The sequence below is a fragment of the Haliotis rufescens genome, unplaced genomic scaffold (genome assembly GCF_023055435.1).
Source record: "Haliotis rufescens isolate VD_foot unplaced genomic scaffold, xgHalRufe1.0.p SCAF_4, whole genome shotgun sequence".
Lineage (NCBI taxonomy): Eukaryota > Metazoa > Mollusca > Gastropoda > Lepetellida > Haliotidae > Haliotis > Haliotis rufescens.
This window is the reverse complement of record NW_025964112.1, coordinates 37036127-37180305: the sequence shown is the minus strand read 5'-3', so window position 1 is coordinate 37180305 and position 144179 is coordinate 37036127. Positions and strand designations below refer to the sequence as shown.

Below are 144179 nucleotides of genomic sequence, written 5' to 3'. Positions count from 1 at the left end.
CACTATCCCCAGTACTTAATGTTATTGAGGGGGAAAAGAAACTTTACCCCTCGATTGATTTCATCATATATTTGATTTCCAATTGAAGATATCTTAAGTTAGCGATATTATATCCAAACATTGGCGCTTAGTCAGCACTCAACGTTTACTTCTACATGATTTTAGTGTTTAAAATATACTTTGATTACAACTTTTAATAATTAATAAACATATTTTCGCATAATACACAACTGCTGATGGTCACTTAGACATCTTATCTTTGAAATAAATTAATTTGCTTTTTCATCGGCTCAAATTTCTAACATGGTAAAGGTCATGAGGTTGCAAATTAATTTCTGATCCGAGTCTTCATGAACCAGTGTATTTTACACAAAAATACCCAGGCACATATTACTCTTTCCTAACTGTTCCAGGAATGAGTGACGGTTAATTAGACAAAATCAAATTCAAATTCTTTCAATTTTCAATTACTCGGTACACTGTGTTATATTTATGTTGCATGTTTTGGGGACTTTTGCGTGTTTAAATGTAGGCCATGGTATATCATTCACTAACGACAAGACGTTTCTTAAAATACATGGTCGTATGGGGTAGGTGAACAGCGTTTTCTAACCAGAAGTGAAACGTTTCCTGCCAAGATGTGCTATGTAAATACAATTTTCTAATGACAATGAAACACAACCTTTTTCACCCTTCATCGAGGGGCGTGAGCGCAACTCAACCACTACTGATATTGACTAAATAGTGGTTATTTTCATAAACATGCTTTGGTATGGGGTGACGTTTTCAAGATACCCAGAGATTTGAGACCTGAAATTTTAATTTAAAACCAAACGCGATAACTTGATGTTTCGATTTTGAAACTTCCACAGATTTTGAAACGGAGTTCGAAACCTGCATATTTCACTGTCGCACTGCCAACTTGTATTAATCGAGTTAATTGACTTAATTGCATAGAGAGGATATTCACACGTTCGTAATCTCTCTTTTAACTAATCGTGTGAGTGAGAATGGATGATATGTTTTTGACGTTTGTATCCACTCGCTAACAGATGCGCCCCGCCGTGAAATTGCTGGAATATTGCTAAAAGCAAAACCATACCCACTCACTCACCCGTGTGATGAGGTTGCTATATTAAAACTAAAACCATTCCTTTTCCGGAGTGATAATTTCTGATACCTCCACTGTTCGAATGCTATTATAATAAGTTCTGCAGGTTATAACGGCATCCAGGCTATGATGCTGTTTTCCTCATAACACATTTCCGCAATGCAAAATTCCCGGGTTATAATGCCATAATGTTAAAATTTGGACAAAAAGTTGGCACTGTAGTCAATTATTTCGGGATAATTCGCTATTCTAAATCAACAAAGTAATTGCATTGATCTCAGATTTTGATCTCACACCGAGAGTATAATCCCTGATCAGTTGTCACATGTTAAGATTCATGTCCTGCCCCCTACAACAAGACCCATTCATTCAAGAATACATGACACTTTTTTTTTAGATAGCAACTTCTTTTTATTCTTTGTACGACGTTTCAGAGCTACTTCTTTCAGAGCAAGATGTAGCTCTGAAACGTCGTACAAAGAATAAAAAATCCATAAAAAAGTGTCCTGTATTCATGTTCTCCCAACTTCTAAAAGCCTATCAAATACTCCGTTCATTCAAGTCCCGTAAACTCCAGTTTAATCATCTGATAGACTGTTTTAACAATAAACTGCCCCCAATGAAGGTGATGTCATGACACTATATATGGGAATCTTGAGGCACCAGCCAACCCACAAGCGAGGGCAAGGGAGTAGCGCTATACTTGACTGATTCACTGACACAATTATCAGCTGGCTCGAGGCAGAGACTTTAAAAAAATATAAAAGTCCACATAGAATTGGCAATGTATATGATGCGGTCCATAATAGCTTGGATTGTATGGATGACATTGTATTGGTTCTTATTTGGCCTTCCATATAGCATGTAAGTAAGACTTAGTTTTGATCTCTCTGGTTATATTGTCATCCTGGTTCTAATGCTGTATTTTCCGCTGGACGAAAGGGACTGGAATAGGTTTGTCGTTATCCAGTCTAGATCGCTATACATTAGGGGGAGTGAATGAGTATGGTTTTAAACCGCTTTTGGCAATATTCCAGCAATATCACGGCGGGGGACACCAGAAATGAGATTCACAATTGTACCCATGTGGGAAATCGAACCCGGGTCTTCGGCGTGGCGAGCGAACGCTTTAACCACTAGGCTACCCCGCGTTAACATTAGAGTCCGAATAGTCCAATTAGCCTCATGGTAGTAATAAATGCGAATTGGTTTTTCACTTTTTTTTTGTAATTCAAACGTCGTAGATGTTTCCTCGCGCTTACAGTAACTGGACTGCCTAGTCAGGACACGACTATTTACAACACGCCATGATATAGCGTTATTTCTTATTGCGGCGTGAAATATCATTCACTCACTAACATAAATATCAATATACTTGTTGTAGGTTTATCATTCTACCATTTATGACACCACATGTCTATATATGTTTCAGTTTCGCACCCTGCTATATGTTGGTATCACTTTGTCCACTATCCTAAATCATCTGTATACTGTAAAAAAGTGTTTAGCCCTTAAACACAACCTAAGCACGTGTCTGGTCCCCTAACGTTCACTTGTTTAGAGGCCTAAACCAGTTTATTAGACACTAAATGTTAGGCACAAGGAACGTTCTTTGTTTCGAATCTAACCACATTTTAAGAGTAACTATGATTGGCGTGTATTTCTCCTTTGTTTTATTTTCAGTATTCATCGTCTACATGAGCCAAGAATCAACCAGAGACCTGTTGATAGTGGCACATCGTCTCGGCTACACACGGGGGGAATATGTGATGCTGGTGACCAAAGGTCTCGACAGATCCATTGATGAAAGTTACTGGCGTGTTGGAGATGATGACGATGAGGTAAACACCATCCCAGGGCCGGGCCGATCATTCAATAAGTCCATCTGAATCTGGATGAGACGTGCTCTTTCAGAATGATTAACACCCGTACTGATGATCTTGCTCAAAAAAGCTTTTCCTCCCACATTAAGCTGACACGCCGTGATCTGGCCAAGACTCCATTATTTACAGACCGTCGCCATAGAGTTTGAATATTGCTGAGTGCGGCGTCAAATAACAACGAAACAAATGACAGCAAGACAAATCTAGGGATTCTTATTCACGAACCGAAAGCTGCTCGTACGCGAATGGTCTTAACTCATACTGGTTCAGGTGGGGTGGGGTGGCCTATAGGTTAAAGCGTTCGCTCGTCACGCCGAAGACCCGGGTTTGATTCCTCACATGGGTAGAATGTGTGAGCCCATTCCCGGTGCCCCCCGCCGTGATATTGCTGTAAAATTGCTTAAAATGGCGTAAAACCATACTCACTCACTCACTCACTGATACTGATTCCTTTCTGAACAAAGGTAGCGAAGGAAGCTTTCCAGAGTTGTCTGTTCTTCACTGGTGAGGCTATATCTTCTGCCTTCGACGCATTCGAGGAGGAAGTGAAGGAACGATCCTTACGAGACTACAACTACGACTACGGGAACTCCTCTGTAAGTGCGCATGTGGCGACGATAGCTGAGAGCCAGGGTGGGATGCGACAGTCAACACCCGCCTTGACTGTGGGACCCCAATACCCGGGGGTGGCGTATTTATACATTAGTTACTATTGTCGTGGCGTATTTATACATTAGTAGCTATTGTCGTGGCGTATATATACATCACTCGCTTTTGTCGTGGCGTATATATACATTAGTAGCTACTGTCGTGGCGTATTTATACATTAGTAGCCATTGTCGTGGCGTATATATACATCACTCGCTTTTGTCGTGGCGTATATATACATTAGTAGCTATTGTCGTGGCGTATTTATACATTAGTTACTATAGTCGTGGCGTATATATACATCACTCGCTTTTGTCGTGGCTTATTTTTACATAAGTAATAATAACCACGGTGCATTTAGACATTAGTAACAATAGCCGGGGCGTATTTATACATCAGTAGCTATTGTCGTGGCGTATTTATACATAAGTAATAATATCCACGGTGCGTTTATACATTAGTAACAAAAGCCGGGCGTATTTATACATCAGTAGCTATTGTCGTGGCGTATTTATACATAAGTAATAATATCCACGGTGCATTTATACATTAGTAACAAAAGCAACGGCTTATATATGCATTAGTAGCTATTGTCACGGTGTATTTATACATTATGAGATATTGTCGTGGCATATGTATACTTTAAACGATATTGTCACTGTTTATTTATACATTACCAGACATTGTCACGGTGTATTTATACATTATCAACTATTGTCACGGTGTATTTATACATTACCAGGTATTGTCGGGGCGTATTTATACATTCCCAGCTATTGTCACGGTGTATTTATACATTATAAACTTAAGCACAGCAATTACAATGGCAGTATGCAATAGAGTGGTGGTACAAACATAAGATGGCAGTGGTAATGTCAAAAAGTTCAGTGATAATAATATTCACCTATCCGCAACAGTGGTCAAGCTTCCGAGATAGGTCAAGGCAGGGAATGATACGTGATCTTCAGAAAACCGCTGGTCTTGATGTTATGTGAGATGAAATGTGAGATCCGATAGGCACGTGCCCGCTCCACTTATATAGTCTTACTAGCTTCCAGCACTTTCCACACAGTGCTAGCTCGGTCCAGTGTCACTGGAACATTACATAATATTCTACGTGTTTCTATAACCCTATCCATGCTGTTCCGGAAGTTTACAGATAATTCTAGCATCTAAATATAATCTACCTCACCACTGCTTACATTAAATATAGGTACATTCCTGACAACCAATCATTGTCCAAATATAATGCAATGAACCTCTACTGAATCCTAGAAACAATGTAATACAGTCACAACTGTAGCAATCAGTGACAATAAATTACATTGAAATATAACAGTATTGGTATTCAGAAGCTATTATCGCGGGGTGTTCATACGTTATTGTCAGTATAGGCGACGGCGTACGTATGCAGCAGTCTATACAGTCGCTTCGTGTTACACTGGTAACAAAAGCCATAGGTTAGCTATACATTTGCAACACATCACGGTTTAGGTAAACGATGAATAATTATGTCAGTAATGTGTTCATTTGTTCGCCACCCTTTTCAGTAATGTGTTCATTTGGTCGCCACTTTTTGACATATTCTCACCGTAATAGAAATAAACAAACAATTTGATTGAATATATGAATGTAGATCACACATTTCCACCATATAGGTCCATTTCCTCACGGCTAGTTATTATGACTCGTTCCTCGTGTATGGTGAAATCCTCAATGAAACTGTGGCAGAAGGTGGCGATCCCAGGGACGGGAAGGTTTTCGCCCTGAAGCTATGGAATCGAACATACCCTGGTAAGTATGGAATGTTTGACACGTCAACTTTCATGCATTTTCCGGGTACGTTTATGGAAAACATATGAAATATATTCACAACAGTTACCTTTACAATGTCATAATACAAGTGGTCCAATGTAGATAAAATATAGTACTTGTATTTCGCATGCCCAAACAACCTATGTAAGGGACCACAATGTCATATATTGGGGTGGTACTAGATGTATATTGTCACTGAAAAAAGAAATTCTCGTGAGATTTTACCCTTAAAAAAAATTGTTCGTTTGAAATGTGCCGTGAAAATATTTCGTTTGTCTCCACAAAATTGCATGTTTCGAAGCAGCGTTCTAAACATATATCACCTGAATGATGAAATGAAACTCTTCTATTGAATTAAAGATGCAATTTCCTGGTTATCTATTTTTTCTGTAAGAGCCAACATTTATTACACCAGGAGTTTAACACCTTTTTTTTATTACGTTTGCTTTAAATGCCATGCGTTTCATCAAAGGAAGGTTTAATGATAAAAATGTGACACTATTTTAAAATACTTTTCTCAAGCATTTTCGCGGACAGTTTGTTTCGATAAAATCCCAACAGAATATGCATTGTATGACTTTCTCGAATAATCTAAGTACTAATTGTAGAACGTTTGATTGTTCTCAGTCCTAACTCTGACACCTAAATTGTATCAATGAATTGTGTGATTGCAGTCTTGTTTTTTTTTTATCCAAAGGTTTAACTGGTCAGTTCACGATCAATGCTGGAGGCTCTCGTGACTCCGAGGTGTATATGCATGACCTTGACCCGGCTACTGGTGCATTCAAGGTATAGCGACCATCTGACTACAAGTCTTTAGGAACATTAGGTCATCTTCCCGAGGCAAGAGAGTTAACTGACTTTAAAAGTCCAGTTTCCACCCTTGCCGAACTAGGCTTGAATTCCTTGGCTCGATCGTAGCGCCACCAGTGGCTATTACGAATAATGTCCTTTCTATGCCTCTCCTATTGACCAATCAGATTCAACCTCTCGTATCACTAGCATTTGCTTCAAACAAAACGGTGGCGCCCAGTCAAGACGATCTGATCGATAATCAAGATCTATGTTGTGATCAAACGAGTCTTACATCGCGAAGTGCATCAAATCACGTGAGCACCTTGATTAAAAACATGAAAAGATATAGAAAATATTTTGTTGACAACGAGTTAGCGGTGCACAAGCTTTGCAAAACCTGCAGTCGACCGAGCTATGCATGACAGTTTACGAACCGGATTTTGATTTCGGTGCGCGATTTTGATTGGACTATGCATAGACTCGTTAGTCCAGCCCAAATGTAACTCCATAATACCAGCCTCGTTCGGCAAGGGTGGAAACTGGACTTTTACAGTCAGTTAACTCACTTGCCTCGGGAAGATGCGGGTAGAATACAGGAGTTGGGTGCACGGGTATTGGCCTAGTGGCAGGACACCTTAAGCCATACAATGTGTTCATTCTGGCTTTGGTGACAAACCTTAACTAAGTAAGCCATGTGTGACAGACAGACAGATTTTTTATTGGAGTCTCACCCCAACAAACGAATCATACAATAATACATTATAATAATTGAGCCATTTCACACGGAATTATGAGCGACTATTTGTTTGTAAAAATGTCCAATGGAATGTATTGTGGAATTAGACAGAGATGTGTGGGCAGACGTAATCTTTAATGTTAGCCCCCTTATAAGGACATGGCGATACCAGCTAAAAACGCGTATGTTTATGAACATGCTTAAATATACCCCCAATCCATGTTAAACGTGTAACTTAATTTTATCTTCATATTGTAATCTTATTGTTGGGGGAAATAAAGAATATCTATCTATCTACGTTTAAACCCCCCGTTACTTTGTTCAAAGTTTTTGATAGTGTAACATGCCGTCAAAAACCTGACGGGACTTTGATGGAATAGGAACTGATCCTATTTCTCGTCTCGATCCTATTCTCTGATCAAAATTTGATGACGTTGATTTAATTAAGCCAATCAGACAGCATGGAACATTTAGAGTCAAGTTAGGATGTTGGAAGAATAAATGATTTGTTTCAACAACGAACAGATATTCTCGGGACCAAATACGCCTATGCTTACCCCGACTCCTCCTTTTCAACATGGCAATACATAAAATACATATGACAACAGCAAAACAATTCTTCGTCAGCCACATCCACCTTGGCAAGATAGTTCTCACCAAAACTTTGACGCCCTGTCAAAAACTTTGATGAGTGTAAACAGTCTAACTGAGACCAAGAAAACTTGGTCCAATGTTTTGGACCAAGTTTTTGATCAAAGTTTTTGATAGTGTAACGGGGGCTTAGGAATCATATCCATACGTAAAACATTAAGTGAACATCGCAAAATAGTAAAACATTAATTATGAAAGTTTATTTATACAACATTGTACATATTTATGGTTTTTTTTTATAGTATATATGCAACCAGGTTTGGGCCGTTAGAAGACACATATCAGGGCTGGTTAGATAAACTGTACTTTTTCCCTATCAGTAAAATTACCGAAGTTATCTCAAAGGTGATGTGTGCGATATGATGCGATGCCCTAATATACATGTCATTATATACATGGCATATATACCTAAATAACGGTTTGTAGATATCCGTGATGATCCGGTTAGAACAGCTCTTCCGCAACCCATGTTTGTCGTAAAAGACGACTATGCTTGTCGTAAGAGGCGACTTACGGGATCGGATTGTCAGGCTCGCTGGCTTGGTTGATGTATGTAATCATATCCCATTTGCGTGGACCAATTCTCATGATATCAATCACTGTATTGTCTGATCCAGACTCGATTATTTACAGACCGCCGTCATACAGCTAGAATATTGCTGAGTGCGGAATCACACAACAAATAAACAAACAGTGTGTAGCACTGAATAATTAAAGTGTGCGTTTTTATTACTAATGACACTATTTTAGACACAATGCCCTGTCAGACATCAATGCCTCTTAAAACGAAATGTTGTTTTTGTCACCAATACGCCAATAACTCGAAAAGCGCCAGATAAGAAATTTAAAAAAAGATCATTGTTTATAAAGTTCTCGACAGTTCTTGGAAAAAAATCCTTAATCTAAATTGTTTAAAAGGAAGCCTAACGGTAAAAGGGTGGCCTGTTTACAGATGGTAGGCCGGTACGCTCGAGCCACAGACACACTGACACTTGTTGACGGAGGAGACATCATCCACTGGCCAGGAACCGGAACTCCACCTCTAGACATTCCTGTGTGTGGCTTCAGGAACGACAAGTGTGAGTCTACAGGTGAGCTCTGAACAGTTAGCACATTTTCAGAACAGCTACTCAAGCTGTAAAGTTCATCAACATGAAACTGTCAGAGGCTAACACAGTGGTTTAGGGTGACTCGTTTAAGGAGGACCACAAGGGAAAGCTTGTTCTGATCATGTAACCAATCAAGACCATTGTCAGTACCGGATAAAATATGTGGTCTCGTATTCACTACGTGGAGCTTTCGACCCGTGAAGATACGGACTAGAATAAGTCTTCAATATCCCATGCTTGCCGTAACAGGCGACTTCTAGTCTATTTACTTGTCGTCAGAGGCGACTGGCGGGATCGGGTGGCCAAGCTTGCTGACTTGGATGATGCATGCCATCATGTCCCAAGTGCATAGACCGATGATTTTGATATCAATCACTGGATTGTCTGGTCCAGACTCGATTATTTACAGACAGCGGTGATATAGCTGGAATATTGCTGAGTGCGGAGTTTAACAACAGATGTGTAGCTATAATTTGTTTGATTTTCTTGTAATTGTTTTTTTGTGTCATATGTACGTGTAGATTATAACTTTAATGTGAATTGGCTTTTGGGTATTGAATGGGTATTGACAGGTGGAAAGAAGATTATCGAGTTACTTTTGTTCAAAAGAAGAACAGTGATCGTAACAGCAATGTTAATCGATGTTCCCACAACACGTGTATAACACGTGTTTAGGGACACGGGTGGTCAGTCTTCTAAGACACCGCAATTCGCTGTACAGAGTTGCGTCCCTTGGACACACCAGAAACCTATGATTGTCGGTTCGAATCTCGATTCGCCCCAATTTCAGTAACATCCCTGTGCCTGTGGGTTTCACTAAAGTGCCATACGTCTGAGTCCTGCATTGCTTAGGGCTTTCCTCTTAAATTAAACGCCATGATGTGACTGGAGTACTGTTCAAGGCCGCGTTATTCCTCACTCGTTCGCTCGCTCTCTCATGAGTAAACCAAACATGTGTTGCATGCCGGTTGTGTACCCATGGTTATTTAGTGACCTCGAGTTTGCATTTGAAAGAATTGAGAAGAAACAGGTCTTATGCATTGGCGGATCAGTCAATACACTGTTGTGCTTTTGCGCTTTACATTACCCTATATGTTTACCGTTACTAACAGCTAAATAACAATGGTTACATAGACATCATGCAACACATGTTATGAATCTGGCTACCTATGAATAGCTTGCCCTGATAATAATAATGAAGACGAGTTATCTATGCACGAGTACGTGCGTGCGTGCGTGCGTGCGTGAGCGACTGAGTGCGTGAGTGAGTGAGTGAGTGAGTGAGTGAGTGAGAAATACGATATCACGAAGCTTGTTGGAATATTCCTACACCCAAAATGGTCTGGATTTCCAGGTTCGGGCTCGAACCCGGTCATTCGACGTCACTAGCCAACGCGTTATCCGTTACCACTTTATCGATTGACTAGGGTCGGTACTGTTATGTCATGAACCGTTATCCTTGTAACCACGCAGTCTCATGTTTCCTTCACACCTGCAGGTGCCAACGACTCACTGACCATCGGACTCTCATCAGCTTTCGGGGTGATTTTGGTCGTCGCCTCTGTCATTGCGTTTGGTATAATATGGTAAGACTAAAACTAGATATGGCTGTTCACCTACGTTCTTTCAACCCCAGTGACATATTAATAAAGTGATGTCACATTTGAATAACTCCGCACATATCCCTGTTGAAAGAAAAAAACGAAGTGTAAATCACTACATCGGTCAACTTTATAACCCATTTAATGAAAAAGGTTATATGATTCGATATAACAGAATATTCAGATGGGGTTTATAAATTGTAACACAATGTATGTTCCTGTTAGTCCCTGTGGAGTTTCGACAACACAATTGTACAGCAATCTACGGTCCAGTAAGTCCTTGTGGAGTTCCTATCGACAACACAATTGTACAGCAATGTAAGTTAAAGTTAGTCCTTGTGGAGTTCCGATCGACAACACAATTGTACAGCAATGTTAGTTAAAGTTAGTCCTTGTGGAGTTCCGATCGACAACACAATTGTACAGCAATGTTAGTTAAAGTTAGTCCTTGTGGAGGTCCGATGGACAACGTAGTTGTACATCAATCTACGGTCCAGTTAGTCCTTGTGGAGTTTCTATCCACAACACAATTGTACAGCAATGTAAGTTAAAGTTAGTCCTTGTGGAGTTCCGATCGACAACGCAATTGTACATCTATCTACGGTCCAGTTAGTCCTTGTGGAGTTCCGATCGACAACACAATTGTACAGCAATCTACGGTCCAGTTAGTCCTTGTGGAGTTCCAATCGACAACGCAATTGTAGAGCAATCTACGGTCCAGTTAGTCCTTGTGGAGTTTCGATTTTGAAAATCTTTTCATGTTTGTAAGCAAGGTGCTCGAATGACTTGATACACTTCGCGAGGTAAGACCAGTTTTATTACAATATAGATCATATTGTATGATTATCGATCAGAGTGTCTTGACTGGGCGCCACCATTTTGTTTGGAGCAAATGCAAGTGATATGAGAAGTGGAATCTGATTGGTCAATAGAAAGGACATAGAAGGGACATAACTCTTAATAGCCACTGGTGGCGCTACGATCGAACCACGAAATTCCCTTGCCTCGGGAAGATGGAATGACATCTGACCAGTGTAGAAGGCGAATGTCAATTTATGCTCATTAATAACAATTAATGAAAGTGATGAAAAATATATGTACCAAGGAAATATGCAAACATGAGCTCCATAACTCACTCTCATTCGTTAAACGGGTAGAGTGAGTGAGTGAGTTATTTGTATCCTGGACTAGCCAACGGGGAAGCAACACATGCTGTCGTTAGATCGTGTGAGATCTTAATGGATCGTGTGGTCGACTCGGTGACTTAGTTGATAGCTGATAGCTGAGTCACTGAACCCTGATCTCGACGGCGTGGGTTATGCTTTTAATATCAATCATTAGATTGTCTTGTTCACAATCGATTATTTACAGACTGCAATCATATAATTTGGACAACGAACAAACAAACAGATCCCACTGATTAAATTTGGTGCCGATTAAAAAAATACCTTGACATAGGTGAGGTGAAATGGGGTTTAACGTCGCGTTCAAGGTTATTGCACTTAAATGGCGTGTGTGTGTGTGTGGCTGCTTGTACTTGTCCGGATTTAGAGTGCTAGCCCATTGAGATACCATGCCGCAGTTTAACATGAATACCCCACTCAGTATACTGACTCCAAGCCGACCAATCCTTGTTTTAGCACCTTAATGCCGAGCACCAGGCAGGATAACAACACGTACCATATTTTTACGTATTTTGGTATGACGCGGCCGGGGATCGAACCCCCGACCTTCAGCTCTCCGTGCGGACGCTCTACCACCAGACCACGGAGGCGGTATACAGCAGAAATATATATTGATATAGCAGATCGCAGCCAACCCATCAGTTTCTCGTCACACAGTCTGTAATCACATGTACTGCAGTCGTTATCCGATTTAATATTTATCGGAGAACAGACCGTAGGAGAACTAATTCTGGAAAATGGGAATCGTGTCTTTCGACCAAATAAATGTCATCTTGAAATAACTAAATAGTACATAACCTATACAGATACAGTTTGTTATAATGACAGGCGTGTTGCCGTGACAATGGTCACATTTAATGCCTCACGCAACAGACTAAATAGCAAACAGGATCCATTTTCCTTGACAGCTCGAAGACAGTTATGCTACTTACTGATACTGATAACTTGGATGCACGAATTTCGCTGCGAAAACGTGTACTGTTAAGATCAATAATATTCAGCAACATATTTTATCAACGAAATATATATTTTTAAATGGGCTTTGTTGTCAATGTATTGAGACCAAAATAATGTTCAGCTTACCATAATAATCAAGAGGTGTAATTAGAAAAGGTGTTGTCTTGTGGATGATGGATGGACCGACGCTGTTCAACACAATCATTATGGTATTGTCTCCCCAATGTATCATTCATTACAGGAGTTCGATATGTTTGTGAGTGAGTGAGTGAGTTGGGTTAAGCGCCGCTTTTAACATTATTCCATATTATATCACGGCGTGTCAGCTTAATGTGGGAGGAAAGCCCGAAGTGATGCAAGTCTCAGACGTGTACCACTTTGGCGAAACCCAAGAGCACAAACCTAGAAACATAATCGGGACGAACCGGGATTCGAACCCACAATCATAGATTTCTGGCGTGCCCAAGGGACGCAACTCTTCACAGCGAATCGCGGCGCCTTAGACGAATGGGCCACCCGTGCCTAGAGTCTGCTTGTCAGTTGACGTATCTAAGTTATCGAGGAATCCAGTGATATGTTTCATTCATGTAATTGATGAATTTGACCGAAATTCATTCCAGCAACTTTTCACAAACCTCCCATTGATCCCCCATGTTGTTTGGTGCCCGTACGCTGATCCTCTCCCCTACCCTTAAATAAATGACGTGTTCCTAAATATTTAAAGGCGCTGGAAAAAGAGCTCCGAGGCGGACATGTGGTGGTGGAAGATCGACATCAACGAGCTTAAGATGACTGACGGCAAGAAAACCGGAAGTTGCATCATGTCCTTCACCTCCAGGGTACCACAATGCATCATTATGATTTCCGATATGCCCATATATGGGCGATACGACAAAATGTGTCGATACATTTCTTTTAAAATTAAGTCATGTCATTTGAAATCACCTGGTTGTTGAACGGGGTCTTTTCTTCAGATGAAAAACTCAATATGTGTAATTTCTAAATTTTATTTGTGATTTTTTTTTATCTACAATGCATTCCTGATATCTCAAAACAATCTTAAGAGCGTTTATTTTGATCAGAGCTGAGGCAGGTTTGAACAGTGTCAGGTTCAGACCAATCTCATTAAAATCAGACCTTAGTTCTCGCTACCGCTAAACAAAGATCTGAGGACATCCCATTACGGGTCACGTCACAACGGCCTTTCATCCGACCAGTCAGAGCGTCGATTACCAGATCATGAAAGTGACAGTCGGAAAGTGATTTCTAATCATGCATCCTCTAAAACGTTAAAACGGGGTATTCCGAACGATAGTTACAGGCTTAACGACTGAATGCATACAATCTAGACCTTATATTAGCCATTCGAGAATGTTCTTTTGTTCAGGTTTCAAATTTTTAAGTGAGAATTTGTCAAAATAGGTTTCGAAGCGTAGTCGCCAATTTGAAATTAGTGCCGTAAACCACGAGAAAGCTGCCTTCTGATTGGTTAATGTCGACTTCTTGTCAGTAATTCCATTGGTCGATCAGAGTTCGCGAAAGGTCGATCTGACGTGACCAGGAATGAGATGTCCTCAGATCTTTGTTTAGCGGCAGTGAGAACTAAGATCTGATTTTAAAGAGATTGGGTTCAGACGGGTAAGGATGACCATTCGGCTGTATATAGCATAAACACGCCTGTATTTGGGAATATATGTTTGCATTAGGATTCAATATCTACGAAATATATAATTTTGTAATTTATTGCCATTATTGTTAATGTATGGAGGCCATGTTCAGTTTGTCTCAGTAATTAATTTTTGCAATAAGAAATGGTGATGTTTCATGAATTATGCGGGGATGAACATAATACCAATTGATCCATTTCGGTGTAACACAATCAGTATGATATTGTTTTCCGATTTTATCTTTCACTACATTATTTTGGGATGTAAAATGATAAAACGACAAAAAACATCATAACCGTTTTGGAATGTTTTGAGAAAGTATATTAATATCTACTTCGTCTGTTTATACGACATAGTGTTGATTATATGTTCAAGCGTATAGGCTCCATCTGAAGAACATAGGTTCTGTCTGTAATATCTAGGTTTATATCTAACTTTATGTGATTTTGCATACCCTGTATAGTTACAAAGATTTTTTTTGCTTTGTTTTTGTCAGATCAGTATACTTACAGCGAAGGATGACACGCCGTTCATGGACTATATGACCGACACAGCTGTCTACAAGGTGGGTGAATTTTATACTATGGGGTGATATTCTGGGGTGGGTGGGGGTACCGGATTGGGATTAAAAAATAAAAAATAAAAAAATACATAGGAGTAGATAAAGATAGTATTAGTATTAACTTCTTGCAATGTGACGGAACAGTGGGGTTAAAGAATCCTAAATAAAGAAATGAGATAAAAATTACGAATGCCACTTTGGTAGCAAAATTGTATTTTTTAAAATAGAAATTTAGAGTTTATTTCTCGTTATTTCAATTATTTAATATTTTCTTTCTCGAAATTTCGAGGCTTTTTCACGTTACTTCTTATTTTCTCGTTATTTCAGTTTTATTTTAAAAACTTGAAATTTCGATTTGTTTCTCGTAGCTTCGATTTTCAACCGTAATTTGTTAAAATATAAACGAAATTACGAGAAAAAATAAACAAATAAGTGAATTAAAGAAGAATTCTGATTATGCTGCCAAAGTGGCACCATTAGGCCTTTGTAAATAATAACCACGTAAGTTTCGTGGGGAAAGTTCAAGGGTTATTTTGCAGGATATATTACTCAATCAAAATTGCACACTGTGATATCACTTATAGTCATCACCGGGTTGCAAACCAACTTCAGATCAGTAAGGATAAACAACGCATGCGTTTGACAACATCAGTATCAATCATGACGTGACCCTATTTTCATTTCCTGTTGATACGTATCCCTATGGCACGAGCCACGTGAGAATCTTGACTCCGTTCCACAAAGCGAAAGTAGCGCTAAGACGATCGTAACTCCCAAACTTTACCGTAGGCTTACAACAGTAGTAGCTCTGTGATCGCTCTGAGGGCCGGGGGCCAGGTTACGATTTTGCCCACAGAAGGCTAGTATGCTGGTCGAAACAAATGACACACAACTAGCCCTATGGATTGAAGTTGTATTAAGGCCAGGGAAGTAAGGTGAGGTGAAATGGGATTTAACGCGTCCAAGATTATTGCACTTACATGGTGACATGCATGCACGTGTGTGTGTTTGTGTGTGTGTGTGGCTGCTTGTACTAGCCCGGACTGATGCCGATTTATACTGCTAGCCCACTGAGATACCATGCCGCAGTTTAACATGAATACCCCACTCAGACACAGTAGCCGACCAGTCTTGTTTTAGCCCCTTAATGCCGAGCACCAGAAAGGGTAACAACAAGTACCATCTTTTAACGTCTTTTGGTATGACGCGGCCGGGGATCGAACCCCCGGACCTTCCGCTCTCCGGGCGGACGCTCTACCACTAGATCACGGAGGCGGGCCAGTGTAGTAAGGCCATGTGGGTTCCGGTAAGAATAGGTCCTCAGCAACCCATTCTGGTCGTAAGGAGGCGACTAAATGGATCTGCTGGTCAGACTCGGTGACCTGGTTGACGCGTGGCTTCGTACCCCGATGGCGTGCATCGTGGTTCATACTATCAATCACTGGTTTGTTTGGATTGTCTGGTTACTTACAGGCTCCAGCCATGTGAGAAAATGGATATTGTTGGGTGCGACGTAAAACAACAGCCACACACACACAAACACTCTAAACTGCATGAAATTAAAAGCATTCCCAGTTTCCATCATGCATGTCATTGCCCTACTGTATTTGTTACAGGGTCAGGTCGTCCGACTTCGAAAACTGACACTGAAAAATCAAACCTTCAACAGATCCATACTCTCTGAGTTCAAACAGGTAATGTATAGCAGTACGGAAAGTACGAAAGCCTAATGGTGCCACTTTGGTAGCATATATATTTATAAACATAAACATAAATAAAAATGAGTATATTTTAAAGACAAAATTGCTCGTTAGTCTCTGAAAATATATTTTATAGAAACAAACAACTGCATTTAAATTGAAAAGGAGCCCCAGTGAGATTGGAGACAACCTGTGGAAAATCTAGACTTGCTTCATTTAGTGCCATAGCCATACAGTAAGGGCTGGGTGGAAGGTAGACTAATACGGTTCAGGGACTGTGAGACAGACTAGTCTGACGCAGTCATGGTTGATCCGTACGCCAATGTCGAGGGTCGTTGCTCACAAAATCTATATCTAATCCAGATTCGATCGTTTGATTATGTTCAGACCGCCATATGTTGCATGAATATTGCCGACTCTAGCGTTACACGGCAAACACATCGGCAACACATTTTCTCTTTGATGGTTCCCTGAACTGGAAAATCTTTACATACAGAAAATTCAGATTTACCTCTTTCAATTTAAATATGGAAACATGTTTGAGAGTGTTTAACACCGACTTGCTAAACTAACCAAATTGCACGCACGTATTTTTAACCCGTGAAGATCCGGGTTAGAATTGTTCTTCAGCAATCCATGCTTGTCGTAAGAGGCGACTAACGGGATCGGGTGGTCAGACTCGTTGATTTCGGTGATGCATATCATCGTATCCCAACTGCGTAGATCTATGATCATGATGTCAGTCACTAGATTGCTTGGTCCAGGCTCGAATGTTTACAGACCGCCTTCATTTAGCCGGAATAGTGCCGAGTGCGGCGTTAAACAACAGACAATGTATTTTGAATATGCTTGATTTCTATGTTTTTACATATTCTTACATATCTGTGTGTTATCCGTTTAAACGATGTCGATGTTCTTGGGTACTTATGGCATAACGAAGATCAGCCTGTCGTCCTAATATACGAGATTATGTTTCCTTAATACATATTATTGCCATGCTGAGATATAAACTATAATAAGGATGGAATAAAGATACATCGATGTTCTCATTACAATGCTAATGGAAAGCCGTTACTGTGACTACAAAGTTATGAAAACACAACGTAATTAACGTAAGTGTTTTTTGTGATGGGTCCATTAATGAATAATGCAGTACATTTCGTAATATGGTCGATGTTTAGTCAATGACTCGACAGTTAATTATAGGTAATTCTTAAAGTGCAGTTGGATGAGAGGTCAATCACATGACTGCGAAACTGATGTTCATAAGTGTATGAACAAGACATTTTGACGTTCATACGTTTTTCACGACATTGGAAACCCCTGGGAATTCCCTGGCAAGAATAATAACAGAAGCGTTGTTTTTAATCATTTTGACCCTTTAATCTTGAACTTTGCGTTTTTAGCATACAAAAGGATAAGTCAGGGAGTTAACTGTGTGTCTGTTCAAGAATATCCTCGCTACGAACCATCCTAGTGAACAAAACGAAGATTTGCACACTTAAACTATGGATTCCATCCTAATCTTGACAGTTACAGTCCACAGCAAAGTATAAATCTAGTCAAGACGATCTGATCGATAATCAATGTTGTGATTAAACGGGTCTTACATCGCGAATCGCATCAAATCACGTGAGCACCTTGATTAAAAACATGAAAAGATTTGAGAAATATGTGTTGACAACGAGTTAGCGGTGCACATGCTTGCAAATCCTGCAGTCGACCAACATCTGCATCACAGTTGACGAACAGGATTTCGATTTCGTTGCGCGATTTTGATTGGACTATGTAAAAACTCGTTAGTCCAGCCAAAATGTAACTCTAAAATACCAGCCTGGTTCGGCAAGTGTAGAAACTGGCCTTTTACAGTCAGTTAACTCCCTTGCCTCGGGAAGATGCTGATATATAAGTTTGGCACATTTTTCTTCCAAGTGAAGAGCGAGGAAGAACTTAAAACACAGCTTTACAGGAGAAACACTTTCTATTTTTCCCAACCGAGAGTACCAACAAACTCAACTGGGCCAACATTGAACTCGGGTCTTTCATACATGCAGTTGTCAAGCATGTCATTTTATTGATAACAGGTGAGGTGAGGTGAAATTGGGTTTAACGCCGCGTCCAAGATTATTGCACTTATATAGCGACGTGCATGCACGTGTATGTGGCTGCTTGTACTAGTCCGGACTGATGCCGATTTATAGTGCTAGCCCACTGAGATACCATACCACAGTTTAACATGAATACCCCACTCAGACACAGTATACTGAATCCGAGCCGACCAGTCCTTGTTCTAGCCCCTTAATGCCGAGCGCCAGGCAGGGTAACAACAAGTACCATCTTTTAACGTTTTTCGGTACCTTCCGCTCTCCGGGCGGACGCTCTACCACTAGACCACGGAGGCGGTCTATTGATAACAAAGTAAGCTTTATATGACATGTTTATTTTGTCAATAATGACTGACGGATTTAAGCGACCACGTCTTTACCCGAGAAACATTTCCTTCTCTCAGCCAAATATCATACTCAAAATTCCTTACCGTATTAAATAAACCTCCTAACTGTTGGTGTTTCAGCTGCGCGATCTGAACCAAGGCAACCTAGTAAGGGTGATAGGAGCCTGTCTGGATGACACGCCCAAGTACCTGGTGACCGAGTTTTGTTCGAAGGGGACATTACAGGTAAACAGCGACAGCCATACACACTGCTGTATTTCGTTGTCCACCGAACTCGAGAGGGACATGGTTTAATGTACCCTCTATGTTAGTTCATGTCCCCCTTGTCCTTCGGCCTCTCAACGAGTGGCCGGTGGACGACGAATGTAGCTTACATCCCACCCAATTTTATTTCAGGCTGGTTTCATGCGTCCATGCTTTGGTCCGGATCGGTAAAAATACCACAGTTAGGCATTTCTAGCAGACGACAGAAAACAAACTTATAGCTATTCCCCCTAGATATATTTCATTCGGAAAATATCGTAAATATGCGGAGAATGCGTCTTACATAATTAATCCGAGATAAAAAAAATGCGGTTGGTATGTTGCAAATGTAATGCCAACAGTTCGTCAATTCGAGCGGGGTACATTGAAAATAATAGAATGGGTCTCAGCCAATCAGAGTCCAATAGGTTACGTTTAAGGTAAGATAATTATTATTGGAGGGTGTGTATTATTTACAAGGCTACCCTTGTCACAATAAACAAACAACGGTGCATATTTGTTGAATGGTGATTAGCTTAGTTTTACTTAATGGGATGATGTTTTCTGAAACATATTCTGTTTTGTTCTTAAAGTGAAATAATGTAATATAAAATAGCATATCTGAAAGTAGTTAGTATTGCTGATGCATTGTAGATATCAGTGTTATTTAAGATAAAACATACTCCCTGATCTATCTTATCTGTTATTGCCATGCAGCTACAATGTGTATTGTTATGCCTCTATTGAGCATCTTGCAACTTCATTGGTTAATCCGTATCACGTGACGAAACAATACATTCCATGTGGACCCCGAATGTGACTGACACTGACCTCGAATATTGGCTCGTCACATGGTCAAAATTGACCTGTCACGTGAGGAATATTGACTCGTCTGCTAGAAAACAAGATGGTGTCTGGTACGAACATTTCACGGTTCGCATCTAAGTTTAATATTGTAATGAAACAGGACGGTTTTAAAGATTTCATAAACTTTAAAGTGATTGTTCTTGACGGGGTCAATGTGCGAAAACAAGGACTCTCGGACAAGATCCCCGCCGGCGGCTAGACCACCTGAGGGATCTGGTCCTCGGGTCTTTGTTTTAAACTTTTAGAGTAAGTATTTGTGTACTACAAACTCAATATACATGAACAGATCCACTAATGGCTCTCAATATCATAATGAATAGCGTTAATACCCAACATGCAACCATGGAATTCTATCAGTTGCCCCATTAGAGGATTGATGGTTGACAATGGAACCGATCAGCGTAGTGATGTCCTTTCTGTAAGCCACAGCGTACTGACGCTTTTAGAAGAAATCGTGTTTGTTTTTATTCCCGCTGTTTGCAGGATCTCCTGGGAAACACCAGGCTCCCCCTCGACACACACTTCAAGTTTTCTCTCAGTATTGACGTTGCGCAAGTAAGTGATATCAACGGTCGTTTTCTATACTTTTACCAATAATTCACTTTGGACATAACAATAACGCTTCACGACGCTGCAGCTGCACACAAAGGGATGTAGAGATGCAATGATAACTAATCAACAATATCCTACATGCATGTAACACTACGACAAAAGCTTAGAAATGTCCCTGACGTCATGTTCATGGATCGGGAGGTCCGGTACCGTGACTTTCCTGGTTGTAACCCGACCGGTGTAGGACGCATTGAATATATATATATATACAGCGGTAGTTCCACCCCCCTATCTCTCTCTGTCTCTCTCTGTGACCCCCCCCCCCCCCCCCCTCTCTCTCTCTCTCTCCCAACGAAACACAGCGATATATGATTTGCGCGTGTGCATTTTAGCGTCTCTCAATGTTGATTAGTCAAATAACCCTCGTACGTAAATTTTCTAAAATAAGTCGCTGACGTTTTCTCAGGGGATGGCCTATCTTCACAACAGCAACATACACATCCACGGCCGCCTCAACAGCGCCACCTGCCTCATCGACAACAGGTTCTCCGTCAAGCTCGCTGATGTTGGTGTCCCTTGCATTTTTGACAAGCTGGTTGTTGACCAACAAACACAAGAGCATAAATTGGGTAAAAGCCGATGTCTTTGCATCACAGTTTTAACGCATATGGATTTCCTAAATCCATAATGGCAGATTCAGATTAAATGAGGCATTGTTACCTCCCTGGGACGTATACAACCTAAGCTGCCTTGTCAGGCGCTGGAAGGTTAACAGGTCACCTCAATGTCTCATCCTACCCATTTTACTGATGTGAACAGAAGCAAATTTCGAAACAAAGTCAGTTACCTTATGAGGTGAGGTGAGGTGAAATTGGGTTTAACGTCGCGTCCAAGATTATTGAATGTACGTGTATGTGTTTGTGTGGCTGCTTGTACTAGTCCGGACTGATGCCGATTTATAGTGCTAGCTCACTGAGATACCATGCCGCAGTTTAACATGGATACCCCACTCAGACACAGTATACTGACTCCGAGCCGACCAGTCCTTGTTTTAGCCCCTTAATGCTGAGCGCCAGACAGGGTAACAACAAGTACCATCTTTTAACGTCTTTTGGTATGACGCGGCCGGGGATCGAACCCCGGACCTTCCGCTCTCCGGGCGGACGCTCTACCACTAGACCACGGAGGCGGTCCAGTTTACCTTATGAGACACCCCATGTGCTACGTGTGCCTCAGATACATGTTATTAGTACATTCGGCTTGCCTTTGGGATTTGTATCAAGATTCAGCTACAGCTACAAAACCAGATATTTGTTTTATCTAAAATTATTAAACTGAATTATTTTTTTTGAAAAAAAGGACACCTTACAACAATGTAATTTATGTGACAGGTAATTTCTTTTAACATTCTGTAGCCTAAGTTTCAAGTATTCGAAACCATCCCCCGTTTACTCCCCTAACCAGTACGTTTCTGCATGTCTAGAATGCCTGTGGAAGGCTCCGGAGGTGCTGCGAGACACTAAGAGCAAGGGGAGCCAACCCGGAGACGTGTACAGCTTCGGGATCATCCTGCAAGAAATCATCACACGGGAAGCGCCATTCTTTGAGGAGACAGACACTATAGGCGTGGATGGTAAGAACGACAGACCCGTAGCAGCATCTATAGTACTTCCGGGTTGACAAACATTTGCGGAAAACCACTCTCTATAGACGATAGCTGCTTCGAACGCTTATAAACATGATATGAACGATGGGCCCATGGGTAGACAATCTGGAAACTTGTAAATTGGGAAGAATCTTTTTGAACCGCCTGAATTAACAGGGTTGGTTGGTTGGTTGGTTTGTTGTTTTACGCCGCACTCAGCAATATTCCAGCTATATGACGGCGGTCTGTAAATAATCGAGCCTGGACCAGACAATCCAGTGATTAATATCATGAGCATCGATCCACGAAATTGGGATCGATGACATGCATCAACCAAGTCAGCGAGCCTGACCACCCGATCCCGTTAGTCGCCTTTTACGATAAGCACAGTCGCCTTTTACGGCAAGCATGGGTTGCTGAAGACCTATTCTACCCCGGATCTTGACGGGTCGGATTAACAGGGTGTCATTGTTCTCTTATCTGTCTGTACTTAAAGTATCGGTACATCATTTTGGGGTAAAAAGAGAAGATTTGGAAGTATTTCTGCTGAGGATGTGGATACAATCGTACGGATGTTTAATCTGATGCATTATAGAATGTTTATAACTTGTAAAAGGATGACGAGTATATGTAAAACACCGACCACTATTTTCTGACGATTTTAAGGCGTACTCCACAAAGTAAAGAGAGGAGGTGTGCCGTCATTCCGACCGAAGATTGCTGTGGCGGACAGCATGCGGGATCTAGCCATACTGATGGAGACGTGTTGGGAGGAGGATCCTGGCCGTCGTCCGCACTTCCACGCCATCAGGAAGGCACTCAAGACTCTCGCTGCGTACGTTATCATACTAATAATGTGCATATTTATAATGCGCAACAATCCGCACCCTAAGGCTTTCTCAAAGTAGTACATTATTGTGCGGGTCAATAGGTCTTTTTTTTTTATCTCACTGGGGAATAAACAACACAAGCTGCTTGCAAAGCGTTGAAGGTTAACAGTCACAGTAACATTTTATACTACCGGGTACCCATTCAATGACGGGCGAACAGAGGCATATTTCGAAGAAAGGCACTTGCCTAATGAGACATGTGCTACAGGTGCTTCATTGTGGGCAGGACCACCTACACTCCGCGCCCATTATCTGAAGCACAATATGGTTCCATTGTGATGGTGGGGGTTTCATGAATTTGTTTATCTGCTTCGTTGCTCCTGTTACAAACGAGTGAATGTATGAGTATAGTTTTACGCCGCATTTAGCAATATTCCAGCCATATCATAACATGGGACGCATGAAATGGGCTTCTCAAATTCTTTCAATTTCTGGAATCAAAGTTTGTCAATGGGCGTGATGAGCGAACGCTTTAACCACTAGGCTACTCAACCGTCCTGTGTTACAAGTGGCCATATTTGGTTCAAGACACGATCTTCGTGGCGATTTCTGGGGTACAAAATTTCCCCAGTGAATAATGCTTGTCATAGATGCCCATTGAAGAGAAGGAAACGTCACCTGTGTGGACCATTGCTCTTACTAATTACTCAGTCTCATTACAAATCAGATCTTTGTTATCGCTGCCGCTGAACAAAGATCTGAGGACATCTGATTGACTAACTATTTTGCTGGCAGGAATCTTTGCTGCGTATTGCCTGTAAGGGTGTTGACATACCGACTACAACTGCGTATGGCAGTAAAGAACACGATAGACATACATAAGCAATTTCCAGCACGTGGAGGGTAGGTGGGGGTAGCCTAGAGGTTAAAGTGTTCGTTCGTCACGCCGGAGACCCTGGTTCGACTCCCCACATGGGTACGATGCGTGAAGCCCATTTTCTGGTGTTTTCTGAAATGGTACCCCGATTGACAAACCAATGTCTGAACGATTAGGCTGGTCCACCGACCCAATCTGTATGTGAACATACCATTTGCTGCAATCATTTCGTTGTCTGTCTGAAGGATAGGATCTCGCGCTAAGGCGCTAAGTAATCCCTTTTGGTACCTATCGAGTCAGACACATCTGTGATAGGACGTCACCGGAGGAAGCCAGATATATAATAACAATGTAACCCACCGTTGGAGAATGCCGGATATACGAGTAGTGGCCGGAAGGTTCTATAAGTAACTTCGAAGTATATGTATGTAGTGAACCTGTAACAATTTGAATGTATTACGTACAATACTTCCCATGCTTACAAGCTGCATTTGAACCACATACACAATCAGACAGACATTTTGTACAAGCATCAAAGTGATAAGGTATTCTCTGTTGATGGAATTGGACAAAACTGGCCACCGCGCTGTCATCAAGCATCTCCAAGGGCTAACTCCAACAGGCATCAATGCGGACATGGTGTCAACTTCGGAGGACGATGCTCCTTCCTATGCAACTGTTAAGACTGGGTATGAGAGAGCATCTGAGATGATCCAGGATCAGGAAGGCCACCACTAAAGACAATGTTCATCAAATTCATGATATGATCATCGATGATGCACGAGTAACCACACGCCACAAAGCCAAATATAGTAGGCATCTCTCAAGGGAAAGTTCGGAACAGTATGAGGAACTGGGCATAACAAAGGTTTCAGGACGCCATGGCTTCTGATTCCTAATCAGAAACACACAAGGTTTATCATTTACATCTTTTTGATGCCTACCTTGCTGCTTTTGTTGATATGTAACCATGGGTGAGTCTTGGGTTTGCCACAATCAGCCAGAGACTAAACAGCTGTCAAAGCAGTGGAAACATCGTCTTCCATGAAGAAGGCAAAGTATGTTCCATCAGCTGGCAAATGATGGATTCGGTTTTAAGGTATTCCAACGGAATCTTACTGGGGGAATACCTCCCGAAGTTTCAAACCATTCATAGTCAATATTATGCTACTCCGCTTATAGAATATCAAGGCTAAATGTCAAGGAAAAGCCCACTAAAGGTGTCGTTCTCGAGGCCAATGTCTGGGGATAGTATGATGAATAATATTAAGCAACCAACTCCATCGACCCGTGAAGGTTCAGGGGTAGAATAGGTCTTCAGCAACCCATGCTTGCCGTAAAAGGTGACTATGTTTGTCGTAAAAGGCGACTAACGGGATCGGGTGGTCAGGCTCGCTGACTTGGTTGATACATGTTATCGATCCCAATTTCGTGGATCGATGCTCATGATATTAATCACTGGATTGTCTGGTCCAGACTCGATTATTTACAGACCGCCGTCATATAGCTGGAATATTGCTGAGTGCGGCGTAAAACAACAAACCAACCAACCCTGTTAATCCAGACGGTTCAAAAGGAATCTTCCCTTAGCTGGGAATAGCTGGAATATTGCTGAGTGCGGCGTAAAACAACAAACCAACCAACCAAAACCAACTCCATCAACACAGTCCTTCTAGTTAGTTAGACTCAGACCTGCGCAGCACCCCTAGTATGTATAGTGAATGTAGGGTTGAACTCCCCATTTCAGTCGTTTCGGGGCGAGTGGGAGTCTGATGGACAGTCTCCTCCGTCGTATGGAGCAGTATGCCAACAACCTTGAGAAGCTGGTGGATGAGAAGACCATTGAATTGCAGGAGGAGAAGAAGAAGTCGGAAGAACTCCTCTACCAGATACTGCCAAGGTACGTGACGCTGTGCATCTCGGCAAGGGAGGTTTTAAACCATCATACCAAGTTCCATTGACAATGGGCCCGACGGACGTGTTGTTATCTGTGTCGTTATACAATGTGACATTATATCTTTCACTCGTCTGACCATGCTCTTGAAATCACCTTCAGTTCCATATCTGTAGTTATTATGTAAGGGTTATTAAAAAAAATGTATTCAGAGGCTGAAGACATGAACGTTCTGGCTGAGACCCTCAAGGACATGGGTGAAAAATCAAAGGCTGATAACCCAGATGTTTTGAAACAGTAGATGGCAGAATACTTCTCAGGGAGAATCCATAGCCACATCTCCTCCGCGCATACCTCTTGATCACATAACTATATTACACATCCTGCTTAGGTATCTACTTTCATGGGTGAGACTGGTAAAGGTGAGGTCTGGAGGTAAGAGGTGGTTACATTGCTTGAGAGTAAAGAACACTCCACAGCATTTGTCAATTCTTATAATGAGGTTTCTAAAGGGGAAGGCTGGCAATGTCACTCATTGTGTAGTGCTAGTAACTCGGGAGGTGTTGGCTGTAATGCATACTTAGCGTACTGTGCAGAAAAAGACTTCTCGACCATATGCAGTTACTGTATTCAAGGAATTAACACCACATCTCGATACGTGAGCCAAAACGATTATACTTAAAGTTAATATTAAAAAAGTCCTTATTTGCTCCAGCTTGCATGTCGTTGTTATCGTTACCAGTGATCGTTTTACTTTGTTTTCAGATCAGTAGCAAACAGTCTACGCCAAGGCTTTAGAGTCGATCCCGAGGACTTCGAGAATGTCACCATCTACTTCAGTGACGTCTGCGGCTTCACAACCATCTCCGCCATGTCAACACCCTTCCAGGTAAGTTGCTAATCACTATGTAAACACCCTTTCCAATGAGTTGCTAGTTGGTTTGTCATCACACTTACAGGCGAGTCTCTGGAAGCCATGTCAAAACCCTTGAAGACGATTCACCAGTTGCCATGTCAACACCCTTCCATGTGAGTCGCTAGTCGCCACGCCAACACCCTTCCATGTAAGTCGCTAGTCGCCATGCCAACACCCTTCCATGTGAGTCGCTAGTCGTCAAGTCAACACCCTTCCATGTGAGTTGCTAATCGTCATGTCAAAACCCTTCCATGTGAGTCGCTAGTCGCCATGCCAACACCCTTCCATGTGAGTCGCTAGTTGTTATGTCAACACCCTTCCATGTGAGTCGCTAGTCGTCATGTCAAAACCCTTCCATGTGAGTCGCTAGTCGCCATGCCAACACCCTTCCATGTGAGTCGCTAGTCGTCAAGTCAACACCCTTCCATGTGAGTTGCTAATCGTCATGTCAACACCCTTTCAAGTGATTCGCTTGTCACAATGTCAACACCCTTCCATGTGAGTCGCTAGTCGCCATGCCAACACCCTTCCATATGAGTCGCTTGTCACAATGTTAACACTCTTCCATAGGAGTCGCTAGTCGCCATGCCAACACCCTTCCATGTGAGTCGCTTGTCACAATGCCAACACCCTTCCATGTGAGTCGCTAGTCGTCATGTCAACACCCTTCCATGTGAGTCGCTTGTCACAATGTTAACACCCTTCCATGTGAGTCGCTAGTCGTCATGTCAACACCCTTCCATAGGAGTCGCTTGTCACAATGTTAACACCCTTCCATGTGAGTCGCTAGTCGTCATGTCAACACCCTTCCATGTAAGTCACTAGTCGCCATGCCAACACCCTTCCATGTGAGTCGCTTGTCGTCATGTCAACACCCTTCCATGTGAGTCGCTAGTCGTCATGTCAACACCCTTCCATGTGAGTCGCTTGTCACAATGTTAACACCCTTCCATGTGAGTCGCTTGTCGCCATGCCAACACCCTTCCATGTGAGTCGCTTGTCACAATGTTAACACCCTTCCATGTGAGTCGCTTGTCACAATGTCAACACCCTTCCATGTGAGTCGCTTGTCACAATGTCAACACCCTTCCATGTGAGTCGCTAGTCGCCATGTCAACACCCTTCCATGTGAGTCGCTAGTCGTCATGTCAACACCCTTCCGTGTAAGTCACTAGTCGCCATGCCAACACCCTTCCATGTGAGTCGCTTGTCACAATGTTAACACCCTCCATGTGAGTCGCCAGTCGCCTTGCCAACACCCTTCAAAGTGAGTCGCATGTCGTCATGTTAACACCCTTCCATGCGAGTCGCTTGTCACAATGTTAACACCCTTCCATGTGAGTCACTAGTCACAGTAGTTCGTCATTAATGGCATTATAGTTTGTAGGTATCAAGTGCACCTTTTCAGTCCTTTTTGTTTGTTTCGTGTGACAGAGGTATGATTCCAGCGACAAAGACTCTGACGTTTACGCTGCGAACGTTGTTGCATAGGGAACTGTGTGATAGGCAGAGTTAAAAAAAACAACTAATATAATGGGATATGTGATATCCTTTCCAGGTGGTTGACCTTCTCAACGATCTCTACACTTGTTTCGATGCCATTATCGACAGATTTGATGTCTATAAGGTGGGTGATAGTTTAGGTCACGGCGGTTTTCCCCAATGTCCTCCTACAACATAACCGCATCAGTGGTCTAGTGGATAGAGCGTCTGCCCGGAGAGCGAAAGGTCGGGGTTCGAGAAAAGGTTGTCCTTTCCGGTACTGTTCGATCGCCTGCAACGTCATACCAAAAGATGTTAACAATTGTACATGTTGTTACCCTTCCTAGTGCTCGGCATTAAGGGGATAAACAAGGACTGGACAACTCGGAATCAGTGTACTGTGTCAGCACTGTAAAACCGGCATTAGTCAGTATAAGCAGACGCTCACATTAACACACTCACTCACTCACTCACACACACACACATACTCACTCACTCACTCACCCCCCCCCCCCCCCCCCCCCCCCCCCCCCCACACACACACACACACACACACACACACAGCACGTCACTATATAAGTGCAATACTTTTGAATGCGACGTTAAACAGCACATCATCTCACTTCCTGTTATATTAAATCATCACCCACTTCTTTAGTTCAATGATGTATAGCCAGTATTTTCCGTACATAGGTAGAAACAATCGGCGATGCCTACATGGTAGTTTCGGGACTTCCACAAAAGAACGGAAATCGACACGTCTCAGAGATTGCCCGGATGTCACTGGCTTTGCTGAAAGAGGTCGACATGTTCAAAATTCGACACTTGCCAGACGAAAGGCTCTTGTTGCGCATTGGCTTGCACTCAGGTATGTTAAATTCGCGATATTTCAGTCCACTCTGTATAAGGTATGAATGTAATAAATATTTCAGACCATTTGATGATGATGGTTGGAACATGAAATTAGTTGCCGAATTATGTTATGGCGCGATCCTTACTGTTTTATTGGCCAAATCTTTTGAGATATACGTTAATAAATCATTGTTGTTAAACTGAGGCACATATTCCTGGACCAATTCAAGTTGAACTTCCTATATGCATCTTTTGTAAGCAGCCTTCGTAAACAATCTGCATCACATATTGTTCCCTCATCAAGTTCTACACGTTATACTTGTTCAAATAACGTACATTTAGAATCATGTATGATAATTTCATATATACTTGGACGTACCAGTATTCATTGTCATTTGTTGGTTGGTTGGTTTGTTGTTTGACGCCGCACTCAGCAATATTCCAGCTATATGACGGCGGTCTGTAAATAATCGAGTCTGGACCAGACAATCCAGTGATTAATATCATGAGCATCGATCCAAGCAATTGGGATCGATGACATGCATCAACCAAGTCAGCGAGCCTGCATTGTTTATTTGTAATAATACACATGTAATGATGCTGCAGTGCTGTTCATAGTCTCATACACGCTTTCCTTATACCTTTCAAATCGACCCTACAGGCAACACTAGAAAATGGTCAGATATTTCTTGACAAGTGTCTTGTAGTAGATCCGAATGGTCTTGTTCTTAAATGATAACCAATCGGTATCTCTTGCATTTAACATCACTTCTAAATCATCTTACCTGGAAAGCGTATGTAATAAACATGTTGTCTCCAGGACCCGTTGTTGCTGGAGTCGTCGGTCTGAAGATGCCCCGGTACTGCCTCTTCGGTGATACAGTAAATACTGCCTCCCGGATGGAATCTCATGGGGAAGGTAACATCTCAATACACCTAGGTGTCACTACACCGTGTCTCCTTTCATCATTTGACCTACGGTTTTTTTGGTTGTTTGTTGTTTAACGCCGCACGCAGCGTTCCGTGTATTTCACAGTGGCATGTAAATAATCGTTTGACTAAAGGTTTGCAAACTTCACAGGACCTTGGCTTGTGCGAACAATCCACAGCAGGTTGTTAGGTCCTGCCAGCCTATCGTCTTTTAATATAAGTAACTTGACCTCTGCCTTAGTCGCTGATTCACGCACCTGCTTCTTTCCACATAATGGTTCTATCAAGGTTTAGCTCCTTGATATTGTGAGCAAAGATCCACGCCATGCGTTAACACCAATCAACCAAGTCACCGTGCAGGACCACCTGATCTATTGGTCCCATCTAGACTAACACTTATTCTCCGAATAGATATTACTTTGATAAAAACAAGCGGCCACATATAATTTGAAAGTAAGATGGGAGATTCAGCCTGAACCTATGGCAAATCTAGACTTGCTTGACAGGTTTCATACATTAGGATGACACCTCCAGGAAGTGACGTCATCGTCCACAAATTGTCCAGGTGTGGTATGTTCTTATGGTTTTTTATTTGCCTTCAAACCTCCGCAGTTTCTTCCGAGTCAAGGAGTCCTTATGAACACAGGAAATGCTTTGCTTGACTAAAGGTTTGCGAACTTCATTCCCCCCCCCCACCCCCCACCCCCGACTGTGCGAACAATCCACAGCAGGTTGATCCAGTGAAATGATCACAGTCACTTACACCCATATCTGAGACCCGTATCATATCAAGGTGATAGACCATGATGTTACTGAACTACTCTTCAAAACGGCCCCTGGGTGTGAATACCTATAATTGTGTCAGGCAACAAACACATACTTTCTTATGCAAATTGTGTCAGTAGCAGGTCTACCGGTGGGGCAGGATATATTAACCCTTTTTCTCGAACGCCTTGGCATCACTGATTTACAGTGATCCATTTATATAGTTTTCACCGCCATTCTGGTTTTTACCCCAAATGGAATCTGTTTCGTCGGATAATTGAGACTGGTTATTCTCTGGTGTTGACTTTTTATATTTATTTGGGTTGAAAGGTTACGACTGTTATAACCTCACACTGGCATAAAGCTGAGGTAGCAGTGAAGCTTAAATATATCGAACGTTGCTCTAATACAAAATACTCTTTTACAGAATCACGAACAGTAAACTACGGTTATAACGAACTCAAAGGGACCACTAATTTTAGTTCGTTATAACCGTAGTTCGTTATAAACATATATACAGCACATATGCAGCAAATAGCTGGGACCCCAAAAAACAGTTCGTTATAACCGCCAGTTCGTTATAAGCGTGTTCGTTATAAACGTAGTTTACTGTATTTGATATCACATACATATGTACTCGAATGAGAGCTATTGGATGCAACAGATGAAAAGACGTAAGGGCGATAATATAATACATTTTTCAAATTTAAGATATATTCAGAGAATATAAATGATATGCTTTCCCTAGTATGCTGATTCATGGATCCAGATTGTATTGGAAATGTGCCCCAGAATTGTGCAAGCAAATCTTTCTCTTCCAGCAGGTATTTTGCAAGGGTACATAAAATCCCCTCTGGAATACGCGGCCTATGTAGTTTGTAATGCAATTTACAAATGGGAGCTGTTGTAGGGAATTATCCTCTGATCAGCATCACTGGTCGTGTGTTTATATTTATAAGGAACGAGAGAGAGAGAGAGAGAGAGAGAGAGAGAGAGAGAGAGAGAGAGAGAGAGAGAGAGAGAGAGAGAGAGAGAGAGAGAGAGAGAGAGAGAGAGAGAGAGAGAGAGAGAGTGGAGTGTTACGCTGTTTACTTGTCATATTTTCGCAATATTACGGCGGGGACACGAGTCATGACCTTCACACTTTGTACATGTAGAGTATCGAACCCTGGTCTCTGCTCGAAAACAACTAGCCTCAATAATTAGGAATAAATATGGTTCTAATGTATCCTTTCAGAACTGAAGATTCACATTAGTGGAAGCACAGCGGGCCTTTTGGGGAGGTTCGACATGTTCAACCTGAAGTCAAGAGGATCTGTTGAGATAAAAGTATATGACCTTCTGCAACGTTTTCTTGTTAGGTTTCCTTTAGACGTCATACCTGACGCTCAGTAACTCAATGTCTGCCACATTGTAGATTTGCCAAGACGCTAGCCAGGAGATTTTTTAATATCAAACTTAATGCACATTATTACCTACGAGGGCAAACATAGCGGGGTTCATAAAAATCATATGTGCCTTATGGTCACACATGTCACGAGACAACAGTGTATTGTTTTCGTCATCCGGACGGCATTGTTGACGTCATTCGAATCTTATTGTGACGTGAGGTCTGAATAACGTTACACTAGAAACGACATCATAGCTCATGAATGTTGACGTCATAGCTCATGAATGTTGACGTCATTCGACAAATTGTGGTACCGCTGCATTTGCGACTTGCTGTCCTCGGTAAACACTAAAATTCGTCTTGTATGTAGACATCTCCTTCGGTAATAAATAGAACGTTATATTCGTGTTCATGTCATACTATGTTTACGACACTCATGCCGAAATCCGGTATCATCAAACCTTATTCCCCTAATGATAAGCCTACAACTTTTAAGTTTTATGTATCACTGCATGCATACATATTGGTACGGCGTTTTTATAATTTTAGGGCAAGGGACTAATGGAGACATACTGGCTGCTCGGAGTGACCAACTGACGCAGTCCCTGATGAACTATTTCGTTGTCTCTGTGCCTAGACTTGTCCTGTAATGCAGCTACTCTATAGATTACCCGTTCACGAATATCCAGGCGACATATGAAACGTACTAGTATTCATATTGAAGGAACATTTTTAAGTGGTGTCTCTCTATCACGATACGCCAACTGCAGCTGGCTATACTGACAAAACTTGCCTAGGAACAAACTGTTATATTTTGTCTAGCAATGGCATCCTATACTTCAAATACAACAGCTTTAGCCTTGAATCAATTGAAACGTCTTGAAATTACCCTGCCCACCAGTAGCTACATACTCTGATGTGTGTGTGCTGTAGCCGTCCACTAACCAGTTGCTACACTCTACTAACCGCCCACCCACTAGTAGCTACACCCTACTAACCGTCAACCCACCAGTAGCTACATACTCTGATGTGTGTGTGTGCTGTAGCCGTCCACTAACCAGTTGCTACACTCTACTAACCGCCCACCCACTAGTAGCTACACCCTACTACTACACCCTACTAACCGTCAAACCACCAGTAGCTACATACTCTGATGTGTGTGTGTGCTGTAGCCGTCCACTAACCAGTTGCTACACTCTACTAACCGCCCACCCACAAGTAGCTACATACTCTGATGTGTGAGTGCTGTAGCCGTCCACTAACCAGTTGCTACACTCTACTAACCGTCCACCCACCAGTAGCTACACGCTACTAACCGTCCACCCACCAGTAGCTACATACGCTGATGTGTGTGTGCTGTAGCCTCCACTAACCACTTGCTACACTCTACTAACCGCCCACCCACTAGTAGCTACACCCTACTAACCGTCCACCCACCAGTAGCTACACGCTACTAACCGTCCACCCACCAGTAGCTACATAGGCTGATGTGTGTGTGCTGTAGCCTCCACTAACCACTTGCTACACTCTACTAACCGTTCACCCACCAGTAGCTACATAGGCTGATGTGTGTGTGCTGTAGCCGTCCACTGATCAGTTGCTACACTCTACTAATCGTCCACCCACTAGTAGCTACATGCTACTAACCGTCCACCCACCAGTAGCTACATACTCTGATGTGTGTGTGTGCTGTAGCCGTCCACTAACCAGTTGCTACACTCTACTAACCGCCCACCCACTAGTAGCTACACCCTACTAACCGTCAAACCACCAGTAGCTACATACTCTGATGTGTGTGTGTGCTGTAGCCGTCCACTAACCAGTTGCTACACTCTACTAACCGCCCACCCACAAGTAGCTACATACTCTGATGTGTGAGTGCTGTAGCCGTCCACTAACCAGTTGCTACACTCTACTAACCGTCCACCCACCAGTAGCTACACGCTACTAACCGTCCACCCACCAGTAGCTACATACGCTGATGTGTGTGTGCTGTAGCCTCCACTAACCACTTGCTACACTCTACTAACCGCCCACCCACTAGTAGCTACACCCTACTAACCGTCCACCCACCGGTAGCTACACGCTACTAACCGTCCACCCACCAGTAGCTACATAGGCTGATGTGTGTGTGCTGTAGCCTCCACTAACCACTTGCTACACTCTACTAACCGTTCACCCACCAGTAGCTACATAGGCTGATGTGTGTGTGCTGTAGCCGTCCACTGATCAGTTGCTACACTCTACTAACCGTCCATCCACTAGTAGCTACATGCTACTAACCGTCAACCCACCAGTAGCTACATACGCTGATGTGTGTGTGCTGTAGCCTCCACTAACCACTTGCTACACTCTACTAACCGTTCACCCACCAGTAGCTACATAGGCTGATGTGTGTGTGCTGTAGCCGTCCACTAACCAGTTGCTACACTCTACTAACCGTCCACCCACCAGTAGCTACATAGGCTGATGTGTGTGTGCTGTAGCCGTCCACTGATCAGTTGCTACACTCTACTAACCGTCCACCCACTAGTAGCTACATGCTACTAACCGTCCACCCACCAGTAGCTACATAGGCTGATGTGTGTGTGCTGTAGCCGTCCACTAACCAGTTGCTACACTCTACTAACCGTCTACCCACCAGTAGCTACATAGGCTGTGTGTGCTGTAACCTTCCACCCACCAGTAGCTACATAGGCTGTGTGTGCTGTAACCGTCCACCCACCAGTAGCTACATAGGCTGATGTGTGTGTGCTGTAACCGTCCACCCACCAGTAACTACATAGGCTGTGTGTGCTGTAACCGTCCACCCACCAGTAACTACATAGGCTGTGTGTGCTGTAACCGTCCACCCACCAGTAGCTACATAGGCTGTGTGTGCTGTAACCGTCCACCCACCAGTAACTACATAGGCTGTGTGTGCTGTAACCGTCCACCCACCAGTAACTACATAGGCTGTGTGTGCTGTAACCGTCCACCCACCAGTAACTACATAGGCTGTGTGTGCTGTAACCGTCCACCCACCAGTAACTACATAGGCTGTGTGTGCTGTAACCGTCCACCCACCAGTAACTACATAGGCTGTGTGTGCTGTAACCGTCCACCCACCAGTAGCTACATAGGCTGATGTGTGTGTGCTGTAACCGTCCACCCACCAGTAACTACATAGGCTGTGTGTGCTGTAACCGTCCACCCACCAGTAGCTACATAGGCTGTGTGTGCTGTAACCGTCCACCCACCAGTAACTACATAGGCTGTGTGTGCTGTAACCGTCCACCCACCAGTAACTACATAGGCTGTGTGTGCTGTAACCGTCCACCCACCAGTAACTACATAGTCTGTGTGTGCTGTAACCGTCCACCCACCAGTAACTACATAGGCTGTGTGTGCTGTAACCGTCCACCCACCAGTAACTACATAGGCTGTGTGTGCTGTAACCGTCCACCCACCAGTAACTACATAGGCTGTGTGTGCTGTAACCGTCCACCCACCAGTAACTACATAGGCTGTGTGTGCTGCAACAGTCCACCCACCAGTAACTACATAGGCTGTGTGTGCTGTAACCGTCCACCCACCAGTAACTACATAGGCTGTGTGTGCTGTAACCGTCCACCCACCAGTAACTACATAGGCTGTGTGTGCTGTAACCGTCCACCCACCAGTAACTACATAGGCTGTGTGTGCTGTAACCGTCCACCCACCAGTAACTACATAGGCTGTGTGTGCTGTAACCGTCCACCCACCAGTAACTACATAGGCTGTGTGTGCTGTAACCGTCCACCCACCAGTAACTACATAGGCTGTGTGTGCTGTAACCGTCCACCCACCAGTAACTACATAGGATGTGTGTGCTGTAACCGTCCACCCACCAGTAACTACATAGGCTGTGTGTGCTGTAACCGTCTACCCACCAGTAGCTACATAGGCTGATGTGTGTGTGCTGTAACCGTCCACCCTCCAGTAGCTACATAGGCTGATGTGTGTGTGCTGTAACCGTCTACCCACCAGTAGCTACATAGGCTGATGTGTGTGTGCTGTAACCGTCCACCCACCAGTAGCTACATAGTCTGTGTGTGCTGTAACCGTCCACCCACCAGTAACTACATAGGCTGTGTGTGCTGTAACCGTCCACCCACCAGTAACTACATAGGCTGTGTGTGCTGTAACCGTCCACCCACCAGTAACTACATAGGCTGTGTGTGCTGTAACCGTCCACCCACCAGTAACTACATAGGCTGTGTGTGCTGCAACAGTCCACCCACCAGTAACTACATAGGCTGTGTGTGCTGTAACCGTCCACCCACCAGTAACTACATAGGCTGTGTGTGCTGTAACCGTCCACCCACCAGTAACTACATAGGCTGTGTGTGCTGTAACCGTCCACCCACCAGTAACTACATAGGCTGTGTGTGCTGTAACCGTCCACCCACCAGTAACTACATAGGCTGTGTGTGCTGTAACCGTCCACCCACCAGTAACTACATAGGCTGTGTGTGCTGTAACCGTCCACCCACCAGTAACTACATAGGCTGTGTGTGCTGTAACCGTCCACCCACCAGTAACTACATAGGCTGTGTGTGCTGTAACCGTCCACCCACCAGTAACTACATAGGCTGTGTGTGCTGTAACCGTCCACCCACCAGTAACTACATAGGCTGTGTGTGCTGTAACCGTCCACCCACCAGTAGCTACATAGGCTGATGTGTGTGTGCTGTAACCGTCCACCCACCAGTAACTACATAGGCTGTGTGTGCTGTAACCGTCCACCCACCAGTAGCTACATAGGCTGTGTGTGCTGTAACCGTCCACCCACCAGTAACTACATAGGCTGTGTGTGCTGTAACCGTCCACCCACCAGTAACTACATAGGCTGTGTGTGCTGTAACCGTCCACCCACCAGTAACTACATAGTCTGTGTGTGCTGTAACCGTCCACCCACCAGTAACTACATAGGCTGTGTGTGCTGTAACCGTCCACCCACCAGTAACTACATAGGCTGTGTGTGCTGTAACCGTCCACCCACCAGTAACTACATAGGCTGTGTGTGCTGTAACCGTCCACCCACCAGTAACTACATAGGCTGTGTGTGCTGCAACAGTCCACCCACCAGTAACTACATAGGCTGTGTGTGCTGTAACCGTCCACCCACCAGTAACTACATAGGCTGTGTGTGCTGTAACCGTCCACCCACCAGTAACTACATAGGCTGTGTGTGCTGTAACCGTCCACCCACCAGTAACTACATAGGCTGTGTGTGCTGTAACCGTCCACCCACCAGTAACTACATAGGCTGTGTGTGCTGTAACCGTCCACCCACCAGTAACTACATAGGCTGTGTGTGCTGTAACCGTCCACCCACCAGTAACTACATAGGCTGTGTGTGCTGTAACCGTCCACCCACCAGTAACTACATAGGCTGTGTGTGCTGTAACCGTCCACCCACCAGTAACTACATAGGCTGTGTGTGCTGTAACCGTCTACCCACCAGTAGCTACATAGGCTGATGTGTGTGTGCTGTAACCGTCCACCCTCCAGTAGCTACATAGGCTGATGTGTGTGTGCTGTAACCGTCTACCCACCAGTAGCTACATAGGCTGATGTGTGTGTGCTGTAACCGTCCACCCACCAGTAGCTACATAGGCTGTGTGTGCTGTAACCGTCTACCCACCAGTAGCTACATAGGCTGATGTGTGTGTGCTGTAACCGTTCACCCACCAGTAGCTACATAGGCTGTGTGTGCTGTAACCGTCCACCCACCAGTAACTACATAGGCTGTGTGTGCTGTAACCGTCCACCCACCAGTAACTACATAGGCTGTGTGTGCTGTAACCGTCCACCCACCAGTAGCTACATAGGCTGTGTGTGCTGTAACCGTCCACCCACCAGTAACTACATAGGCTGTGTGTGCTGTAACCGTCCACCCACCAGTAACTACATAGGCTGTGTGTGCTGTAACCGTCCACCCACCAGTAGCTACATAGGCTGTGTGTGCTGTAACCGTCCACCCACCAGTAACTACATAGGCTGTGTGTGCTGTAACCGTCCACCCACCAGTAGCTACATAGGCTGTGTGTGCTGTAACCGTCCACCCACCAGTAACTACATAGGCTGTGTGTGCTGTAACCGTCCACCCACCAGTAACTACATAGGCTGTGTGTGCTGTAACCGTCCACCCACCAGTAGCTACATAGGCTGTGTGTGCTGTAACCGTCCACCCACCAGTAACTACATAGGCTGTGTGTGCTGTAACCGTCCACCCACCAGTAACTACATAGGCTGTGTGTGCTGTAACCGTCCACCCACCAGTAACTACATAGGCTGTGTGTGCTGTAACCGTCTACCCACCAGTAGCTACATAGGCTGATGTGTGTGTGCTGTAACCGTCCACCCTCCAGTAGCTACATAGGCTGATGTGTGTGTGCTGTAACCGTCTACCCACCAGTAGCTACATAGGCTGATGTGTGTGTGCTGTAACCGTCCACCCACCAGTAGCTACATAGGCTGTGTGTGCTGTAACCGTCTACCCACCAGTAGCTACATAGGCTGATGTGTGTGTGCTGTAACCGTCCACCCACCAGTAGCTACATAGGCTGTGTGTGCTGTAACCGTCCACCCACCAGTAACTACATAGGCTGTGTGTGCTGTAACCGTCCACTAACCAGAAGGTACACATATAATGATGTTGATGTGTCTACATCTAGTAACTGACTGTGTGCCCTGTAATAATTATTATGACACATATATCAATATAGGCTGTCATCATTCCGATATCATCCACGAGGTAATGACATTCTTGTATTTAAGGTATATGGATGAAAATAAGATGTCTTATATATGACACATGCATCGTGACGGTTCACTTAGCGCACATGAATTATGACACCGAACGTCAATACTGACACATGCTAATTATACAGTCCGATTGGAGTCCTGCAGCATTTGACACTGTTATACAAAGGCTGGTCAAAAGGTTCTAAGCCTGACTAACTTTCAAAGTCAAAAGACGATCACTGGTGCCTTCTATGTAGATTTTCTTTGTCGCCTGAGAAATTCTATCAAAGAAATGTGGATTCGAAGAGCTTCCTCACCCTCCATACTCGTCAGACCTGGCACCAAGTGATTTCCACCTGTTTCCTAAACTGAAAGAGCACTATCGTGGAAAGCGCAATGACGACGACGATGACCTCACAGCTGCCGTCTTTGGGTTTTTCAGAGTGGCTTTAGAAAACTTCTTCCTGACTAGAATTGAAAATCTTCACTATCAATATGAGAAGTGTATTGAAATTCAGGGCGATTACGTTGCAAAATAAAATAAAAAAACACTTTCACAATTGTAGGTTGTGTTTGTTAGACTTAGAACATTTTGACCAGGCCTCGTAGGACTTTGAATTTGTTTAATCTTTTAATTGCCATGTCTTAGATATTTTTCAACACGTAAGTGTTGTTTGAACAAACGTATGTCTGCCCGAAGTGCTGGACATTTTCAGATCACATAAATGTTTAGTTCAGCTACTGCCACATGGTGAGTGCACACATAGCAGTATTCATTTCCTGTGATGTCGTGTATTGTGTGTGGTAAGTCGACATTGTTACCTTTGTCTGGATCAATATCGTCATTGACTGATCCGTTATGCGTATACAGTGAAACCTCGTTAATCCAGACTCCTGTCATCCGGGCAATATATCGCAGCCATCATTCGTTAAATCGGACAGTTGTTTGTCTGAATGAACTTTAAGAGATGCAGTTCGGAGTAACAAGGTTTCACGAAACCTTTTATTTCTGGAAAATTCAAGTTGCAATGTTTTATCTAAATATAAATAATAGCTCACCAACAACGGCTACAAATATACCATACATTTAAAAAAAAATTAAATATGGATTTTGTAAGCCCATACCACATTTTTCTTTAAATCACCATGTCTTGTCTCAACCTTTTTCTAAAGTGAAATAAATGTGTTTGAAGATGTCACGGAGCTTTTGTTTTTGTCAGACAGTGGAAATGTATATTTTTAGAAAGCGGTAAAGTGAAAGCAAAAAAACCTCTCTCCATAATTATACGAAATATCTGCTGAAAGCAGAGACCCTATCAACGATTCCGACTGTCATGATAAGCGACAAACCCCTTTTCACAGCCACAAGAAATCTCTGCTCACAGCGCAGTCCATTGTACGATTCCGGCTAACCACGAGCATGTGTTTTTGAATCTCTTTCAAATAGTGATGATACCAGGTGTTCTCGAAAGGTAACCGGATCCTGCCCCACTGGTGGCACCCGTCACACACACATGCAAAAGCAAGTCAATTATTCACATGAACAAGACGGGAAAATATGTCAAAATAGGGAATTGCATCGGACATCATTTTTGTCACTGATGCGTCAAATGTGGAAACACATTAGCATGTGTTTATGAAAAACTGTTATGCATCAGTTGTTGATGCCAGGTGTTCGCGAAAAGGTGAGTGTATTCGTGGGTATCCGTCACTCATTGCCTGAAGGGGTGGAATAGGTCTTCAGCAACCCATGCTTGCCGTAAAAGGCGACTATACTTGTCGTAAGAGGCGACTAACGGGATCGGGTGGTGAAGCTCGCTGACTTGGTTCATGCATGTCATCGTATTGCGTAGATCGATGCTCATGATGTCAATCACTGGATTGTGTGGACCAGACTCGATTATTTACAGTCCGCAGTCATATAGCTGGGATATTGCTGAGTGCAGCGTTAAACAACAAACAAACAAACAAACAAACATTGCCTGAATGTTTGAACACAAGGTTGTGTTATCATGACCTCGGTGCATATGTACTAGGTTATCCTGCGTCCGTATCCACGCATCGCTTTACTTATGCTGGAATTAGTATGGATGGTTTCAGTCTCATATGTATCGATCGATGGAAATGGTCAGTAAATCAATTAATTGTTCTCATGCCTTTCAGCTCGTGACAAAACGTATTAAGTCGCGATAGCAGAAAAATGACACGGAGAAAGTAATCATCTAAAAGAGTTATTGTCAAAATTATATTTTGTGGTCATATATTCTTCTGTGGCATAAACTGCAGGTTTCGTTCTCATGAATATGGAAAGGGGATTTGTGGCTGTGGCTGGCTGTGGCTGCTCCGGGCCGACCAATCCTTTTTTAATTCCCATAAGACCGAACGCCATGCAAGGTAACAACAAGTACCATCTTTCATTGGTATGACGCGAAAGTGGAGCGTACAACTGACCTTCAACTCTCCGGGCAGGCTCTCTATCTACGGAGTCACTGCATAACACAACAGCAACTTTCCGGCATAAAATAAATGACACATATCGATGACATTGATAACTTCCCTGAAAGTCGCTTGCTACTCTGATTGACGAAACATACTTATGAAGTATTCACACATTGATACCAGTATATAGTTCTAGAGATAGTAGGTCCATAGTATTCATGTGCACTTTTGATTTAACTCAGCATCTACAGCATCCCAATAATACAAATTGAAAATAGGGAAACAAATGGTGTTTTGAAACAGTGACGTGCGAATTAGTAGAAACACGTTATTTGTATCTGTCTACACATGCGCCTCAACACACTGATGACGATTGGGGTTTATTCCAATACATTGCTGTGTCTACCGACCGTCTCCGTGGTGTAGTGGTAGAGCGTTCGCCCGGAGAGTGGAAGGTCCGGGGTTCGATCCCCGGCCGCGTCATCCCAAAAGACGTTAAAAGATGGCACTTATTGTTGCCCTGTCTAGCGCTCGGCATAACGGGGCTTAAACTAGGACTGGTCGGCTCGGAGTCAGTATACTGTGTCTGAGTGGGGTATTCAAGTTAAACTGCGGCATGGTATCTCAGTGTGCTAGCACTATACATCGGTATTAGTCCGGACTAGTACAAGCAGCCACACACGTGCATGCACGTCGCTATGTAAGTGCACTAATCATTGACGCCACGTTAAACCCCATTTCACCTCACCTCATCTGTGTTTACTGTTGTTTGGAATGAATGACTGAACAGTCAAATTGCCCATGCAAAATTATATTCCTAAACAAAAGTGAATACTTTTATCGTTTAACTCTTATTTGCCCTTGTTTCGATCACATGAGACCGGCCTCGTGGCCTAATGGATAAGGTGACTGCCCGAGAGCGGAAGGCCGGTGGTTCAATCCCCGGATGCGTCACACCGAAAGACGGTAAAAGGGGTAACTTGTTTTTACCCTGCCTGGTGTTCGGCATTAAGAGGATAACACAAAGATTAGACGGCCCGGAGTCAGTATGCTATGTCTGTAAAACAGGGCCATGGTGTCTCAGTGGTCTAGCACCTGTTCCGGACTAGTACAAGACACATTGTATAGTTTCAGTGTGCCCGTTCCATGCCGGACCGCCTCCGTGGTCTAGTGGTGGAGCGGCCGCCCGGAGAGCGGAAGGCCTGGGTTCGATCCCCTGCTGCGCCATACTAAAAGACGTTAAAAGATGGTACTTGTTGTTACTCTGCCTGGAAATCGGCATGAAGGGGCTAAAACAAGGACTTGTCGATTTGGAGTAAGTATACTGTGTCTGAGTGCGGTATTCATGTTAAACTGCGGCATGGTATCTCAGTGGGCTAGCACTATAAAATCGGCATCAGACCGGACTTGAACACGCAGACCCAAATACACACACACACACACGTACCCACACACGAACCCACACACGTACCCACACACGTACATGCACTTCGCTATATAAGTGCAATAATCTTGGACGTGACGTTAAACCCAATTTCACCTTACCTCACAGTTCCATTCCATACCTTTCATCTCATCTCAAACTTACACACCAACAATTCACACTTACCTTATATAATGTTTTTAAAAGGATTTCCTAGCGGTTGAACCGTTAGCATCACACAAAATATATTAATATAATTCAAACGTGTCTTTACTTGTTTGACTGTGTATATGAAGACAGAGGGCACACGGTAGAACAGATAATTATAAGGTGGCGATAAACAGCACAGACGGTCAGCTGGCTTCTATACCTTCTATCTGAAGTAACGGTAAACATGTTCCTGGAATGGTTCGGTAAGTTTAAAATATGCTTGAATGTTTAAGTAATTATAAAAACATGCTGCACGTACTTCTAGTTATTTATGTAATCAGCGTCACTAGTGAATATGGGATCCTTACTGTGTATATTAATGGGATTAATAATACATGATCGGTCGCTCTGCCATAATGCCATTTGAGAAAGTAGACACATATGGTACTTGTATTCTTTGAATTCAGTATGCCAGGGCCCCGTTCCGAAAGCGGTCGTAGCGCTACGACTCCCGTAAGCCTATGGTAATGTATGGGAGTTACGATCACCTAAGCGCCAAGGTCGCTTCGTGGAACGGGACCCCGGTATGTGTTAACGGTTTAGACATGTAGATGTGGAGAGATTAGATAAGACCTATAATTTAACTGACGTGTGCTTTTGGAGTGTAACCACACGGCATGGCCCTGTGAATGAAGCTGTTTTATGTGGTATGTGCCTTCAAGGGTGTGGCTGAAGTAATGCACTCACATCATCGTTATATATATATATATATACAAAAATGAGGTAAATGTTCACTCGGTGTACATGTAATATATAATAAAATAATAAAGTCCACGTTAGTCTATCATCTTCTTTATATCTTCATACATAGTACTTTCGCTGTCTCATGACAGCTCTTCAGTGTAACTGACAATGACATATAATGACGTCATACTTATGATGACGTCATAAATTATAACTGTGACGTCATAATGTATTTACACACTCCAGCGACGACACCAAGTGTGTAAATACATTATGACGTCATCATAAGATGATGGACTAACGTGGACTTTATTATTTTATTATATATATATATATATACACACACACACACACACACACACACACACACACACACAAGTGATTTCATCAGGTGTAAACTGCGGCATGGTATCTCAGTGGGCTTGCATCAGGTGTATAAGTATTAAATATACAAAAAATACCAGAGTCCAGATGTTAGTGCTTGTCAAAACCTTATCCACGGAGGATCTTTCGCCGTTCAACGGCTCTTCATCTTGATATATATACTGGAAACATTGAGGATTATGAAATATGTTAATATGTCGTACACTTATAAGAAACTTAGTCTTCATTTAAAAAATACATCCCCCAAAATATGCATGATCCCTAATTTTTTTGGATCTGTATATGATGGCGAAAACATCTTCCATCCCGGACCTCCACCATACATTAGATGTAATAGAACTCAATACATAGGGATGAGTTTCAGTAATCGTTTCTTTCAAGTCGGCCACCTCATCAAAATATCGGGCTCCCTATTTGAATTGGACAACCGCTGCTCATTGACTTCGCAAACACCCAGTTCGCGTTTAATTTTGAAAGGATGGAATGAAGATTTTCTTACTATTTTATCAGTGTGAAATTATGTTGAATTTAGTTGAGTGCTAAGTTTAACATTTTAAATTTAACTTAACACCGTCAAGAATATAGGTATCATATACTTTAATAAACTTTACAGCCGTCACTGTTTTAGTATTGATCGAAAAATGTAGGTAAGTGACGTAAGCTGAGGGGGGAAAGGTATACCGTGGTTTTTTTTAATGTAATTGAAAGAACTTGTTAAGTTTGATTATGCTTTTTAACCATCACTCATTCCTGCAACAGTTTGTAAAATTGTAATCTCTGAATAGATAATTTTGTGTGAAAATATATTGATTCAATGGAGTTCACAAAAAAGATTAAAGTTTAAGTCGTGTAGAAGTAATTTTTGTGACAAAGCTCCAGTACAGTTCATTTTTTAAATATAAAATATCGCTAACGTTATATATATAATATTAATATCGATACTACTACTACTACTACTACTACTACTACTACTACTACTACTACTGCTGCTGCTGCTGCTGCTGCTGCTGCTACTACTACTACTACTAATTATAATAATAACCAGGATAATCCAAACCCTCTTTGCTGCATTTTATATTTTATTCTCTAAATAATAATAATAATAATAATAATAATAATAATAATAATAATAATAAAAATAAAAATTATAATATGTGCAGTGTGTTGAAAAGATCAGCAATCCTGCAGAGTCCTTTGCTTGGATGAAATCGTCAGGCCTGAAAAGGGAAACAGAAGGCTTTCTGTTTGCTGCTCAGGACCAGTCACTTCCCACTCGAAACCGTCAATGTGTGATTTTGCATCAAAATGTACATATGAAATGTAGATTATGTAATGAATTTAATGAAACTGTCCAACACATTGTCAGTGGATGCCCAGCTTTGGCACAAACACAGTATTTCAAGCGACATGATGGAGTGGCTCGATCATTTTATTACCGTCTTCGACATACTTATGGTTTTGACACAGAGGTCCACCCATGGTACGACCAGGAATATGTAGAGGGCGTCGTGGAAAATGATAAATACAAAATCCTTTGGAATAGGCCCGTATACAGCCTCAGACATACCCAGACCAACAAACCTGATCTTGTCCTTTTTGATAAATTCAATGAAATCATTTATATCATTGAATATTCTGTCCCTTTTGACAGTTATGTGATTGACAAGATTGAGGAAAAACATGGCAAATATGCAGACCTCGCTTTCGAAATGTCACGCTTGCATCCCAAGTACCAAGTTGTCCAACTCCCCATTGTTCTCGGTGCCTTAGGTTTGGAACCTCCCAATCTGTTGACTGACATTGGGAGAGTACCCGGGTTTGCTACCAGGAATGCAGCCCTTCTGACAATCTGGGTAATGAAGAAGGCTGCAATGTTGGGGAGTCTTCACATTCTCCGAAAAGTTCTGGCTGGGTTTGACTAGGCAGCGCGTCCTGAGAGAAGTCCCATTTGCTGTCTGGGCTGCGTGGAGAGGGGGCAAGGGCCTAACCAGCCTGACTGTGCCAGGACCACGCAAACCCTCTTTGCTGCATTTTTTATTTTAATCTTTAAATGATGATGATAAAATAATAACAATAATAATAATAATAATAATGGAATTCTTTCCTCAAATACTAAGTCCTTTTTCATTTTCAACATTCTGAGCTAGACTAGAATACGAAACGGTGATAAATATAATGACTGTCACACCAGTATTGGTTCTGTTTGCATTTCCTGTCTCATTTAATGCAATAATAAGACTACAAGGCAGGGGTTAGTGTAGGTACGCCCCACACAGTAGGGAGATGATTGGCATTGGTGCCCAGTAACTAGGATTCACGGCAACACACCCAAACCATGGTTTCAAAATTGCTTCCAGAGACGAAAACACAATCATTGCTTTTAAATGAGTCAGTTGCATGTAACATAATACTATGGGACTCCCATGGTTGCAATGAGGAATATGAACCAATACAGCCCTGGTATCAGTAGCCGGCTGTTATCATATTAATAAATTTATATCCATAATGATTATATACCATAATTGGAGGCGCGGTCGATACCATCACTGGAGGCGCGGTCGAAGAAACCGCTATTGTCCAAAAGGTTGTAGGTGAGGTGAAATTGGGGTTTAACGTCGCGTCCAAGATTATTGCACTTATACACGACGTGCATGAACGTGTGTGGGTTGATGTGTGTGTGTGTGGATGTGTGTGTGTGGATGTGTGTGTGTGGATGTGTGTGTGTGTGTGTGTGTGTGTGTGTGTGTGTGTGTGTGTGTGTGTGTGTGTGTGTGTGTGTGTGTGTGTGTGTGTGTGTGTGTGTGTGTGTGTGTGTGTGGCTGTGGCTGTGGCCGCCCCGAGCCGACCGAGTCCGGCCTAATATCCGATTTTATAGTGTGAGCCCACTGAGATACCATGCCGCAGTTTAACATGAATACCCAACTCAGACACAGTATACTGACTCCGAGCCGACCATTCCTTGTTTAGGCCCCTTTATGCCGAACGTCAGGCAGAGTAACAACAAATACCATCTTATAACGTATTTTGGTATGGCGCGTTCAGGGATCGAACCCCCGAACATTCCGCTCTACGGGCGGACGCCCTACCACTATACGATTCATGAGGTAATAAATTAATATAATATAACTGGAATTCTATTCAAAGCGGCCTTAAATTAAACACACTCTTTCACTGACTCTAAGTTTTCAGCAGTGTCCTGACACATACACTTGCCGACTCGTGTGCTGATCCTACCCAGTTCGTTGCTCAAAACAAAAAATGTCTGACAGACAACAACATAACGTTTACTCTACCAAATGACATCAACGTAGCCGCTGACAACGTTGTGGAGACAATGAAGACGGTGTTGACACTGGCGGACCCAGCTACGATGTGCAGGTTTGTGACTGTGTTACACCCTGCTATGCTTCTCTAACTCAGGAAATTTATGCGTTTTAGGACATTAGTACCCGAAAAAGGTGGTTGAAAATGCTTAAATTGATTTGTCGTTCCACACAGCTCATCCTGTCATTAGACTGGTCTTGGGCCGAGTCAGTTCTTGTTTAAACATACAGTAAACTACGTTTATAACGAACACGCTTATAACGAACTGACGGATATAGCGAACTTACTTTTTTGTCCCGACTATTTGCTGTAGTTATGCTGTATATATGCCTATAACGAACTACGGTTATAACGAACTAAACATAGTTGTCCCTTTTAGTTCGTTATATCCGTAGTTTACTGTATCTAATCCAGTAGGGTACACGGTACTGCAATGTATCATATCATCTCCAAGGAATGTTGTAAAATGTAGCATTGAATTCGCTTCATATAATATGTATTGTTTTCAGTACAAATTATTAAAATATTTGTCATTTGTATGGAATACTGCAAGGGACAAAGCTGGCCATCTCGCGATCTCGCATTTTCGCGCTTTTGGCAAATTCAGCTTGTTCCTGCGAGAACGCGAGAATGTCCCTTACTGTATTCCATACATTTATAATTTGTATTGCAATATGTATGCTTCTGTAGCTCGGGGTAACACCATCAGTCTCATCACAATAGAAATAATTTCATAACTTGATCATGGCATGGAACAAAGTACTGAATATATAATCGAGGTGATAGAAAAAACCGAAGTCACTCAGATCTGGTATGATGTAAATGAACAACGTCGCCTTGCGTAAGTGAGTGAGATGGGTTTAACGCCGCTTTGAACAGTATTCCAGTTATATCACTGCGTGTCAGCTTGATGTGGGAGGAAAGCCCGAAGTGATGCAGGTCATAGACGTTTGCCACTATTGTGAAACCCACGAGCACGGATATGGTGCTGACGAACCTAGAAACATAATCGGGTGAACCGTCATTCGAACCCACAATCATACGTTTCTGGTGCGCCCAAGGGACAAAACTCAGCACAGCGAATTGCGGCGCCTTAGACGACTTAAGTGTTTCACTCATGTCACGGTGTGGCAGGTTAATGTTGCAGGGCAGTCTTGCTGTGATGCTGATATAGACGTTTACCACAATAAAAACCCATGGTAAGAGGCATAACGGGATCGGGTGGTCGGGCTCGCTGACTTGGTTGATGCATGTCATCGATCCCAATTGGGTGGATCGCTGCTGAGGATATTAATCACTGGATTGTCTGGTCCAGACTCGATCATTTACAGACCGACGTCATATAGCTGGACTATTGCTGAGGGCGGCGTTAAACAACAAACCAACCAACCAAGCAACCAAAAACCCGATGGGGACGGGTACGGTCCTGACAAACCAGCATACCCGTGTTTTTTTAAGGGAAAGATTACAGGTCCCAAGCAAGGGACGACTTAATAGATCGGGTGATCAGGCTCGCTGATGTGGTTAACTGTGTGTCATCGTATCCCAATTATGTAGATCGCTGGATTGTCTGGTCCATACTCGTTTATTTACGGACCGACACCAATAGCGGGAATGTTGCTGAATATGGCGTTAAACACACACGCCAGTCAATAAATCTGGGCGAATCTCAGACCGTCAGATCACCGGATTGTCTGGTCTAGACTCGTTTATTTACAGACCGACGCCATACAGCTGGAATATTGCGTGTGGCGTTAAACAAACACACAAACCAGTACCTGCATCCCATATTAGCAGCTGTTGCCTCAGTTTGTATAGGCCACTGAAGATCCGGGGTAGAATAGGTCTTCAGCAACTCATGCTTGCCATAAAAGGTGACTATGCTTGTCGTAAAAGACGACTAACGGGATCGTCTGGTCAGGCTCGCTGACTTGGTTGATGCATGTCATCGTATCCCAATTGCGTGGATCGATGCTCATGATGTCAATCACTGGATTGTCTTGTGCAGACTCGATTATTTACAGACCGCCGTCATATAACTGGAATATTGCTGAGCGCGGCGTTAAACAACAACCAACCAACCATCAGTTTGTATATGTTTCGTCTCAAGCTCATTGCCATCTATTTACATACCTGACAGCAACCTTGACGCGTGGGGCAAGGCTCTAGAGTGTGTGTTCATCCTGGGGGGGCAGTGTCCGAGTGTAGGGGGAGGAACCACAGACCCAGGCCAGAAACTAAATGAACTCAAGACGATTCAACAGGAGGCATGTTTCGATCTTAAACGTAAGTATTGAACACATAAAGCTGCTCTGAGGATGGCTGTTTATTTAAAAAAGGAACATGAAACGGACTGCAACATAACTTATCCCTTGTTTGTATGTATACATGTTTCCAACGCTAATTGCCTGTTGGTTTGTAGAAGCTGGCTCTGTGATGATTGTTCCCACTGGGCGACATATATACCAGAAAAGAGGCGGCACCCTGAGACTTGCTTGTGCAGGTGTGGGTCTGGGGGGTGGAACTGATGCTCCTGTCTACCAGTGGAAGGACACGCATCGACACGACATCAACGTGACGCAGGGCAGGTAATGACACGTGGCGAACACAACACAGGGCAGGTAATCACACGTGGCGAACATAAAACAGGGAAGGCAATGACACGTGGCGAACACAACACAAAGCAAGTGAAGACACGAAGAGAACACAACACAGGGGAGGTAATGACACGTGGCGAACAGAAAACAGGGGAGGTAATTACACGTGGCGAACAGAAAACAGGGCAGGAAATGGCTGGGCATGAGATATACTTCATCAACAGGTGTTTGTCCTTGCACGTTTCCAACGTTTAAATTTAATTTAGTAAGCAGAAAATGCAGCTTTAGTTTGCGATCAGTACCTTTATTTGTTGCTAATCAACCGTCAAATATCAACATATCCATATACGTACAATTTCATTAACACTTCATTACACCTATTACACGTAGTTATCAGGGAATGTGCGCGAATGGAGTTTCTGTCACTGTAGCTTGAAATGTAGATTTAAGGCTTAGTTTCTGAAAACATTTAATTTTTGATAGAAACATGCAACAACATCCCATTGAGATGGGTGTTTCAACCTGAACCTATCTAGACTTGCTTCATTCAGGACAATAACACCACGGTATCTATCTATCTATCTATCTATCTATCTATCTATCTATCTATCTATCTATCTATCTATCTATCTATCTATCTATCTATCCATCCATCCATCCATCCATCTACTAGTATCTATCTATCCACCCATCTGTCTGTCTACATATACCTACATGTATCTATCTATATGTTTGACTGATTGGCTATCTATCTATATATCTATCTATCTATCTATCTATCTATCTATCTATCTATCTATCTATCTATCTCTCTGTCTACATGTACCTATCTATCTATATGTTTGACTGATTGGCGCATTATTTCTGCATTGGTGCATCAATGACTTAATAATTATCAACTCCCAATCCCCAACCCGTTCAGGGACAACACGCCATCTTAAAGCGCAAACCTTTACAACACTAACGACAAAGCATGTACCTTTAGGTCAATACTGTTGATTCAGGTTAATGTAAAAGAGCTCGTTATTTCTCAGCCATTGATAATGTAACAGCATTCAGATAATACATTAAAGACTATTACGAGACGATCAGTTATGTTAGTTTTGGTTAATGTACTCATTAATGTACTTCCTTTTGCAGTAAAATGCATTTGATGCTAGATTTAGTTTCATGTGCTTAAGGGTTCATGTTATCAACATGGGGACATCATCCATCCTCGTCATCAACAACATACAGGGGAGTGATGAGGGCACTTACTTGTGTACGGCATCGCCAACGAAGACATCACATGCCACGGCCTATACCGCAGCCAGGGTTTATGGTAATGTAACCAGTGTTTAATTGGACATTACTCCTTTGGCATTCCTCGTGCACTATTGACTCCTTTTTCACTCAATGGTCATGCAAGGGTATGTGGTCTTCATGACAGTATCAACTTTGTCACATACAACTACAAATGCTTTATTAGCCTTCCGGGGGCATGGGTGGCTCAGTCGTCTGAGGCACCGTGATTCGCTGTGAAGAGTTGCGTCCCTTGGGCATGCCAGGAACCTATGATTATAGGTTCGAATCAAGGTTCGCCCCGAATATGTTTCTAGGTTTGTCAGCACCATACCCGTGCTCGTGGGTTTCACCGAAGTGGTAAACGTCTGAGACCTGCATCACTTCGGTTTTTCCTCCTACATTAAGCTGACACACCGTGATATAACTGGAATACTGTTAAAAGCGGCGTTAAACCCAACTCACTCACTCACTCACTCAAGTTGGCAGGCCAATGCAGGAAGTGAAGTGACATCTCGTTTCTCCCAATCGACAATTATTGTCAGATATCAAAATTGGAAACACAAATACATGAATGTTAGAGACATTACCCTTTGCCAAATCATAAGAAATCTCTGCTAATAGCAAAGTCCACTGGACGAATTCGACGATGTCATAAACCCGGTGATAAGAGGTATGGTCCTAGGAAACTGTCTGAAAGCATTTGCACGAATCCTGTTTTACAGATGCATTTCATGTCTCCAATATCAACTGCAACGACCCCGCCAACTACAAAGCTGCGTTCGATGAGTGTGCTCACTATTACAACATCACGGGGTTGACCTTCTCTAAGCCGTTGGACACACCGGATTTAGTTACCAACAACGCTAATGTGTTCTTTACCCAGGATATTCAGAAGATGTGCAGGTCACTTCCTTACTCCATATTATGACATTTTAAGCCACTGTGTCACACCACACTTCAATATTTTAAGCTGTTTATAAACCTTATTACCCTATATTGCATTAGGCTCCTGACAACCTCGGGTAAACCTGGTAACCCATTCGTGAACAACTCGTGTTATTCCGGAACAAGCCGAATAGCGACTCGTGCCCCTTTCGTGGCCATTTTTTGCGACTGGGTTCCGTCTAAGCTCAAACGGGAATAGCCAGCAGAATTATCAACTCATTGCGTAATGATTTACGTATATTTCCTCCATGTCATATATATTCCAGATGCTATTGAAAACACATCGAGACTTACAATATTATACAGTTTGATTGAACACATTTACCTGCGTCTTGGGTATATTTTTAAATGCAAGACATAAGTAAAGTAAAAAAAATTATTCCTGCGGGATTCTTTAAAGTGATACGCGCAACCTGATTGGTTTGTCGTTTTTTCGTACATAACATTCATAGATAGGGGACGAGACGTCTTGCAGGTTACAGAAAGGGGCGAGCTTTGACGAATGCCTGGTAACTACGTAGCTCATCTTCCAAACCTAGGTTTTGAAGCGGGCCTCCTCCAAACCGAGGTTTTGAAATGGGTCACTTCTAGGCTGCTTTGAGGTTTTACGTTTCAATTGTTATACCCTCTTAATATCAACACAATTTTGTTTGATGATTGGTTAAAAGTCACAAAATATTCTGCATGAAAATTCCATGACGTGAATCGAACATGCAACCTCTCATATCATGTTAAGTTTATTACCCACTGTTTTCTCACTGAGCAACCGGGGTAGGTGATGAGAAGTTATTCAATTGTACATGTCATGACTACAGGTGGTACATGCTGCAAGTGTTTTTTCTCTCACACGCTTTCTTTGTTACTGTTAAAATGAATGCAATATTACGACATTTATAAAACCAGACAATCTGGTGGTACGTCTTCATGATAGAGCATCTGTCCGGAAAGCGAAAGGTCGGTGGTTCGATCTCCGACCGCGCCATACCAAAAAAATGTTCCAAGATGGTACTTGTTGTTACCCTGCCTGGCGTTCAGCATTAAGCGGATAAAACAAGGACTGGTTGGCTCAGGGTCAATATACTGTGTCTGAGTGGGGTATTCGTGTTAAACTAAAGCATGATTCGGCATTAGTCTGGACAAGTACAAGCAGCCACACACACACACGCGCACGTCCATGCACATCGCTATGTAATTAAGTGCTCAAGTTGCTCATGCCAATAAAATAAATGAACGATATGGATTTTGATAAAGCGACTCACAACAATTTGGTCTCCTTTCAGTAACCCTACGCCATACAACCAGGCGGCACGGTGTGTCATGGCAGTGTCATGGCAGTGTTTGAATGGTAACGCTATTCCACACTCTGGCAACGATGTAGTCGAGGGAATGGAGACTATATGCTCCGCTTACGTTGCAGGTAAAGTCCTGAGTGATGATGTTCCATGGCATGCTTTTCGGTTTCGCGAGCACCAGGTGTCATATTGTCACATTGATTTGTTAGGCATGGTTCTCTGTGTTCCCTTACGGGGTGGTGGGGTAGCCAAGTTGTTAAAGCGTTTGCTCTTCTCGCCGAAGGCCGGGGCTCGATTCCGTAGGTACTATTTGAAAAGCTATTTCACCATACTCACTCACTATGTTCCCTAACTGTTTTTTGTTTCGACTATGATGATATGTGTGTAGTGAGAAAAATATACCCGAGTGAACAGATCGGAGATTTATGCCGAGTTTTAGGCACTATATTTAAGTTATTATGCATTACGCAGCACATGTTTTTCATTTAAGAAATATATGAAACACAGGCACACTACGTCATGTACCATAATCGCTTACATTGTGACAATTTTTCGGATTTCAAATACAGACAAATTAAACATGAATGTCTGCTTCCTATTGTTGACGTACATCGGCAGTTTTACAGGTTACTGTCAACATTTCTTGAAGGTCAGAAATATGTATGACGTTAAAACACAGGGATTGATGGTCATGTTTACGTCTGAATTATGTATGACGTTAAAACACAGAGAATGACGGCCATGTTTACGTGTAAATTATGTATGACGTTAAAACACAGAGAATGACGGCCATGTTTACGTGTAAATTATGTATGACGTTAAAACACAGAGAATGACGGCCATGTTTACGTGTAAATTATGTATGACGTTAAAACACAGAGAATGACGACCATGTTTACGTGTGAAATATGAATGACGTTAAAACACAGAGATTGATGGCCATGTTTACGTGTGAATTATGTGTGGCGTTAACACACATTGGGTGAGAGCTACGTTTATGTGTGAAATATGTGTGACGTTAACACACACAGAGTGAGAGCTATGTTTATGTGTGAAATTATGTGTGACGTTAACACACACAGAGTGAGAGCTATGTTTATGTGTGAAATATGTGTGACGTTAACACACACAGAGTGAGAGCTATGTTTATGTGTGAAATTATGTGTGGCGTTAACACATTGGGTGAGAGCTATGTTTATGTGTGAAATATGTGTGACGTTAACACACACAGAGTGAGAGCTATGTTTATGTGTGAAATATGTGTGACGTTAACACACAGAGAGTCAGAGCTATGTGTATGTGTGAAATATGTGTGACGTTAACACACACAGAGTGAGAGCTATGTTTATGTGTGAAATATGTGTGACGTTAACACACACAGAGTGAGAGCTATGTTTATGTGTGAAATATGTATGACGTTAACACACATTGGGTGAGAGCTATGTTTATGTGTAAAATATGTGTGGCGTTAACACACACAGAGTGAGAGCTATTTTATGTGTGAAATGTGTGTGACGTTAACACACACAGAGTGAGAGCTATGTTTATGTGTGAAATATGTGTGACGTTAACACACACAGAGTGAGAGCTATGTTTATGTGTGAAATATGTGTGGCGTTAACACACACAGAGTGAGAGCTATGTTTATGTGTGAAATATGTGTGACGTTAACACACACACAGAGTGAGAGCTATGTTAATGTGTGAAATATGTATGACGTTAACACACATTGGGTGAGAGCTATGTTTATGTGTAAAATATGTGTGGCGTTAACACACACAGAGTGAGAGCTATTTTATGTGTGAAATGTGTGTGACGTTAACTCACACAGAGTGAGAGCTATGTTTATGTGTGAAATATGTGTGACGTTAACACACACAGAGTGAGAGCTATGTTTATGTGTGAAATATGTATGACGTTAACACACATTGGGTGAGAGCTATATTTATGTGTAAAATATGTGTGGCGTTAACACACAGAGAGTGAGAGCTATTTTATGTGTGAAATATGTGTGACGTTAACACACACAGAGAGTGAGAGCTATGTTTATGTGTGAAATATGTGTGACGTTAACACACACAGAGTGAGAGCTATGTTTATGTGTGAAATATGTGTGGCGTTAACACACACAGAGTGAGAGCTATGTTTATGTGTGAAATATGTGTGGCGTTAACACACAGAGTGAGAGCTATGTTTATGTGTGAAATATGTGTGACGTTAACATACACAGAGTGAGAGCTATGTTTATGTGTGAATTAGTGTGGCGTTAACACACACAGAGTGAGAGCTATGTTTATGTGTGAAATATGTGTGACGTTAACATACACAGAGTGAGAGCTATGTTTATGTGTGAAATATGTGTGGCGTTAACACACAGAGTGAGAGCTATGTTTATGTGTGAAATATGTGTGACGTTAACACACAGAGTGAGAACTATGTTTATGTGTGAAATATGTGTGACGTTAACACACAGAGTGAGAGCTATGTTTATGTGTGAAATATGTGTGGCGTTAACACACACACAGAGTGAGAGCTATGTTTATGTGTGAAATATGTGTGACGTTAACACACATTGGGTAAGAGCTATGTTTATGTGTGAAATATGTGTGGCGTTAACACACACAGAGTGAGAGCTATGTTTATGTGTGAAATATGTGTGACGTTAACACACATTGGGTGAGAGCTATGTTTATGTGTAAAATATGTATGACGTTAACACACACAGAGTGAGAGCTATGTTTATGTGTGAAATATGTGTGGCGTTAACACACACAGAGTGAGAGCTATGTTTATGTGTGAAATATGTGTGACGTTAACACACACAGAGTGAGAGCTATATTTATGTGTGAAATATGTGTGGCGTTAACACACACAGAGTGAGAGCTATGTTTATGTGTGAAATATGTGTGACGTTAACACACACAGAGTGAGAGCTATGTTTATGTGTGAAATATGTATGTCGTTAAAGGGTGGCGGCTTTGTTTACAACCTAGGTTCCTACAACGACAGCTGTGTGAATTCTGCAAAGGACGATATGGCTCACTGTAACATTTTTGAATTCGCAAACTGGTCCATGAAAGTCGACAAATCACATGGTTACGGGAAGGCAGAGTTGTGCAGGTATCACAATGTTCAATTATAGAGTGCTCTGTTGTCTTCAGTTAGATAACATACCGTGCATCGCCAAGCTCACCCTTCACCTGATCCTCAACCACCCGACTATTAACCCTTTTCTACACAACCCTTAACCCTCTTCCACTCAACCCTTAACCCTCTTCCACCTGGCCCTTAACCCTCTTCCACTCGACTCTGAATCCTCTTCCACCCGGCCCTTAACCCCCTTCCACCGACTCTGAATCCTCTTCCACCTGGCCCTTAACCCTCTTCCACTCGACTCTGAATCCTCTTCCACCTGGCCCTTAACCCCCTTCCACCGACTCTGAATCCTCTTCCACCTGGCCCTTAACCCTCTTCCACTCGACTCTGAATCCTCTTCCACCTGGCCCTTAACCCCCTTCCACCGACTCTGAATCCTATTCCACTCAACTCTTAACCATCTTCCACTTAACCCTCAACCCTCTTCCACTTAACCCTTAACCATCTTCCACTCAACCCTTATCCCTCTTGCACTCAACCCTTAACCCCCTTCCACTCAACCCTTAACCCCCTTCCACCTGGCCTTAACCCCCTTCCACCCGACTCTGAATCCTATTCCACTCAACTCTTAACCCTCTTCCTCTCAACCCTTAACCCCCTTCCACTCAACCCTTAACCCTCTTCCACCTGGCCCTTAACCCCCTTCCACCCGACTCTGAATCCTATTCCACTCAACTCTTAACCCTCTTCCTCTCAACCCTTAACCCCCTTCCACTCAACCCTTAACCCTCTTCCACCTGGCCCTTAACCCCCTTCCACCCGACTCTGAATCCTATTCCACTCAACTCTTAACCCTCTTCCTCTCAACCCTTAACCCTCTTCCACTTAACCCTTAATCCTCTTCCATTCAACCCTTAACCCTCTTCCACATGGGTACAATGTGTGAAGCCCATTTATGGTGTCCTCCACCGTGACATTGCTTAAATATTGCTAAAAGCGGCGTACATTTATACTCACTAACTCACTCTTCCACCCGACCCTTAACCCTCTTCCACCCAAGCATGAACGCATTTCCACCCGACCCTTAACCCTCTTCCACCCGAGCATCCTAACCCTCTTCCATCTGACCCTCTTCCATCCGACTATTATAACCCTGTTTCACCCGACGCTCTTCCATCCGACTCTTAACACTCTTCCAACTCGACCATTAACCCTCTTCCACTCGATTATTAACCCTCTTTCGCTCGAGCATCTTCCACCCGACCACTTACTGCAGCATCTTTAACAAAATTGAGGCAGTATAGTCTTATGTTTGTTTGTTTGTTTGTTTGTTTGTTGTTTAACGCCGCAGTCAGCAATATTCCAGCTATATGACTGCGGTCTGTAAATAATCCTGTCTAGACCTGACAATCCAGTGATTGACATCATGAGCAGTATAGTCTTATGACTGTTTATTGCTACGTTCACGTTTGAACAGTTGTAATGGACATACCCTTTTGTTGTTATTAATATGATCTCTCTATATGGAGACGCATTTATATATTTTCTTGTTTTATCAAGAGTTTTGTGATTTTACTTTAATTACATAATATTTATAATTGTTTAAAAAGATTTATTTCCTTAAACCAAATAATGGTTCTTGTTAGAGTAAGTTTCTACACATGAGACTTTTCAATTTAAAAACTTAACACATTGCCTTAAATGGTATTCTTCAGGATATACGGCATCGCTTTAGACTGCGCGGAGAAATTCCTTCAGGTATGCACGCCAAAGATGCACACTGTTGAGGCGTTTAAAGCCGCCTACAGAGCCATGGAACTCAGTCAGTGTGCCACAGATAGTAAGTTGATTGGTTTGTTTGTTGTTTTACACAGCACTCAGCAATATTCCAGCTATATGACGGCGGTCTGTACCAGATAATCCAAGTGTAGATGTGATATCGATGTGAGGGGGTGAAGCACAATCGCCTTCACATCTGGTGTGGTGATGGTATTGAAATGAATGTGGAAGTGCATTGCTCTCATATAGCGACATGGATGCATGTTTGTGTGTATGTGTATCCGGACTAATGGCAATCTCGGCCTTATTATATAGTATCTTGAGAAAGAATTTTATGGAATGTTATGGATAACAACTTATGAATTAATTCACCTGATAAGTGAGTGAGGAGGGTGTAACGCCGCTTCGAACAGTATTCAAGCCTAATGTGGGAGGAAAGCCCGAAGTGATGCAGGTCTCAGGCGTTTACCACTTTGGTGAAACCTACGAGTATGGCGCTGACAAACCTAAAAACATAATCGGGGCAAATCAGGCGTACCAAAGGGTCGCAACTCTTTACAGGGAATTGCGGCGCCTTAGACGATTGGGCCACCTGTGTATGCGACAAGGGACAAGAAGTAGCCTGAAACGATAATATAGAAATTATTTTCCAAATTATTGTCATAATTACATTCAGCTTCTAAATGCTAATAATAGGTTTTAGAAATACATGTTTTGATTGAAGTGTTTCCAATCTCATTAAAATCAGATCTTAGTTTTCGCTACCGCTAACCAAAGATCTGAGGACATCCCATTACGGGTCACGTCAGAACGACCTTTCGCGAACATTGACCGACCAATGAAATGACTGACAAGAAATCGACATTTGCCAATCAGAAGGCAGCTTTCTCGAGCTTTACGACACTAGCTTCAAACTGGCGACTACGCTTCGAAACATATTTTGACGTATTCTCGATTACAAAATTTAAAACTGACCAAAACAACATTCTGGAATGGCTTATAGATGGCCTAGATTGTATGGATATGATCAAAACCCCGTAACTGTCGTTCGGAATACCCTCTGTTACATATTTCGAGGTTGCATGATTAGAAAACACATTCCGACTGTCACTTTCAGGATCTAGTAAGCGACGCTCTGATTGGTTGGATGGAGGGTCGTTCTGACGTGACCCGTAATGGGATGTCCTCAGATCTTTGTTTAGCGGTAGCGAGAACTAAGATCTGATTTTAGAGTTTCAATGGTACATGTGAGGTGTGTGTATTTGATGGACAGATAGCCAGCCAGGTGCAGTGACCGACTCTCGGGTGTGTTTCCACTCAGCTGATCTCCATGCCCAGTACAGACAATGCTTTATTAAAGGAAATTACAGCATAACACTCCCTGCTTTCATCACCGAGATGGAGATGACTTACACCATCCCAGCATTGGTCGTTCTCCAGACAACAGCAGATACGTGCAGGTGAGTGTGTGAGTGAGTTTAGTTTGACCTCACTGTGAACAGTGTTCCACTTTTATCACAGCTTAATTTTGGAAGTAAGCCCAAAAGCCGGTAAAGGGTTGCTAAGAACAAGGTATGGTACATGTTAAATATAGAAGGGTTTTAGAAAAGGGCAACATGGGTTGACTAGGGAGTCTGTTTACTTACTAAAATCTCTCTCTCTCCCCCCCCCCCCCCCCCATCTCTCTCTCTCTCTCTCTCTTTTTTCTCTCTCTCCCTCTCTCTCTTCCTTTCTTCCTCCCTTCCCTTCTCCCTTCTCCCCCTCCCTCCTTTGCACCGCTCTCTCCCACACCTGCATGACGCCTGTATTTAATCTAGTCCATACAATCCACAATCCAGTGATTGATTTTATGAGCAACGATCCATGCTCGAAGACGCACTAATCAAACAAACGAATAACACAATGCACAATGATTATGATAAACATGACAGCTGGGATGGACTATGTAAGAGATGTGACAGGGCTGGTAGACGCGTCAGATGGAGAAGCAGTGGCTAGTTGTCGCTGTAGATGAACCACACATTCCACAAGCGTATGTATATACTTGAGCAAAGTAATCATCACATTAGGCAGGGATGAAAGTTTTAAAAGCGTGTTATAAACGATGATATGGCCGATGTATTTTCATGTATTGAGCGCCGTTCTACAAACCAGTCGTAACGCTAAGACGATCCAATATTTTGATATATCATGTCAAGTGAGATCGACCAATCAGACAGCAGATCTACTAACCCCCTATGGGCCCGTATACCGTAGGTAAAAATTGAAGATGGTTGTAACTGACCTCATATTAGACCGTATACCGGCAGTAACAGCCATTTTGGATTTTCTAATACCCACCTCACTCTCACATATTTCACCTGAAAATTCTGGTACAGAAATTTTATATTCGACACTGTTTTGTGCTTTAATATCATTAATCGTGATGTGCAAAGACATTAATTTGTCTAGAAAGCACGTTCGTGACGTTATACATAAAAATATAGAGAAAACACGGAGGTCACTGATTTACAAATATCAACGTCATATAATGTTTTAATTTGACGTTTACACGATATGCGACTTTCTCATTGGACGAGAGGTCGGTCACATGACCGCGAAATTGACGTTCATAAGTGTATGAACGACACAATTTGACGTTCATACGTTTTTCACGAGACCGTGTTCTTGACATGATGTAAACACTGACGGACTACTTCCACATTCCTGGGGAAACCCCTGGGAATTCCCTAGCACGAAACATACATAAACATTGTTTCTGATCATTTAGAACCTTTAATCTTGGTCTCAGCATTTCAGTATACATTGAGAAACGTAAGAGAGCTCGACTGCATGATTGTTCACAATTTTTTCCTCGCTACGGCCCATCATAATGAACAAACGAAAAAAAGCACATCCAAACTATCGTCAGTATCGACTCGAGCTGTGTCTAGGTTGACAGTGATTGTCTCCAGCAATCTACGAATTTACCTTGGTGTCTGTTTGACGCATCTTTAATCACCTTTCAATAATTGGTCAGTTGATCAATGATGACAAACACATGTAACCGCCACAGGTTCATTAACAACTTCGGAAATCCTCCCGTCACGTTTATCGTGTCGGCCATTTTGACGTCTTGTACTTGATTTAAATGTATTACGACGCGCTGTCATTGTGACTGACTTACTGAGGTAGTTCATTACAGGCCTTTCTCATCTAATGGGGATATTATATGAACACATGTGTTGCGTAAGATGTTTCTGAAGAGCAAGTTCTGCATCCATACGCTCATGTCACCTCTCTTTTTGGGGAACCATTTTATTCCGCGATATAGCTGGTTGTTGTTTGGCTGTCAGTGTAAACATGAAGTCACACGTACTAAATAATAAAACTGTGTTTAGATCTTGGCCTACATCCTTTGAGGTAAGAAATTGAGATAAAAAATTATAAGAATTGACTTCCACTTTGTTTGAGTTCATTGGAGTATGAACCTTCATAGAGTGAGGGCCAAACATTGTATGAACGTCGTCGCAAGCTCCGACAATTCATACAGTTTGGCCCTCACTCTATGAAGGTTCATACTCCAATGAACTCACACAAAGTGAAGGTCAGTTCTTAAATATATATCGGATGACGTCACAAACATGAAACGTGACGCCAATGACATAATATAGCAACTGAATAGATAGTAGCCCCTCTGCTTTCAAGTTATAGTGGCCCGCAGATTGCTGATTACATGCGGGTATTTTCTATGACAATTCTATCCATTTTAGCTATAATACTTGTTTAAACGTTCACATTTAGTGCATTATATATTCCATTGTTAACGTCTGTCTTAACATTAAAGCGTTGTATCGGAAACATATGTACTGGTCCTGTCATTTATACCAGTTGTTAGTGTCAAGTTGACATTTTGACATGACATGTGCGATAAAGATACCAAATAGTGTGAACCTTTTGGCATAATAAATTCGTTAAGGTGTCTTTAGTTGCCGTATACGGTGTCATATTAGGTTAGCGGAAACATATTGGTCGAGGCCTGAGCTATTTTGTATCTTTATCGTACATGTCGTGTCAAAATGAAAACTTGACACTCACAACCGTTGACGTTAAGGGTAAAAGGGAGACTACTCTTCAAACCTTAGAGGCCAAACCTTGTTGACAATTTTAACGATCATATTTATTAATGAAGGCACGAAAGTGATCTAAAAAAGATTAATGTCCTTGCACATCACGATTAATGACATAAAAACACAAAGCCGAATATAAAATTTCCGTACCAGAATTTTCAGGTGAAATATGTGAGGTGGTTGCTGGAAAAAAATCCAAAATGGCGTATACTGCCGGAATACGGTCTCATATGGGGTCAGTAACAACCATCTTGGATTTTTACTGACGGTATACGGGCTCATGCGCGGTCAGTACTTCTGCTCTCTGATTGGTCAATCTCACTTGGGGAGCATAATAACTAATAATGTACTTACGACAGTCGTAGCGCTACAATCGCGTTGAGAATCAGGGCCCTGAGCTGTAACCAAGTACATTTTTCAGCGATACAGCTCCATTAAAGGTCGCAGCTCAGTGCGTAAGAGACATCAGCAGACCCTGCCTCTTTCACAACTGGTACAATCTCATACACCACATCCCTCAACTGAAAGACGTGGAAGCAGCCATCCAGTACAAATGTACTCATATCGCAGGTTGGGCATTGACATGTATCGATATTATGAGCAAAGATTCACGTCGTCGGGGTACGATGGCACGCTATCAACCAAGTCACCGAGCCTGACGACCCGATCCATTAGGTCAGCTCCTTCACCAAGGGACTCACATTGTCCCCATTGCAATCGATGTCCATTTGAGTCAATATTGCTGTCTTATGGAGTCTAATTGGAGCTATAATAAAGATACCGCGGGAAACGCTACTACGCTGGAATCTGATGTATGTTTCCAGAAACAAATTCTTTAATTCAAATTCAAGTCAATAATAAATTGTTTCTCGGGGTAATAAATTGTTTCTCGGGGACATTTTAAAATTGTATTTATTGAAAAGAAAAGTTCTGAGGGAGGAACACTTTTTTTCTTCTTTTTTTTTTTTTACCAAGAAACACAACAGGACACGCATTGGACTTTTTAATACAATATCAGTGCCGAGTGCGTTCATGTATAACAGAATCTGTTTCATGTAACGCGGAAAACTGAAACAATATTTATTTAATGGCAATGGTATTGACGGAGACACAGTATTTAAAGTCACGCCCGATGCCACAGGAACTAAAGTTGAATCAAAGGATTTTAACGTACAAAGGTTACACGTGTAGAGCCACAGTAAATTGGAACCATAAAACGCAGCGACTAATGAATCAACAACTCTTGGTATTTTGATTTAAGCTCCAGCTGGTCAATATCGTTAAAACACATTTGAGCAAATCAAATCAGGATATTGTCCATGCTTTGAGTTTACGTAGCTTATGGGTTAGAAAAAATGGCCTTGTGGTTGATAAAAAAGAAGAGCAAAGGATAATTTATTAGGCAAATCATTTGCACTTAGATACATTATTACTATGGACAATTCACGTTGTGATATTAGGGATAGGACTTTTAAAGGGATAGTAAACCTTGTTTTTTACATGTTTATAATTAGGGAGAATTGCAAGATGGTTGCTAGATTATATCGACAAACTATGTATGAGGGTGAAGCAGTCTAGTGTAGTCTTTCCATCGTAACGCCAAATGTCTGGGTTCGATTCCCCTATGTGTTTTGTTAATGCATCATATGTGCACCGTTTGTGTTCCTTGTCGTGATATTGCTGGAATGTTTCTAAACTCATACACGTTATTCTTTATTCTTATTGGGGGCACGGGTGACCCGGTCGTCTAAGTCGTCGCGATTCGCTGTGCAGAGTTGCGCCCCTTGGGCACGACAGAAACCTATGATTGTGGGTTCGAATCCTGGTTCGCCCCAATCATGTTTCTAGGTTTCTCAGCACCATACCCGTGATCGTTGGTTTCACCGATGTGGTAAACGTCCGAGACCTGCATCACTTCGGGATTTCCTCCCACATTAAGCTGACTCGCCGTGATATAACTGTAATACTGTAATTAAAAGCGGCGTTAAACCCAACTCACTCACTCACCATATTCATTTTATTGAACATTTGTGTGTGTTTTCAGATTATGACGCCACATGCGCTGCACCAAATTCCCCCAAGGTGTTCCAGTGTGCTTGGCAAAAAATGGCAAATGAATTTAACTTGGTTTACCAACGCAACATGCAAGCTATGTTTTGTAGGCGAGTAACTAAATCTTTTTTAATTTTTTTTGGACTATATCTATGTTCGTATCTCTTTGAGCAGGCAAACAAACATTCTCTTATTTTAACAGAATGAGTAAAGTATAGCCAACAACATCAAAGTTGGTACCTTGATAAGATTAATGTGTTGTTTACAAGGCCCTTGCTGCTGCAGTAGTGGTGGTGGCACGTGCACAGATCGCAAATCAGGTGAAGTTAGGCAACGTTGGTGTCGGAGAGATGGGTGACCACGTTCAGCAGCTTGACTCCTGATAGTTTCTAGGGCTTCGGTCCTGCCCCACACTGAAGCACATGTACCACATGTGGTGTCTCCTGAGGCAGGTGACTTTGTTCGAAATGTGCCTCTGTTCACCCAGCAGTGAGTGGGTACCCGGTAGGACGAGATGGTAATGTGTCTGTTAACCTCAGAGGCATCTTGGGTTGTATACTCCCCAGGGAGCTGAGAATGTAAATCGAGTCCTCACTGATCCGGGATAATAACAGGGTAGCGCTATGAGCATCCACTTGGTGAATGGAATCTGGCGTTTTATAAATGCACTTATTATTTATTATTAGTAGTACATGTAGTTGCCTTGAATGAGGACATGCTCACCCGTTTTATAAACGCCTGGTGTCATCACGGATAATCGAGACTGGTTATTCTCTAGCGTTGACGTATACATATTAATATTTTGTAGAATGCGGGAGCATGTCGACGAGTGTGTCCAGTCCGCCTTGGCTGCATGTCCAGCCTCGTCCAGGAAGACGTTTCTCAACGTCAACAACATCCTCTCACCTACACAGAACGGCTGTCAGAAATGTACGGACACGGGAAGTATAGCCGTATAGTATTCACACCGGAACCTGCTCTCCGCTCCGTTCAACTCCTAAACGACTGAAATCGTCGTGCAGAGTTGCGTCCCTTGGGCGTCCAAAATACCTCCCGTCGTGCGTCCGAATTGCCCTGATTATGTTTCTAGGTTTGTCAGTATCAATCGTATAATAAAGCGGTTAACATCTGGTCCCCTTACCCCCCCCCCCCCCCCCCCCCCCCTTCCAGCATATGTTACGATATGCTTGTTCCAAAATGAGAAACATGTCCCTCGAATAGTAGACCGTCTCTATGGATTATTTGAGAGAACGCGTGTCCTGTAGGTCTAGGATTTGATCCCCCGGCCGCGTCGTACCAACAGACGTTAAGATATGGTACTTTTTGCTACCCTGACTAACACACTCACTCACACACACACACACGCGCGCGCGCGCGCGCACACACACACACGTGCATGCACGTCGCTATACAAATGTAATAATCTTGAACACGTTAAACACTTGTAAAGTGGGTAAGTATGAATTATATTAGTACATGTGCAGCAGACTAAAAGACCCGCTTTCTGTTTCAGTTGGCCATGCCGTGGCAGTATCTAACATCATTGGGTAGAGTAGTAAGTGCAACGGTTTTCTTGAGACGAGAATATATGTAAAACACATGTTCTGCCTTCCAATAAATAATGTCTTGCCTTCGTTCACTTTTGTTGTACTGTCGGTCACCGTGATTCCAGGTCAGACGGTATAATAAACTGATTGGCAGAGGGAAGTATACACCCATGTTTTGTTAGTTTGTTGTTTAACGCCGCACTCAGCAATATTCCAGCTATATGACGGCGGTCTGTAAATAATCGAGTCTTGACCAGACAATCCAGTGATTGACATCATGAGCATCGATCCACGCAGCTGGGATCGATGGCATGCATCAACCAACACAGGCCTGTCTGGTCCGAATGTGACAGGCAAAGCGTTACACCCTCAACCTGAGTTGGTTAGGTTTAACGTCGTTTGAACAGTATTCCTGTTACATCACGGCGTGTCAGCTTGACGCGAGAGGAAGACCCAAAGTAATGCAGGTCTCTGACTTTTACCACTTTGGTGAAACCCACGAGCACAGGCATGGTGCTGACATATTACCATATTATTAATAACATAATGAAAAGTGAGACAAAAGATCCATAGGTTACAGGGCACAATAAATAAAAAGACATTCAGTTAACATTGTTTACTGTGACACTGCAGAGCGTGTGGGTTCTGTTTGTTGTGTTACGCCTCACTCAGCAATATTCCAGCTATATGACGCCGGTCTGTAAATAATCGAGTCTGGACCAGAGAATATAGTTATCACGAACATCGATCCACGCAATTGGGATACAATGGCATCAACCAAGTCAGCGAACCTGACCACCCGATCCCGTTTGTTGCGCGCTCGGTATTAAAGGAATAGAACAAGGACGGGTCGGCTTGGGTCGGATTCAGTATACTGTCCTTAATTGGGTATCCATTTTAAACTGCGGCATGTTATCTCAGTGGGTTCGCGCTGTCAAAGCCGACTATGCTTGTCGTAAGAAGCGACAAACAGGGTCAGGTGACCAGACTTGCGGACTTGTATCCCAATTGCGTAGCTCTGGATTTACAGATCGCCGTCATATAGCTGGAATATTGCTGAGTGCGGCGTTAAACAACATACAAACAAAATCTCACAAAGAACTGACACATATCTTCGGAAATTATTTTTTATATATAGTTGACCTTCTCTAATGACAATCCAACAGGTTTAGAGAGGTGCGCCTGGGCGTTATCATACAGCAGAAAGTCAAGCTATACATGCATGTGCGCACATGACAGACTGTTGTAGATTTTATCAGGGTTCCGCTATCTCATAATATTTATAAGAATAGGTTTAAGCTATAATCTGTCAGAGGTCAACTGTTCTTGGTGACGTGCGTGGAAATGGTCCAGATTGTCTCGTGCTTAGTAAGTAAGTAGACGATCAAATCACTTATATTTACCCACATCTGGGACAAAAGCGTTTCCTGCACATCGTACCCATGCATTTCATGCATTGATTGTATACCTGCACAAGTGGGACTGGCATAGAACATAAATTTACGTATATACGTCAATGTCCACACAACAACATACATCACACGCATGTACGGGCCTACACCTAGTAGCAAAGATGTCATATGAGTGAATGAGTGAGTGAGTTGGGTTTAACGCCGCTTTTTAACAGTTTTCCAGTTATATCGCGGCGTGTCAGCTTAATGTGGGAGGAAAGCCCGAAGTGATGCACATCTCAGACGTTTACCACTTCGGTGAAACCCACGAGCACGGGTATGGTGTTGACAAACCTAGAAACATAATCGGGGCGAACCGGGATTCCCACATTCCGAACCCACAATCATAGGTTTCCGGCGTGCCCAAGGGACGCAACTCTGCACAACGAATCGCGGCCCCTTAGACGACTGGGCCACCCGTGCCCCCTTGTCATATGAATTATATTGAATGACAAGTATAAATATCATTATCTCATTCTTATGAAAATTAAAAGATACCAACAAATTTCATGCAAAGGCAAGTCAAGTGTTCACCTGAACAAAAATAACCGTGGCTTTCGCCAAAGTGTAAAGACTTCTAGGCTTTCCTCCCACATTAAGTTGACACGCCGTGATATAACTGGAATACTGTTCAAAGCGGGGTTATAAAACCAAACTCACTCACTCACTATACGCGACAAATGCCAATGCATTTGATGTATCTATGGCATGGTGGAACAATGTAACAATGACGTTACGACTTAACTTTCAGTTTTCGGCAGCATATTCGCACGACTCAGTTTTGGCATTCCGTGTGCGGATCCTGCACAGTTTGTTGCTGAACACGCACAATGTCTGACAGACAACAATATAACGTTTACTCTACCAAATGGCGTCAACGTAACGGCCGAAAACGTTGTGGAAACGTTGACGACGGTGTTGACTTTGGCGGACCCTACTACTATGTGCAGGTTGGTTTGCGGTTTCTTCCTCCTTTATTTAGTTGTGCTCACCCCAGAGGGACCCAGTACTCTACTGCGAAATCAGAACGAATTGTCGGGCTCTGTGACGTGGCTGATCGCGTTTCGCTCGCACCGATGACACGGGTCGCTGCTCATGGTATCAATCACTGGTTTGCCTGGTTTACACGATTAAGCTGGAATATTGCTGACTTTCATATGTACCTCGATTAGTTATGTACCAATGTATGATAGGTACCCGATACATCGCAAAGAACAATGAAGAACGAAGCGTGGATTATTTCACGATAAATCATTGTTCTATCACGACGTCATTTCTAGAGATTCGAACAAGCGCTCAAAACTTGATGACGTCGTTAATTGTTGTCAAGAAAATATGTCTTGAGAGTTGTTGTCCATAGATGTAGCTGGGTTACGTAGATAATCGCATTCAAATGCGGGAGAGATATAATAATCGGATACCGATAATCGACGCGAAAATGTGAGAATAACCAGGAAATACCAAATGTAATCCCCTGTACATCAAATGGACTTGGCCGACATTGCCCGTATTCAGGGAGTCATCAGTATTTAAATACGGGTAAACGTTTTGTAAGCTTGTACATTTTCTTGACATCCACAGAAAGGCTGTAAAATTGTTGATATATCACGGTTTATTCTCCCTGTAGTGTTTTATTGTATGATGCTCCCACTCGTCGTTTATTTCTTGAATAAATACATCTGTGTATGTTCTTCAAACATAAACAAATATCACATACAGAGGAAAGTAAGAATTGATCAGTGAGTAAGTGAGTGAGTGACTTCAACGCCGCTTTGAACAGTATCCCAGTTATATCGCGGCGTGTCAGCTTGATGTGGGAAAGAACCTGAAGTGGTGAAGGTCTGAGCCATTTACCACTTTATTGAAACCCACGAGCACGGGTATGGTGCTGACAAACCTAGAAACATAACATTCATAGGTTTCTGGAGCGCCAAATGGACACACCCCTTCACAACGAATTCTGGCATATTAGACGACTGGGCAACCCGTACCCCAAAATCAGGATGAAACACACGGGAAGAGGTATGGCTTTGACCAACAATAGATCACAATCTGCGGAGGATTCGTAGCCACTGGCAACTCAGCACAGAGAGTACTGACGCCTTGGACGATTGGTCCATATTTTGAATGTCAATCGACAATTCTTGTGTGCGTTGAGGAAAGAGGGGGTGGGGGTGTGGGGTGTGGGTGAGGCAAACACTTACTTTGGCATGTGCTTGAAGCTACAGTCTGTTCGTTTGCCTTTGTCTCAAGCTTCTGTTTACATGCCCGACAGCAACCTTGACGCGTGGGGCAAGGCTCTAGAGTGTGTGGTCAGCCTTGCGGAACAGTGTCCGAGTGCAGGGGGAGGAACCACCTACTCTGGCCAGAAACTTGATGAACTCAAGAAGATTCAACTTGAGACGTGTTTTCATCTCAAACGTAACTACTGAAACACCGAATTCAACCATCTACCCGAGGCAAGGGAGTTGACTAACTGTAACTGTCCAGTTCCATGTGAAAAATGGACTTTTACAATTAGTTAACTTTTTGCCTCGGAAAAATAGATTCAACATTCACCACAACCTTAAAATTTGTATTGTAAGCCTCAACGAGATCATGTACATATTTCGATTTATAATAAGTTATTGTACTTGTTATGTGAATACGGAATCATGTCAATAATGGTCTTTAAACGAGTACACTCTTTAAGCAGCAAACGCCAATGGTGGCACCGCAATTCGTTGCGCAAAGTTGCGTCCCTTGGGCGCACAAGAAACCTATGACCGTGGGTTTGAATCCCGGTTAGCCCTGATTATGCTTCTAGGTTTGTCAGCACCATGCCCATACTCGTGGGTTTCAACAAGGTGGTAAACGTCTGAGACCTTCGTCACTTCAGGCTTTCCTCCCACAGTAAGCTGACACGCTGCGATACAACTCTGTCTGGATATAACTACAGCTCCACGATGGAGCATTGCATCCATTATGCGTGTCAGGAACCGACGATCGTTGGTTCGAATGCAAGATTCCCCACGGATTATGCCTCTGGGTTTTCAGAAGCATGTCAGACCTCATGGGTTTCACAATGTGGTAAACGTCTAGGACCTGTGGCCTCCCTCAACATCAAGCCGACATGTAGTCATTTAACTGAAATACTGTTCAAAACGGACTTAAACCCAAGGTCACTGACTCACTTCCTCAATAGTAGAATGTTCTTATAGCCTCTAAACAGCCACCATTTGACACTTAGGCGCTGGCTCAGCGATGATCATCCCGACAGGGGGGCAGGTGCACCAGCAGAGAGGCGGCACCCTGAGACTAGCATGTGCAGGGGTGGGGCCCGGGGATGGGGCTGTCTTCCATTGGACGGACATGAACTACCACGTCATCAACAATACAAAGGGAAGGTAATGTTACATCGAAGAAAAGGGAGGTCGTTAGGACGTTATTAAGAATAGTCTTGTTGATAGAAGATGCTTTGCCATTTAGAATGTTAACCCTGCCCATGGGTATCCATTGTGGACATTCTCATATCTTGATGGCGTTGTAAGTTGGACGACGTTATTTTTAGAGGGAAGTGTCTCGTGAGTTGTTGCCCGTAGTTGTTGCTGGACAACGCAGATAAATGCTATGGCCGAACGATTGCATCCACTGTGGGTGAGTTATGACAATCGGTACAGAAATTCAAGGTGCAAAATGCGAGAATGCACGGAAAAAGACACTCTTAACCCCCCTGTTAATGTCCGACTTGTCCGACATTTCCGAGATCGAATAGTATTCAGGGAGTCGTCAATATTTAAATACCGGTAAATAGGTTTAAAGCTCGTACGTTATATTAACATCCTGAAAGAGGCTGGAGATAACGTAAGTTGCGGCTACATGGATCGGGTGATCAGGCTCAGTGACTTGGTTGATTGCATTCCATCCTGTCCCAATCGTATTGTAATCATCTTCAGAAATCATGAACTTGAGATAGTTATGTTTGTATCTCAATGTATTTGAACTCAGTCATAGAGTTATTTTCAAGAAATCAAATGCTAAATTTGCAGAAGTTTCCTGTTAACCAAATTGATAAATGTACATGAAATCATTATCGATGTCCTGCTTTATTTTTTGCTCATAATTACGTACCTGACATGTTTATGCCTGTTTGGTCTGTTTGAGAGTGCATGCCTGACACGTTGTTTTATCTGTTTGAGAGTGCATGCCTGACACGTTGTTTTATCTGTTTCAGAGTGCATGCCTGACGTGTTGTTTTATATGTTTCAGAGTGCATGCCTGCCACGTTGTTTTATCTGTTTCAGAGTGCATGCCTGACACGTTGTTTTATATGTTTCAGAGTGCATGCCTGCTACGTTGTTTTATCTGTTTCAGAGTGCATGCCTGACGTGTTGTTTTATATGTTTCAGAGTGCATGCCTGCTACGTTGTTTTATCTGTTTCAGAGTGCATGCTTCATACTATGTTTTATATGTTTCAGAGTGCATGCCTGCTACGTTGTTTTATCTGTTTCAGAGTGCATGCTTCATACGTTATTTTATCTGTTTCAGAGTGCATGCCTGCTACGTTGTTTTATCTGTTTCAGAGTGCATGCCTGCTACGTTGTTTTATCTATTTCAGAGTTCATGTCACTGATATGGGGACATCGTCTATCCTTGTCTTCAGCAATATACAGGACAGTGATGCTGGCTCCTATTTTTGTGGGGGTTTCTCCCATGCTGCAGACGTATCAGATTCTGTCGCAGTGAACGTGTATGGTAAATGCGTGTGTCTCTTTACAGTGTGACATGATGACTGAGTTTACGCCGCTTTTAGCAATATTCCGACCATATCACTGCTTCGCACATGATACTCAAACATGTCTTTGACGTGACGTGCAAACGCTTCAACCACGAGGCTACCCAACTGTCTGTTTTTACTTATATTTGTAATTCTAGTCTTTCACTACACTTCACATCATTGTATCTTTAAACTGAAAAGCGTATTGTGTTGTTAGGCATTACGGTGCTGGTATAACTTACAGATTAGAGGATAACTTTAATTGAAAAATAACGTCAACCTCTTTTCAAAACATTGGTATTTTACCAAATCTAATAAAACGAAACGAATGTAACATTTCGTAATCGCAGTTTTATATAACAGCATGAAGCATGGTGTTACCGAGAATATGTATACTAGGTATATAACGAGTATTTGCAGCTTGAATGACCCGTTAACTTCGATATATTGTTAATTCCAGATGCCTTTTATGTTCCCACCGTCGACTGTGGCATCATGGAGAATGTCCACGCTGCATTCCAACAGTGTGTTGGGTATTACAACATCACGGGGATGATGTTCCCTGTGCCACAGGGAGATGCGGACATAGTTATCAATGCAGCCAATGTCTTCTTTACTCAAGATGTTCCAGAGATGTGCAGGTGAACCAATGGTCCATCATTAATAGGGGTGTCGCAAACATTACCCGTATTAAATAATAGCTCAATTTCTATGTAAAGAGATTTTCACAGCCACACAAAACCACATTAAAATCACGATGTATAAAGCAGGGATAATATTATTTAATGTCACTGACAGATATCATCATCATCATCATCATTATTTTTATTATTAAAATGTGTTTGCTGCTTCTATTTGTACTAGGATGAGGCGTATATATGTTAAAAACGACAGGGGTATTTATGTTCGTATATCTGTCAAAGTGGGATACAGTTTTATTGAAAAGGTGTCGGGTGCACTTAAATTATATTTTAAAAGGCTGAATAAATTCAATACTTCATTCGGGAAATTTGCGTTTGTAGGCCAAAATATTTTTTTTTAATACTTCAACATGATGAGTGTACTTCAAAAAGTGGTGTGTGTTCTCTGGATGCGGGTGTGCGTCAAACAAAAGAGGAACACCGTAAAAGTGTATAATATTGGAGAACTTTCCTTTTCGAATCACTGCAATAGTAAAACTAAATGTTAACGAGACAGGTGAGCATACCGAGTCTTTACCACTAACACCATTGCACACATCGGATTTATTGCGTTTAGAAAACGAAGGCAGTTCAGCCTGGCTGCACGGTGTGTCACTGCGATATCGGCTGAGTGTCTCAACCGGAACAGGTCGAAAGGCTGGCTGGATTACTTCCATACCGGAAATGACGTAGTGGACGGAATGGCGGTTATTTGTGAGGCTTACATGTCCGGTGAGTTCATGTGAATTGTAAGTTTATGCCATGCTATGTTTGTTATGTTAACGTGCAACCCTGCGAATACGGTGCCTGAATAATATTTGAACAAGTATATGACTAAGAAAAAACAGAAACGATTTGGTATTTGACAGAAGTAACCCTTGGATACCCTATTAAGACACAGTATACTGACTCCGAGCCGATCAGTCCTTGTTTTATCCCCTTATATGCGAGCGCCAGGCAGTACCATCTGAGTCCTGGATTGCCATAAAATCTTTTCACCTGTATTTGACATTAAATGAATATTATGTATACGTGCACGAGGTGCTCACATAGACACTCATAGCTTGTCCACTGAACTTGCATTGCCTATAAGAAATCATTATTCGTTTTAACAATTGTTACATCTTGGAACACGATCTCTCTCTATTACGGAAATATACTAATGATGGCATGTATTTGATATTCAAGGGTGTGATTTCAAAAATACTGTATATAATCATAATGTTATAACCATGTTTGCCTAGGATCCTACAACGCCAGCTGCGTGAGCTCTGTGGAAGACAGTTTGGTTCGCTGTGTAAACGAGGAATACAAGACCTGGCTATCGCAGCCTGTGGAAACTCATGGGGTTGGAAAAGCAAGTACTACAATGTGCAGGTAGTAGACTAAGAATATAAGAAAACTAAGTGAGTGAGTGAGTTAAGATTTAAAGTCACATCGGCAATATTTCAGCCATATCTCGACTATAATGAAACTAAGAGATATTTGCTTGGCGTGAAAGAAGATTATAGAGAAGGTTAGTTTTGACATCGTAGTTACGTTGCCTCTCTCTCTCTCTCTCTCTCTCTCTCTCTCTCTCTCTCTCTCTCTCTCTCTCTCTCTCTCTCTCTCTCTCTCTCTCTCTCTCTCTCTCTCTCTCTCTCTCTCTCTCTCTCTCTCTCTCTCTCTCTACTAAATATTCAATGGATATAGCCCTATGGCGGCATTACTCTCACTGTAAGTGGTGCACTAAATGAACACAATCAGGCAGTATAGAGCTGACCATGAGCATTCCTTGAGCTATTAACATTTGCCGAGAGTAAGCATCAACGTTGTCATTTCCACACTATCGATAACAAGACACCTCTCAGAAGTGGGATGAGACTAACCTGTTGTAAACATCCAGTGGTCAGTATAGATCTATACTGATAATAACTCCCTTTAATGACGTATCATATTGGGCTTAGATACCAAATACGTCCGGAAGAAAACCGTGGCCACTTCAACAAACCCTTCTTATCGTTACGACTGTCGTATGTCAGTGTTCAAGTAGGGGTGTTACGATCGTCCAAGAGCTTATATCAACTAGTGTAACGGAGCACACATTCTTCAACGAAAGTGTCGTTAAGTATATTATAGCCACATTTTATATTCACATCAACTGTGTTGTTCGAAGATTGTACAGCGCATCTTTGGACTGTGCGGAGAAAGTCCTACAAGTATGCAAGCCAAAGATGACCACCGTTGAGAGGTTCGCGGACGCCTACAAGAACATGAAGCCTAGCCAGTGTGCCACGGAGGGTAAGTGGGGCCAATTCAAACCTTAAGCATTAAGACCCCGACATCAATATCTATCATGATTAGTGGTTGTAAGGATTAGCCTGTTTCGTCCTTGCCTTGCCAGGCTACATACATACTTTTTTAAGTGAGTGGCGGATGTTACGGAAGGGCAGGACATGCTTACCCTTTTCGCGAACCTGGTGTCATCACTGATTTTCAGTGATCCATTCATATATTTGCAATACAGTAAACTACCTTTAGAACGAACACGCTTATAACGAACTGACGGATGTAACGAACTTACTTTTTGTCCCGATTATTTGCTGCAGTTATGCTGTATATATGCTTATAACGAACTGCGGTTATAACGAACTAAAACTAGTGGTCCCGTTGAGTTCGTTATAACCGTAGTTTACTGTACTATTTTGCTGTTTACGTCCAATGAAATATGTTTCGTCGGATAATCGAGACTGCTTATTCTGTGGAGTCATATTTACTTTAAATTGTCATCGTGCACTCACATATTGGGAACAGCTATTAACATGTTCAATAGAGTAGAGTATAAAAACCATAACGTACAGTTGTATTGAAGCGATCTGTATTGAAGTAAACATCAGCCAATCATACCATTGTACATGTAGATGGAAAACCCGGTCCTGTGACAGATCCATGAGTATGTTCAGACATTGGTGAGCTCCACGCAAAGTACAGACAGTGTCTGGTCCCGGGGATGTACAATGTTACATTGCCCAGCCTCATCACAGGTTCAGAGATGGCATATACTATACCAGCACTGGTGGTGCTGCAGACATCGGCGGACACTTGCAGGTATACGCGGATGTCCGAGACATCCTAGGCACGTTTCACACATTGAAGTATATACATATATGTTTCACATCCTAGATATCTTCTTTGATAGGCATTTAGAAGTTGGAGTACTGAGGATGGGAAACATATATGGCGTATATATATACATGTAATGATATGATATCCTGATATCCTGATCTGTGCGTGCAATATATCTAGGATGAGTAAGGATAAGAATTAATGGATAAAAAACTTCTTTATTACAATTTAGAGCGACGTTTCGGTGTTGTCGACGTTTCACTTGCTTGATAACGGTGTTAGAACCTACACCGGAACGTCGCTCTTAATTGTAATAAAGAAATTGTGCACACACTGAGATATATACCTCATGTATCCCTGATATCCCAGATACACAGCAAGCACTGAGGTAGATACGTCATATGGCCGTGATGTCCCAAATACATTGCACACACTGAGGTATATACGTCATGTATCCCTGATATCCCAGATACACAGCAAGCACTGAGGTATATACGTCATATAGCCGTGATGGCCCAGATACAGTACACACACACACTGAGATATATACCTCATGTATCCCTGATATCCCAGATACACAGCAAGCACTGAGGTGTATACGTCATATAGCCGTGATGTCTCAGATACATTGCACACACTAAGGTATATACGTCATATAGCCGTGATATCCCAGATACATTGCACACACTGAGGTATATACGTCATATAGCTGTGATGTCCCAGATACATTGCACACACTGAGGTATATACGTCATATAGCCGTGATATCCCAGATACATTGCACACACTGAGGTATATACGTCATATAGCCGTGATATCCCAGATACATTGCACGCACTGAGGTATGTACGTCATATAGCCGTGATGTCCCAGATACAGTGCACACACACACTGAGATATATACGTCATGTATCCCTGATATCCCAGATACACAGCAAGCACTGAGGTGTATACGTCATATAGCCGTGATGTCTCAGATACATTGCACACACTAAGGTATATACGTCATATAGCCGTGATATCCCAGATACATTGCACACACTGAGGTATATACGTCATATAGCTGTGATGTCCCAGATACATTGCACACACTGAGGTATATACGTCATATAGCCGTGATATCCCAGATACATTGCACACACTGAGGTATATACGTCATATAGCCGTGATATCCCAGATACACAGCAAGCACTGAGGTATATACGTCATATAGCCGTGATATCCCAGATACATTGCACACACTGAGGTATATACGTCATATAGCCGTGATATCCCAGATACATTGCACACACTGAGGTATATACGTTATATAGCCGTGATGTCTCAGATACATTGCACACACTGAGGTATATACGTCATATAGCCGTGATGTCCCAGATACATTGCACGCACTGAGGTATATACGTCATATAGCCGTGATGTCCCAGATACAGTGCACACACTGAGGTATATACGTCATATAGCCGTGATGTCCCAGATACATTACACGCACTGAGGTATGTACGTCATATAGCCGTGTTGTCCCGGATACATTGCACGCACTGAGGTATATACGTCATATAGCCGTGATGTCCCAGATACATTGCACGCACTGAGGTATGTACGTCATATAGCCGTGATGTCCCAGATACATTGCACGCACTGAGGTATGTACGTCATATAGCCGTGATGTCCCAGATACATTGCACACACTGAGGTATATATGCGAATCATATGAACTTGTCGGTACATGTACAGGGCAGTGTTTATACTGATGGCACATGAATTTACAATGTATAGTCCTAATGTGTAGTTCTACCACTAACGTGATAGATCCCTGAAGGTCCAGGGTAGAATAACTTTTCAGCAACCCATGATTGCCGTAACTATTCTCGTAAGTGGCAACTAACGGGATCGGCTGGTCACGCTCGCTGACTTGGTTGATGCATGTCGTCGTATCCCAATTGATCGATCGATGCTCATTATATCAATCACTGGAGTGTCTTGTCCAGATTCGATCACTGACAGACCGCCGTCATACAGCTGGAATATTGTTGAGTGCGGCGTCAAACAAACAAACAACCAAACAAACAAACAAACAAACAAACCACATGAAGAGCTGTACTGTTTTGATACGATTAAACTGAATGATACCAATGATCATATAACCGAATTACTGAAATTTAAGATAACTTTCTCTTATTCGACACAATTGTACAAGTTTAGAAAACCAGAGTATCCTTCTAACGTAATGCACATTGCACTTCAGCAACAAAGCGTCCCTGGCTGCAGCTGTTCAGTGTGTGAAAGCCATCAGCAGAAACTGTGTGTATCACACCTGGTTCAATCTGATCCCTGTCCTTCCACTACAGGCAGAGATCGACCTCGCAATCCAGTATAAATGCGTTTTCATAAGAGGTTTGTCAATAATAAGTAACTATATCCTTAGGGAAAGCCTAAAACTGAAACCTTAGAACGTTATACAGTTTGCATTTTGTTGCCAAGACAATTTTACAGTCTCCGTGGGCAAATCGACTTTGTTCTAAACATGCCTCTGTCCAGGTAGGATGAGATGGTAATGTAACCGTTGACCTTCTAGCTCCAGACAGTTATACTCCCCAGAGAGCTGAGAATGACATATCGAGCGCACACTAATCCATTGACCGGGGAAGCAATAATACAGCACTTCCAGCATATATCAGTCTCAATATCTAAAACCGTTTGATAGCATGTATTATCAGGCAAGTTTTATATATCCTCAACAATTTCTCAAGAGCCGTTTCTATTGATCTTACAATCGGCCTTCTGTATAAGCAACCTATACCCTTCGCAAATAATTACACAAATAACTGTATAGTTCAAAATAAAATACCATTTAAAATATCATATCCTGTTTTCATTTTATTTTTGACTGAATGAGTAGTACTATATTTTTTGCAGGCGTTTTTAACAAATACTTCTGGATTTATTTCTCCAGAAATCCACGTCTCCCTCTCTATAATGCGTCGTGTGTGGCTCCCAAAGCCCCAGATGTGTTTACAGACCCCTGTGTTGTCCTGTAACATCAATGTGACATTTCCCTTTCACAAATTCTCTCTGTCCCCACAGCCTATAATGCGTCGTGTGTGGCTCCCAAAGCCCCAGATGTGTTTACAGACCCCTGTGTTGTCTGTCCTGTAACATCAATGAGACATTTCCCTTTCACAAATTCTCTCTATCTCCACAGCCTATAATGCGTCGTGTGTGGCTCCCAAAGCCCCAGATGTGTTTACAGACCCCTGTGTTGTCTGTCCTGTAACATCAATGAGACATTTCCCTTTCACAAATTCTCTCTGTCCCCACAGCCTATAATGCGTCGTGTGTGGCACCCAAAGCCCAAGATATGTTCGAGACTGCGTGGATGAAAATGGCCCACGATTATAACCTTTCGTATCAACAAAACATACAGGCCATGATATGTAGGTGAGTTGACGAAAAAGGTGTCCGAGCGAATACAAGAACCTCCTAAGAACAGTGAATATCATATGCAAATGCTACAATGTATGACGATCTGTGACTCGCATTCTGTGCATGCAACTTGCAGCTTGGACCCGTTCCACAAAGCTATCTTAGCGCTACGGCTGTCATAAGGCCATAGTAAAGTATGGAAATGACGACAGTTGTAGCACTAAGATCGCTTTGTGGACCCAGTTTGTATTTAATCATCACTCATTCCTGCAACAGTTTGTAAAAAGTAATCTGTGGCTCAGTAACTTTGTGTAAAAATATACTGGTTCAATGAAGGCTCGGATAAGACATGGATTTGCAACCATGTGATCCCTACCGTCTTTGAAATGTAAATTTGGCGAAAAAGCAGATTTATTGATTTTCAAAGAGCAAATGTCCAAGATACCCATCAGCAGTTATGTATTGTTCGTTTTTTAAATTTTTTAATCAATTTAAAAAAAAATATATAACAAACTCGAAATATTCTTTGAGTGCTAAGCGCCAGTACAGTTGATCGTTTGGATATAATATCTCTAACTTAAAGTATTTTCAAATGAAAATCCAATATAAGATAAAATGAACTGAAAGGTATTGTTTATTTTACTCTTCAGTTCACATCACTGTTGTATGTCTCTGAGCTGACATTCTGTGATATAACTGAAATAGTTTCAAACCGGCGAAAAATCAAAAGCACCCTCTACAGCTTGACATGTTATTCGTGCATTAACTGATCTTTAATGAGATATATGAATTAGTAGTATCTCTCTTATCAAGATATTTCGCTCTACCAGGTGAGGTTTGTTTAAACACTCACGAAACTAAAGAAACATTGACATTGTTAACCAGCTTCCGCAAGTATGTTGACATAGTCGCTACAACCATGATGTCTGACTGTGGTGACGAGGCTGTGAAGACGTTCCTTGCTGTCAACAACATCGTCGCTCCCGACAACGATCGCTGCCAAAGGTGTACGTAATCAATATTTACAAATAATATCATCTGAGACAAAGGGTTTGGCACTGATACTCGCTTTCCGGGTGTCGCTACCAGGCTTGTAATCCGATGATGCTCCAATCTGTCTGACAGCATAAATGTATCTTTCACGGGCTTTCAGTTCAAATATAAATTCAAGAGGTAAAGTCGTTTGGTGTAACGTCGCGTTCAAGATTATTGCACTTATTGATCGACGTGTCTGAGTAACAAGAGCAACAACAAGTACAATTCTTGAAGGACTTTTGGGATCCGCCAAACTAAATTACAGAACTCTGATCGCAAGATTTTATTTTATTTTCGCACTAAATAATACAACTGAACAGTAGAATGTTTCTATTTCAGTTGGTCACGCAGTGTCTATCCCCTATATCGTTGGATGACACGTCCTGAGGTCGGATGATATGTGACAATATCAATGTTCGATTAGTTGTGTATACATGTAATGCTGATAAAACATTTAATATACCAAGTTAAACTTCAAAAATAATTTTTCATTTTAGGGTTTAATTATGTACCTTCGAAGCTTTTAAAGACGATATTTAGATCTTTTGGGATCATGAATTAGTTCATTAACAATTCCGGATCCGGTTCAGTGTTCGTTTTCATCTACCTTAACACTACATATAAATAATGTTGTTACTGTGACACCCAGTGGAGTAGTGTAATGTAAACACTAATAACTGGCCTACATTTGAAATAGTTTATATATTAAATGTAGTGCATATTACATGTGCATCATGAAGAATTCCGTCCTTGAAACAAGTGCATTGGATTAGCTACTTATTTTACAATAATACCCATTGTTATTTTTTTAAAATTCTGTTATAATAGAAGTCCATTGTCCCCTTTTAACAATCAATTTAATTCTTTACTTACTTTAATGTTGTATAGCATATCAGTATATCAATATACTGTTGAAAAAACAACACTGATCCCTCAAACAGACAAGTTGTGTAGGGTATATAGTAATGATTAAGCACATGTTAAAAGTTTCAAATGGAGAATACACATACTTATTTTAACTAACATCTGACGTTACTTGCATGATACAGAATCGTTCCCAAGTTACATACACGTAACATTTTTACTTTCTGTAAGTAACATTAGTTCTTGGACAAGTTTGAATAAAAAAGGTTTGTTTCCAACAATATGAGTTTCATATATTTCTTTCTAATTTCAAATATAATGGACATTTCAGTATGAAATGAAACTCATCTTCAACAAAAAAACAAATTATATAAGGGTGGATCTTCAAAGATAGTTGATAAATGCTCTACATTATGCATATAGAAATGGATCTCTATCAGTATCCCCGAAAAACAAGTATTGATAACGTGCAATCCAAAGGAAAAGAAACAAAAATTAGTTTGAAAGAAATGGCACCCTATTTCTATCGAATACTGTAAGGGACATTCTCGCGATCTCGCATTCTCGCGATCTCGACCTTTGGAAAGGAGGTAAATATGCCCAAAACACGAGAATGCGAGATCGCGAGAACGCGAGATTTGGTGATCTCTTGACAATCCTTGGTTATGCCAGGTCTGCATGTTTAACTTACAATGCATGTTTAACTTACAATGCATGTTTAACTTACAATGCATGTTTAACTTACAATGCATGTTTAACTTACTATGCATGTTTAACTTACAATGCATGTTTAACTAACAATGCATGTTTAACTTACAATGCATGTTTAACTTACAATGCATGTTTAACTTACAATGCATGTTTAACTTACAATGCATGTTTAACTAACAATGCATGTTTAACTTACAATGCTTTTTAACTTACAATGCATGTTTAACTTACAATGCATGTTTAACTTACAATGCATGTTTAACTTACAATGCATGTTTAACTTACAATGCATGTTTAAGCAACACACAATAATTTATTATACAAATGCCTTACAACCGTAACTGCTTTCACACGTACACGTTGTGATATCGACAGCCTTAACGGTAGTTTGCATCATCTTCATCATTCTTCAAGATTCAGAAAAAAGAGCAGCGGATGGTGGACAAGGTCACTTAGAACCTCACCCTGATAAACTCCTCCGTTCTATACATGGAGGAAATTGTATATTTATACACATTAACGTGATAATGTAGTGATTCGCTCGCCCCATGTCAGACGGGTGGGAAATAAAGTGTTTTGTAGTAAAATAAACAAGTATATGTTAGTGATACTTTCTCGACCAGAGGAACATACATATATACTAAGTCAGTAAGAGCCAGGTATTATATACAAGGTTTACTCGTATTCATTGCCAGCTATTCCGAAGGTAAAATACAATATGGTTAGCCCAATAAAAAGAACAATACAATGATACAGTCTTGATGCCAATATTCGTGATTCCAACCCGTGGCTCACTGTAGACTTAGTCGATTCGAATATGGAGAACAGTCCTGTTTCCATCCACATTCGTTCAAAGTCTGCTGTCATCTGTTCCATACTTTCTCCCCAAGTAACCAGTATGTGTTCATGGATCCCAAGCCCTGTAACACAAACGTAGCAGTATGTACTACCACACCACACACCTTCATCTTGTTCATGTTGTCTGGCGACCGCCTCCGTGACCCTGTGGACGGTCGGGGGGTCGATCCCCGGCCGCGTCATACCAAAAGACGTTCTAAGACTGTGACCTGGCTTAAACAAGGACTCCTCGGCTCGGAGGCCGTATACTGTGTCTGAGTGTAGTATTCATGTATGGTATGGTATCTCAGTGGGCTGGCACTATGAAATCCCATTTCACCTCAACTCATGTTGTCTATCCACAATTATCGTAATATTAGTTTAATACCTTTACATGTTATACATCGAATCCAGTATGTATGCTTTAGACCATCATAGTTTTCATGTTCAACGCATTTGAACGAAAGTCCTATCTGAAGCATCTCGTACTAGACTCACCTTGACTTCAATACTTCCACGCGACCCGATGATAAAGATGCCACATCGATCCAAGATATTCTTAGTATCCACACTTATGTGGATTTTACAGGCTGTAGAATTGGAGGAAAGAAAAATCACAAATGTTATTTTTTCAACAACAATCATGGAAGAAACTTTAATATGATTTAATACAAACTGAAACATTGTCACCTGTAGATTAGGCCTTATAGTTAAGTTAGCAACATCCAGGCATAAAAAAAGTGAATGAAGTAGACTTTAAAAAAGTACAAAGAAGATGCAAAGTGTGTTTTTATCGTAATCATGAGTGAGTGAGTGAGTTGGGTTTAGCGCCGCTTTTAACAGTATTCCAGTTATATCACGGCGTGTCAGCTTAATGTGGGAGAAAAGCCCGAAGTGATGCAGGTCTCAGACGTTTACCACTTCGGTGAAACCCACGAGCACAGGTATGGCGCTGACAAACCTAGAAACATAATCGGGGCGAACCGGAATTCGAACCCACAATCATAGGTTTCTGGCGTGCCAAAGGGACGCAACTCTGCGGCGCCTTAGACGACTGGGCCACCCGTGCCCCCCGTAATCATGAGGGCAATGCACATGATATATTGGCCGTTATATCCGGATACGGTGGCCGGTGTTCTCTAAGGCCGATGCCCATTTTCTCTAGACTGGTGTCGGTATTCTCTATAACTAGATTGAAAAACGATGACATGCTTCAACAAAGTCAGCGAGCTTGCCTCAACTCTACTGGACGATTCCGTTAGTCGCCTCTTACGACATGCATAATCGCCTTTTACGACAAGCATGGGCTGCTGGAGACCTATTCAACCCCGGAACTAACTAACTAACGAACGAACGAACGAACGTTAAAATACAAGAAAATAACTACAAACCTTCTCCGTGAGATTCCATCCGAGAGGCAGTAATAACGGTATCGCCGAATAAGCAGTAGCGTGGCATCTTTTGTCCTACGACGCCGGCGCACACAGAACCTGAACAGTAGTAAAAGAGTTTACGGATTAAGGCAGACAAATTTATCTTACTTTGAAAATATACATGTATGTATGTAAACCCCTTTTCCACAATCTCTTCTTGTTGCTAAGAGCGAGTGAGTGAGTTGGGTTTCACGCCGCTTTTAACAGCATTCCAGTTATCTGCACAGTGAATCGCGGCGCCTTGGACCCGAGTCCAATGTACGATTCCGACCATATAATATGACAAGTATGTGTTTATAACTTCACTTTACAAACAGAAACCGCAAAATAAACTGCTGATCGAAGCTTACATAATACATGTTTTGTCTGTGGAAAAATTAATTACAAATTTGAAACTTTAGAAATGATCTGTGAATGAACATGCCGATAGATTGACTACTCAATGGTCAGACATATCTTTACCATCGAACCCTGTATAAAGCGATCGAAATATCTCTAAAGTCAGTACATATACCAACATATACTCAGAGAGTGAGTGAGTGAGTTGGTTTAACGCTGCTTTGAACAGTACGCCAGTTATATCACGGCTTGTCAGCTTAATGTGGAAGGAAAGCCCGAAGTGATGCAGGTCTCAGACGTTTACAACTTTGGCGAAACCTACGAGCACGGGTATTGTGCTGACAAATCTAGAAACATGACAGGTTTCTGGTGCGTCCAAGGGACGCAACTCTGCACAAAGTAAAGCTAGACATCAAGGATCATTTATAGTAACCAAACAACAAAAAATGACGAATGCCATGGCAACCACTGGTTGATTACACATACAAAACGTCACTAATAATTGATAAATACAACGAAATGAGAACTATAGACATAATATTTAATAATACCCTGTCATTTGGAAATAAAATAAAAACTTCGAAACATGTATCTCAATAAACATAAATATAAACATAAATATCAGAAATTGGGGCGATAAACATGTCCTTGTTAAAGTTTACAGTACATTATAGCTAAACTGGATTGAATTATCATTGAACCGCCAGCACGTTATCAGAAATGAGCGGGCCACTGTAACTTGATAATGCCCTCATATTGCTTGATGACGGGCCATTATCAAGCCCGTTGTTAGGTGACGTCATAGGGTAGGGAAAGTGACGTCACGTTTAATAATGACGTCATCTGGTTTGTTCTATGACGTTTCAATATGTGTTAAAGTGGGTCAGTGACATTCGTGTTGATTGCAGTAAATGTTTCAAAACCGATATTCTTGTTTCTTTTTATTTGATAACAAATTCCATCCATTTTGGCTATAATAACGGTAACGCTCTTTTTAGGCATTATCATTTCCAGAAGCCCTCGGTCTTCTGCAAATGATAATGCCCTGAAAAATAGCGTTATCCTTATAGTATTCAACTAACGTTTGTCGATGTTAGGTCTTTAGCTATATTTCTAAATGGCAATAAGGAACACTTTAAACTGTACCACCTGAAGATAATGCGTTCTGGATCGTTCATTGCTATTTGTATGCATATATTCAGTGTTCGAAATACCTGCCTGCCCGACCGTCCGAGACGGGTTGATTTCAACTCGGGCTGCCAGATTTTCAAATCCCCCTGCCCGACGGTCGGGTTATATTTCATATGTAAAAATATTCTAAATATTTCCGGATGATAAGCATTATTTACATGATGTATTCTAGGATATTAAATACAAATCTAACCTAAAACTATGGCATGAGCCGGGTATTTAGCAAGAGCTGCAATGCCAATAGAATCAAGGATTTCTCACCAGAATGAATGCCAACTCTGAGACGAAGCTTTTCATCCGGCAAATGTAGGATCTTGATGGTGTCTATTGCACGGAGGAGAGACAGGGACATTCGGGAGATCTCGGGCGCATGGCGATCTCCGTTCCGTACTGGTAATCCCGAGACGACCATGTAGGCATCGCCAATTGTTTCCACCTGCGAGGATACAATAATCGTAAGTGAATGAGTTAATTGTAATTAACGGCTCGTTTAAAAGCTCACAGGTTGTATACTTAGACCTTTAGGCATATGGGGAACCCTTACGAGAACCGTATTGTGCTGACATACCAATTATAAACAATGAGAGTCTGATATTCACTCAGGCCGATGGGGTATCCTAGTGGTAAAAGCGTAACCTCTTCACGCCGAAAACCCGGGTTCGATTCCCCACATGGGTACAATGTGTAAAGCCCACTTCTGGTGACCCCGCAATGGCTGGAATATTGCAAAAAGCGGCGTAAAACCATACTCACTCACTCACTTAGATTCACTCCAGAGATTAGCTGGTAGGACTAAGGGGAGCAAAGAGGTAATGGAATTAATTTTTTCATAGAGTTCATTTTGCTGTGTAACACGACATGTTTTCTATCGGATATTAAAGTGATAGATATTATTCTAATAATAAATCCATAATTCAATACTTTCGTGATATGGTTGGAAAGAATCCCCCATTGGGATTGACCAATAAAACACAAAAGAAAGAGAAGAATACTAATCCACATTAAGTTAAAATACTTATTTCCATTTTTAAGCATCGATAGGCACAAATATGATAGTAGTAGGTTATTATAAACTCGGAAATTGGACATTTACGGATATGAAGACAAGCAACCACACTTTAATGAAACGTAGTTAACAAATGATACGAGTTTGTGTGTGTGTGGCTACTTGTACTTCTCCGGACTTTAGGTGATTTGATGGTGCTAGCCTTCTGAGATACCATGCCGCAGTTTAACATAAACACCCCACGTGATACTGACTCCGAGCCGACCAGTCCTTGTTTCATCCCGTTACTGTCCAACGCCAGGCAGGGTTATAACAAGTAGCATATATTAACGTCTTTTGGTATGACGTGGTCAGGGGATTGAACCATTCACCTTCCGCGCTCTCTGGACAGAGGCTCTATCCTTTACCCCCCCCCCCCCCTCCCCCCCCCCCCCCCCCCCCCAACGGTGGCGGTCCGATTTCACATATGTACACAATATGTGATAGCATAAACGCGTTCTCAGGGTATCCACTTACTTTGTAAACGTCGTATCCGTCGATGATGTCGTCGAAGCAGGAATACAAGTCGTTTAGGAGATCAACGATCTATATATAACATTGATAAAAAGAATGAAACTATTTGAATGAGGTTTATCTTGTTTTACCACAGTTAGGCACTTATCTAACAGGAGAAATAAAACACACTTTGAATAATTCCCCCTGGGTCTATTTCATTCTGGAAATATCGTAAATATCCGGAGAATGCATCTTGCATCATTAATTCGAGATACACAATTGCGGTTGGTATGTTGCAAATGTAAAGTAACAGTTCGGCAATTCGTGCGGGAAACTTAACATGTTAGAAGCGTACATGACAATAATTGAAAAGGTCTAAGCAATCAGAATCCGACTTTAATGTGTAAGGTGAGATAAGATATTACCTGCATTGGTGTTGATCTGGCCGATAGTGTGGTGAAGCCGCAGATGTCGGTGAAACACACGGTTACCGACTCAAATGAATCAGGTTTTACTCTCAGGCCGAGTTTTAACTGGTTAGCAACAGACCTGAAATAATGAGTAGTACTTAAGTCTTTACAAAACATGTTTGGTGGTCAAAAACAACCCCTCTTGTATGTATAGTCCTTTATGAATACCTTGCGAAACAAGGGCGGTCGGGTAGTCTAGTGATTAAGGCGTTCGCGTGTCACGCCGAAGACCCGGGTTCGATTCCCGTCATGGGTACAATGTGTGGAGCCCATTTCTGGTGTCCCCCGCCGTGATATTGCAAGAATATTGCTAAAGGCGCGTAAAACCAACCATACTCACTCACTCGTCACGCCGAAGACCCGGGTTCGATTCCCGACATGGGTACAATGTGTGGAGCCCATTTCTGGTGTCCCCCGCCGTGATATTGCTAGAATATTGCTCACTCACAAACCCTTGCGAAATAAAAGTGACAAAACCCTTTTCAAATTCATAAGAAATCTCTAAAAGAAGAGTCGATTGTACGATTCCGAGTACATCATGAGCATGCGCATATGAATCACTATCAAATAGTGATGACACTCGATAAAGTGACGTATCCTGCCCCACCGATGGCAGGGCAACTTGACTAATTGGTTTAATATATAACTTTGTGTTTAAGTTATTACTTGCTCTCGTCGCTATGGTTAAACCATTGGCGATGACACTTTAAATCCATATACAACTAATGACTTAAAAATAGAGTTATATATTACACCAATTAGTCAAACACGGATGCCACCGTTGGGGCAGGATACGCTTACTTTATACAGAACACATGTCATATATATTAACTCTAGGTGTTTCCGTATCATTTTCTACAAGACTACCGGACACCCATGTTTGACAGTGGCTTAAAAACAAGAAATGGTTATTAGATTGGCTTGTATCAGATTAATAAAGTTTTGATAACGTTTGAAATTTCTTGATCAAATCCAATTTTCAAGTATACACATTCTTTTGCCCGACAGTTTACATCGATTACAATTACCATATATCATAATGAATACAGTTGAATATGACAATGATACACATAATGTCCCTTACAGTTTCAAGGGCAAGCGTTCTTCACAAAAGCTTAGCAAGAAACAAGATGTCAGCTTGTCATGAATCAAATGGATGTTATACATTACAGTCACGCTTTCTATAACGTGTGTTTTCATGATACGGTTTTGGTAAAGTAGCGTTTGGTGCAATGTGTTGTCTCCCCTTCACTGTTACTGACTTTGGAATGATCTGATGGAGGAGTTCATCCGTTCTCTTCTTCTCCTCCCGGACTCGGTGGGTCTTCTCATCCACAAGCTTCTCCAAGTTATTAGCGTACTGCTCCATACGACGAAGAAGGTTATCGAAGAAATTGCCAGATGCACCGAAACGTCTGAAACATAATTTGCTAACTGAACCTCAGTTTGATGACTAAAAGCAAGACGTATATGCCTTAAGTCTGTAGTTATCGACTGCAAGATTCTTCATTGAAGGCAGTATAATATACATCATCGGTTACGTGCTTCGCCATTGCGTTAATAACTGTGAATACATGTATAAGGATATTGATGTCTTTATTATCAAGCAGAATTGGTAGTTTAAAAACGTACGCCGCCATATCTTTAAGAACCCTCTTTACTGTCACAAATTGAGGTCTTTCTTTTGGATTTTCGGCCCAGCACTCTGCCATCAGGGATTTGATTGCATCCAACGAGGATGGTGCATCAAACCTCGGCCTCAGCGGATCGCTACCTCCCTGTTTAAGCTTGGATAGGACAACTGGAAGATGAGAACATGGCGAAATAAGACATAGGACGTGGCGTCTTTCTGACTGATTAAAGAAGAGTGATTGAGTATGATTCTACGCCACTTTTAGCAATATTCCAGCAATATCACAGCGGGGGAGACCAAAAATGGGCTTCACACATTGTACCTATGTCAGGAATCGAACCTGGGGCTTCGCCTTGACGAGCAATCGCTTTAACCACTAGGCTACCCGACCGCCCCGATAATATGAGAAACTCGGCAAAGCTATATTTCGTCTTGGTTGTAACACGGTGAGCTAATCACATCACAAGAAATCAGGGAATATCAACAATGAATGTAATGTTTTTTGAGTTTCATAGTTTACATTTGTAGTTTATATGCCACTCAGAAAGTCGAAAGTGATGCAGGTCTCTGACGTTAACCACTTTCGCGGAACCAACCACCCAGGGTTTGGTGCTGACAAACCTAGAAACATAAACGGGGAGAACCGGGATTCAAACCAATAATCACAGGTTTCTGGCGTGCCCAAGGGACGCAACTTTGCACGGCGTATTGCAGCGCCTTAGACGACTGGGCCACCCGTTATAACATGACGGAATAACTGTGGAGTAAATGAAATAGATATACCATCGATGCCGAGTGTCTCTGTCTCGTTTCCGAAAGGTGAATCTCGCGAAAACACTTCTTGTAGAATTATTCCAAAGCTGTACACGTCTCCTTCTCTGCTTCCACGTAGATCCTTGGCACGCAGGTGTTCGGGGGCACGCCATAAACAATCTGAAGAATGAACAAGTGACTTTATGAAGAATTTAAGTGATCCATTCATATTATTTTCACCACTATTTTGCCTTTTACCCCTAGTAGAATCCGTTTCGTCAGACAATCAAAACTGATTATTCCGGTTGTTGACGTGCAATTTTAATATCATAATTACACATCTAAAATGACTTTATTTAAACCTAACTCTTCACGCTTAAGGCGTTCGTCTTTAATTCATGACCAAAACCAATTTTTCGATGGCCATCGTTCACGTTTTAAACTGTACGTATATCCAATATTAACCATGAGGGTGGAACGCACAGTAAACCATCCTTCAATGACACATATGCTTGACGGTATTGATTGCTACTGTACGTGTAGCGCAGAATACGACAAAAGCAAACATCCTGATACGTACGAAGATCGGGAATCGTTAATAATAATACCAATAATAAAAATGATATTATTATATAATAATATTGACACCCCCACACGGAGACTCAAGTCAGACAACAAATCCCACCACCCTCGCTCTTCCCTCAAACGCTTATATTTACCAATCATTATGGGAGGGCGTGGTTTGATTAACGTTGGGGCTCTTCATGATTGCTTTGTGCACTTTTACACACATTTATTTGTCTGATGATCCTCTTGTGAAGCATGTCAAGACTCGTGATGAAAACAAGGCATTCCACAGTTTTCGAAAACGAGCCAAGGATGTGGGACATAATCTCAATGTCGGTGTTGATTTTGTTGGTGGTTCTGTACTGCTGGACGGTACAGAAATGAGTGTCATTCAAGTGAAGTGCCATATCAAGTCGGCCCACACTCAGTTTTTCAAGGAGATGCTATCAGAACGACCACTGCATCGAGTTTATGTGCAGTGAAGTCAGCTTCTCTGCAATGTCCTTCGCGTGGATGAGGTCGGCTGGCCTGAAAAGTGAAACAGAAGGCTTTCTGTTTGCTGCTCAGGACCAGTCACTTCCCACTCGAAACCGTCAATGTGTGATTTTGAATCAAAATGTAAATATGAAATGTAGATTATGTAATGAATTTAATGAGACTATCCAACACATTGTCAGTGGATGCCCAGCTTTGGCACAAACACAGTAGCTTAAGCGACATGATGGTATGGCTCGATCATTTTATTACCGTCTTCGCCATGCTTGTTGTTTTGACACAGAGGTCCATCCATGGTTTGACCCAGAATATGTAGAGGGCGTCATGGGCGTTTTTTAATAGGCACGTATACAGCCTCAGACATATCCAGGCCAACAAACCAGATCTTGTCCTTTTTGTTAAGTCCAATGAAATCATATATCTTATTGACTTTTCTGTCCCTTTTGACAGTTGTGTGATTGACAAGATTCGGGAAAAACATGGCAAACATGCAGACCTCGCTTTCGAAATGTCAACCTTGCATCCCAAGTACCAAGTTGTCCGACTCCCCATTGTTCTCGGTGCCTTAGGTTTGGTACCTCCCAATCTGTTGACTGACATTGGGAGTGTGCCCGGGTTTGCTACCAGGAATACAGCCCTCCTGACAATCTGGGTAATGCAGATGGCTGCAGTGTTGGGGAGTCCTAATATTCTCCGAAATGTTCTGGGTGGGTTTGACTAGGCAGCGCTTCCTGGGAGAAGTCCCATTCGCTGTCTGGGCTGCGTGAAGAGGGGGCAACAAGCCTGACTGTGCCAGGATCACCCAAACCCTCTTTGCTGCATTTTTTTAATTTTAATATGTACATAATAATACGATTCCAACTCCAATGTAAGTCATGAGCATGTGTTTCAGAATCAGTATGAACAGGTGTTCGCGAAAAGGTGAGTGACACCGGTCACAAACACGGGCACAGGACATCAATTGTTCACCTGAGAAAAATAGGGAATTGCATCGTACATCAATATTGTCATTGATGCAAATTAGGAAATGTCCTCCAAATGTCCAGCATAAAACATTTTAAAAGTTTAGCTGAATTAAAATAATAATAGCATCAACAACATGGTAACCTACTGTTCAACATTGTAACCAAATGCTGTACCTGTTTTAAATTCTTGAGATTTGAAGTCCGGCTTGAGTTGATTGAATATCTGATGCGGTCCGTAATCTGCTATTTTTACAGAGAAACAGTTGTCCACCAAACACACACTGCTGGTCAGCCGGCCATGCTTCTTCAGGGGGCTATCATGCAAGTAACACATGCCCTGGTTGTATGAACACATAGAAGTCATTACTGCATCATAAATGTCTTTCAATCCTTCTTCTTCAGATGTAATATCTCATAAATAAATTGCAAGTGATTCTGTGGCATTTGATTGGCAAACCAAGCAATATTTTTTTTCCGTTTATGTTTCCCTTACCCATCAAGAGTTTACATATCGATATGTGCGATAGTCCAATCATATTTAGCACAGGAAAGTGGCCTGGGTGTGGCAAGGGTGGAAACAAGACTTTTATAAAAAGGCTAGTGGCCGCTCTTACCTCGAGAAGATGGTATATAACATGCTATTGATATATTAGTTGTATCACATCGATCCGCAATGCGTTGGAAACAACAAAACATTGATACAACTAGCGTGTACTTGGACCAGTGTCAATACTCATGGTACATGTGTAGTACAATATGAAATATAGCAGAAGCATATATTTTCTAAAGAAAGTTAATATCATTTCCAAATTTAACACATTTTACAAGGTCTCTCGCAGAAATAAATAAATTGCATCATAGAGCGTAAAGACAAAACTATATACTCTATACATGTATATTCATATACTCCATCTCTGTATATTCACCCTTTGTCGCTTTTATTCATAATATATCAGGTAGAGTACTTTTTACCTTAAGGATGTCGGTGCAGAGTGAGAACTTGAACTGAGCATCCAGATTAACATCGCTGTTTCCAATTATATCCTATTAGAAAAATTAAACATTTAATCCCTCGACAAATATAGATTTTAAAAGGAAACACACCTTAGGAAGAGAATATAATATTATGGATGTCACCTTCTCATTTATGAGGAACACAACGTTTCGGAGTAAATGCTTACTCCTTCACCTGATGAAGGAGTAAGCATATACTCCGAAACGTTGTATTCTCTTCCTTATGTGTATCACTTCTAAATACCTTTCAAAGACTTGAAACATACATCGTGTGACGTTTCTAAACAAGGACATTTATGACTAAGGATATTATAATCCAACTATGCTTTACATGCCATGGCTTATAAAAAACAAGTCATTCGTGCTACGTGTCTGCCTGTCATTGAATAAAAGTAGATCATTTATATAAATGTACAAGGGGACACGGGTGGCCCAGTTGTCTTGGGCGCCGCAATTGTCAGTACCATATCCGTGCTTGTGGGTTTCATAAAAGTGGTGAACGTCTGAGACCTGCATCACTTTCGACTTTCCTCCCACGTTAAGCTAAGCCGCCGTGATATAACTGGAATACTGTTCAAAGCGCGTTAAACCCAACTCAATGCATTACCTTATTTCAGGAAAATGAAACAGAAACTTCTTACCATTAGGCTTCCTTTCTGGCAGAACTCCGTTATCAAGTACTTGTCCTCAGCTTCAAAAACAGCTCCATGAACCCGTGCCAGATTCTCCAAGTTCAAGTCGCGTATCTGACGAAATATTCATTCTGAATAAGCCAATTTGAATTATTACCCTTTGGCTATGATACCTGTCCTATCGGATAAATAAACCAGTCCAAATCACTCATTATGATTCAACACCTAAATGCCACATATATTGACATTATCTTGTAAACATTATTCGCGTTTGTAATCATATTGTGGCTCGTACTTTTTCCTTTTTTCATTTTTGTGGATGTAGTATACTCACTTAAAGTGTAGGGTCACACAAATGAAAGTTATTGTCCAGTACTTCATTAACCCCAAAGGTTGAACGAAAAGTAATAAATTAATATATTTCACATATAACCGCGCATATTGTTTTGACATTTCAGACCTGGGTTGTTTCAGCTGCTGTATATAAACATGGGTGTTAAATGGGGAGAAGTTTAGTATTTGAGAAACTCTTCCAAATTGTGCGTTCGTGAAAAATAATGGACGAGTCTTGATCATTGAACTTTGTTCAAAATGGATCCATTATGATTTAACTTTTTTTTCTAAGTTAGAAACAAATGCAGCTTGTCATGCAATGATTTAAATGGAGATTTGATAGCGCTTATAACTTGCCGGGCAAAAATGTAAACAAGTGACAACTGGATGTGACCCCAAAAATACAAACTTTGTCAAAACTATAATATGGTGCAAACGGTCGCTGAAACACTGTAAACTTAAGGTTTAAAACACAACTATGATACCCCTAAGAAACGCATCACCATCGAATAGCCAGTTCTTGTTTGTTTCCTTTTTAGCCAACATAGCTTCTTTAGCCTGACAGTTTAGTTGACCATGGAGGTCACTTGTCTAGCTCCACATCTGAATTGGCATCATTTGTGAAACTGTACCTTGGATGTCCCACCTGTTTGTGTCCAATTCCAACGACAAATGATCAATACGAACGTTGTCATGACACACTTACATGCAGGAATTCTTCAATCAGTGTTTCGTCCACAATGATGGATTGCAGATGAATCGTCTTCAATCGGACTGGGCAGCCCTGAAAAGCAGCCGTCAGAATGAAACGCTTTATGATCAGGTAGAAGAAACTATACTCCCCATGAGCGTTTGATAATATCCCCTGTTAACAGTTGGCATATCTGATTACAAGTCTGTGATATAGCTACATTTAAGGTTAATATACAGTTGTAATTCGAAAGCATAATTTTACACGTGACAATAAGGCCACATCCGCCAGTCGTCTCGCCCCAAACTATTCATCTGAGGGGTGAGGACAGCAATATTTCCCCAATAAAGGCACACATTTGTTATAAATTTGTTCCTTGAATTTCGATTCCATTTCAAGTATTTTTATTATCACACTAATGGTAGTGTAGTGTTAAACAATGTTGTAATTGTATTGCATTTTTTCTGTTAAGATTCGGTGGAAGTTCATGACTTTCGGTATTAACAATAATTAGTTGTCTTTAATGAATTAGTATCTAATGTACGCAGTACTATGGCAGTTACTTTTTTAGATACTTTTTGAGTCAAGTGTAATCTTGCTATAGATTAATCCATAATGGTATCGAACCTTCTAGAAGGGATTTAGACTATAAACGGTAGGCAAGAGCGTGCCTCTCTCATCTCACATTACATCAAGACCAGTATATATCCAGCATATGCCTTTTTTGGAAGCTTGACCACTGTTGCCGCTAGTTGAATATTAGTATCACTGCCTTTATTGGTATTACCACTATTATTGTATTTTATACTGCCGTTGTAATTTTACTGCCATTATTTTTTTTATTTCCACACTATTGTGTACTGCCATTGTAGTTACTTTGCAGTAATTTGTATTGATTTGTAAACTTAGTTAATTTTATAATACCATTGTTTATTGTATAACATCGTTGTTGTTTGCTTTCACACTGAAGTCGTTTGCGTATGCCTGAGTTAACAGATACTGTTTCAACTTGGAAGTCGACACGTAACAATCTGATCTGATCTAATTAAGCTATGTCTTTCAATGTGTACATGAAGAATTACCCTGTGCAGTCCAAATCCACCACCGTAAGAAGGAATGCTTTCACTTTTCGGGGTAAGGGAACTGAATTTGGAGTTCAGACTCGCCGCTGAGTCCGACACACTACGCAGCCCCACCTGGATGTCTGCGGAGTCTACCCTCCACCACAACTTGTCTACAACTGGTTTCTTCTTTCTGTGCCTGCAACATGTATTTGTCAGTAGCCGAGTGGGTATTTCAACGGCCAATACCACGACCAGGTTTCTAGACATAGCCATGTGTACATTTCTGTCCACAGTCGGTAAATATATATGGTGTACAAAACTGAAGACAGGTTGGAGATGTGTGTCATAAGGTAACGTTTTATGTGTGGTAAGGTGGTGGATGTGTTCCTTTTGACTGAATACGCTTCATTAACACGCGTAAATTGAGTACGAAATAGATGAGCCAAAAGACGTTGTCACCATCTTGAAAACAGGAGTGAGTGAGTGTGTTGGGTTTAACGCCGCTTTTAACAGTATTCCAGTTATATCGCGTCGTGTCAGCTTAATGTGGGAGGAATGCCCAAAGTGATTCAGGTCGCAGACGTTTACCACTTCGGTGAAACCCACGAGCACGGGTATGGTGCTGACAAACCTAGAAACATAATCGGGGCGAACCGGGATTCGAACCCACAATCATAGGTTTCTGGCTTGCCCAAAGGACGCAACTCTGCACAGCGAATCGCGGCGCCTCAGACGACTGGCGCCTCCGTGCCCCCCATGAAAACAGGAAATGGAGGGGAGTGTAAGCATAAGAGTCAGTAAAACACCACTATGACAAGACGGAAGTAAGAAAGAGTAATATTCTATTTGCTTACAATTTTCTAATGTGCTACAGTCAGACAGCTACGTTCAATCAGCAGGTAAGGTGAGATTATTAATTATGGTGTCTTTAATTGCCGTATACGGTGTCATATTAGGTCAGCAGACAAATATTTGGCGAGGCGCGAGCCGAGCCCAGTATGTATCTGCTAACCTACTATGACACCGTATACGGCAACAAAAGACACCACAACGAATTTATTATGCCGAAAAGTGTACACTATTTGGTATCCACCTATATTAATCCACCTAAAATGGATACAATTATCATAAAAATGCCCGCATGTTATCAGAAATCTTCGGGCCACTGTATTTTGATAGCAGTCCGCTTTTCCCTAACGACGGGCTGTTATCTATTATATTGTTATGTGACGTCACTGGCGTCACGTTTCTTGTTTGTGACGTCATCCTACAATTTTTGTGTTCTATGACGTTGTTATTTGTAAACCAGTGACCTCTGTAGATAGCTTTTATTGTGTGTGTGTGTGTGTGTGTGTGTGTGTGTGTGTGTGTGTGTGTGTGAATTACGCGATGGAAGATATGTGAACAAGATCTTGTACAGACTGGCATGATGAACGCTTTCAGCAGCATATTATATGTGTGTATACAGATGCTTTTTTATATTTGAGTTATTAATTTATAATGCTTTATAGTTTAGGAGCTTCAAAGCTGTTCAATAAGCGTCTTCAGACATGTGAGAGTCACGGTGAAAACTGTTGACACAAGTGATGACCACCGATACAAAAGAAAGGGAACTCTGATAGCCTACCTGATCTGCACAAAGAATACAATGGACGGGTAACTCGTATGACCCACCTGATCTTCACACATAATACAATGGAGGGATAACTCGTATGGCCCACCTGATGTCCACACATAATACAATGGACAGGTAACTCGTTGACCCATCTGATCTCCACACCTAATACAATGGACAGGTAACTCGTATGACCCACCTGATCTCCAAATAATACAATGGAGGGGTAACTCGTATGGCCCACCTGATGTCCACACATAATACAATGGACAGGTAACTCGTATGGCCCACCTGATGTCCACACATAATACAATGGACAGGTAACTCGCATGACCCACCTGATCTCCACACATAATACAATGGACAGGTAACTCGCATGACCCACCTGATCTCCACACATTATACAATGGACAGGTAACTCGTATGACTCACCTGATCTCCACACATAAAACAATGGACAGGTAACTCGTATGACCCACCTGATCTCCACACATTATACAATGGACAGGTAACTCGTATGACCCACCTGATCTCCACACATAACACAATGGACAGGTAACTCGTATGACCCACCTGATCTGCACAAAGAAGGCAATTAGAGCCAGGACTATCAGAAGACCAATGGTACCGGCCAGCGCACTAATCAGCCTGACCTCCGACACTGAAGCAATGATAGCAGATATGCATTTATCTCATTTCGCAAACCAAACACACAGAGTTAGGCAAGAGCAATATACAAAGACGTTCCTTTTTTATGAATATATTTGATGATTTAGCGCGTTAATGGGAACAACGTTGTTGGGGGGAGGGGGGGGGGGGGGGGGGGGAGTCGTCATTATTCATACGATTTCCGCTGGTGATAGTTTTGAAAACGTGACGAGACATTGTGGCATATTCATGTCCTGCCCACCCTCCCCCACCCCCATGCAAATGTATGTCATCCGGCCTTGCGTCGAACATTAAACATATCTCCACATTTAATAAGAAATGTCAGTACTGTATTAATGCGACTTCTTTAAGCGCTGACGGAGATCTGTTAGAACCGTTCGACTGACACACGAATGGAAACGAATCTAGCAGGTACTTACCAGTCAAATTAGTTAGATTAGTACTATACGTGCATCGCATGCCCTTGTAACCACATTCGGGTACGTCTGGTGGGGGACCGAAGTTCTGAGGCCAAACGATTGTCCTGCCAGGGGTGTGTCTGAAGGTCTTAGTTCGTCCCCGGAAACTGCCAACCCCCTGAAGGGCACATCAGAAACACACAGGAAATGCATTTGTTTCGAGATAGGAATAAATAAAATAAATGTTTCCACATTTCATTTGACACTACATATTATTAATTTTAGGTTATTAAAATTTGTTTGAGCAGAGTCACCATCGAGACAAAAACACACACACAAAAAAAAGAGTGGTGCTGTATTAATCAGTATATCCTTGATGATTGAAAACACTCACAATGACTCTCCCGGCTTTAGTTAAATCGAGTAGGAAGAGGTCCCCATCCCGAGTGCCATTTTCATCCAGTGAGATGTTCCTGTCTATCCCTGAATAACACATGAGATGATAACGTTCAAAGTCCAATATCCCATCTGGTACCCATGAAATAGTCACACGCGTACGAGGCCAGCAGCAATACGTGGTGGTGCATATATATACAAAAATACAATTTAGAAAGGAGAGTCTCTCTTAATTTGAATTCTATTATGACGGGTTATAATTTATTGCATTAACATTAAACCATCTGTCAGTCTTTACGATTGTCAGAATTTGAACCACGCTGATGAGTAAATAGTAATTGAGTAATATCACTGTTATGTGTAGACAGAAGAAAACTGACGTCAGCTGAACCGATATTATTCATGGAGGGAGCGAGACTAGCGTACAAATTAGGTACAAACAAAGGACAAGTTATGGCATGACAAGGTCCGTTATTGGCCAGATGGACACGAACTCAGGTCAAACGTCAATTCGTAAAGTTATGGAAAAACTTTGATTATTGATGAAATAATTTTCAGACATGTCTCGAAATGTTTCGTTCTGCACAACACGTCCTAATTAAAAGTGACATAAGTGAGTACATGACTTTGGTTTCACGCCGCTTTGAACAGTATTCCAGTATCACCGCGTGTCAGCTTGATGCGGGAGGAAAGTCAGAAGTGATGAGGCTTAGATGTTTAGCAGTTTGTTGAAACCCTCGAGCTCATGTAGGGTGCTGTCAAACCTAGAAACCGCGTCGAACCGCGATTCGAACACATGGTCATAGGTTTCTGGCGTGCCCACAGGACGCTACTTACATGTAGACGACTGGGACACCCGTGTACCTAATATTGGCAGGAAGTACACGTACAAGCTCGCTATTTCCAACGTCCTCCAGTCACGCTGTAGTTTATGTCTGTTATGTCTCTGATATTGATGCCGTGATAGCAAATAAAACCCTTCCTCCGAGGGACGACTACTGATATGTGGGTGTCATCAAATTCAATCATCTTCCTTCCTGGCATCTCTATATCAGGGGTAAGTGGTAACGACGCATCTTCCCGGGGCAAGGGATTTAACTGACTAAAAGAGTCCAGTTTCCAGTCTTGTCGAACTTGGCTGGAATTCCGGCTGGACTTACCAGTTTATGATCAGTCCAATCAAAATCGCGTAATGACCAAGGCACTAGGTTCGTAAACAACATGGATTTCAACGTGCAGATTTCCGTCGACTGCAGGATTTGCAAAGCGTGTGTATCGTCAACTGCGAGTCGGCAGATATTTTCCAAATCTTTTCATGCTTCTTATCAAGGTGCACCCGTGATTTGACGCACTTCGCGAGGTAATACCCGTTTCATAACAATAGAGATCTTGACTATCGATCAGATCGTCTTGACTGGGCGCCGCCATCTTGTTTGAAGCTAATATATGTGATATGAGAGGTGGAATCTGATTGGTCAGTAGGGGGGACGTAGCCTCGTAATAGCCACTCGAGCCACGAAATTCAAATCTAGTTCGGCAAGGGTGGAACTGAGTGTTTTGTCAGTTAACGCCCTTGTCATGGATCGATTGTTGAACATACCCGGAAAGGTCCTATTCAACATTTTCCTTGTCATGGCTGTTCCATTGTACGGATCGCCTCCCTCCTGAAGTGTTTCATACAACACTTGGGCATACAGGGTGACGGCGTCGTGGTAGCCTACGATGAACTCGCCTGGCTGTGGAAAATCATTGTAAACTCATAGCGTATAATCTTTCTTCAAAATAGTTATTTATAAAATTTAGACATCCTGTTCAATTACAAATTCAATGTAACCGTCAGAACAAATCTATGATATTGTTTTATATAATTTTGCTGAGTGCGGCGTTAAACAACAAACCAAACCAAAATTGAAGCACCCTATCTTTATGTGAACTCTCACAGTTGGGCCTAAGACAAGACGTCACCCTGCAATGAGATGACTTCATGATACGATACATGACGTCACATGATGTCAACTAAATTGAATTATAAATATTGATAAATATTGATCCAATCGCATATTGATTTAACGTGGTTTTCATACCCCAAAGGCACGTTTTTATAAAACTGGGATTGAGAAAAAAAACCTACTTATCGAGAAAACTTTTCATGCCCAGTGAATGGTCCAGGAGATTCCCGGGTTTCGAATCTTATTTGCTCAGTTTTTCAACCAATAGAATTGTAGCATACGCTCCAGTTCGTATAAAATATAAAATATCATTAAATTATTTTATAAATGTAATTGTTCGAACTTACGACATCGTCGCCGAAGTCGAGGTCCCAGTTTTCGAGGGCGTTGGCAACGACCGTCTCCTTGAAGAGTTCATATTTCTTGGTTTTCGACTCTCTCAAAGCCAGGAAGAAAACGCTTTGGAAGGCTTCCAGTGCCTTCTATAATGGAAGACATCGGTAGTAAAATAAACATAACGACATTCCCACAATAGAATACTTATGTGATAATCTGAAACCCCGTGAGTCCAGAAAAAACCCATCTAATAGGCGCCTGCAGTTACTAACGCCTGGGAGTGCGTCAGTATTGTTATACGCCGCACATTGCACCCATGTTGAGAATCGAACCCGGGTCTTCGGCGTGACGAGTGAAAAGGTTCAACCACTAGGCTACCCTATCGCCCTACGAACGTCTATATATAAATGCAGAGGGACATACATCTTTCCGTGCCCATGATTTGTTAATCCTGACATTTGTTTGATGAATTTTCTTTTATCACAACTTCGGGGTCTTTGAAAACCTTTGTTCCGATGTATCTTGACAGAACCGATTATTATCATTACCAGAGAGCACAACAATTTTTGCTTCTCAGGATTGCAACAACTTAATGCAGTTATGCCCCCACGGCATCAAGGATGTCGTTTGACGACCGAAGAACATAGCAGATGCACGGACATGCTTGAAACTTGGTCAGCACTCTCTTGTTGAAAGTCTTTGGTTTCAGGCGGAGTGTGAGTAGCAGTGCATAGAATCGATACCAGACGTTTTGAACAGCTACCCACCGACATGCAGGTGGTCGACAGCGTTCCATCACACAGCAGGAAGACAGGTTTCTGCTGATTGCAGCAAGACGTCACCACCTCGTGACTGCCACCACACTCAGAAATGACCCGCGGACAGTGAGTAATCGTCTCTGTGAGGCTGGTTTTCGGTTAATGAGGGCATTTGCATTTGCATCTCACTGACCCACCATCATAGGCAGGCACGTTTGGACTGAGCTGAAGATCACGTCAGTTGCACAGACCAGGACTTCACATATCGTCGAGCCCATGTGTGGCATACACAACATTTGACCATTTATCAAATCTGTCAAACCCTTATGAGATCAGGTGAAATGAACGAAAGCCTTATGGTGCCGCGTTGACTTTTTCTCGTTATTTCGTGTTTTTTAAATAAAGTGGCACCATTAGGCTTTCGTAGAAATGGTGTTTAGCGTCGTGTTAAAGATTATTGTACTTATACAAAGACGTGTGTGTGTGTTTGTGTGTGTGTGTGTGTGTGTGTCTGTGTGTCTGTCTGTCTGTGTCTGTGTCTGCTCGACTAATACCGGTTTTACAGTGTTAGCCCACTGAAATACCATGCCGCAGTTTTATATGGCCACCCCACTCAGACACACTTTACTGACTACGAGCCGACCAGTCCTTGTCGAAACAAGGCAAACAAGTAATTATGAAAACCATATGTATGAATCACTGGAAATTACAGACGACACAGATGTTCGCAGAAAAGGTATTCAAATCCGGAGATGTGAAAGGTCGTGGAATGGAATAACATAGCACATCATAACTTTTCTCGTGTGACTGAACTGGGCCTTTGATTATGAAACCTTGATTGGAAAACTAAGTTGCAAAGCAAAACGTCTTTCCGTGAAATGTGAATAAAATATAATGCTCTAAAGTCCCTAAACAATTGAGACATGTAGACGGCATACGCTGGGGCTGATGAATTATACTGCTCGGAGTGCTATGGGTCTGAGACGTTTATCACTTTGGTGAAACCAACCTTAACAGGTGTGTTCTGACAAACGTAGAAATATAATCAGGGCGAACCGCGAACCGCGAAAAGAACCCACTCTCATAGGTTTCTAGCACGCCAAAAGGAAAAGAACTCAGCACGGCGAAATTTCCCCCGCCTTAGACGACTGTGCCACCCGGAGCTGTTGAAATGTGGCTCTCCCGATCCGACATCGTCCTATCGGCTACCCACCTCGTCGTTCTCGTCCCCTCTCTGCCAGACATAAGGCGTGACGGTCTCCAGCAGAGCAACTGTGATGATGAAGACGTACTCGCCATTGGTGTAGCCCATGTCGTGGGCAATCAGCATGATGTCGCGAACAACGTCAGCAGGCGCATGGATGATGAAGACTGATTAAAATGGCAAAACGTTAGTTTCGATCTTTGAAGCCTTTTAGACATTAAGCATGCGACATATAATCATCTTCCCGAGGCAAGCGTGTCCACTAGCCTACATCAAAGCACAGTTTCTACCCTTGCTACATCATTGCCACTTTTTTGGCTCAAGCGCCACCTCACGTAGTTCACGAGTTGTGTCCCTTGTAATGAAAACGCGAGATCCAATCAGATCGCGGTTCTGTTCCCGTATAGCTTCACCAAAATGGTGATTACCACAGGCGAAGATGAAAAAGACATATTCGTGTCAACAAAGTCAGGCAGCGGTGAAGCACTTTCATACGAAGGTGTACCAGTCGTGGATGTTGATTTTGTGAAACGTTCTCTGATTGGACTGTCGATATGTGCGATACTCCAATCATATTTAGCACAGGTAAGTGGGTCGATGTGGCAAGGGTGTAAACAAGACTTTGATAGAAAGGCTAGTGGACGCTCTTGCCTCGGGAAAATGACCTTTAATATACTACTCGACTTTTGACAGGGATATATTTTTATCTAATGAACTGATTCTAATAATATGTCAAGTTCATATTCAAACAGAATGAAAGATCCTATCAAAAGTCGAGTAATTTATAAATCAGATATAATATAATTAATTTCATTGATGGACAGGCTACCCGAGAGAGTAAAAAGCATGTTTTAAATTTGTTGACTTCAGTGATGTAAGGTTCACAAATGTGAAGTAATCATTTATAAGATAAGTTAAATGGATATATCATCTCAATATATTTAATCTAAATCGATGTATGCATCTAAGGTAGCAGAAAAAAGCTACGTGACTAACTCCTATAAAACAATATCACATCCTGTTTTATTTTTGTTTGTTGTTTTACACCGCACTCAGCAACATGACGGCGGTCTGTAAATAATCGAGTCTGGACCAGACAATCCAGTGATTGACATCATGAGCCTCGATCCACGCAATTGGGATCGATTACATGCATCAACCAAGTCAGCGAGCCTGACCACCCGATCCCGTTAGTCTCCTCTTACGACAAGCATAGTCGCCTTTTACGGCAAGCATGGGTTGCTGAAGACCTATTCTACCCCGGATCTTTACGGGTCCATCCTGTTTTAAATCAGTTATTCGTCCATGCAGCTGTGAAGCTCACCCCTGGCATTCTCGCTCCCCTGTTCTAGAATGTACCTATACCCTTTGGGATTCAAGCGCTTCTTTCTCAGGGGCAGATGAGAAACATCAAAGATGGAAGTTTTGAACATCTGATGGAATACCCTGCCCATCCGGCTGGACTCTGCATCTCTGTCGCTGTTGTCATACAAAAGGGCTATATGACGCCAGCGGTACATCTCCAGAATTTTCTGCGTGAAGTCAGTAAATAGCCCAAACGGAGATAACTTAGTGACAGTGGGGTATTGCGTATTCTGGAGTACATCTGTGTTACCGCCAGGCGTTATAAGAGGGATATTCCAGTCCGCCGCCATAAACCCGAGGATTTCCACAGCGTCCCCACATGCTGTGAACATAAAATTAACATTTTCATCAAAGATTGCAAATATATCATTCTATAAATTCAAGGCAATTCATACGCATAGCAATATATACTATGCAAGTAAGTGATATTTTGTTTTGAGGTGAAACTGCAGGAAGATACACCAATGTCTGGCAATGAAAGAAATTCATTTATGTGGCAAGAACATTTTCGAAGAAATCAAGCTCCCAAACACAACATTGTGACTAGGGCTGGGACGGGTAACTCGGGTACTCGGGTCGGGTGGGTACTGAGTAGGACGCGGGTACCAACAGAACTTCCCGGACCCGTGGTTAGTCACGTGATATATTGTTTCATGACAAAAATTCACTATATAACTACATGTTACACGACAATTTTAAGTCTAATGTTCGCATTTCTTTATGACTATGAACACGTTCCTTCTGACTTATATATGTTTGAGCAAAGCTAAAACTTCAGTCAACTTCAGTGTATGCATGACCACATCGTTTTATACGTGTATCTAAATACATTCTGCCAGGGCTACTGTCAAACTATTCCCAATCGGACATTTTGTACCTGTCTCTTGACACCAACAGCGCGCGGCTACCCGGGTAGGGTCGGGTTATGGGGGTGTGAGTACCCGGGTAGTAAATTTGGACTCGTCCCAGGCCCAATTGTGACAGTCATGCATCACGTGACCTCGGATAGCACGTGCAAGGGGCGGTATGCCAGATTTACCATCGTCACCCAGACTCGGTTGTGAGCAGATGCATATCATTTTCATGGACCCAAAAGCTCAAATACACTTTATAAAACACATTTAATCATTAAGGAAGCAACAGTATTTAACATGCGACGTTTGCAATGTGCTGAACGTTTTCGTGTCATAGGCATGTTGCAGGTTGGCACATGTCAGAATAGTGTTTCTCAAACGCTGCATGTTTCTCAATATGTTATCAGCAGACTGTGGGCCCGATACCAACAAACACATAACGTCGATGCGTTTTGCAAAACTCAAATTTCGAAACGGCCTAGTGCGCCCCCATCTCATCACATCAACCATTAGAACCCATTTGATGTGATCACCGGCTCCCCAGCAGATATGATCATATCAATACCATATAGATCATAATATGTCTTTTGGGGCATAGTATAATTATTTAGACTAACACTTATCCACCTTTGCCTCGTCTATTTGATATGTACATATCAGTATAAATATACATCCCCTGTACTGGTACTGATCACAAACAACGTAAAAGCTATATTTGCGTTAATAGGCAGTTCATCTATTGACTGAGATTGGAGGTACGTGTAGCTCTAGACATTTGCAAGTGCGGACATTGTCCACTTAAATGCACAAACTGAGGAGCAAAAGAAGGTATACCGAGTTTTTTAATGTTATCAAAAATTTAAAGAACTGTTGTTAAATTTGATTCTACCTATTTAACTATCACTCATTCCTGGAGTAAGGGTAAGAAATGAATTTGCAATCACATGACCCCTACCACGTTTTAAATGTACATTTGTGCCGAAAAATAGCTAATTTATTAAATTTTCAAAGATAAGATATCTACGACTAGCATCAGCAGTTGAATATTATGCGAAAATACTTTTTCAGAATTTCTAAAAGTTTTGAATCAAATTATTTACAAAAAAAACAAAAAAACATGTGAAAGTATTATTTGAGTGTTGACTAAGCGCCAGTACAGTTCGATTTTTATATATAGTATCATTAACATATCAACGGACAGGTATAGTTCCTTTTGACCCTCAGTTAATAACTCAGCGTTCTTTTTTGAAAACCACAAAAGTGATATTTGTATGGTAAAGGATTATTTAAACTTAACTCAATTATGCCACAAACTAATTTATGACCTTTGATCACTCAAACCTACTCATCTTATTTAAGATGCATATGACGTATTTTCTACACTTCCTTTGTTATGAAATGTACGTTTGAAATTTAAGCATCCTTGAAAAAAATTAATTTAGTGTTTGCCTGAATGCGTCGACAAGAAGTTTTGTTTAAGAATGAAATTACCGTGCTTCTCAATAATAAAGGTTGGTGCAAACATTTGCTTGCAAATTCGAGAATGATCTATGTTGTTGACGTATACACAAATAAAAACCAATACTTTGGTTGTCATGGATATAAACATACATTTTCACATCAACAATAATTACATTAGTGAAATATCAACAGAATCATTAAAAATATTTAGTAATAGAATTGAATATATTAGAACGCATATTTCCCTTCGTTTCATAGTGACTGCCATAATAAACACAATAAGCTCACCTGGTCCGATGAAAGCTGTGACTCCCTCGTTGTAGTATACATCTGCTGCTATGGCACCGACTCTGTAGCTGTTGCAAGTGTTGTTACGAAAAGTGACCCGAAAGTCAATCGTATCACCATACTTCTTTTTGACTTTAGTTAACGCAAGATTCACTGCGGGCCCTGATCGAGGGAGGGCGAACGAGTACCGGGTATCATTCACTTCAATTGTTGCTATTTTGGCTACAAATCTTGCGGCCATAGTAAGGCTTGCGAAACACACAAGTGCACCTAGAATCAAAGCCAGGCCAATGTTTCTCATGTTTCGACCAGTGTCGACCGAGAAGTGGTCGGGGAAGTCAAATGCAACGCCTTGTTATACCGCAGGAAATGGTGCAACTTGACAGTTTGCCTCAAACAAGCCAAACTGTTAATGGTGCCATCACTGCTACTTGAGAACATGTGCAGTCCACATCCATATATCTCCATCCGTGTCAGTCCTGAGTGAGTGAGTGAGTTGGGTTTAATGCCGCTTTTAACAGTATTTCAGTTATATCGCGGTGTGTCAGCTTAATATGGGAGGAAAGCCCGAAGTGATGCAGGTCTCAGACGTTTACCACTTTGATGAAACCCATGAGCTGACAAACGTAGAAACATAATCGGGGTGAACCGGGATTCGAACCCACAATAATCGGTTTCTGGCGTGCCCAGCGAATAGCGGCGCCTTAGACGACTGTCCCCCCAAATACCAAAATGTTTAAGATTATCTAGACAATGTTCCTTAAATGTTGTCGAAGATGAATTTCATTTTCTACTTGTATGTTGTAAATATGAGGATTTAAGGAACAAATACTATGTACATCCAAATAAATACAAATTTATCTCTTTAATATCACTTGTGAGCAAAACGGCTTTACGAAATCTATCTCTATTTATAAATCATGCCGTGTTATTAAGAAATGAATCATTGCAATATGTTTAACCGCTTTCACATTGCCATTTATTCTGTACTATGGGCCTGTGGCCTTACAGCTATATGTAAATAAACTGAATTGGTTTACATTGTGAAGATACAATGAGAAGGTTTTAAGTTACACATGTGGTAATCCTGGTTGTGGCCAAAAGGTTAATCTTACGCTTCATGTTATCGGTGTTCTGATCTCGTTCAGTAACAGTGAACTAGCCAATTCACTCCCACTGACTTACCCACCCGAAATAGAAATAAAAGATACCAATGAAACAGCTTCATCTAGATTTGTTTCATTTTGAGAACTGTGCATAAAGAATCATACAGAGTGACAAAACACTAACCCAAGTTCTGTATGGCAAGAGGGAAGACTTCAACTTTCCAATAGTCAATGTTCCTTTATGTCGAACAATATTCCATCTGCTCCAGCTTTTGATGTGAACATTTCACAACTTATGAGGAACAATCGAGTATGCTCTTTCTGTGAACATTTCATTCGACTCTTGCTCAAAAGTTGTTTGATAAGGGTACAACATTCAAGGCCTCAGTAAAGCTTTAAGAAAGAGTTATGGTAGACATGTGGAGGAAATTTCCAATTTTGACCAGCGCATCAGTGACAAAATAATGTGTGATGCAATTCCTTATTTCGACTTGAACCATATGTTCCCGCGTCTTTTCAGGTGGAGACGTGAATTGCCTTTGCATGTGTTTGTGACGGGTGCCACCGGTTGGGCAGGATACGCCCACCGTTTAGCGAACACCTGATATCATCACTATTTAAAGTGATTTATAAACCCGTTCTCATGATATAGTCGAAATCGTACATGATTTTAGCAGAGATTCCTTATGATTAAGGAATGAATAGTGTCGCTTTTATTTGATAAATTGAAATTACCTTAGAAGTTATTGTTACCATTACCGATATCGTTTTTTTGGTCATTCTGCCATTTCTTTTAATTGCCATAATTACTTAATGACATTATATACTTAAAAATAATCAATTCTCCCCACACAAAAATTAGTCTCATTATACAAGACCTAGAATGGCTTATAATATAGCCTCAAATAAACCTCCAGTATGACTACGTCAAAACGCTGGATTTTTTGTTAAAGAACGTGAATATAGGGGCAGTTTAAGTGTGTTGCGTCAAGTTGTTGTTTTTATTTGGAAAACAAATAGAAATGGTACTGAAAGGCTGATTTTACCTTGACTCAATTACCCACACTACCCCCACCCCCACCCGTGAAAATAAGGGGTAGAATAGGTCTTCAGCAACCCATGCTTGCCGTAAAAGGCGACTTTGCTTGTCGTAAGAGGCGACTAACCTCATTTTTATAAAATTAGCGCACTTAAAATTTAAGTATCCTTGAAATCATAATCACCCAATTAAATCGACAATGCTACAAGCAGTTGTGTTTATAGATGAAATTAGCGTGTTTCGCAGTCACTCAGTCAATTATATACGTTGCGGCAAAAATGTCTTGGTCTTTTTGACAAATAAGGGGATTGTAGATAAAAATACATTTTCACATCCACGGTAATTCTGTTTGCTCCGGAAAGAACTGACATTAATTAAGTATATCGACTCTCACTGCGACAAAGAAGTGACATGGGGAGAGACGAGTGTCGACAGCGTAATGAGACATTGTCGGATATAACTTGTGCAAAGTAATATGCATCTCTTCTCTTTAAACTATTTACACATACTAATTCATTAGGTGATTGTTTTGTGGTTATCAGCTTGGCCATGTACAAACCGGCACCCCGCTGAGATGCTGATTACCTGATGATGTGGGAGTTTATGGCAGCAGTAAGTATGTTGGTGATTGTATGGAGCTGTATAATGAGCTATTAATATAGTTGACAAGGTATGAAGTAACGATAACAGTTTTCGCACGCGTCAGCACTTAACAGCAAGGATCGTTACCGAACATGGCCAAACTTCCCATAACTGTGATCCGTGTGTATTATGTCCTGCTTTCTTATTTAATGTGAACTATACAATGGAACGGAAATATGTAATCACGATTCTCGATGGAATTGATCTTTTTGTGAGGATAGTAGTGTGTTCCACATGCCAATGAATGCGGGATGATAAATAATAATATGTGACAAGTTGGGCGGAAATGGCAAAAATATATAAGTTATCACGCGAGTGTGTCTGGATGGTAAATATCCTGTATAAGGAAAACACAGTGTACTTAGCGAGTGTTTGTAATTAGCTGCGGCCATTGATAACTTCTCTAAGTGAACACTATGTTCCTTCGGACAATCACTCAAGGTTTGTTATGCAATCTTAATATGCGATCTTATAAACATTATTATTTTCGGTGGTGTCGAGCACCCCTAATGGAAAAAAACATACGACAAAACCCTTTCCATATTCAAAAGAAATCTCTGCTAAGAGCACAGTCCATTGTACGATTCAGACTTTATCATGGGCAGGTGTTTATGATTACGGTCGAATAGTGAAGATACCAGATGGTCGCGACAAGCTGAGCGTATCCAATCACAAACATTCTAAGGCATGAGAAAAAAATGATACTGGATATATGTATCGGTCAGCTGTTTCAGTAAATTCATTATTACATTATAAAGTCATATATGAACCAATTTCGTTATTCCAAAAACGAATCTTGCTCGAGAATGTCAACTAGTATTTTGCTCATTGCACGTTATACATCCAAGGTCGGAATCGTCAGTCAGTGGTCTTGTGATGCAGGAGAAAATAAAGAGAAAGTATATAGTCACTACAGATCGATCTCACAACTTGTACTTAAACACTTTATACAATTTAAGATACTGAAATATACAAAAGCCAACAAATATTGAGTTAGGAGAGTCCACATTAAAACATTCTTTAATCATACATTAACATGAAATAAGTTACATGTATTAAAACATGCAACAGCATATACACCACCAAATATCACTGGTGTTACATACACTCACTGTATTATCAAAATCAATGGTGTAACGTACTGACGAAAATGCTTGAAAAATCCTTTTCTGGCTTCATTTAATAATTAGGAATCATAGTCTCTTCTTAGGGAAGAGAATATATGGATTTCAACTTCTTTATTATGAGGCACACAACGTTTCGGAGTGTATGCTTACTCCTTCATCAGGTGAATATATTCTCTTCCTTATTCGTATCACTTCTAAATGCCGTTCAAAGACCCGATAGTCTTTTCTTGACATCTTACTTCCCTATTTGAAGACTCAGTTCAAATCTCGAAACATTGTTATTTCGAAAAGAATGGACACTTGGTGTAATTATTCCTGGACACACAAAAGGACCAACAAATGATGTAAATAATTTCAGAGGCATAACACTCTCCAGCATATTCGGCAAACATTTTATTTCAAGCATAAATAAAAGAATGGTATTTTGGTCAGAAGCTCTCGAGAAGATTGACGAAAAACAACCTGGATTTAGACGTGGGTCCTCCAAGACAGATAACATATATTTATGTTAGGGGATATTATTGATAGAAAAATACAGGGTAAACGTGGTAATTAGTATGCACTTTTTGTGGATATTATCTATAGTTTAAAGCATTTGATTCAGTATGAAGAAGAACATTATGTGTTTTTATTTTATTCTAAAAGAATAAGTAAAACCACGGGAACATTACTATGTAATAGCTTTTAAGATAGAAATAATGGTATATATCTCTTCTAATTCTTTATTAATGAACTTGCTGAACAGATACAACCTAATTATGATGGGGGCATTCAAGCATACCCCGAAACTAAAACAAATATGTATGTTACTCTCTGGTGGTAATATTGTTATGTTCTCAATTACTGTAAAATATTTATAAGGGTAAATAAATCAATCAGAATTATATTAAATAATTGGAAGCTCAATATAGATCGGACTAAGGTTATTGTGTTCAGTAAAGGTAATATGTATGTATGAATGTGCGTGCGTGCGTGCGTGCGTACGTACGTACGTACGTTTGTATGTATGTATGTATGTATGTATGTATGTATGTATGTATGTATGTATGTATGTATGTATGTATGTATGAACCAGCCTTCGTTGTGGTAGACTCTAGACTTATCTCTTGTCTCCATTTGACACACCAGCCATGTAAGGTAAATTGAATTATTAAGCTACAGTAAACTATGGTTATAACGAACTCAAAGGGACTACTAATTTTAGCTCGTTATAACCGTAATTCGTTATAAGCATATATACAGTATAACTATACCAAATAGTCGGGACTAAAAAGTTAGTCCGTTATATCCGTTAGTTCGTTATAAGCGTGTTCGTTATAACCGTAGTTTACTGTATTACTCGCATGTATTACTTTAAGAGTATCAACACCGCCAGTTACGATTACCGATGTTGAGAACAAACAGGGCCCGGAATTCATTCACACCAGTTAGTACCAGGTTTTATAATACCTTTTGAGATAAATACTTGTTGAACATTTATTCGCTAAGGACACATTTAATGTTAATTACGTTTGTGATGTTCTTATTTATTTGTATATGTGTTTATCAGTAAGCTGAGACCTAGTGCTGATGAAACCCATATTTCCTTTGAAATAATAAACTTATCCTATCTTATCTTATCCAACATATGATGCAGGAAGATCTCATCAGGTGCCATTAGTCCAACACCATCAGCATAGATGAGGGTTGAGATCATGCATTCATCATCAAAACTTACATCACAATGAAGATTATTTATCTCCTCATCCCCAGTATTCACATGTACGTGGTTTTCAAAATAAGGTGGGTGACAGCATGCACCCCTGTTTCACACCCATGGTTACAGGAAATTATATAACATTTAATCTGTAACTTTTTAATGTTCAAAGACCACTACACCTCTATGTAAAGACTTTGGATAGCATCAAACATTCTTCCCTCTATGCTTACTTTTTTTATATGATATGATGTGTCCTCTGTTTCTAAGTTGATCCCGAAGATCTCCTCCTGCTTTCAGAATCAAGCCATGTCTCCAGCCGGTTGGTGATACAGATTTCCTGGGATTTTATCGAGAATAACTTGTCCGGGGATAATCTTTAAAAAAAATAATTATGCTTCAGACTGTTGGAAAAATATCTTAAGGCTCTTAGTTTTAATTAAGATGGTTTTGCATCTGTAGCTGAAAACATTTCACTCTCCATATAAGGATGTATGAAAACTCCATGTAAAGTTGACATGTGTTATTGTCGCTGATTATGTTGACAAGCGACGCGTCATAGTAAGTGAATGGATGTCAAATCTAAACTTTCTGGAATGATTAAACCAGGCCTTTAATGGTGTAACCTCGAAAGAAAATAAGCTTTCAGTGATTTTGAATAATAAGTATTGAGAAACTAGACTTGAGCATGTTAGATATTGCTGGACATGAAAAATCGAAGTCATCCATATGCAAAAGTTTCAGAGTGAACGAGAATAATTTATTTCCTAAACATTGTAGATTATTTCCTTGTATTCAAATGTTTCGATAAAAAGAGTGTTTGTATTTACGGCTGCAGTATAATAAATTTATGTTGTTGTGGAAGGAAGGATGCTTCCTATATTTGAAGAGTGTGTTTGGCGATATTTACCATATGCAACCTCACATTCCTTTTCAAACCAACGGCGATTTGCATGATCTTACTTACTTAATAAGTAAGTAATAACGAAACTGTATATTTTCCACTTACAGGGGTATTTACCTACTCTAGATTCACAGGTTGGAGCAAGTGAAGCAATTTTGTCTTTAATGTCTTTTATAGCACTTATATCCAAGCCAACTGTCCCACTTTTTTGTGATGTTTCTGTTCCGTAGTTCTCTTATTACGCTTATTACTATGTGAAAATGGCTACCTATGTCAGCACAATTTAGATGTAAACAAAGAGGATTATGAACATCAGAGATTAGGTGTGAAGATCGGGGATAGAATAGGTCTTCAGCAACCCGTGAGTCCGTAAAAGGTGACTATGCTTGTCGTCGGAGGCGACTTACGGGATCGGGTGGTCAGACTCGCTGACTTGGTTGATGCATGTCCTCGGTCCCAATTGCGTGGATCGATGCTCGACGGTCCAGACTCGATTATTTACAGACCGCTGTCACATAGCTGGAATATTGCTGAGTGCGGCGTTAAACAACAAACAACTGTTGCCCTAACTATTCCTCTATTGCTGGGTAGTTTAGATAATCCTTAGTGAGTACATGTATCAACATAATTTTAACACCATATAAACGTTTAGAGTTTGTAAAATCAGAATGTTTGTCTTAGATATTACTTTTAGATATAATTTTTAGCACCCACAATGACCACGTGCAGAAATCATATAATGTATTTGACGATTTCTGTTTATCATTTGGGCACTTCAAGAATATAAGTACACGTGTGATTAGCATACATTAAATCTGCAAATTGTATCATCAGTAAATGCTATCCTTATTACATTTAAATCTATGCCATTACACCGATTCTCCAATGAATAAGGTCCAAGAACGTTAATACACTCAGGAAATAGGCAGATTGTTTAACTGGTGCTGCAGACACAATATTCAGATAACATATTTTAGCATAACACTCGATTAAATATCATGACAAATAGTTTCACATGACAGTGTGGGAAATATTCGAGTTTTGCCACATTTCTCTAATTTGAACCAGAGACAGGCCACCAATACTAAATCGAAGGCTTTCATTACGTCAGTGTAAATTTGTCAAGAAAGTAGATCTGGAATTTCTTCATTTATTTATCGTTCAATAATGGTAAAATAGCCAATTCACTTCCAGTGACTTACCCATCTGAGCTAGAAACTAAAGTCCGCGCGCCCGATCTATTTCACATTTAAGTCTATGCATAAAGATTCAAAGTAACAAGCAACTATACACAAGATTGGGATGAATTCAACTGTCAATCTTCTCTTTATCTCGAGCTTTCGGGTACAATCAAACATGTTCTGTCTACGAAAATGTCAAAGGGCGTCATACGACTCGTGCTCAAAAGCTGTTTGATCGAGGTTACAGCATTCAAGGCCTCTGTATAAGGTTTTGTGGCAGACATGTAAAGTATATTTCCGGATAAGTCGCATTAGGCTGTTTCACATTTTGTCTTGTTCAGGTGAACATTTTACATGCCTTTGCATGTGTTTGTGACGGGTCACCAACGGTGGGGCAGGATGCGCTCACATTTTCGCGAACCTGGTGACCTGGTGTCATCACTATTAAATTTGGTAGTGATGCATTAACACATGCTTATGACATAGTCGGAATCGTAAAATTGACTCTGCTCCTCGCAGTGATTTCCTGTGTCTATCAAAAGTTTTTTGTCCCTTTTCTTAGTGAGTGAGTGAGTTTGGATTTACGCCGCTTTTAGCAATATTCCAGCAATATCACGGCGGGGGACACCAGAAATGGGCTTCACACATTGTACCCATGTCGGGATTCGAACCCGGGTCTTCGGCGTGACGATCGAACGCTTTAACCACTAGGCTACCCGACCGCCCCTGTCCCTTTTCTTAACTAATAAGAAGCGTATATAACATAGCTTATGTGTGTCATATATAACTTTAAGACATCAAAAGGTGGAACTGACGAAACATTGCTCGACATATCTGCATAAATGGAAAGTTTACTAGTGAAAAGTCGAAGTCATCTCTTCAGTAATCCATACTGTTTTTTTAACTTATAATTATCCTCTTGTCATGTCCAATATGATTGTGTCATTTCACTAATACACCTGTTGGTGACAGTTATAAACAGATACAAAAAACACACTCGCCCAACTAGGGTTCGTGCCAAGAGAGGTACCAGTCAGAGCCCATTACAATTGCCATCCGATGGTCAAGTTTGTGGATGCTTTTTAATGTACTCCGAATGCATGCTCACTCACTCACTCACACACAGAAACCACGAAGACATCGTTTATATACTATCACTATTTATTCGCCGAAACACAACACTTATTAGGCAGCAAAATTGTTTCTTGGCCACATTTTTCTTAAAAGTGAGGAGGGAGGTGCAAACTGTTTTTAAACCCTTTTCATTGAAACGACGAATTATTGAATACAATGTCAGTTGTCCAACATGGATAACAGGGAATCATTCATATGACGCGGTAAACTTTAAAAAAACTATCTTTTATTGACAACACAATGATTGACGCACAGGATTTAAATTGATGAGCCGATGCTGGAGCCTTTTGTTAATAAAATAAAATAAAAGGTCAAGTCGAATTTTCAATGCATATTCTATATCAACTCAATAGACGAAAGAAGACATCCTAAGAGACTTTCCTCAAAGTACACAATGATACCTCCACGCCTGGCTAACTGGAGGACCAAAACGTTCATCGTGTTGTCGTGACACTATTTGCAGCCATGAAGGTCACATATTGAAGTAGTGCCAAAACTCACAACTCACAGAAACATATTAAATGATTTATATTTGCATACTACATTCATACTGCATAATGCTATATTCAGCAATGTTTAAAATCGGATTGGAATTATGTGAGTTAGTTTAAGACACCATTGCTTTGATCACATACACACAATTTCAGCTGATTGAAGGATATATCGAAAACTAAAGTTTACGATGAACTGGCGGACAGGTCGCCACGACAAATTCTCTTGACTTGAATTAAAAAAAAATCGTAAAACTCAAATGACACATGTGGTGTTTCTATTAAATTTTAATTGTCAGTGTAAGAGAATTAAGAAGGAATCGAGGTATTGAAGCTATATAGGCATATATACATTACGATAAAGATCATGACTTAACTTAAGTTAGGAAAACAGAGACTATATAAGGAGGAGTGACACTTTGCACAAACAAAACCAAAATTTATGACATAAAATAGGAGACACTTTGTTGATGAACTCCGGCTATAATCTTGCAAATTCGATATTGTCAGAACAAACATTAAAGGACGATCTTCCGTTTCTTTCCGCCGTGCTCCTCAGTTATCAGGTAGGTCAAAATTGGTCCCCCTTCGTGTCCTCGCCCAGCAGCCAGTACGTGTCCATCTTCCCCTTGCCCTGCAACGACGATTTTAAATGCGTCATACAATTCTTGCTCAAATCTTTGGCTACATCATTCAAGGCCCGAGTAAAGCTTTCAAATTGTTTTATGGTAGACTTCAAACGTATCAGTGCCAAACATTGCCTATTTTGACCATACCTTCCCATGTTTGTTCAGGTGAACACTTGATATGTGTCAATTAGCTTATCCCTTTTCTAAAAGCCCCCGGGAGATAACTTTGTAGATTGAGATGAAATTACAATACTTTTATCCATTGCAAAACGTCACCACTAGATGAAGGTGTCAAATGATATTCACCGTACAAAGAATGTACGTGTGCTTATTCAAACATAACGTTATGATTGAAATATGTCTGGACGTTACCGCAATATCGAAATATTAGAACGACCACAGATCTCATAACCAGGAAAACATTAATTGTATTTATATATGAGCAAAATAACTTTGCAGAGTGCATTACAAGTATGTTTATATTGAATGTGACAGTTTTATAATTTGACATTTGTGAAGTATATTCACAAGAACTGTTACAATAGAAAGGCCACACAAGTGCACAGCGATAATACCATATTCAGATTAAACAGGGAAAAAGTGCTCGGGTATAAACGCGTCATTTCACTTCACATTTCACCCTACACATGACTGAGATATTTTGGCGAAGAGCAGAGTTCACTGTGTGTCCACAAGTGCTTGTTAGTATCCTGGTAGGCAAATAAGAAAGTATTCCTCAAATCACTTGTTTTCATTAAAAAAATATTTATTCAAGTCATATCTCTGTCCTCTCTTTTAAGAAATATGTGTTCGAGAAACATGTATTTTTAATGCAGCCTACTGGCTGTGTGGAAATGATCCGACATGGAAGGAAATGCTTGCTTTAACATTGTTATGTCAGATACTGGTTTCCCACATGATCACAACCACAATAGTATTTCAATGGCCCGAATGAATAGCAGCAGAGAAAGCAAGTGTGCAAATGCACCCACCTGTCATATCTAATACTCACCTGATGCTAAAAGGTTAGCTGTCGAATCAAGACACATGGATAAATTGGCAATTATTAAATATCGAAACATGTGGTGGACCTGTGGGTAACATACACAAATGGACGAAAGTCTAATCCGTTTATAAACACATGCATGTACAGGTTACATACATTATGACAGGTTCCAAGCCAAAAGAGGATCGTTCTAATTATTTTTTTCAGAAATGGTACTTCAGGCTGATACCATCCTGACAAAAATGTATTACAACACCAAAAGAATTCGTGTGAATGGCGCATGTGTATTTATCCCTCGTAACCAAAAGAAAAGGACAAAATAATTCCCATAATCATTAGAAATATCGTCCATTGTTTGATTCCAATTTCATCATATGAATCACTATCAAATAGTGACTATACCTTGTGTTTGCGTTAAGGTTGTAAATTAGAATCATTTAAAGGCAAGAACCAAACTGAAATAAATAATTTTATCATTTTCTCATAATACAGTTTTTGCAAGGCCCGTATTTTACTACAATTATCATTTTAAACGTTTGCAATAGAATTGCTGAGTTTCTATTGTGCTTCAGTTTGTGTTGGGAGATGGTCTTACCTTAATATTAATGTTTCCACGCAGCGTTACCTTGAACGACCCATGGTTGTCCAAGATGATCTTAGTTTCCCCACTGATGTGAATCTTACATTCTGAAACAGAAGCAACCAGGTATCATTCTTGAAAGTAAACAAGGTACTTAGATTTTATTACGTTTAGGGATCACAACCCACACAGCTAAATGTACTGAACCGCAAAAGAAACGTCACCATGGATAGATATATGAGAAACCTTATTTGTCCAAACAGCTTAAACATACCTTGAGACATATTAAAGAGATGAAACTTGGCAAAACTGATCATCAAGGTTGAAATTACAGTGTCAAATGTTCTTAAAGTGAAACACAAAACTAGTCTCTGAGAAAATGGTATCACAAGTCAGTATTTGGTGTCTTCGCCATGTGGTTTGATGACTGCCGCGCAACGTCGGTACATGGAATGGATGCGGCGGTTGATGAAGGCCATAGGCACTTGAGCCCACACTCTGAGGGGCGCCTGACGCAGTATAGCTGCAGTTGTCGGCCTTGGTCAGACGTCATTCAGCCGTCTTTGAATCTCGTCCCACATGTGCTTTAAATCGGGACTGAGGGCAGGCCACTGCATGGTTCTGATGCCATTCTGCTGGAGAAAGTCTCTTGTTGCTCTCGCAGTGCGGGCACGGGCGTTGTCATGCTGAAACTCGTGGTTGCGGCGACGTGCCAAATGAGGTATGGCGTGTGGTCTTAAGACTAGATCAATGTACCGAGCTGCTGTGACACCATTGCCTCTCCCTGGACAGATGTTCTGGAACACCACAGGGCCGACCCTATGTGCAAGACCAATTCCACCCCACACCATGATACTCGGACCACCCCACGTGTCTCAACAACACAAGCATCCGAATAACGTTTCCCACGGCGTCGCCAGACTCTCTCTCTCTGCCATCTGCTGTTGAGATACAATAACAGCTCTCGCCTGAGAAGGGGACTCTTCTCCACTGCTGGTTGTCCACTGAAGACGGTCCCGGCGATGACGTGGTGTCAGAATGGGTCCTCGGTGTGGCCTGTGACAGTGGAGGTGTCTGCTCGTCAATCGTCGACGCACGGTGTCCGCACTAATGTGTCGCTGGTATGCTCCCATGGTCTGTCGAGCAGTTTCCGCAGCAGTAACAAAGCGATCTTGAAGATGCTGTCGCACAATCTGACGATCCTGACGTCGGGTGGTGACCCTTGGGCTTCCATTACGTGGTCGGTCATCTGTAGTGTTGGTGGTCTGGTACCGTTGCTTGACCTGTATATGGTCCTTACGTGCACTTGAAATGCATTGGCTACTTGCCTTGCGGTATGTCCAGCTTGCAATCGTCCATGGGCTTGGTGTCGCTGTTTTCTTGTCAATCTTGGCATGTGGTAGCAATTCAATAACGACAGAATGTTATCCGATCTGGGTGGATTTGTATGGGGCAAGAAATGGGAGAACGCATGAGGATTTCAATTTGCACGGAACTTACGTGCATCGGGTTACCATGGCCGTTGCCGTGATGCATTTGGGCGATCGGTTTTATTGTTTACCCAGATATTCAAATGACAACTTTTCATGCAATGGTACTTGGGGTGACGTTTCTTTTGCGGTTCAGTATATAATCAACAATACCTATTTCCGTAAGCAGATGCCATTGTACACACGTACACAGTTGGCACACGTCACAAAGGCAATTCAACGGGAACATAATTATGGTAGCGTTACAAAAAGCAATTGCATCAGACATCATGGTCGCTAATACGCCAAATTTGGAAACAACCTCCATATTCGATTATTTATATTGTGGTGTAAAGAAAGAAAGAAACAACAACAACATGCACTGATTTTAATATTGAAAAGGTGAAACTGGTCTACCTTCACCGTGAGATTCCATCCGGGAGGCAGTATTTACTGTATCACCGAACAAACAGTACCGGGGCATCTTTATCCCCACGACACCGGCACAGACTGGACCTAGAAAAGGATATACGCGTCAAGGATTAAAAGCATCAATAATGTTTCTTGTTGCCCTGGGTTCCACCAGGATATTTTCCATGCAGCTTAAGGGACAAACGAAAACATCAATGAAGCAACAGGATGGCTCAAGATGTACTGGGAAATGTTAATGCCATGAACAATAGTTACTGTCATCCTAAAATATTTCAACTTGACTACGTGTCTCTGAGAACGATCGCTTTTCTATTTCCTTTTTGGCAATAGAAAAGGACAGTCAGGGTGTTTAACTGTTCTCTATAACTTCTACCAAATACACCAAGACTGCCAGGTTTCAGGTTAGTGGTCATGACGTTAAAGGATAGAACAGAGTATAAACAGGCAATGACACGCTCATGAGCCAACGTTAGAAATATCATTAAAATAAGGTTGTTCCCTTATTAAACCAAATCGTGTTCTCAGAAATTCTTTAGTTACCCATGTCCTGTTAAGTACGTAATTGTGATTCCGTCTTACTATAGACGCGCCTATCTATCTGGTTGGTTGGTTTGTTGTTTAACGCCGCACTCAGCAATATTCCAGCTATATGACGGCGGTCTGTAAATAATCGAGCCTGACCAGAAAATCCAGTGATTGATATCCTGAGCATCGATCCACGCAATCCGGATATGCTGACATGCATCAACCAAGTCAGCAAACCTGACCACCCGATCCCGTTAGTCGCCTCTTACGACAAGCATGGGTTGGTGAAGATCTATTCCACCCCGGATCTTCACGGGTCCTGTCTATCTGGAACCACACCTGAATGCAAACCTATCCTGAGTTTCAGCCTCTCTTCAGGAAGATGGATGATCTTGACATTATCAATTGCCTGGAGTAAGTTGAGAGACATCCGCGATATCTCGGGGGCATGCATGTTTCCATTCCTCACCGGGAGACCAGACACCACCATGTAGGAATCTCCGATTGTTTCTACCTGCAAAAACACAGATTCTTAGCCATTCTTTCATAATATCGATGGGGGCACGATTCGCTGTGCAGAGTTGCGTCCCTTGGGGAATTCCAGAAACCTATGATTGTGGGTTCGAATCCCGGTTCGCCCCGATTATGTTTCTAGGTTTGTCAGCACCATACCCGTGCTCGTGGGTTTCACCGAAGTGGTAAACGTCTGAGACCTGCATCACTTCGGGCTTTCCACCCACATTAAGCTGACACGCCGTGATATAACTTGAATACTGTTAAAAGCGGCGTTGAACCCAACTCACTCACTCACTCACTCACTCACTCATAATATCGATAGCTGCGTTAAATATACACAACATATTAGGCTGTAACTAAACATATGTGCCTGCCTGATTGAACACGCATTAATTTTTGTAAATCAATTCCTTTTAGTCTTAGATTTTTGTTTACTGTTTTCACGTCTCTTTGTTTCTTAACGCCGCACTCAGCAATTTAACTCTGGTCCAGACAACACAGCGATTTCTTTCATGAACAACATGTCGTGCCGTCGGGGTACGATATCATGTCACGTGGTTCGGTCAGCGTAGTTTGCTGGGGACCAATGCAATCCCCACAGGGACCTGTGTAAGTTGCAACAAACGTCGTTGGCGATTACAACAAGCCGCGGTAAATGGGACCTCTTACCTTGTAGACGTCGTAGTTTTCAATGATGTCGTCGAAACAGGAGTATAAATCGTTCAGGAGGTCGACTACCTGAAAAAGAATACAAGTCGATTGAAATAACAGAATCGGATTTCAAAAAAGGTCGCCTGTATGTACTGGTGTTTTAGATAGGATAGTGTCGACAAAATCACAGACACAGTTCAGATATATCTCTGGGTCTTTGATTTGAACAATGGGAAATCAAAGGATGCCAAGTCTCACCGATGCACCGCGATATAAAACTGTAAAACATTATGATGCACAGTACAGTTCATCCCGTATGTGTACTAGGGGTGTCGATATATTGCTATTGGTAACCACTTAAAGGCAATAAATCGATTGTTAAATCGGTTTCCGATCAATAGTATCGATTTCACTTAGGAATATCGATAGTATCGATTTTATTTACCATATCAATAAAATACATGCAATGCTGTTCAAATTTGTTTTTCTTTTGATCATGAGTAGTAGTAATTTACACTTGGTAATGTGGAAGTATCTTTTTCTTAAATCATTAGGGTAAAGAAAAAACAAATCAGTCACATCTTAAACTTTGCTTTTTATTTGTTGTTATGGTTATTACATTCAAAGCAATCTTCAGTTCCAAGGTTTAATTCAACTCTAAAATCCATCTAAAATGACACACTGAAAACTATCGATATTTACCGCAATAGCTGCCTGTAATATCAACAGTTATCGCAATAGTTTCTTTCAATATCAATCGTTATCGCAATAGTTTCTTTCAGTATCAATAATTATCGCAATAGTGATTTCCAGACCAATAGTCGGCCCTAATGTGTACATATCGTGTTGTCGGAAGAGGCTTCTAACGGGATCGGGTGGTCAGGCTCGCTGACTTGGTTAAAGCATGTCATCGTATCAGGACTGCGTGGATCGATGCTCATGATGTCAATCACAGGATTGTCTGGTCCAGACTCGATTATTTACAGACCACCATCATATAGCTGAAATATTGGCGAGTGCGGCGTTAAACAATAAACTAGATTGTAAATAGATTTAACTACCTACACAGATTTACGATCTGGTGCTGGTCGACGTTTTCGCTTTACAATATGGTGACTGATTGTTAAGTCTGATCGTGTATCGAGTCTGATCGTATTTGTATATGTGGCATGATCGCAAAGTAAATCTGATAAAAAAATATATATTAATTTGATCGCATAAATCATTTAGTCTTATCGTGATTGAGTCTTGTCGTCTATTGCGTTTTATATATGTAGTCTGATCGTGTATTCTGTTTGATTGTGTGTTCAGTCTGATTATATATTTAGTTTGATGGCGTTTTTTAGTCAGATCGGGGGGCACGGGTGGCCCAGTCTAAGGCGCCGCGATTCGCTGTGCAGAGTTGCGTCCCTTGGGCACGACAGAAACCTATGATTGTGGGTTCGAATCCCGGTTCGCCACGATTATGTTTCTAGGGTTGTCATCACCATACCCGTGCTCATGGGTTTCATCAAAGTGGTAAACGTCTGAGACCTGCATCACTTTGGGCTTTCCTCCAACATTAAGCTGACACGCCGTGATATAACTGGAATACTGTTAAAAACGGCGTTAAACCCAACTCACTCACTCACTTTAGTCAGGTCTTGTGTTTAGTCTTATCAAATATTTAGTCTGATCATGATTTATTTAGTCTGATATTCAATCTGATCGTTATGTTTACTCTGATCGTATTATTCCGTCTAATCAAACTATTCCATGTGATCGTATACTTATCAGTTTTTATTTTATATATATATATATATATATATATATATATATATATATATATATAACCATTTTACTATTAAACAGAATAGTACACCTCGATAGCTATCGCATCGTGACATACAAAATTTCGTGACATCAGTTTATCGTCTAGTGTCAAAAGAAAACGCATGATATACTCCTGACTGAGTACCTGCATTGGGGAGGACTTCGATGACAGCACCGTGAAGTCGCAGATATCGGTGAAACAGACAGTAACAGACTCGAATGCATCTGGTGTCACTCTCTGACCCAGTTTCAACTGGTTGGCAACCGGTCTAAAAAAAAGTCGGCAATATGTAACTTGGGATGATTCTATATGCCATTCTCATTCTCAAATGATACGGTGAAAGATACTAAAGTGCTTTCGTATTTTACTGATACTATCTAATGAACGAGAGCTAAATTTAAATCAACTTTCTAATACAGTTTTCACGATAAATCTAAATGTATCGATTTGACTCAAATCAAATTTGGTAGAAATATGTAGGACCATATATATTCTAGTTACATTAAAGTTATATTATTGTCGTGGCGAAAATGGGACAAACAATATCATATTTTAATAATATGGACAATTACTTCATGCTCATCGGACAATCACCAGATAGTTGACCCTACCGTCTTTTATTACCTGGGTAATATTTGATCCAGAAGATCCTCTGTCTTCTTCTTCTCCTCCTTCAACTCAAGGGTCTTCTCATCCACCAGCTTCTCCAGGTTGTTGGCATACTGCTCCATACGACGCAGGAGACTGTCCACCAGACTCCCATTGGCACCCATCTGACTATAAAGCCATACAAGTTAATAAAAGCGACAAAACCCTTTCCATATTCATAAGACATCTCCGCTAAAAGCAGAGTACATTGTAGATTCCGATTATATCATGAGCATGATTTATGCATCACGTTCAGATGGTGTTATATCAGATGAACGTATCATGGTCCATCCGTACCACAACATGTACAGGTAAGTCGACTGTTCGCCTGAAAATCACGAGAATATATAGTACAAGTCAAAATTGTGAATTACATCAGGCACCATTTGTGTCACTGATGTGTCCAAATTGGAAATTTCCTCAACATTATGTCTACCATCAAACTTTTTGAAAGCTTTACGAAGCCCTTGAATTTTTCAACCTTGATCAAACAACTTCCAAGCAAGAATCGTAATGACATTCTTTGAAATCTTGGTAGAAAGTGCATTCTCGATTGTATCTTAATAGTTGAGAAATGTTGACGCCAAAGGCTTGGAGCTGCTGGAATATTGCTCGACATAAAGGGAAAGCTGACAATTTGGAAAGTTGAAATCTTCCCTCCTGTCATACAGTCTTGTGAAGCGGGTTTTGTTACTCTGAATCTTTTTTTACATAGATCTGAAAATGAAACAATGTTCGCCTTTATTTCTAGTTCATGGGTAAATCAGTGAAAGGGAATTGACATTCGAGATCATCGATATTCCTGAAGTTTAAATGTGCCAAACTGCCTTGTTTTGACTTTGCCAATCCGAGCAGATATTCCGATTTATATGCATACAGAAACAGCTTAGCAAGATGGGGAGCAATAATAAAGGATGACTTGCTCAAATGTGTCACATCATATACAATGATGTTAATAATAAAAGCAAACAACGAGAATGATGTATCACATTATGTTTTCCCTTTAACATAAGGTTAAATATGCAGTAACAACCTCGTTTACATATAGTACATACATTGCTATCTCGTTGATGTCTCTCTTTACGTTGGCCATTAGAGGGCGATGATGCGCCAACTCTGACCAACAACGTATAGCCAGGTCCTTTACTGGCTTAAAACTTTCAGGAACATTGAACTCAGGGCGAAACGGTTCTCCTTCCATATCCATGATGTTCTCGATAACACCTAGAGAAGGGAATAACTGTCACAAAAACACATGTACATTCTGTAACATTAAAACTCGCTTCATTTTTCCAGGAATCAACATTGCTCCTCATTCGCATATACAGAAACAGTAACACTCAAGTGACTCGTCCGTAGAAGTCGCAGCGAGACCTTGTGTACATATTTGTTGGTGAAAAGCGTCATACGTTATTAAAATGTCTTCTTTCTAGGTTTGGTGTTTATTTTATGTGTGTGTGTGCTGCACAACTCCGAACTTAGCATTGATTTAAACATATTTGTATTGACTTGTCAATCTCTCTTTCGAAAAAGAACATTTTGCGTACTGGGTTTTGGCTTGCGATAATTCATGGACTGCTCTTAAAAGAACTGATTTTACACTTTGCAAAAAGTTTACATTACCTGACACAAAACGTACAAGACAGAAATAAATTGATAAGGGAAATCAAGAACATAATGAAAAGCATTTTCACTTTCTGAATCACAATCGCGAGACTGGGTGTCACTGAGATGTACACGAAAAACTCCGACTTTAACGATATACAAGAAGATTGTGGCCGAGCAGATGAAAAATATTTCCTTTTCTGTCACCCTGCAAGTAGAATTGCGGCAACGTTAGAGAAACTTTTTTCAAAACTTGATAATGAAGTGGTGTCCTTTATTTCAGAATTTTGGCGGGAAATAGTTCTAGTTGTAGGAATTATAAAATTTGTTTTATTTCTCAGATTATTGTGAGACAGTTTCCTTTGTAGGTGGAAGAAAGTCTTAAGGCGTCTCCGGTATCCGTTTCTTTATTTGAACTTTGTGAAATGTACGAAGATGATTATGTCGTTGTTAAGCCAAACAGTTTCATAATATTAATTAGATTTCGGTGCAAATTTAGGTTAACCTGTGACAACTCTTCCTTCTTCTGATTGGACTATTTAACGTTTATCTTTGATTTCTACGGTACAATTGTCCAAGACTCATAATTTGTATTCTAAAATAGGAAAAATATACATGATAAATTACACTTTTGACAAAACGTTTCAATTAATCTTCTCAAGCCTGAAACCATTTTTTAAATTTGCCCCATAACAGAGGTTAAATGGTTGGATGATTTTGTATTACCAGACAGAGTTACACCAAGTTTTTACACGCTCTAACCGATGAGGATTGTTAACAAGATCAGGTGCTTGGCAAATTTTGTTATGACTAAAAAGCATAAACTTAGTTTTCTTAGGATTGGTTGGTTGGTTGGTTTGTTGTTTAACGCCGCATTCAGTAATATTCCAGCTATGTGACGGCGGTCTGTAAATAATCGAGTCTGGACCAGACAATCCAGTGATTGATATCATGAGCATCGACCCACGCAACTAGGATACGATGACATGCATCAACCAAGTCAGCGAGCCTGACCACCCGATCCCGTTCGTCGCCTCTTACGTCAAGCATAGTCGCCTTTACAGCAAGCATGGGTTGCTGAAAACCTTTCTACCCTGGATCTTCACGGGTAGTTTTCTTAGGATGAAACTTAACCAGACCATATCTGCTCAAATATATAATTTGATAAGATCATTGTTAAAACTATCTTCTATAATAGTTTTAACATTTTATGCAGCAATTCCGATAGATGTGTCATTAATAATACTTAGCATTGAAAACAATAGTCAGGATTAGTCAAACTAGCGATTGATATTATGATATATAGGTTCGACTTCCATGATATGTCCGGGATCTCATTCCATGACATTTGCAGGTAACTCACACTCCACGCCAATGGTCACAGTCTCCATCCCGAATGGTGCATCGGCGGTGAACACTTCCTGTAGAATGATTCCGAAACTGTAGACGTCGCCCTCCTTGCTGCCGACCAGGTTCCCGGACCGCAGTAATTCGGGAGCCCTCCATAGACATTCTGAAGCAATGTAAAACCAGTTGGAGTGCATGCCGCCATATGAATACTATGAATACTTTTATTGACAAGTATCTTTATTTCCCAATCTCAAATTTAGTTAGGTGTTAGGTTTAACGCCGCTTTGAACAGTATTTCAGTTATATCACGGCGTGTCAGCTTTATGTGGAAGGAAAGTCCGCAGTGATTCAGGTCTCTGACGTGTTCCACTTCGGTGAAACCCACGGGCACGGGCATGGTGCTGACAAACCTAGAAACATAATCGGGGCGAACCGGGATTCGTACCCACAATCCCCCTCTGACCCCCGACCCCCTCACCCCCGAATTTTGAAAAAGGAGGCGAAACGATTCGGCGAAATGGCTGCCACTTGAAGTAAGTGTTAAGTTTGCTCAATGTTTATCATGTTGCTTTTATCCCATTACCAGACGAGATCAGTATCACGGAAGCATGTGACGTCATCTATTGTATCATGACGTCTGTATCAAGACGTCAGGGTGATGTCATGCCATTCCAGAGAGACGTCATGAGTGTCGCACAACACGTGATCACGAAGAAGGAGAGAGGGCATTAGAAAATAACTAACGTTTCTGTTTTAAAATGTTGTTAAGCATTGTGTTTTAAAATTTGAAAGTTTCGATTACCGAAAATGTATACAATTGAAATGTCCGGGCATTGAATACTCAGTGAAACTCCAAAATGAGTTACAGTTAAATACGTTTATAACGAACACGCTTATAACGAATTGACAGATATAACGAACTTATTTTTTGGTCCCGGTCATTTGCTGTATATTTGTTGTATGTATGCATATAACGAACTACGGTTATAACGAACTAAAAATAGCGGTCTACTGTATACGGGAAATGCATGTGCTCACGTGGTGAGCACCCCATATAAATTTCGCGTTGTGATACACCTGATACAGTTGACATCGATGAAATAAATTCACCGCAGCAGCAGCGGCAGTTCTTGTTAAAGCGAATTTCGAATTAAATGAACTGGTTATATAGATTCCTGGGAATTGTATTCAGTTTGATTGTTGAGCATCATCTGGTTATATTTCACAGATGTGAAAAAAGTCGTATGACACTTCACTGAAACTGCACGGGCTATTTCACTGAGCTGCAGTACCTCTTGGCTCTACTTATTTAGTATTTATATTTTTGTTGTTAAAGGACAGATCCGTTACATCTCATATACAGTAAACTACGTTTATAACGAACACGCTTATAACGAACTGACGGATATAACGAACTTACTTTTTTGTCCCGATTATTTGCTGTAGTTATGTATATATGCTCATAAGGAACTATGGTTATAACGAACTAAAATTAGTGGTCCCTTTGAGTTCGTTATAACCGTAGTTTACTGTATACTCAATTCAAGTTTCCATTTCTCACTTACTGTGTTAAAATTAGAACAAAGCGTGAAACATGGTTAAACAAACAGTGAAAAATGTTTTACATGATGATCGAAGCGTGCCAGCGCCAGTGTTCACAATTTGGGTTAATATATTGAGTTTTTGTCAATTATGTATGGATGTACGGTTTCAAAGAAAGAGAGTCGGTATGTGTAATAGAATATACATGCTGAGAGTGTGGTAATGGATATAACATACATCAGCTAAGTTGATAATTCAGATGCGGAAGAGACTGGTGTGCCTTAACAATTCCCACCTTGTTTGAACTCTTGCGACTCATCGCTGATCATGAGTTTCGAAAAAATAGAAGTCGGGCCAAAGTCTGCAAGTTTGACCCTGAATCTGTTGTCCACCAGACACACGCTACTGGTCAGCCTTCCGTGGTGGTGCAACAAGTTCTCGTGGATGAAACACAAACCCTGAAAGTGTACCAGCTTCTATAGCAGTGTAAGAATCATACAAAAGGGGCTGGCAATTATTTCTGAGAAATTTGTCCCCGATAAAGAAAAACATTTACTTAATATGTCGGATGCTAAAACATTCCCAAAAATATGTGTGTTTCCTTTTTTTCCGAGAAAGAAAACGAAAGTCTGGAAGCACTGATTAAAGAAATGTTATGTCGCCAACTATCTTCCCTGACATCGGTCCAAGAATATAAAATCGCCAATCGCTAAATACCCTTAATTGATTGATTGATAATAATAATAATAATAATAATAATAATAATAATAATAATAATAATAATAATAATAATAATCCGCAGTTTTCTGAAACGAGCCAAGGATGTGGGACATAATCTCAATGACGGTGTTGAATTCGTTGATGGTTCTGTACTGCTGAACGGTACAGAATTGAGTGTCAACCAAGCGAAGTGTCATATCAAATCGGCCCAGACTCAGTTTTTCAAGGAGAAGCTATCTGAACGACCTCTGCATCGAGTTTATGTGCAGTGTGTTGAGAAAATCAGCAAATCCTGCAGTGTCCTTCGCTTGGATGAAGTCGTCTGGCCTGAAAAGTGAAACAGAAGGTTTTCTGTTTGCTGCCCAGGACCAGTCACTTCCCACTCGAAACCGTCAATGTGTGATTTTGCATCAAAATGTGAATATGAAATGTAGATTATGTAATGAATTTAATGAGACTGTCCAACACATTGTGAGTGGATGCCAAGCTTTGGCACAAACACAGTACCTTAAACGACATGATGGTGTAGCTCGATCATTTTATCACCGTCTTCGCCATGCTTGTGGTTTTGACACAAAGGTCCAACCATGGTACGACCCTGAATATGTAGAGGCGTCATGGAAAATGATAAATACAAAATCCTTTGGAATAGGCCCGTTTTCAGCCTCAGGCATATCCAGGCCAACAAACCTGATCTTGTCCTTTTTGATAAATCAAATGAAATCATTTATATCATTGAATTTTCGGTCCCCCCTTTTGACAGTTATGTGATTGACAAGATTGAGGAAAAATTGAGGGCAAATATGCAGACCTCGCTTTCGAAATGTCACACTTGCATCCCAAGTACAAAGTTGTCCAATTCCCAATTGTTCTCGGTGCCTTAGGTTTGGTACCTCCCAATCTGTTGACTGACATTGGGAGAGTACCCGGGTTTGCTACCAGGAATACAGCCCTTCTGACAATCTGGGTAATGCAGAAGCCTGCTATGTTGGGGAGGCTTCACTTTCTCCGAAAAGTTCTCGGTGGGTTTGACTAGGCAGCGCTTCCTGGGAGAAGTCCCATTCGCTGTCTGGGCAAGGGCCCGAAGCTGATGATGAGCCTAACCAGCCTGACTGTGCCAGGATCAACCAAACCCTCTTTGCTGCATTTTTAATTTTAATCTGTAAATAATTATAATAATAATAATAGCTGAGTACATGTTTGCATGTGTTTTTGCAACTGAATTAATACATAAAACTCTTCTGACTATTAATTGTTTTGTGAAAAGTACCTTGATAATATCAATACATAAAGCGAATTTGAGCTCATCGTCCATCTTCACCTCCGCGTTGCCTATCATGTCCTGAAAGTAAAGAAAAATCATGTACATAGTTAAATTCCTTCTTTGTAGACTTCATGGTCAATCTCAGTTTTTTATAATTAGCAGGTACATGTAAATGTCAAACAAGTATAACGTTTGCTTCTGGTTGTAACGAGTTACATGGAGTGGTGTCAGCAACAGTGGTACTAGGGATCATACATTTCGAGGTGACCTACACCCGTCGATGCCCGAGAGATACATAGCTTTCCCTGTGTCGATAATAACCACCACTCTCACGCCCTGACATCTTAATCCTCTAAACGCGATTAGCAAACTTGTGAAAAGTTGACCGAAGATGTCTATGAATCTGCAATCAGCATACAGGGAGCATTCTGGTAGTCAGCTGAAAAAGTATGTGATGATTAACCAACCTGTAAGGTGCCTTTGGAACAGTAATCTGTAAGGATATATTTGTCATCACCCTGGACACAAGCTCCAATTACTCGAACCAAATTGGGGTGATTGAGATTGCGTATCTGAAGATAATAAACATTCCATTATCAAAAGCATGTACAAATATTTTCTACTTAACATTCATTTTCATCTATTCGAGTATTCACGTAAGCGTTCTCTTCTACAAGTAACGATTGTCATTCATAAGGGTAATCTTACGTGCTCAAACTCATCCAGTAGCTGTTTATCATAATTGATATTTTTCATTGTCAGCATCCTCAAACGAACTGGCAAACCCTGAAATTTAAGAGAAACAATTTATACACGAAAAAGGCTTTCCGCTTTGTCTAACATGGATAGTCGAGATACCTGTCCATTTTTGCCTAAAATCACTGACGTGCGTTTTAATATATTATTCATGTGAATATTATTAACAACAACAATGATAATTCATACGTTTACCAACGATGAATTGCTAATAACTTTTCGAGGAATCGTCAGTATGATATTGTATACTCTGTGACGTACTGTTATAACGCCGATAAAATCGTAACTCAAATCTCAGAAGATGAGCGAATGAATGTGGTTAAACGTCTCTTTTGACAACATTCCAGTTATGTCACGGCGTGTCAGCTTAATGTGGGAAGAAAGCCCAAGCCCAAGTGATGACAAACCGAGAAACATAATCGGGGCGAGCTCGAGCCCACGATAACAGGATACACACACACACACACACACACACACACACACACACACACACACACACACACACACACACACACATATATATATATAGTAATAATTAAATAAGTGGAGTAAGATTGAACACAGTTTTAATAGGCTAGCGCTTTCAACTCGTACCACGTACGAGTCTCATCAGGCCATAACTGAATAACGGACATGAAGTAGTAGAAGAGAGTTAGAACTTTACTGTGCTTTATATATATATATAATTTGGGATATCAAAGGGATCACTAATTTTAAGTCGTTATAACCGTAGTTCGTTATAAGCATATATACAGCATATATGCGGCAAACGGACGGGACCCAAAAATAGTTCGTTATATTCGTCAGTACGCATAAACTCTTTATTGTGTGTGTGTATATATACAGTAAACTACGGTTATAACGAACTCAAAGGGACCGCTATTTTTAGTTCGTTATAACCGTTGTTCGTCATATGCATACATACAACAAATATACAGCAAATGGCCGGGACCAAAATATAAGTTCGTTTTATCTGTCAGTTCGTTATAAGCGTGTTCGTTATAAACGTATTTTACTGTATATTCACTTTACTCGTGTCCTCATTGTCGACCTTTTGGGTTTTAACTTGCAAATATGTCTACGTTGGTGACCCACTCAGGATAGCAACAAGAACTTCAACCTGGTGAAACAATGGACAAACCACACCCTGATGGTGTAAATATAATACATCCTATTGCAGGTGTAGGACGTCATACCTACCTTGTATATAGCGAGGTTGGCCTTGTAGTCGGGCAGGAGGTCGCTCTTGGGGGTGATGGAGCTGAACCGCGATGAGAGGGACTGAGCTGACAGTCTGTCGTTGTTGGTGGCCGTCATCAGCTTCTTGTCGTCAACCATCCACCACCACCTCTCTATCTTGCTGGCCCGTTTCCACAGACTACTAATACGGGGAATGATCAGCGGGACAACTCATTTAGAATTTACGATGTGGCACATGTGGAATGGAATCGTAATTGTTTGAAATAATAGTAACATGAAGACTTACACGTGCATTTGTCGGAAAGGATTGACGAATGCGATATAAATGAAGATATTTGACTATTAAAAATATATTAAACATAAGAGGCTTGTGTAAATGAATCTGCTTGTACACGTTCGTATGATATAAACGCTACTGATCGTGATGTACAAATATGAATGAAACACTGACGACTTTTAGATTTCATTGAAAATAGGTGAGCTTCTTCTAATTAAGTTGTGTGTGATAATCATTCAATAGCATATGCATAAACTGAGGAGTCTCACCTGAAGTAGACCGCAAACACGAGGGCGCCAATCACAAACAGAAAAACCAATCCGCCAGTTAGTCCACCGATCAACTTAACGTTCGCAGCTGAAAGGGTGAAACTCATCTACAGCATGTATTTGTTTGTTTGTTTGTTTGTTGTTTAACGCCGTACTGAACAATATTCCAGCATTGTCTGCTATTGACGGCGGTCTGTAAATAATCGCGTTCAGATCACATAATCCAGTGATTGACATCATTACGATCGATCTACGCAATTGGGATACGATGACATGCATGAATTAAGTCAGTCACCTCTTACAAGCAATGATTGCTGAAAACTCCTCGGATATTCAGCTTGTAGAATTGGTGAGAACTGTTTAGCGTGTAACTCAAAATCTATTTCAACATTTACTTGATGTTCCATGACAGTCCTTCCTTCATTTCTACTAAGGATAGTGGTTAATGTTTGATACAGGGGTTTGTTGGTACATTAGCTGGACCCAGCAAAATATCTCACCGTTGTACGGATGCTTATGGAGCTTATTCAGTACAAAAGAGGAATTGGTCTGTCTTCAGGCTTCAGAGTCGAATCCAAAGCTGTTAGTACTGATGTATGATTTGGCAGATTTTCTCCTCAGCATACTGATCATTCATGTGATTATGTCATTATATGATAGGTCACGTATATCAAGCTCTTGGGAGTAAGCCTACCGCACCACACTCATGGGAGAACCGCAGAATTGGTAGAAATTATTGCCGGAGGATTTCTGGGAACCGAACGCATGTATAACAACGTGGTATATAATCTCTGAAGAGGGAAAGGCCAAAATGTGGTTCAAATGGGCAGACGGGATACTAAAAATAATGCAAACCGGTTAAAACATCTCTGAATCTGTTGACCCGAAAGTTCCACTTACTCTTGTATTCACATCTGTATCCTTTGAAACCGCACACTGGTACGTCAAGAGGAGGACTGCTGTTCTTGGGCCAGATTATTTCCTGGTTCTCTGCCCGCTCGTATATCCGTTCTTTACCCATGTACACGCCCACTACCTGCGGGACAGACAATCAGTGTACTGCTGCAGCTAGTGAGTGGATTGGAGAGCTGAACAGTGCTTCCGTTACTTCACAGCGTGTCCAAGTAATGTGACAAGATTATGAAGACAAACAAATCAGACAGGTCACAAGCTGTAACGACCCGATCCTCATTAAAAGACTGTTTCCCCAAAATTGTGTTCCTGAAAGTCCCACTAGGGGCATCTCTGTCAGGGAGTGTCTAACAACTTGATATAAGTTTGTTTGTTTGTTTTTTGTTCAACGCCGCACTCAGCAATATTCCATATATTATGTATACTATATGACGGCGGTCTGTAAATAATCCTGTCTGGACCAGACAATCCACTGATTGACATCATGAGCATCGGTCCACGCAATTGGGATACGATGACATGCATCAACTAAGTCAGTGAGCCTGACCACCCGCTCCCGTTAGTCGCCTCTTACGACAAGAACAGTCGCCTTTTACGGCAAGCATGGGTTGCTGAAGACCTATTCTTCCCCGGATCTTCAGGGGTACATAAACGAAGTATTTAGCCACAAGAAACCACAGTGACATCCTTGTGTAGCCATGATGGCTACCTGGAGAATTAAATGAACTTGGATTACCTACCACGACCTCCCCATTCTCTGCGATGTCATGCAGCGCAAGGTTCGAATATCTCCCGTTATTCTCATTCAGAGTGATGGGACCAGCTATGCCTGTTGAAATCAAATACACGTAGCATAACACACTGGAAAAACGAAAAAAAAACTTATATAAAGTACAATGTATATCTAACATTGATAACGGGACAAATCCTTACCTGCGGGCCCTTCCTCTTATTTTCTTGAATACCATACCTGTACGAGGGTTGTTTGAAAAGTTCTAAGCCTCTCATAGAAGGAATTGCACAAAGGTGAATTTTGTTGTGGACATTACAGGTGAGGTGAGTTGAAACTGGGTTGAACGTCGCGTCGAAGATTATTGCACTTATGTAGCGACGTGCATGCACGTGTTTGTGTGGGTGCTTGTACCAGTCGGGACTGATGCCGATCTATAGTGCTAGCACACTGAGATACCATGCCGCAGTTTAACAGGAATACCCCACTCAGACAGTGTACTGACTCCGAGCCAGTCCTTGTTTTAGCCCCTTTATGCCGAGCGCCAGACAGGGTAACAACAAGTACCATATTTTAACGTCTTTTGGTATGACGCGGCCGGGGATCGAACCCCGGACCTTCCGCTCTCCGGGCGGACGCTCTACCACTAGACCACGGAGGCGGTCGGATATTACAGGATGTCATAGATGTACAAATGTATATCAACAAAGACTTGAGTCTTTTGAGCAATTTTTTTTAGTAAAATATGCAGGGTCTGTGACCAAATACTTGCAGGAATAGGGCATACCAGGTTTTCGCGAAAAGGTGAGCGTATCCTGCACCACGCGTGGCAACCGTCACAAACACATGCAAACTGCTGTAACCTTTGAGGAAGAATCGTATGACGCAGTTGGAAATCGTGGTGGAAAGAACAAGCTCGATTGTACCTCAAAAGTTGAGAAATGTCGACACCAAATGTTAGAGCTGCTGGAATATTTCTCGACATAAAGGGTAATTTCACTATTAGAAAATAGATGTCGTCCCTCTTGTCTTACAATCTTAAACTTCTTGACCATATTACCTTGTTTTGATTTTGCCAATTCGAAGAGATATTCCAATTCAGATGGATAATACACAGATCAGCAAGAATGGGAGCACAACTGGTGACCTTTGGGACCTACTTTGGGACCTACTTTAAGCTTAAATGTTTTACTTTTACCCCAAAATGTTACATAGATGTTATCAGTTTCCTCAGTAAACTTCAGATGACATTTGCTTTATATTTGTTAAATTGTCCGGGACCTCTGAAGATAGATATGTAACTATGTCTATCTATGGTCACTACGTTCAAGGTCAAATGGCTCAAGGAATTAAGGTTTTTTCCTTACGTTTGGTCATGTGGAATAGAGATGTACGCTTATTTACAGACCGCCGTCATATTGCTGGAATATTGCTTAGTGCGGCGTTAAACAACGGCCAAACAAACAAACAAAGTTGAAAAATCAAATGTTTTGACAGAATTGATGTGGTTCTTTCTGGGATTGCAAAAGTTCAAGCAAATACTTGAGAATCCACATGGTATCAATTCCACTTGTCTCAAATATTTTTTGTGAATATAAAGAAAGTCCCTAGATTTTACTAAGGATTGTGGTTAATGTTTGACACAGAGATTTGTTGGTACATTTGCTGGATCCAGCAAAATATCTCTCCTTTGTACGAATTTTATGTCATGTGATAGGTCACTTATATCAAGCTCTTTGATCAATTAATTTATGTAATTGTGTTTACATATAATGGTGATGTTATTTGATGCCTTGTCGGCGGGAACAGCGTTTCGTGTAGGACATGCAGACTTTGGATGACATCCAATCTCAATAATCGCAGACAATCTCAGCCATTCTCAATAATCGCAGCCAATTCTCAATAACGTCAGTCTATCTTAATAACCGCGGCAATTCTCCATCTCCAAAGCCAATCTCTACGACCTCAACAATTCTCAACAATATCTGAGCCATTTATGATAATCACAGCCATTCTCATTACGATCAGGCATTCTCAACAATCTAATCAATGTAATCAATCTCAGACAATCTAATCAATCTAATCAATCTAATCAATCTCAGACAATCTCAACAATCTCAGACAATCTCAACATTCTGAGCCAATCTCAACAATCTCAGACAATCTCAGACAATCTCAACAATCTCAGACAATCTCCAAGCCTCAGCCATCTTTAACAATGTCAGCCAAAGTCAGCAATCTGAGCCAATCTCAACAATACCAGCCATTCCCACCCAATCTAAACAATCTCACACAATCTCACACAATCTCACACAATCTCAGCAATCTGAGCCAATCTCAGACAATCTCAGACAATGTCAACAATCTCAACAATCTGAGACAATCTCAGACAATCTCAGACAATCTCCAAGCCTCAGCAATCTTTGACAATGTCAGCCAAAGTCAGCAATCTGAGCAAATCTCAACAATACCAGCCATTCCCACCCAATCTAAACAGTCTCACACAATCTCACACAATCTCAACAATCTCAACAATCTCAGACAATCTCAACAATTTCAGACAATCTCAGACAATCCCCAAGCCTCAGCAATCTTTGACAATGTCAGCCAAAGTCAGCAATCTGAGCAAATCTCAACAATACCAGCCATTCCCACCCAATCTCAACAATCTCACACAATCTAAAATATCACAGACAATAATAACAATTAAAGACGATCTCAACAATCCCAAACGCGCTGAAGCGGGTGCTGGTTTGCGATTTACCCTGAAATGTCCGGTTTCTCATCCTCCGGGTTAGCTCGCGGCCATCATAGGGATCTCCGCCGTCCGTCAGCGTCTCGTTGAGGACCGAGGCATAGATGCTGAAGGCGTTGTAGTATCCCACTATATCACTGATCTGCTTTAATAATACGGAGACGAGGGTTAGGACCAGTTATGTGCATTTTGAATCATTCAGCAATATGTCCATGTTCGAAACATACTGATGGGAAGAAATAATGGGAAACATTACAACAAGGCAGAATAATGTTGCTGAAAATGTAAGAAATAACTTCAGACAGACAAAATAAACCGCCTGGCAAATAAGTATACAGCCATGTTTGATGGTGGCTCAACATGAAACAAAGAAGTAATGGCTATTCGATGGGGATGTATTTGATGCGGGTGTAATCGTTGCGTTTTGCCCCAAAAGTTTGCTGTGTTTTGGCGACTGTTTTCAAGCTTGTAACTTTTTGTGACGTTTGTAATGTTTTGGTCACATCCAATTTTCAAGTGAGTACTTTCTTTTGCATGGCAGTTTACATCACTGGCCGATCTTATAGCAGTCAATGGTTGAATTGGCCTCGGATAAAACATATACATATAATTTGGGTCGCAACTTCAGGACTTGTGCATATGCTATCCAAATGTATCTGGTGAATCTCAGTACAGAGGGAAGTATATACGACATTTATTATTAAAGCTGCAACACATTCTGGTGCTTGGCAGGGTTTTAGGAGAGTAGAATCAATCGCCAGGTAAATATGCAACTTACGTGCCAGCACTTTTTACCCAGCCGCTGACCACTACTGACCACTACGTACACACCTACACTTTACGATGTAACATAATTATGCTCAAACTCACATCATCCGAGCGTATACTGATATCGTGTTTCTTCTTCGCTTTCTTCCGTACAGCGTCCATGAATATCTGGAACTCGGACTTGTTCGAGTCCAACAAGGAAAGGAACAAGGCGCCCTGGAAAGCCTCTAGTGCAATCTGTAATATATAACCTTCTTGTGATCACATGTGCAGGATTAGGCTAATGTGGACCCCTTCCACCATAAGAAATCCTGCTTGCCTTCCTAACCTGTTTATCAATCACTATAAAATAGTGATATTACCAGGAGTTTGCGAAAAGGTGAGCTTATCTGTCACCACCGATGGCACAATCACAAACACATGCAAAGGCTAGGTAAGTGTTCATATGAACAAACACGGGAACATATTAATTACGATACAAGTCAAAATTGGTCACTGCAACATACAATGACATGAAATCAACCATGTCAGCGAGCCCGACCACATGATCCATTTGTCCGCCTCTTACGATCAGCATGGACCCATTCTTGTCCGGACTCTCGACTGGGAAACTATACATACGTCATTATAGGTAAAAAGATCAAGACACTCTGAAGTAATGAGGTTATATTACCTTACGAAACATCGAGAAATACGTTATTCCATGTGAACAAATAACGTTTCAGTCGAGCCTCTTATGTGACAAAGATACGAGTACATTCGTGACTAACCTGAACATTACTGCCGGGCTGAAGCTGTTCTTCCGTTAAACATGCCCCACATTTGGAATTAAAAATAATTCATTGTAAATATACCTCGTCCTTGCCGTCTCCCCTCTTCCACACAGCCTCTGTGATGGCCTTTCTGAGTGATATGGTGACGATGAAGGCATATTCCCCGTCAGTATAGCCCAGTTGGTGTGCCACAAGCAGCATGTCGCGGATATCTTCAATGGTGGCGTGAATGATGAAGACTGAAACATTAGTTCAGTGGCATATCTGATGAAATGACAATTGCTATTTTTTGTCCAAAATTTATTTGTATTATTTGAACTATTCAAGTATATATATTGCTTCTGACAATAATATTTTAAATTGATATAAGAAAGTCCATGTGAGTGAGTTTGGTTTAACGCCGCTTTTAACAGTGTTCCAGTTATATCACGGCGTGTCAGCTTAATGTGGGAGGAAAGCCCAAAGTGATGCAGGTCTCAGACGTTTACCACTTCGGTGAAACCCACGAGCACGGGTATGGTGTTGACAAACCTAGAAACATAATCGGGTCGAACCGGGATTCGAACCCACAAACATAGGTTTCTGGCGTGCGCCTTAGACGACACGGCCACCCGTGCCCCCGCGTGTCCATGTTGATTGATTTACTTGATATAGAGTTGCCTATAAAGCTGTTTCAGATTATACCCATGGGTGTATAAATACATATTATTTCAAATGTTTGCATTGTTTCTGAATGTAAACAGAAAATATAAAGCATCTTTAACCACATTTGCATTCCGAACTGCTCAATACATTACGTTGAATTTATGAGCGTTTAATTCGCTGTAAACTGCATATTTTGACAGATTCTGGAACGAAGGTTGAGTTCCATATATATGATTGTAGTGTCAGGGCTATTGAAGTGTTAAGCTGAGATGAGATGGGGTTTTACCCCGCTTTTAGCAACATCACGGCGTGGTACATCAGAATGAGCTTCACATATTCTACCTATGAGGGGAATTGAACCTGGACTACAGCGTGACGAGGAACTGCTTTAACAACCCGCCACCTCCTGACTGGGATGCATATCTAAGCATATTATTCATGTAAATACACCAACACCATTATATGAGGACACATCGCAATCATTGGCATCTTCTAAAATACATTTATTACATTTATCCATCTTGCTGCAAATTTACTCTCTCTGTTGTCTGTTTCTTGTTTAACGCCGCACTCAGCAATATTCCAGCTATATGACGGCGGTCTGTAAATAATCAAGTCTGGACCAGACTCATCAAGAGCATCGATCCACGCAATTGGGATCAATGACATGCATCAACCCAGTCAGCGAGCCTGACCACCCGATCCCGTTAGCATAGTCGCCTTTTACGGCAAGCATAGTCATATGCAAAGATGATGGTAAGGTGAAATTGGGTTCAATGTCGCGTTCAAGATTATTGCACTTATATAGCGACGTGTATGCACGTGTGTGTGTATGGTTTGTGTATATGTGCCTATTTATAGTGCTAGCCTACTGAGATACCATGCCGCAGTTTAACATGAATACCCCACTCAGACACAGTATACTGACTCCGAGCCGACCAGTTCTTGTTTTAGCCCGTTATTGCCGAGCGCCAGACAGGGTAACAACAAGTACCATCTTTTAACGTCTTTTGGTATGACGCGGTCGGGGATCGAACCACGGACCTTCCGCTCTCCGGGCGGACGCTCTACCTCTAGGCCACGGAGGCGGTCTGCAATGATGATGAACAATAAAATCTGTTTATACTAAAGCAACAACGAAGGAACGACGAAATCCTAACATAATGTTTAATGACATGAGTTCTGTTACAGTTATAATTACTTTACCTATTTCATTGATAAATCGTATACCGGTACACATGAAAATATACGTATGATATATAATTGTGGAACATACATTACTCATACATTTTGCGCTTTAGATTTACTTTATGACCAAAATACTGTCACTTTTAATATTTGTTGAAGTAATGAAAGCATACTTCTTGCATTCTCGCTTGCCTCTTTCAGGATATTCTCGTAACCTTTGTCGTTCATCTCGCTGCTCGTCATTGCGAAGTCTGTCCAATCATAGTCAGTGTCCATGAAGAAATCCACGAATGTATCACCCATGAGGCTCGACATCGCCGTAGGTTCGCTGTTGTCGTAGATGATGGCTATGTGGTTCCAGCCGTAGGAGTCAAGAAGCTGCACGGTGAATTCGGCAAACTGTTCTTGCCCAAAAGGAGAAAGTCGCGTCAGGGTGGGAAAAAGGGTTTTGTTTTTCAGTGTCCCTTTATACCCAGCGGGCGTTATGACGGGGATATTCCATTCCTTGGCCATGTAACTTAGTGTCTGTACTGACACCGGGCAGGCTGAAACAATATCACACGGTAATCCTAAGTACATACAAAAACTACTTAAATCAACTACAAGGATTTCACTAGATTTGAATTACATGTACGTTGGGGTGAGTGAGTGGTTGACAATCTTGCAGCTAAATAATAATAAGTCCATATACTGTGCCAGATTCCATTCACCAAGTTAATGCTCATGGCGCTACATAGTGTTAGCAAGTAATGCTACTGAAAGGGAAGTACAGTTGATAGTGTTGTCTGAAAAGGTGTGTTTTCAGATGAGCCTTAAAGGATGAAAGCGATGGCGACAGCTTAAGATCAGATTTGTAGGCCAGGGTTAGAATTTTGAATTCAATTCTGGCCCAGCTATTCGCGAACGGTCTGTTATTACTTCACAGGCGTAAGCCAAAAGTTGCTCTGAACAAACTATGACAATGACATGTGTGTTTGTTGTTTGGCATCAGATATTTTAATTGGGCCCTATAAATAATTTTGGACATCTAGTGATCGATATGATCGACGACCCACACTGTCAGGATACGATGACAAACAATCAACCTGATCACCGAGTCTGACCACCTTGGCCGCCTCTTACGACCAGCATAGGTTGCCCGGGATCGATTCTTATCCGGTACCCCCACGGTGTGACATCGAAATGCTTGCTATTGAGGGTATTAACTAACATGCCAGAAAGACAGTGCTGTCTGAAGCGGCTGGTCTTCAGAAACAGATGCAGACAATATTACACCATGTCCACTAAAAGGATAAACATGAGAATAAACAAATAGAGGTTTGAAACGTAACTATATATCCGAATGAACGCTGTAACTCACCTGGTCCAATAAAAACGCTGACACCAGTTCTATGATAGACATCCGCTGCGGTTGAACCTATCTTGGCAGCGTTGCACTCAATGTCTCTGTATTCAAACTCGAACTCGATGAAGCCGGCGTATGTTTCTCTCACGTTGTCAAGAGCCAAATTAATAGCAGGGCTAAACTGACGAATGTCGTTATTGCCAGCAGTATTGTTAACTTCTATCGTTGCTACTTTCGCAACAAATATGGCATCCCCCAAATAGGTAATACTACACTGTGTAACAAGCCACCAGCAGAGATGCCACGGTTTTGCCATGTTGCTTTAGATCTGGAAACTGACCGACTGTTCTGGTGTGCCTTGCAGATACAGTGATGAGAGGATAAACAGCGTCTGTGTCGTTATTGTCAGTGACGGGTGAACATATGTCACATGTAATTGTTGCGAACGGCCTACGCCATCATCTGCAGCGAGCGTTATACACACAGGTGTAATTGACGGTTGACAGTGTAATTTACAGATCATTAGAGCTGTTATGGTAATTATCATCCAACTGCTAAGTGCTTGTTGGGCTATTTCCATGTGTTACGTAATAAGGTATATTGTACCAAAAAGACAAATTTAACCCAAAAAAACGCTGCATACCCCATCGCACTCATACATGTGCCTTTCAGAAAGCGCGTTTGGTTTCTACACAATTTTCACAACCACATTTTTCAAAACTTTCTATGAAAACTTCAAAGAGCGCCATAAGACAAATGTTGTTTGATCAGGGTTACACCATTCAAGGCCGTCGTAAACCTTTCAAAATGTTTTATGGCAGACATGTGACGGACATTTTCAAATTAGTCGCATCAATGACCAAACTGATATCCGATGCAATTCCCTATTTTGACTTCCCTTTGCATGTGTTTGCTACGGGCGCCACGGACTGGGCAGGTTACGCTTACCTTTTCGTAAACATCTTTTATCACTACTATTAGTTGATTGTGATTTATAAACACATGCTCATGATATTGTCGGATTCGTGCTATTGACTGCTTTTAGCAGGGCAGTGTAATGATTTTGGAAAGGGGTTTGTCGCTTTTATATCACCCTATCTTATATTGATCTAATATGTAATTGATTCGGAATAAATGTTAGAAATATTGAAACAGTGCAGCCCCACATACTATTGCGAGCAGTATTGTTAACTTCTATCGT

At 41.4% G+C, this 144179-nt stretch overlaps 8 protein-coding genes across 9 annotated transcripts; 4 read left to right on the top strand and 4 right to left on the bottom strand.

Moving 5' to 3' along the window:
• Positions 1–8591: 8591 nt before the first annotated feature.
• LOC124134749 (atrial natriuretic peptide receptor 1-like) lies at positions 8592–24623 on the top strand. The gene is made up of 11 exons (XM_046499789.2): positions 8592–8730; positions 10247–10334; positions 13215–13329; positions 14654–14722; positions 16336–16413; positions 18992–19096; positions 20465–20536; positions 21000–21162; positions 22017–22166; positions 22845–23013; positions 24416–24623. The coding sequence occupies exons 1-11, from the start codon at positions 8592–8594 to the stop codon at positions 24621–24623; spliced, it is 1356 nt and encodes a 451-aa protein (XP_046355745.2).
• A 1016-nt stretch (positions 24624–25639) lies between these two features.
• Positions 25640–33200, top strand: LOC124134726 (atrial natriuretic peptide receptor 2-like). The gene is made up of 7 exons (XM_048382292.1): positions 25640–25785; positions 26545–26668; positions 28254–28322; positions 28871–29045; positions 29850–29948; positions 31962–32053; positions 32664–33200. Exons 1-7 carry the CDS (start codon positions 25658–25660, stop codon positions 32709–32711), a joined length of 735 nt encoding a protein of 244 aa, XP_048238249.1. The 5' UTR covers positions 25640–25657; the 3' UTR covers positions 32712–33200.
• A 9855-nt stretch (positions 33201–43055) lies between these two features.
• On the top strand, positions 43056–66134 carry LOC124134701. Its single transcript, XM_046499722.2, has 14 exons — positions 43056–43160; positions 47208–47403; positions 49490–49635; positions 49772–49937; positions 51128–51267; positions 51953–52133; positions 53456–53592; positions 56461–56587; positions 58279–58403; positions 59616–59802; positions 62873–63021; positions 64496–64613; positions 65312–65433; positions 66017–66134. The coding sequence occupies exons 1-14, from the start codon at positions 43142–43144 to the stop codon at positions 66052–66054; spliced, it is 1851 nt and encodes a 616-aa protein (XP_046355678.2). The 5' UTR covers positions 43056–43141; the 3' UTR covers positions 66055–66134.
• Positions 66135–67295: 1161 nt separating this feature from the next.
• On the top strand, positions 67296–81741 carry LOC124134750. Of its 2 annotated transcripts, XM_046499790.2 has the most exons (14): positions 67296–67422; positions 68253–68451; positions 69777–69922; positions 70731–70887; positions 72100–72236; positions 72719–72899; positions 73516–73670; positions 74183–74315; positions 75094–75218; positions 75839–76025; positions 78292–78440; positions 79367–79484; positions 80355–80476; positions 80844–81741. In XM_046499790.2, exons 1-10 carry the CDS (start codon positions 67395–67397, stop codon positions 75868–75870), a joined length of 1293 nt encoding a protein of 430 aa, XP_046355746.2. In that variant the 5' UTR covers positions 67296–67394; the 3' UTR covers positions 75871–76025; positions 78292–78440; positions 79367–79484; positions 80355–80476; positions 80844–81741. The 2 variants fall into 2 exon arrangements, with proteins under 2 accessions (XP_046355746.2, XP_048238459.1); XM_048382502.1 differs by lacking the exons at positions 79367–79484; positions 80355–80476; positions 80844–81741 and adding an exon at positions 79131–79152.
• Positions 81742–82508: 767 nt separating this feature from the next.
• Positions 82509–92602, bottom strand: LOC124134727 (atrial natriuretic peptide receptor 2-like). Its single transcript, XM_046499770.2, has 10 exons — positions 92438–92602; positions 90267–90416; positions 89483–89651; positions 89113–89265; positions 87806–87929; positions 87402–87470; positions 86141–86315; positions 84308–84406; positions 83415–83506; positions 82509–82999 (listed from the first exon to the last, which is right to left on the bottom strand). The coding sequence occupies exons 1-10, from the start codon at positions 92595–92597 to the stop codon at positions 82943–82945; spliced, it is 1248 nt and encodes a 415-aa protein (XP_046355726.2). The 5' UTR covers positions 92598–92602; the 3' UTR covers positions 82509–82942.
• Positions 92603–99037: 6435 nt separating this feature from the next.
• Positions 99038–107531, bottom strand: LOC124134751 (atrial natriuretic peptide receptor 3-like). The gene is made up of 6 exons (XM_048381559.1): positions 107291–107531; positions 104647–105009; positions 103332–103489; positions 101372–101506; positions 100676–100811; positions 99038–99162 (listed from the first exon to the last, which is right to left on the bottom strand). The coding sequence occupies exons 1-6, from the start codon at positions 107529–107531 to the stop codon at positions 99038–99040; spliced, it is 1158 nt and encodes a 385-aa protein (XP_048237516.1).
• An 8628-nt stretch (positions 107532–116159) lies between these two features.
• Positions 116160–129796, bottom strand: LOC124134728 (atrial natriuretic peptide receptor 1-like). Its single transcript, XM_046499771.2, has 10 exons — positions 129672–129796; positions 127848–127997; positions 125935–126103; positions 124856–125008; positions 124376–124499; positions 122437–122505; positions 121591–121765; positions 120712–120810; positions 118841–118932; positions 116160–117244 (listed from the first exon to the last, which is right to left on the bottom strand). The coding sequence occupies exons 1-10, from the start codon at positions 129703–129705 to the stop codon at positions 117182–117184; spliced, it is 1128 nt and encodes a 375-aa protein (XP_046355727.2). The 5' UTR covers positions 129706–129796; the 3' UTR covers positions 116160–117181.
• On the bottom strand, positions 129779–142321 carry LOC124134752 (atrial natriuretic peptide receptor 3-like). The gene is made up of 11 exons (XM_046499792.2): positions 141807–142321; positions 139882–140039; positions 139130–139264; positions 138269–138404; positions 135515–135603; positions 134763–134898; positions 133863–133950; positions 133317–133494; positions 132069–132146; positions 131384–131438; positions 129779–129834 (listed from the first exon to the last, which is right to left on the bottom strand). The coding sequence occupies exons 1-11, from the start codon at positions 142210–142212 to the stop codon at positions 129779–129781; spliced, it is 1515 nt and encodes a 504-aa protein (XP_046355748.1). The 5' UTR covers positions 142213–142321.
• Between the last annotated feature and the right edge of the window lie 1858 nt (positions 142322–144179).

What these genes read in the sequence shown, in the direction of transcription:
- LOC124134701 (XM_046499722.2), top strand. An exon ending in ATCAACGTGACGCAGGGCAG is followed by an intron (nt 49,938 to 51,127) that starts GTAATGACACGT and finishes CATGTGCTTAAG; the next exon opens with GGTTCATGTTATCAACATGG. An exon ending in TACCGCAGCCAGGGTTTATG is followed by an intron (nt 51,268 to 51,952) that starts GTAATGTAACCA and finishes CCTGTTTTACAG; the next exon opens with ATGCATTTCATGTCTCCAAT.
- LOC124134749 (XM_046499789.2), top strand. Translation starts at nt 8,592, where the DNA reads ATGGTAGGCCGGTACGCTCGAGCCACAGACACACTGACACTTGTTGAC. An exon ending in TCATGTCCTTCACCTCCAGG is followed by an intron (nt 13,330 to 14,653) that starts GTACCACAATGC and finishes TGTTTTTGTCAG; the next exon opens with ATCAGTATACTTACAGCGAA. An exon ending in GCACTCAAGACTCTCGCTGC is followed by an intron (nt 23,014 to 24,415) that starts GTACGTTATCAT and finishes ATTTTGTACAAG; the next exon opens with CATCAAAGTGATAAGGTATT.
- LOC124134726 (XM_048382292.1), top strand. Translation starts at nt 25,658, where the DNA reads ATGGACAGTCTCCTCCGTCGTATGGAGCAGTATGCCAACAACCTTGAG. An exon ending in CTCTACCAGATACTGCCAAG is followed by an intron (nt 25,786 to 26,544) that starts GTACGTGACGCT and finishes CTTTGTTTTCAG; the next exon opens with ATCAGTAGCAAACAGTCTAC. An exon ending in CCATGTCAACACCCTTCCAG is followed by an intron (nt 26,669 to 28,253) that starts GTAAGTTGCTAA and finishes TATCCTTTCCAG; the next exon opens with GTGGTTGACCTTCTCAACGA.
- LOC124134727 (XM_046499770.2), bottom strand. Translation starts at nt 92,597, where the DNA reads ATGTGTTACTTGCATGATAGCCCCCTGAAGAAGCATGGCCGGCTGACC. An exon ending in CTCCATCAGATCATTCCAAA is followed by an intron (nt 87,930 to 89,112) that starts GTCAGTAACAGT and finishes TCATTATTTCAG; the next exon opens with GTCTGTTGCTAACCAGTTAA. An exon ending in CAGAGTTGGCATTCATTCTG is followed by an intron (nt 84,407 to 86,140) that starts GTGAGAAATCCT and finishes ACTACTGTTCAG; the next exon opens with GTTCTGTGTGCGCCGGCGTC.
- LOC124134752 (XM_046499792.2), bottom strand. Translation starts at nt 142,212, where the DNA reads ATGTACTTAGGATTACCGTGTGATATTGTTTCAGCCTGCCCGGTGTCA. An exon ending in GGCAAGCGAGAATGCAAGAA is followed by an intron (nt 140,040 to 141,806) that starts GTATGCTTTCAT and finishes CTAATGTTTCAG; the next exon opens with TCTTCATCATTCACGCCACC. An exon ending in GAGAAACCGGACATTTCAGG is followed by an intron (nt 135,604 to 138,268) that starts GTAAATCGCAAA and finishes TGATTTCAACAG; the next exon opens with GCATAGCTGGTCCCATCACT.
- LOC124134728 (XM_046499771.2), bottom strand. Translation starts at nt 129,705, where the DNA reads ATGATCAGCGATGAGTCGCAAGAGTTCAAACAAG. An exon ending in TGTGACCATTGGCGTGGAGT is followed by an intron (nt 126,104 to 127,847) that starts GTGAGTTACCTG and finishes TCCCTTCTCTAG; the next exon opens with GTGTTATCGAGAACATCATG. An exon ending in CAGGATAGGTTTGCATTCAG is followed by an intron (nt 120,811 to 121,590) that starts GTGTGGTTCCAG and finishes ATCCTTTTCTAG; the next exon opens with GTCCAGTCTGTGCCGGTGTC.
- LOC124134750 (XM_046499790.2), top strand. Translation starts at nt 67,395, where the DNA reads ATGGTCCAGATTGTCTCGTGCTTAGTAA. An exon ending in GATGTTCCAGAGATGTGCAG is followed by an intron (nt 72,900 to 73,515) that starts GTGAACCAATGG and finishes TATTGCGTTTAG; the next exon opens with AAAACGAAGGCAGTTCAGCC. An exon ending in TAGCCAGTGTGCCACGGAGG is followed by an intron (nt 75,219 to 75,838) that starts GTAAGTGGGGCC and finishes TTGTACATGTAG; the next exon opens with ATGGAAAACCCGGTCCTGTG.
- LOC124134751 (XM_048381559.1), bottom strand. Translation starts at nt 107,531, where the DNA reads ATGGCCGCAAGATTTGTAGCCAAAATAGCAACAATTGAAGTGAATGAT. An exon ending in GGGGAGCGAGAATGCCAGGG is followed by an intron (nt 103,490 to 104,646) that starts GTGAGCTTCACA and finishes CATTTTAATCAG; the next exon opens with TCTTCATCATCCATGCGCCT. An exon ending in GTTGAATAGGACCTTTCCGG is followed by an intron (nt 99,163 to 100,675) that starts GTATGTTCAACA and finishes TGTGTTATTCAG; the next exon opens with GGATAGACAGGAACATCTCA.